This window comes from Haliotis rubra, unplaced genomic scaffold (assembly GCF_003918875.1).
Source record: "Haliotis rubra isolate DU_JTF1 unplaced genomic scaffold, ASM391887v1 Scf1638, whole genome shotgun sequence".
NCBI classification, from domain to species: domain Eukaryota; kingdom Metazoa; phylum Mollusca; class Gastropoda; order Lepetellida; family Haliotidae; genus Haliotis; species Haliotis rubra.
The window spans coordinates 1-137004 of NW_025765601.1; the positions used below are offsets into that span (position 1 = coordinate 1).

Sequence of the window (137004 nt, forward strand, 5' to 3'; positions counted from 1 at the left end):
AATACATGTGAATAATGTTTTGATGGGTGATCCAGTTGTCTGAAGCACAGCTGTGCGAAGTAGATGCAGTTTGGTTATCACTCATCTTTGTCCAGTACCATATATCTGCTCATGGATTAAATAAGACCAAAACCTTAATAATTTTAAAACCTGTATCACTTCTGATCTTTCCACCAATATGCTCACATGCCAGGTTATTACTGAAATACTTTCATTCATTCAACTCCTTGATTCCAAATGGTTACATGCCATTCACTGTAATATTAATTTTGATAAATGGCTTCCATGATTTATGCATGCGTTGAAATCATGGTCGACATGTCAAGGACATGCTCTATGTGGATATTACCTTTTTGTTAGTTTTACTTTGAATTAATGGACTCAATCATTTTAAAGCAGACACCTGTGTCAGATAATATATATCTCACCTTAACTCACTAATCATCGGGTTACCAAATACATAAATATGTACTATGCGTTACAGGTCAAAGTTACTTGATGCCACTAGCTGGGTACAACGGGAGCGACAACAATTTGTTTCCTTGGATACTTGCCAGTGCTGGGGAGACAGGAGGCCAGTGGCAGATACAGGATCCACACTCTGGGCGAGTCTGGTCTCGGTGCTCCAATCCTTTCAAGACAGATTATTTTTTACCCAATAGTCCATAAAGATAACAGATTAATTCTTGTGCTGGTGTTTGTCAGAGATGATACTATTCAGATCAAAGGGGAATGAACTCTTTACACACTATTCTCTCCCCTTCCTGTGTCGGCACTAGCCACGAAGTACATCATGTCTTTCCTGTCTTCCTCCTGCTGACTACATTCACCGGGACACAAGATCTTACATAACCGTCTTGGTGATAGCCACACACAGCAAGGAGGCGGATATTGACATCTTCTTCAGACTGGACGGCAACGTCACCTATGATAACAAGACGTACATCGACCGGGACGCTCTCAGCATCAGATTAGATAGGTATCAGACGTTCTCCTTAAACAGTTCATCTGATATGACCAGAACCATCGTTAATGCTACGGAGACAATAGCTGTCTATAGCGGAACATACGATGTGCGCAGAGGACACTTCTCTACTTTCGAGCAATTACTTCCTGTGAAACATTATGGACATGAGTATATTCTCGCTATCCAGGACCCTTATGACCGTGACCGCTCATATGTGAGTGCACTGCCATACCAGCTTCAAGTTGTTACTGACCACAGTGACACGAGCATCATGTTTAATAACGGTTCTTCCATATCAGTTGGTGAAGATAGAGTGTACCGTAAACAATGTGGGAATCGTGAAACGTTCTACTTCAACACCACAAGGCCAGTTATGGCCACCCTGTGTACTTTTGGAAGGAATTACTATACTGTTGCATTTGTTGTAGTGCCCCCCGTAAGCCTATACTCCACGTTAACAACACTACAACACCTAGGTTCCGTGCAGATATTGACAGACAACAACAACGTGGACGTTCAACAAGCCCATGACACTGTCTCTACAGTCTTCAGCCCTCCGGTCACATGGAAGAATGTGTCAGGTACAAGATACAAAGTGGGAACATTGAGAGGTGGAGAATTCACAACAGTAACCATCCATTCTAATTCTACCTTTGCTATCCTTGCATACTATGCCGCCATATACAACGGAGGATACAGTTTTTGGACATATTCTGATACAGGTTGGTCTATTGCTGTACATAGAGGATATTATGTGAGTGTCCATGTCATACTATGTTTACGGCACGAGTACCCAAATGTTGGTATTAAATACTGACATACAGGCACGGGTGTCGTAAACATAGCATGACATCAACACGAATAAGATAGTCTGTTTATTACCGAAGAAATATGTATCATTTAAACATGAAACGAAGTGCTTATATAAGGATGCATCATCTGTAGCACCACTAACCCACAGTTACCGTACGCGATACACAGTTATTTGACAACCTTGAGTTTAAATAAGAACCTAAATATATATTTCAGTGGTAAATATGTAATTCACAACGGTTAATCTTCCATTAACAAGGATGTTGTTTAAAATAGCAACTTTAGAACGTAGCGCAAAGTTAACACAAGACCAGTCAGACTGCCAGGGGCAAGTTGGAATATTCAAATAGGAAAAGGGCAGTGAACGTGAGTCTTATGAGCACCGATAAATGTCAAACACAATGTCAAACAGAATAAGCACATTCTCAGTGAATGAGTTGAATGTACCTAATGACTGTCAAAGTGTGTCAACTTTATTGGGAGGCTGGAACTGACGCAACTTTTCAATTGACAGCATGGTCTGGTTCACGTCACATGTGTTTACCGACCAGTTGTTTCTCCCAACGTGGTTGAAGTTAATGTTCATTACACCCCCTATGAATAGGCCCAGAAAAGTAAAGAAATGTAAGTGAAAAATTTAATGAATTTTAATTGTTTAATAACAATAATATTGTAAGTGAATCTCAAAGTGACGCTATCTCCTAAATGCCAATCTGTCAATGAACGTTGTGAAGCATTGTAAAATTTCATGAATGAAAAAGTAGTTCCCTATGATATCGAGTCTTGACATGGAACACTTCCTCGTAAAGTGATATTTTCCTCTAGGGCATCGTATGAAAAATGCCCAATATTTTTGCCCTCGTATTGTAATAGTGAGTGAGTGAGTTATCCTCGTAGGTAATATATGAAGAGATTGAAATCCTACATTCCACTAATGAGTATCTGTTTTGAAAGTAAATCCTTAAATCCCCCACTTAAGGACTACTAGTATAACCATCTATCCAATATGTCTGTGCTTACCCCTATAGCTATATAAAGCAAATGTTAAACAGAATCTAACAATAAAAACAGTCGCAATATTTCCAATGCCATGTGGGGATTCCTGGTCTCCAATACCTAATGTACAGTTGCTCATAATATCAACCACTGGTTTGTCTGGTTGAGATTACATGATGTCCAGGTCGCCATCATGTAGCTGGAATGTTGCTGCGATCGTCAATAAATAAACGAAAACCAAAATATATGTTGACTAAACTGTGATCGTGAAGTCAGGAAATGTGACTTGGTTCATTCTCAAACTATCCGAACGGCGTAGATCGATGCTCCTTTATCAAGTCAGTGGTTTGTCTGCTCCATGATTATCTACAGGTTGCCGTGGTGTATCTGGCATATGGCTGATTGCAGCGATGAGCAACAGTTCCACACAAACCAAACTTTCTTAATATGTAATAATGATCAAATTAATATTTGCTCTTACATCCAATCACTGGTTTGTGTACTCTATTTACTGACTGCTAATCTGTTTACGATTGCTCGGTGAAACGGTTGCACAAGGTTTGATTGTGCAGTTCTGTCCAGCTCCATTAAAAGTTAATTTAAAGACGTTTATCAAAAGTCAATGTCAGACAGAAAGCAACACATTGAGTCATAGAGTTGAATTAGTGTGTCCAAAACCTCAAATGACTGTGTCAGACTTGTACTTTTAATGTTACGAAAACTTTAACATTTTTTTCATAAGGAAAGGAGTTTACACTAAAATATTAGTACATCCCAACTAGTAGTAATACAAACATTGTGCCAATTGATGATGTTTGTCTCAGGTCGGGAAATACTGAATATTTAGATATTGTTCAGATCGGCGTTTAACAAAACAGGACATATCTTCTGCGTGTTTTACTATATGTAGGGCTGACTTTACTTCCAAGACAATATACATACTGAATGGCTACACTAAATCGTTCCAGAGACCTCGACACCAGATGGAAGCGGTGTCAAGTTAAATACAGGTGGTTCCATCCAAGGTGAGTGTTTCTCTCTTTTTCTCGACTGTGGGAATTGTACAGAAATATCAGAGTCCTTCGTACATAAACATTTCCTAATGTATCACCATTTCAGGGAAAAGTACAATCTTTTTCTAAGACAAAAACATTCATTTCAGCTGGCATTCATTCAACTCCTTGATTCCAAATGGTTACATGCCATTCACTGTAATTTTAATTTTGATAAATGGCTTCCATGATTTATGCATGCGTTGAAATCATGGTCGACATGTCAAGGACATGCTCTATGTGGATATTACCTTTTTGTTAGTTTTACTTTGAATTAATGGACTCAATCATTTTAAAGCAGACACCTGTGTCAGATAATATATATCTCACCTTAACTCACTAATCATCGGGTTACCAAATACATAAATATGTACTATGCGTTACAGGACAAAGTTACTTGATGCCACTAGCTGGGTACAACGGGAGCAACAACAATTTGTTTCCTTGGATACTTGCCAGTGCTGGGGAGAGAGGAGGCCAGTGGCAGATACAGGATCCACACTCTGGGCGAGTCTGGTCTCGGTGCTCCAATTCTTTCAAGACAGATTATTTTTACCCAATAGTCCATAAAGATAACAGATTAATTCTTGTGCTGGTGTTTGTCAGAGATGATACTATTCAGATCAAAGGGGGGATGAACTCTTACACACTATTCTCTCCCCTTCCTGTGTCGGCACTAGCCACGAAGTACATCATGTCTTCCTGTCTTCCTCCTGCTGACTACATTCACCGGGACACAAGATCTTACATATCCGTCTTGGTGATAGCCACACACAGCAAGGAGGCGGATATTGACATCTTCTTCAGACTGGACGGCAACGCCACCTATGATAACAAGACGTACATCGACCGGGACGCTCTCAGCATCAGATTAGATAGGTATCAGACGTTCTCCTTAAACAGTTCATCTGATATGACCAGAACCATCGTTAATGCTACGGAGACAATAGCTGTCTATAGTGGAACATACGATGTGCGCAGAGGACACTTCTCTACTTTCGAGCAATTACTTCCTGTGAAACATTATGGGCATGAGTATATTCTCGCTATCCAGGACCCTTATGACCGTGACCGCTCATATGTGAGTGCACTGCCATACCAGCTTCAAGTTGTTACTGACCACAGTGACACGAGCATCATGTTTAATAACGGTTCTTCCATATCAGTTGGTGAAGATGGAGTGTACCGTAAACAATGTGGGAATCGTGAAACGTTCTACTTCAACACCACAAGGCCAGTTATGGCCACCCTGTGTACTTTTGGAAGGAATTACTATTCTGTTGCATTTGTTGTTGTGCCCCCCGTAAGCCTATACTCCACGTTAACAACACTACAACTCCTGGGTACCGTGCAGATATTGACAGACCAAGAAAACAACGTGGACGTTCAACAAACCCACCACACAACAGTCTTCATCCCTCCGGTCACATGGAAGAATGTGTCAGGTTCAAGATACAAAGTGGGAACATTGAGAGGTGGAGGATACACAACAGTAACCATCCGTTCTAATTCTACCTTTCTATCCTTGGATACGATGCCGCCATATACAACGGAGGATACAGTTTTTGGACATATTCTGATACAGGTTGGTCTATTGCTGTACATAGACGATATTATGTGAGTGTCCATGTGATACTATGTTTACGGCATGAGTACCCAAATGTTGGTATTAAATACCGACATACAGGCACGGGTGTCGTAAACATAGTGGGACATGGACACAAATAAGATAGTCTGTTTATTACCGAAGAAATATGTATCATTTAAACATGAAACGAAGTGCTTATGTAAGGATGCATCATCTGTAGCACCACTAACCCACAGTTACCGTACGCGATACACAGTTATTTGACAACCTTGAGTTTAAGTAAGAACCTAAATATATATTTCAGTGGTAAATATGTAATTCACAACGGTTAATCTTCCATTAACAAGGATGTTGTTTAAAATAGCAACTTTAGAACGTAGCGCAAAGTTAACACAAGACCAGTCAGACTGCCAGGGGCAAGTTGGATATTCAAATAGGAAAAGGGCAGTGAACGTGAGTCTTATGAGCACCAATTAATGTCAAACACAATGTCAAACAGAATAAGCACATTCTCAGTGAATGAGTTGAATGTACCTAATGACTGTCAAAGTGTGTCAACTTTATTGGGAGGCTGGAACTGGTGCAACTTTTCAATTGACAGCATGGTCTGGTTCACGTCACATGTGTTTACCGACCAGTTGTTTCTCCTAACGTGGTTGAAGTTAATGTTTATTACACCCCTATGAATAAGCCCAGAAAAGTAAAGAAATGTAAGTGAAAATTTAATGAATTTTAATTGTTTAATAACAATAATATTGCAAGCGAATCTCGAGGTGACGCTATCTCCTAAATGCCAATCTGTCAATGAACGTTGTGAAGCATTGTAAAATTTCATGAATGCAAAAAGTAGTTCCCTTTGATATCGAGTCTTGACATGGAACACTTCCTCGTAAAGTGATATTTTCCTCTAGGGCATCGTATGAAAAATGCCCAATATTTTTGCCCTCGTATTGTAAAAGTGAGTGAGTGAGTTATCCTCGTAGGTAATATATGAAGAGATTGAAATCCTACATTCCACTAATGAGTATCTGTTTTGAAAGTTAATCCTTAAATCCCCCACTTAAGGACTACTAGTATAACCATCTATCCAATATGTCTGTGCTTACCCTTATAGCTATATAAAGCAAATGCTAACAGAATCTAACAATAAAAACAGTCGCAATATTTCCAATGCCATGTGGGGATTCCTGGTCTCCAATACCTAATGTACAGTTGCTCATAATATCAACCACTGGTTTGTTTGGTTGAGATTACATGATGTAAATGTCGCCATCATGTAGCTGGAATGTTGCTGCGATCGTAATTAAATAAACAAAAACCAAAATATATGTTGACAGAACTGTAATCGTGAAGTCAGGAAATGTGACTTGGTTCATTCTCAAACTATCCGAACGGCGCAGATCGATGCTCCTTTATCAAGTCACTGGTTTGTCTGCTCCATGATTATCTACAGGTTGCCGTGGTGTATCTGGCATATGGCTGATTGCAGCGATGAGCAACAGTTCCACACAAACCAAACTTTCTTAATATGTAATAATGATCCAATTGATATTTGCTCTTACATCCAATACCTGGTTTGTGTGCTCTATTTACTGACTGCTAATCTGTTTACGATTGCTCGGTGAAACGGTTGCACAAGGTTTGGGTGTGCAGTTCTGTCCAGCTCCATTAAAAGTTAATTTAAAGACGTTTATCAAAAGTCAATGTAAGACAGAAAGCAACACATTGAGTCATAGAGAGTTGAATTAGTGTGTCCAAAACCTCAAATGACTGTGTCAGACTTGTACTTTTAATGTTACGAAAACTTTAACATTTTTTTCCTAAGGAAAGGAGTTTACACTAAAATATTAGTACATCCCAACTAGTAGTAATACGAACATTGTGCCAATTGATGATATTTGTCTCAGGTCGGGAAATACTGAATATTTAGATATTGTTCAGATCGGCGTTTAACAAAACAGGACATATCTTCTGCGTGTTTTACTATATGTAGGGCTGACTTTACTTCCAAGACAATATACATACTGAATGGCTACACTAAATCGTTCCAGAGACCTCGATACCAGATGGAAGCGGTGTCAAGTTAAATACAAGTGGTTCCATCCAAGGTGAGTGTTTCTCTCTTTTCTCGACTGTGGGAATTGTACGGAAATATCAGAGTCCTTCGTACATAAACATTTCCTAATGTATCACCATTTCAGGAAAAAGTACAATTTTTTTCTAAAACAAAAACATTCATTTCAGCTGGCAGTTCTGACAATGCTACAGTGATCGTGGGTGTGATCTGTGGGATAGTTATCTTGGTTCTCCTCCTCGCTTTACTAGCAAAGGTGTTCTGCAGGTAAGGGTTTAGTAACTCAAGTATATTTCTCAAATGATTCTTAGTTCTTGAATATGTTGATATAGAGACATGGTGGTTGAGAGTATGAGAAAGCATATGCAAACAGTCAGGACACTGTAACCATCAGATCATCATGTTTGTCGGCTACTTTGACAAACAGGATGTCTTTAGGATGTAAACTGCCCCTGAAAAACAATAAAGGTCAAGGACTATTCGTGGAAATACTTATCACACCTTGTCTAAGTAACATTCTTAACTGATTGTGGATTACACCCAGACAGTAGACATGTAGTCCTATGACGGTAGAAGTTGTGGCCTGACGGGTGTTAGAGTGAGAATCTCTTTAGTCAGTCTACCATATAGGATTTTCCTTTGTGTAAAACGTCTACATGCATAAGGTAAAGCTTCAGTAACATGTCAGTATAGTTTTTATTTCTTGCTCAGGAGTCATTAAGCAATGAAGATCTTAGGCTTTGCTAACTACGATTTTTCGCTGTTTGAATGCATTTTAAGGTGGATGGAAGTTCCAAAATGTTCTAACTGTTTAACCAACTTCATGTAGGTTTATGTGGTTTTCTACATTCCTGTAGCCGAAAGAAGAAGATGCCAGTTACGAGAGCAGGAGAACAAGGTGCTGATGCTCCCTCAAACTCTATGGCCATCTACGCGGTGCCAGACAGAGCTGCTGGAGGTGCAGCAGGTGAAGGCACGTACACAGGGCCCGGATTCAAAGTAACACCAAGCGACATCAACATCGTCGACAGTACTGCCGCTTATGAGGATTTCGAAGGCGGGAAATAGTTCGAAAGTTCAAATTCGAGCATGAACCGACAGAGTAGCGTAAACATTAGTTTGTCATTTTGTAAAAAACCGAGTTACCTCTCAACACTTCGGCTAAACACAATGATGCATATACTGATCTGTGTGCGTTTTGTTTTAGTTCCCTGAAATAAGGCGTCATACGAAAACTCAGGGTTTGAAAAATACTGTATGTAACAATTCACAAAGAAATTTGATGTCTTGAGTGCATGTACAAAGATAAGGTTGGTGTCGTAGCGAGGACGTGAAACGTGTGGAATATATATTGTTGTTCTTATATGATCAGTTTTCAAATGATTTAAGTGTTTCCGGAATTTATCTTCAGTTGGTACTTGTGCCAGTATGCAGATATTTTTATTAAAGGATGTTGTAATAGAGAGTCGAGGCGTTCACCGAGTGTCAGTTATCTTTATTAAACAAACATAATGTTTTGTCCAAATTGTTTATGAAATGGGTGATACCCGTACACAGAAACTCCTTACCCTGTTTGTAAATATCTGGTGTCATCACTATGTTTTAGTGATCCATTTGTAGAGATTTAACCGGTGTAGAGATTTAACAATTTTGTTGTTGTTGTAGCTTCTATGTATTTCATGCGCCATGTTATTTTTCTTATTTCTCATAAAACATATTGTTTACTATTGCAATTGTTGTTGGAGTAAGGTTGTTTATAATTTTAGTGACACCCGTTTAATATTTTTCATTCATTTTTATTCACTTTGTACTTGTAATTATTTAGTTTAAATCAGTAAAATTGGACATAATCAAGTGGGATTTAAAAGTATGACCGCTTCACTGAGGAATCATACAACACTTCCTAACTGTTTCCGTTTGACCAACATGGCTGACATCAAGACAACTGACCTGGAGATGGTGTTTATCACAATGACCCATTCGGAATCCACCAAAGATCATTCTGTGGACGTGTGAGATCAGAGTTAGGCAAAATCCGGAATGTGTTCCTGTCGTACTCCTTGTGCATCGTGGCATCGTTCAAGAACTACCTTTCTACCAGCTCCCCGCAAAACTATGACTGTTGAGTTAGTGAGGGAGTTTGATAGGAGTTTGATTATATCACATGCCCTAATGCGGAAGGGTACGAATGAGTGATTGTGGAAGATTTTAAACATTTGACTGTTTTTGTGTAGTTCATTTTGTTTTTATTCGTTACATATTGTTTCCCATGATTCTAAAATTTGCTGTTGACATCTTTAAACCTTTTTCGCATTTATCGTCTTATCCTATGTTCACATGTTTATATCTTCATATTTGTTACACTGAGTATCTCATTTGTTTGTCTTACGTTGTTACTTAATTCTAAGAATTCCTCTTAAAAGTTATTGCATTGTTTTTGTAATAACCTTGTTGCTTTTAAAGTTCTATTTGGTTGGACATATAATATATCTATATAGATGTTTTCAATAAAGTTCAAGATACATGTATTCATAAAACTGATGAAGTGATGTTTCATTGAAAATATCTAAACATTTACTGTACTTCCTATTTTCACCGTACGTTTTTAGCATTTTGTGATTTTAGAATTAGGTGTTTTCTTTTTGCATCATTCATAAACGTCTTCACAGCTTGAGTGTTTGAGTCTCTTTTAGTGTTTGAGTATTCCAATTGTGCCTCTGCATATCAGATCTACTTTGAGGAAAGCCCACAGTGATGTAGATCTCATAGGTTTACCACTTTTGGGACGGTCCCAAGCACGGGCATGGTGCTGAAACACCTCGATATACAATCCCAGTGAACAGGCACTTGAGCCCACGACCAGTTTTTCACTAGTTCCTGGCGCGCCAAGGGATGCAACTCTGGACAACAAATTGTGTTGCATTAGAAAACTGGGCCTCCTCGATGATTACAAAGTTTGAAACATGTTCATTTCAGGATCGAATTCTGTCAAATCACCATTTGTACCAGCTGTCAAAAAGCTGCAAAAGACACAAAAGTGTTCACGAACAAAAACATAATCTTGCTTATATGTGTCCCGTTTTCCTTCCTTCGGCACATGACTAATGCAATTTGTACTGTATGAGTATTCTGCAATAAGCACCTATTGTGTTCAGAACTAACATGTGCTTAAACGTGATTTCTATACATTACTCAACATTAAAGCTCACTGAGGCGAGACGCATTTGTCATATTTATTTATGCGAGATCTAAAACATTTGAATGAGAGGTGATATCAGCGTTCACAAATTGAAATACCTAACGTCTGGGGACAGACTGCTGGTGACCAGAGTCTGCATATTATATAATAAGCAGGTATTATGCCGAACGCATTATGAGCTGACACATGCCTTGGATCTGATATTGCAGCCATCTCAGCAGAGACATGTAAGTATCCGTTTTCGTAACTCGCAACTCTCATAGATACGTGAAGAAATTAAAAGTTTGGAATGGCAGACAGGGACATTCTACGGTCATTTGGGAAAAATTCTTCTGACCTGTTAGAGGTGGCAGACATGTTGAAGTATATTGCTAACTTAGATCAGAATAAGACAAGTGAATGACATAGTCATATATATTTTTTATTCATGCAAGACGGGTAATTTTGCGTGTGTTTGTGTGTGTCAGTGTTTGTCAGTGTCTCTGTCGACGGAATGTCTGTCAACATGATATCGTTGCATGTTATGTTATCCCTTTGCCATTGTGTTTCCTCTTTTCACGTGATATCGTGGGGAGATGTGGCGATGGCCCCCTCTCTGCAACGTTCTTTCACCGTGTTGTACAAACTATGGCAGAGGAAGAAAATTACAATAGAAACGCGTTACGCCTGGATCTTACACTTTCACTGTTTATGTGCTCCAACGCTGCCGTTTCATCTGGCTTTAACATTCTGACTGGATCGTTAAAACAATCACAAGGATGAAATTGAACTCACTCTTTCCTATGGAGGACACACATGTTAAAATGTATTGCCATGTCAATGTATTGCCACCAACAAAAAGAGTGGGCTCATAACATATGCCTTATCACTATACACTATCAGTGTCGGTCATTCTGGCGCTGATTTGATTTTCACCACCAGACATCTCAGCAGACATTTCAGATCCTTTGTTCAGACAGGAAACGGGAACAGTCCACGGAGAGGATGATTTACAAGGGTTTCAGTTTGGTGGTTCTGTTGACGATCCTGCAGAGCAGCAAGGGTAAGTATCTCCTATTATTGTCCTAGTATCTACGATTCCACACCATATGATCAATCTGATAGTGACTCTTTCACAAAGTAAACATCTGAGTTGTTACGAATATTAAAGACGTTGGGGTTGGTTAGTATTTTTCCTTCAACAGTTCATCTGTTTCACTTATTTGGATCTAATGAATATATTAACTTTGGGGATGCAAGACACACACTTTATCACTGTCTTTCAATAGAGAAACGTATCCAGGTACTTTTACTGACACTTAAATGACACTTGGAACCCTGGCCAATACACCGTCGACTTTACACTCACTTTATTATTTGTCATTACTAATCAGGAAAAATCATCTTTTAAAGTATACATTGTAAAAGGTGTCTAGGTATTTACCACAGGCAAGGCGAAACGAATCAGTTCCTTTGAACATGTTCAATTTGAGGGACAAAGAAGATGTTAAGGGTTTGTTAAGACTGACTGAGTTTAGTTTTACCCCGCTTTTAGCAATATTCCAGCAACATCACGGCGGGGGGGCACCAGAAATGGGCATCACACATTGTGCCCATGTGGGGATTCGAACCCGGGTCTTCGGCGTGACGAGCCAACGCTTTAAACATTAGGCTACCCCACCGCCCCTCTAAAAGCATCATTCACATACAGAAGAACATAGCGCTAATGAGTATGCTCTGTTTTAAAACACATCCACATCTAAGTATGAGATATTTAAGATTTTGATTTTCAAGATGTATTAAATAAAACCAGATCCCCTTGCAGTTCGCGTATATAATGTTTGTATCAACATTGGTTGATACACACCGGAAGTTGAGCAATGTGCCTTTGCAGTACATTGAACAAATCTCTTTCCAGTTTTTCCATCACATGAATGTATGAATAGTTTATCTATTTAACATATAGGCACAATATTGATTTAAAACTGTTTACAAGTTCACAGCGTTCTGATATGAATCACCAGAGTAGCTTTGTGTCCTACTCGTTGTTTGAGAACCAATGACTGAGATCATTTATTTGAGTGAAAACAGATAATTCTATGTATATTTATGAATATACGGTCAAAGCGAATCATTGTTGGTTGAGCAGTTACACACATATACACATGAAGAATAATATCTCAATACCCCATATTTGTCATAGCATTATGTTACCATTGACCACAACAAAGGATCATACCCAAGCCTTAATTTAACTTACTATCCAGATAAACTGATCCCAAAAGAATAATTAAATAGCAAATATCAAAGAAAAACGAACACAAAACCTGACTCATTTTATAGTGCTGGTAACTATGGTCGTATAAAGTTGACAAGTGAGGTTATCTTTAAGATTCTGGCACACTATCCTTAAGAAATCATATAAGTATGAATAAGCGAGCACAATTTTAATATCTGGTGTAACCTACTTCAATTACACTAGCATTGATGACCCCCTACATGATTGACTGCATCAGACTTTGAATTTATCGTTGATGTATCCTTGGATGGCTTGTTCCATCAGGATCGGGGTCTCTCTGGCATATTCGCCGATCAGTACTGTCCATAACATGGTGTAAGGAATTGATGCTCTCCGGGCCAAGAGCTGCTACCGGTTCTTGGCAGAAAAAAGCACGAGCAACACGTGGTATAACAACGCTGTCGAGGATGTCAGTGTGTACAATTGTCCATTCAGATTTTGTCTGAATGCCACAAGGTCAGTTTTACAGTCATGTGAGAGGCACCCCGACACCATCAATGAACTCCCGCTAAACGGTTCTTGATCCAAGATATTCAGTTCAGCATATGCAGTGTTTCTTCGGCGCCATCAGTAATAAACAACATAAATTTCCATTTCCCATGATCACAAATGTCAGTGAGTGAGTGAGTGAGTGAGTTATTATTTAACGTCACATCGGCAATATTTCAGCCATATAGTGACGAGAAATGTTTTAAATCAACAATAATTTAAAGTTGTTAAATAATCAGTCATCGAAGGACTGTAAAATAACTGGAGTATCACAGATTTATACTAAAACTAGCATGAACATGTAAAATTATTTTATTTATGAAGACAATACAATATAAAAACGGGCTATAGATCGCCAACAACTGAAGTTAGATCACCATACTAGGAACCATGGGGACTTACATTACTTTTGCTACCTGCATGGATCCTAGCTGGATTTACAACATCACTTCAGCCGCTGGCGATTGTAGGAAAAATTAGCCAACAGTTAAAATAACAAAAATACTACGTTTAAAATGGGATAATTTATATTTGACTTTTTTGGTTTACTTACCCTCTCAGGAAGACAATAATTTTACGCTACGTCAACCCCCTTCGAGGGTACAGCCACTAACAATCTCAGTGACTAATTTAAATTACCAATAATAAAATATTTATCTATTTACAAATCAGTTCACAAATCCAATTCTTTTAAAAATTCAACTATTAAATGATAATTAACATTATAAAAAAGATCCTTTAATGTTTTGACATTAAAAAACTTATCCCTTGTGATGGAATATTCAACACAGTCAAGCAGGACATGCTTGACCGTGATTCTTTCATCACAAGGGATACAAAACGGAGGATCCTCACCTTTCAATAGGTATTCATGAGTGTATCTTGTGTGGCCAATACGGCATCGTCGTATGATGACCTCTTCAAATCTGGATTGACAACCCAAGTAGGTGTAACCGATAGCTGGTTTGATTGCATGTAATTTATTGATACCTACTTGGGCATCCCACTTCTTTTGCATCAGATCACGGATGTAGGTTCTAATGCTGGCTTTATAATCAGAATATGGGATCAGAAGTGGTGTCACAGATTTGTTGAGTGCTGCCTTAGCAGCAAAATCAGCCATTGTATTCCCAGAAATGCCAACGTGGCTGGGTAACCAACAGAGGACGATGTCGTATTGGCCAGTTGCAAGATCATTATATAATTCAATAATTTCTAATAAAAGTGGATGTTTACAAGAAATATTTTTAATCGCCTGAAGGCAAGAAAGAGAGTCCGAAAATATGATATATTGTTTATATTTAGGGTGTCTATTGATATATTTAAGAGCTGTTAGTATTGCGTTTGCTTCTGCTGTGAAAATTGAACTGTCATTGGGTAATCTGGAAGAGATTGTTTTGGACCCAATGACAGTGGCACAAGCAACCGCGCCACCATCTTTGGACCCATCTGTAAATAAGGATTTATATGTATTATATGTACTTTTTAATTGATTATATTCTTGTTTATATAGTAAGTCATTAGTTTCTGATGTTTTAAATTGAGTGAGTGTTAGGTCGACTTGTGGCCTAACCAATTGCCAAGGAGGAGAAGAAAGAAGACGGGAAGGAGCTATATTTTCCAGCTCAATGCCGGCAGCAGCAATAAATGGCGGAACAAGAGAAGATTTTTTGTTATACAAATCCTCATAAAGAGGATTAAAGACACAGTGAAATCGTTTGACTCGTTTGAATATAATTTTGTAATATATTGTAATGATAATTTTATACGGCGTTGGTTAAGAGAAGGTTCATCTGCCTCGACATAAAGACTGTCAACAGGAGAGGTTCTAAAAGACCCAAGACAAAGTCTTAGGCCTTGGATGATGGACAGAATCCAGTAGTTTGAGGTTGCTTTTGCAGGCTACACCATATACGATGGAGCCATAATCAAGCTTCGAGCGGACAAGTGATCTGTAAAGGTGTAGGAGAGTAGCTTGATCCCCTCCCCACCTTGAATTAGACACGACTTTCAATAAATCGAGTGCCTTCAGGCATTTAGTTTTCAGAGATTTGATATGCGGAATAAAAGTTAAATGAGAATCGAAAATGAGACCTAAGAACTTGGCCTCTTTTGCAATCTTGTTGGGAATGCCATTTAAAATCAGTTCTGGGTCTTTATGTGGTTTATATTTACGGCAGAAATGTATGCAATTAGTTTTTGATTTAGAAAATTTAAAGCCGTTCTCAAGACACCATTTATTTATTTTGTTTAAACACAACTGTAGTTGCCGTTCAATAGTATGCATATTCTTACCGCGACAAGAAATGTTAAAATCATCCACAAAAAGTGATCCATTAATTGAATCATTTAAAACCTTAGATAAACTGTTGATCTTAATACTAAACAATGTGACAGACAAAATACTGCCTTGCGGCACACCCTGATCCTGATTATAATGGTCAGACAGGGTTGAACCCACTCGGACTTGAAATTGCCTATCTGATAAAAACTGTGATATAAAAAGAGGTAAACGACCCCTTAAACCAAAATCATGTAAATCCTTTAAAATGCCATACTGCCAGGTGGTATCGTATGCTTTCTCGAGATCAAAGAATATCGATACTGCATGTTGTTTATTTATTATTGCATTTTTAACAAAGGATTCTAAACGTGCCAAATGATCAATGGTACTACAATTTTTCCTGGAACCACATTGAATATTTGTTTTGAGATTATTGGTTTCAAGATGCCATGTTAATCGATTATTTACTATTCGTTCCATGGTTTTACAGACGCAAGTCGTTAAAGAGATTGGTCTGTAATTAGACGGATCTGTATGATCCCGGCCAGGTTTTGGAATGGGGACTACAATGGCATGTCGCCAAGAAGTTGGAAAATTCCCTGAAGTCCATATCGTATCAAAAATAGTTAGAAGCGTTTCCAAACATGTTTCCGGTAAATGCTTCAAGAGCTGATAGTGTATATTATCAGCCCCCGTTGCAGTATCATGAGCCTGCTCAAGGGCAGTATGGAGCTCATGTAACGAAAATAATTCGTTATAGTCTTCACCATTGTCCGAGTTGAAATTTATTTTTTTCTTCTCCTGTTGTTTCTGGTATTTCTGAAACTCAGGGACGAAATTCGATGATGACGAATGCTTGGCGAGAGTGTCACCAAGCTTGGCAATGTCAGCCTTATCTGTCAATAAATTGTCACCATCCTTCAGAGGCTGGACAGTAGATTTGGAACCTTTGCCCTTTATTCTTTGGATCATGTTCCACACTTTTGACATCGGTGTGCGGGAATTTATCTTGGAAACATAATTTCGCCAAGACTGACGCTTATTCTGCTTAAATGCACGTCGAGCCTTGGCATTTAAAATTTTTACTTTTTCCGAATTATGTACTGTAGGATGTCGTCGATAATACTTTTCAGCTTTCTTCCTACTCTTTCTGGCCTGTTTACATTCGATAGTGAACCATGGTTTACGAATATGTGGAATTGCAGAGGACTTCGGGATTGATGTGTCAGCAATGTCATTAAGGATATCAGAAAACAACTGAATAGGATCTGAGACATCAATAAATAGATCAGAGTGCAATTTGTCAGTACAAAGTGACTGAAATAATGGCCAGTTAGCCTTTGTAAAATTCCACCTCGTTGCCGGTGGGTTATCAGTCGGATTTTTAGCAGAGAGAATTGTGGGGAAATGGTCACTACCACAAAGGTCAGCATGGACCATTCAAACTCATGATAAATAATTGGATCTGACAGTGACAAATCAAGTTCAGAATACGTTCCTGTACCAGGATGTAAATATGTGGCTGATCCATCATTAAATATGCATAAATTATTATCTGCAAGATAGTCTTCAAGGATTTTCCCCCTAGCATTGACATTGATACTTCCCCATAGAGGGTTATGCCCATTTAGATCACCCATGATGATACAGGGTTTTGGGAGTTGGTCAAACAGATTCTGAAGATCGGACTGTTGCAAGGGAGAAGATGGAGAGATGTATAAGGAGCAAAGAGTGAAAGTTATGTGTAAGGAAAGACGAACTGCCAGAGCTTGAAGGTTGCATTTCAGAGGCACAGGGCTATGGATGACACCCTGTCTCACCAAAATAGAAGCACCACCCGTAGCTCTTTGTCCCGGAGGTGAAAACGAGTGATATGAGTTGTACTGACGGATATCCAATCTATCCTCATCTTTAAGATATGTCTCTTGTAAAGAAAAAGCCGATGGTTTGAAATCTTGTGATAGTAATTGAAGTTCATTAAAATTGTTCCTAAGACCTCTGCAATTCCATTGTATTAAGTTCATAACATTGTATTTGATGGTGGAACAGTTGAAAGTGTGCGCGTGGAAGCCCTACCCCTACACCCTGTGTGTGAAGGAGTGATCTCCAAGTGGTTCAAATTTTGAACCACCACTGGATTTGCCAAAGAAGAAGGCTCTTCCAAATGTTGAAGAGACCTGGTCTTTTTCTTCAACTTTTTCTTTTCTTTACTCGTTAATTGAGCAACCCTCTGAGTAGCTTGAGTTGACTCAGTGTCAGGTATTTTATCTGACTGTGTCCCCTCAGTCTGGGATGCTGACGAGCGCTGACAAGTTTGTAGTGTCTGAGTTGTGTCATCAAACGATATCTGAGCTTCACTGACCCAAGATATCACAGTCTGACATGAAGCAGAAGAAGTTTTTACAACAGAAGTTGCCGCAGAAGAAGAAACTGTGGCCGAATACGTTAGGCTGGTAGTTGGTCTTGTATGAACAGGAACTAATTTTTTGGCTTCAAAGTATGAAATATTATTTGTACATTTCAGTTTGAGGATTTTGCTTTCATACTCGAATTTTGGGCAGGACTTAGAGGACGCCAGATGCTCACCACTGCAATTGGCACACTTTATGGCATTGGTACAATCAGTACTCTCATGAATACCACTACAGCGTGAGCACACTGACTTGCCAGTGCAGGACCTTGCACCATGTCCAAACTTCTGGCATTTGTAACACCGAGTGGATTTGGTACATATACACATCCACCGATATTACAGTGACCGGCTTTAATGAATTTTGGAAGAGTTGTCAGACCAAAAGTAAAAAGATATGTGTTAGTTTTGATAAAGTTTGATTCCTGTTTCCTGATAAAACGTTTTATGGAAGTAACTCCTTGTTCTTTCAATTCAGCCACAATTTCTTCTTCAGCCATATCTGAGAGACAGCTGGCTCTGTCTCTAACAATACCTCTGCAAGAGTTCAGGGTTTTATGTACCGAGACAACAACCTGATTGTTTACAAACTGCTGTAGTCCCAGCAGATTGACAGATTGCTGCCTCTGTAAACATTCAATCAAGAGAGAACAATTCCGGAGACGTGTGACATTTTTAACCTCCCCGCAGACACCTTGGATGCCCTTGGAGACGGCAAAAGGGTTGATGTTTAAAGTACTCCCATCAGCACTGTCTATCACCAAGAACCTTGGCCAGGAATCTTTGGTGAAAGGAGATATTTCTTCATCGGACGAAGAAGACAGATGTCGACGTTTGCTTGTTTTGACGGAACCAGATTGAGTGTGTGTAGCCATGGTAGATAAATGTTATTCAGCAACCCTGCCCTCCACCCGCCATCGAGTGTCAACAAGGACGGTATTGCAGTGGAAACCATACTGCAGTACCAAAGCTACAGGGTTGTTATGCTCCAGAAAATACAGACTTGAAAAGCCATGAGGTCTTAAAGAAGATGTGGCAAGCTGGTTCTGCCTGTGACACATTTCTAAAGAACACGGAATTCAGAGGTCTATATAACCAGATTGGCCCATGAGCCACCGCCTTCTGGCATAGGACTCAAGGCAAGTAAATTTATGAACAAGTTGTAAACTAGAAATTACCAAAATTACCAATACCCAATAATAGAAGTGTGCCAAAAATTTCTATGCACAGGGCATGGCGTGACCAGCCGATTGATTGAACCGGGCCAGTTCAACCACCCGTCTAGGTGTAGTAAGGGGCGAAGTGGTGTGTTGGGCAAAGGAACACTGTTCCTGGAACCAGTGCCCTCAACCACCAGCCTCCCTTCTTCCACCGACACAGGGGCGCAACCCACGGCAAACGGGTTGGTGGACCAAATATGCCCCCGGTTCCACAACGGGGGGTTGAAGGGCTCTTAGCGTTACCCAGCAGGCACCAGGAGGAGGTGGCCCTTCACGGGTGCCCAAATGTCAGTGACGTCGGCTTGACACCAAGCTAATCATGCTGCTTCGTGTTCTGGGAATAAGAACAGACGTTTGATAGGTCATCTGGCTCTATATCCGACCGATATGAGAACTACCAGATTTCGGACAATTCTGTTGGACTTACGACTGACTGACTGACTGACTTCGGTTTTACGCCGCTGTTAGCAATATACCAGCAACATCACGGCTGGGGACACCAGAAATGGGCTTCACACATTGTGCCCATATAGGGGTTCGAACCCGGGTCTTTGGCGTGACGAGCCAACGCTTTAGCAATTAAGCTACCCCACTGCCCCTGTTAGACTTACAAGGATGTTGAAGCCACTCTGTTCTTATCACGCCACTTGACATGAACGAATGCAATCTGGTGCTGTATTGTCCCTTGGAGTTATCATTCGTGGTCGTGATGGTACTTACCTTCATTAGTTTATATTTTCTGGTCAATCGGTTGATAGTCGATGGAGGACAACCAGTATCTTTTGCAATCTTTGAACGCTTGTTTGTTGAGGAGGCACCACATGTGTTATCAACAACGAAATCAATTGATTTTCCAAGTTATCGAGGTGCAAGAACTGTTTACGGAAACTTGATATTTGCTTAACGACAGGTACGCATGTTGCATGTGATAGTTGCCTCTGAGCGTGGTAAGGTCACAGCTAAAATTGATATGCGCCCAACATGTCAAACAATCATACAAACATAGATATGATATGAATATAAATGGGGATAAGTATTCCTACTTGTATATATTTTGTTATACAACCTCGACCACATTGTCACATCTTCAGACCGACATGCTGGAGACCTACATATTGTTCACCAGTAGCCCCAAATATTTATCAAATACTATATGATGTGGAATGGTACAGTTAGCATAGCATAGCATAGCAGTAGTGTACAGTGTCACCCTGGGGTCTTTTTAAAGATGGCGGCACATCCGGTCCCCATGGGCGCCGCCATCTTGGGATCAAGATGGCGACGCCCACGGTGACCGGATGTGTCGCCATGAGGGGGAGATCTCTCGGGTTCCGGTTCCGGTGGGTGCGTACGCATCGCAATGACGTCACGCCCGGTTCCGGTGGGTGCGCGCACATGACGATAACGTCACCTCCGGGCCAAGATGGCCATCCGGTGGGATCGCGTGAGATCTCGTGGGATCTCGTGGACTCTCGCGGGATCTCGCGAGCGTAGACGCCTTTCAAGATGGCGGAACGGACGAGCGGCGGACGGGACGTGACGGAGAGGGAAGGGAAGGAGAGGAAAGGAGAGGGAAGGAGCGAGGGAGGGAAGGAGGGAGAGGGGTGAGGGGGACGATGGCGTGGCTAGAGAAGTGTGTGTGTGTGTGTGTGTGTGTGTGTGTGTGTGTGTGTGTGTAGTTAAAAAACATTGGAAGTAGCATTCTTTCGAGCGAGGTGGGTGGCCCTGAAAAGGGCCGTTGGTATGTGAACCAGGCAGGTTAGCATTCACAGAGGAGATGGAGACCCCGAAAAATACATTTTCCGGGGCACACATCATCGTGCTGCTGTTACCCTCTCTTGATGATGCCTTCCCCACAGTAGAGGCTTATGTAGTAGTCAGCTCCTGGAACGACATCAAAGCGATTCGAGGGATACGCTTTAAAACCGGTAGGGCAGATAATCAGTCGCCATTTCGATGACCATTTTGGTAATGTTTTCGCTGCCATTGTTGGTGGTGGTGGTGCTACCGTGTCTCCTGTCGTAGATGGTGTTGGGGCTGCCACTGCTTCTGTTACCGTTGTTGGTATCAGTTCTGCAGGTGTTGTTGCTGCCTCTTCCATTTTGATATCAGCCTTCCCTTGTAAGGTAGGGCTGCACCGCAAGCATTGCCGTCTACCGCAATTTTTCCTGTAAGGCGCCGGTCACATGACTTCCACTTTTCTTGTATCCATGTTGCATGAAGATAGCCCTCACTGATCCATGCTGGAGTTTATATATGGGCGACGAGACAGCGATGACGTGTCGTCGATGACGTGGAATTCATGACGTCATGGTCGCACGTGAGGGTAATGACGTAGAACCGATGACGTCACCGTGAGGTGGTGGCACCGTCATTGCCTTGGATTGGCTGAGCTCTCAATATATATGATGAGAGGGGTGGCGGAAGCAGTGTTACAACCATCAATCATGTCTGGAGAAAACTGGGATCTGGAACTCATGTCCTTGGAGACAGCATCACCACCCTTACCGGCATGGCAGTGCCACCATTGCCATGGCTGCCTGCCCGTCTACGCCAATGACACCACTGTGTACAATGGTACCTCTCAATGTGTCTACTGCAAGACAGTGTTAAAGGACACTTATATCAGGCGTTTAACTCATGGGAGCAAGTGTCCCGTAAAAACAAAGATGGCCATTCATCCCTGTCAATGTAGGTGCCAACTCTGGTCCCTTGAATGATGTACACTCTAAAAAAACGGCCCTTTTCAGGGCCATCCATCTCTCTCAAAAGGAGCGTTCATTTCAATGCCAACAACAACAACAACACTAGGTTGACATTTTTCAAACGTTTTATTTTCCCCCGCTAGCAAGAACACTTTGACAAAAGAGACAGGATTAGGGGCGTCCCTGATCTTTTGTTTACAAACGGTATGAACTGTAACACCAGATCTGTAACATCATAACATCAGAACGATAAGGTTATGTCCTTTGGCAGGGGTGTGGATCATGGCCAGCGTTGTTGTCTGTCAGGCGTGTGGGTTGAAACCAACGTCTTACACGTTCTTCATTGACGAGGGTATCGTAGGGATCAAACTGTTCCATCACTTCGTCAAAAGACCATCCACGGGCACGATGAGCCAGTACATACAAACAGTACATCCCACAAGAGGCACTGAACCAGGGTTGAAGTGACTGACCATTCCACTGTTGTTGGAGCCATCCGGCGAAGGTCATGACATTCCGAAAGTCTGGATGCTGTTGGTAAGGATGGAGTCCATAACTGTCAAAGTAGTCCATGGCACCTGGTGCTGGGCGATACACGCACACCCAATGTAGGCTTTAGGATAATGTCCCTCCTGCTGTTCACACAGCACGATGGTGGCAAAGTGATCTCGGGCAAAGGTACATTGGTAGAGGGTTCGCAGCAGGGGATCCTGTTGTACGTAGGCGTTCAAGTGTTTGGTCGTCAAGCCACTGTCGTCGTCCATCCTAAGACCATCAGAGCGTTGCAGAACTGATCAATTTCCAAAACGCTTTCGTATTCCTCGTGGCAGACGAGCGTGACGGGGCGTGGTAGGGGTTCTGCAAACTGAAGTTCAAGTCCCAACTTGCCCGTCTGTCGTGGGTAGTTATACCCTTCATCTGCGCCCAGATCCGCCGTCAGATCCACCACCCACACAGTGAATCCGTTCCTGAATTCGTCCAGGGTGAGGTTGCAGGGATGTTCTTGCCACAGGTGTCCCATGTTGCGGAACAGGTTCATGTACAACTGTTTGAGGGAGGCACTGTTGTTCTGAAAGTTGCTTTTGATTTCGGTGCCATGCACTTCTTGTCCATTGAGTTTCAGCTTGAGGCTGGTCACGTTGTTGTGCTTGAAATGGTAGGGGTTCTTTTCCTTGCTGCCAGCAAAAGCATCATTGTCCACCAATCCCAACACCACTCGTTTGGGCAGTTGGCCTCCAATCAGTTGATCTTTGTGGAAATCGCGTCCTCCTCCTGAAATGTCGTGGGCTGTGACTTGGACTGGGGTCAAAGGATATTTGGCCGTGACTCCTGGTGACATGTGTTTCACGTGTTGTTCCCGTATGGCAGGATCAATGTTGACTTGGCGCACGTAAAACTCGGCTTTGGTCAGTTCAAATTGGCACTCGGCATCTCCAGCACTCATCAAGTAGAAATCACTCGGGCTGCGAATCAGTTCTAGTTTCATGGGGACTCCATCCACCAGGTACCGGTCTTGGAGAAACTGGTCACAGTGGAGACGTCCTGTCAGTTCCACATCTCGGGTGGGTAGAATGACCCCTCGTCGTGCGACAAGTCCTGCGTTGGCATTCTGGGCGACAGCATTAAAGTGATCCATTTTTCCAGCTTCATCGGTGTACCATCCTGGACACTGGAGATGGGTCCCTTTGGCTGCCTTCCCATAACTCAGCAACGTTTCCAAATATGCTCGGTAGGGATAGGTACCCATGGAAGGAGTAATTTCCAGTTGGTTGTGTCCCACTTGTACACGCACTTCACGAAAGAGGGAATGCATCATGTTGTTCACCGTGGACACGGCGAGTGCCCCATCGCCATCATGAACTGCATTCGTACCATCTGTATTCTTGATTTTGAGGCAGATGCGGAGGTAACACTGGCTCAAATCGATGTAGGCATTGACAGGGTTAGCAATGTTAAATTGGAGGGGGCCCGCGACCGAAGGGGGTGCCAGAGGGCTGTATCGAATCCACTAACCTTCTTGGACGGAAGTCACCACAGGGGGCACAGAAAAGAGATCCAGTTGGGCCTTGGAGCATTCACAGGCATCTCGGCGCATCATCTTGACAGCTGATCTGGACAAAAGGTCTGCACAACAGGTCTTGACCCTACGGTGTCTGGTGTTGAACTGAACTCCTTTCCCATCGGGGTGGGTCTTTATCTCTTTCTCTCAAAATAAGGGTTTACGTTTCTTGGTGGATCCCACGGGCTGTTTCCGTTTTCGTTTGCGAGCGGGTGATCCTGGTGGTGGTGTTGGGTGCTGTCGCAAGGTGGCAAGTAAAGCTTGTTTCCCATGATGTTTCAAACTGTCCCCCACACTCCGGTGTCCTGAACGGATATCTTGCACCAATCCCGGCAACATCTTGACGCCTGATTTTCCCACCGTCTTGAGGATGTAGAGAGCTGAACGTCCCAAGTTTCCCAAGATGTTACCGAAACCTCTCCCTCGTTGATGAATGCGTCCTCGGTACACGGTTAAGCTGCCTCCTAGCTGCTGTCCACCCATGCCGCTGCCGCTGCGGAGTCTGATACACTGATGTCCTACCATGCTGATTCTCAGTATGTACCCAGGCGACGGGGACAGTAATGAAGTGTCACGATGGTCTTCCTACTCTGGAATGGCACAAGACGTCTTACGTCATCCGTTAAATAGATTCGAATGGCATCCGTGGTTGCCTGACGCAATCCCATGTAGCGTAGGTGCTGAGGGGTTTTGATCACGACTCTGTCTTCCATCATCTGCCGCAACACGGGGACATACATCAGTAAGGGAGCCATGGTATCCCCCACGATTTGATCTTCCACTGCATCCGAGTAGACGTACACAGTATCAAAACCAGCCAGATGGTGTGCTTCCTGTTCACCCACGACGAGAGGACGGTCAAACACAGCCACCTGGACAGGCTGAGCAGAGACTTGGCTTATTTCTTCTGCTTCATCCACCATGGGGAGCTGTATGAATCCCAGCATACGTACTAAAGGAGCAGGCAACACCAATCGGGTGGTGTAGGCAGACCTGATGGCATCATGGTCAGGTTGACTTGCGGTTCTGCAGAGGAACCCGTGAGGGCTCTGCACACGTCTTTCGGGTGGGAGCATAAAAGTTGACATGCGTTTTGCCACGCATTTCAAATCGGAGGTCTTCTTTGGGGTAGTTCACGGTGACGGTGAAACGACCTCGAGCATCCGCTTGGTAAACATCTTGCGTATGCTTTTCCAACAGCCGTGCACAGGTGTGTTGAAGCAGGATGTTCAGTCTCTGGACCAGTTGGCGACTGGAATACACTCCTTCTGGAATAATGACCTTTTCGCTGACGGCTCTGATGATGCCTGGGTTCTCTTCTGTCACGGACGCATTGAGTTCTGCTGAACTGTAAGTCCGGGTCATGTGTCAAGTTCACATGAAGGACAAACCAGTTGAAGGGGTATGACACATTGTACCATGTCATGGAGAAATGAAGTTCACTGACACGCGGACTTCCCACTCTTGGCCATTCACTTGAATGGGAAAGGGTAGTTTGACTTCGTAATGATTCACTCTGTTGTCGGGATGAACATCCATGGACGCATCGCTGGGTAAGGTCACGTAAAAGACCCGCTTGGAAAACACAGACACCGACATCTTTCTCTCTCTCTCTTAGGGAACCAGGCTGGATACAGAGGGTGTTGGAGATGCAGTCGAGGAAGGTGGCAATGGGGATGATGACGACGACGACACCAACGTGGATTGTGGGAGCAAGTACCCCAAGCAACTGGCCAACAAAGCTGTCCACAACTGTTTCTCACCGTTGTCCAATGCCAACTGAACCATGCTCATGATGACCACGCCATATATCAGAAACACTTGGGAGAAAAACACCACTTCACTTCGTGGCAAGTCCATGCCAAAGCAACACCAGCGTGGGGATGGCTTGTTGCCCTCCTTGCACCTTGAGATCGGTTCACTCTACATGATGGTGGAGGCTCCACTGACGGTGGGAGACTGGAGGCCACTCTATTTAAAGACCAGATGAGCCGCAGGGATCCATGAATCAAAGCTGGCAGGGTATCCTCACCAACTCACCAACACTTCATCCTTTTTTTTACGACATCGTCGTTTCAGGACCTGATCCACTTTGTACACGTCATCCGTTTTCTGAATGGGTTGCAGTTCTTGCGGGTAAAAGGTGCCTTGCAGCACTTCTCCATGATCATCTTTCACTTGGTAGACAGGAGGAACACGCCCTTTCACCACCCGATCCACGGTGAACAGTTCGGTGGTCCAGTTGGGAAGGTACCCTTTGTCAAACGTGCCCTTGGTCTTGTTCAAACGGACACGGGTTCCGGGTAACAAGAGAGGGTGTTTCTTCTTCTTCTTCTTTGTCTTGAGTTGGCGCTGCTTCAGCTTCTTCTGTCGTTCCATGTGATCCAACACCCGAATTTCATCATAGGGAGCGTTAGGACGTACATCCACGGGGCGTTGTCCAATCGTACGATGGACGCGATGATTGTAGGAATGCAACAGTTGGGGTAATGCCTTCAGGTAGTGGCGTGTTCCTTGTTGGGTGAAATAACGCTACATTCGGTTTTTCAACGTCCTTTGAAAACGTTCCACCACCGAGGCTTTGGTTTCTGGGTTTTGACTGGTGTAGAAATGAATACCCCGTTTCTTGAGGAAGGCTTGAAAAGGTGCATTGACAAATTCAGTCCCTTTGTCTGTCTGTAACTGGGATGGGACACGTCCTTTGGCTTGTTTCAGGATCCGTTGAAAGGCCTCTATCAAAGTGGTACCGGTCTTGGCTTTCATGGGCTGCACCCAAGCCATTTTGGAGAAAACATCGATGACACACAGCAAATACCGGTAGCCTTGGTTCTCTTTCTGATATGCAAGGAGATCGCTCAGATCGGCTTGTCACAATTCATCTACGCCACCCACACGGTAATGATCCCTTGGAAACGAGCATCGGGCTGGTTTATGCAAGGTGTACGTGTCCTGGGTTTTCAACCATTGCCGCACCTGACGTTGTGTGGGCCTTGGCCCCGTTTTGCTTCCCCCCTTCTTGGGTTCCCCCTTCCTGGGTCCTGCTTTGGCTTGATTTCCTGCTGCTTGCCACAAGGCAAGCCACCCTCCATAGCCTGCTGGGTGTTTGGGATCATAATAGGTGTGGTGGAGCCATCGTGTCCATTCAGGAGACAGAGATGATGATGCTTTGCTGATGTTGTTGTTTCTCTTTGGACGTCTCATGATGACACTGTCACTGGCATCACCCTCTGCTCCCTTTTATTAAAAGTGAATCCACTGACGAACCCGGTTGAGAGGGGAGGAGGAGGGGGTCTCTGCAGCTTTCATCTTCTTCTGGGGTTCCAGAGGAAGGTTGGATTCGGGTGGTGTCAAAAACAAGTCAGCGGGTGGAGGGTGTTGACGCTTCACGGGGTGTCAGGGGGCTGGGTGGATGCCCCTTTGGTTTTCATCATCCAGGACCAACGTAGAGCGTTACCAATCAGTTCATGGGGTACGTTGCTGGAAGCAAGATACTGGCCCAGAATATTCCAACCCTGTGGAGGCCCTAATTTGGTACGTTGTCGAACAAGATCATTGATGAGATCCACCATGTGTGTCCCAGGCATGGGTTCCCCTTCCACCACGAATTGACCCGTCTCATCCAACCCAAGTCGGGATGAGCACGAATACGGGCCATCAACTGCCTGGCCTTGGCCTGTAGCGTTTTGGGAACCGTTTGCACGACTTCATTCAGAATGGCTTCGACATCATCGGGTTCTGAAACAAAAGAACAAACAAACCATGAGCCACTGCTCTACCCTGTGCTTCAACGACCTCTACGTGGGGGCAAACATGCATGTGACTCAGTAAGTACTTACAGTGAGGAGATCCAGCCCTGGGGGTGCCCGTCCTGGGGGTACCCGTCCTGGGGGTGCCCGTGGCCTCTAAAGGTTTGACCGCGGCTTGGTCTTGAAACGCCAAGGTGTGTTGCAACAAGGTGTTATACTGCTGCTCTCGGTCCCTAAAGGGAACCGTGTCATCACGGACCAGGGTATCCATATCGTGAAGCGTGTGCACACGTTTCTGTTCCAACAGGTTGGACTTGAGCAAATGCCGTTGTCGTTTTTCTTCTTGCAGACTTTGCCATACCTCTTCTGGAACCATCACCATCTTCCGTGCATGCTTCATCTTGGTGGTAGGATGGTGCAGATGCAACTAACCCCAATCTAGGATGCGTTCTCTATTTATGATCTTCCTTGAGGATCTTCCTTGAGGATCATCTACCCAACAGGCCAGAGACCAAGGGACCCACCACCGATGCCAAGGCAGACAAGAGACCCAATCCCCTTCCTTTCTGCTGTAAAAGTTGACGTTTCTTGGACACAGACACCTTCTTTTTCATCAACATATGCATCAGTGACCCATGCTTTTGTAAACGTTGACGTTGCTGTGCTGTCATAGGAATGTTGCCTCCATACAAATTCACCACACATTCACAGATGGCTTGAATCAGTTCCGATGGGGCCTGTTTCAAAATAGCCTGTCGCATGGCTGGTGTTGCAGAAGGACTACACACATGACAGAGCGCTTCTTTGTGACGTTTTAAACGTGCAGACATGATGGTGTCGTCCCTGCAGCTGCTACCGTTGAACTGACCAGGATGGGGGTGGGAGGCCTCTATTTATGGTAATGTCGCTGGAGGGAGTGGGGGTAATGCCGCTGTCGTCTTCTTCTTCTTTTGACTTAACACCATCCGGGTCAAGGCTGCACCTGGGGCTGAGGGTGAAGTGACCCTTTTCTTCTTCTTCTTCTTGTTCTCTTGTCGGGTGGGTGACTTGCGAAGCCGGGGTTGCTTGGGGGCACGGCGGCGACGAGGTGCTGAGGGCTTCTGCTGTTTTTCCTGTAGGTAGGACTGCCAGTTCAGCAAGATACGGGTCAAAACACCAGCCAACGTACCACTTCCACTGCGTTTCATCAGGTAATTGAGGCGTTCATCCATAGGTAGTCGTGGATTTGCAATCTTGGTCAGCACGTCTTGGTGTCTCAACAGCCAGTTCTTGTGCTGCGTCTTCAAAGGAACACGTCCTGCTCGCAGATTTCTCACGGCAATGACAAACCATTGCAACAGCCGATGACGCCCTTTGACAGCCACGCTCTCTGCTGAAGGCAGTCGTTTCTTCACGATGATGGGTTTGACTTTTCTGTGGGAGGGCATGCTTCTGTGGCTTCCTTTGCGTGGGGTGCCCGGGCTGGGGCGTTTAGCACCCGTGCGTTTGTTGCCGGTGCGTTTGGTGTTGGTGGTACGAGGTTGGGTCAAGGGTTGAAAGGGTTGGATCATGGTGGGAGAGAGGGGAGACTATGGAAATGGAGGGGGAGAGGACGGAAAAGAAGAAGGGGGAGAGAAGGCAGCAGGAGAGGCACGATACGTACTGACAGGGACAAACGTGTTCATGGTGGGTGCTGTGGGGTACAACTGCTTTAAGGAACGTCTTTGTTCAGAGGAAGCAGAGGGAGGAGGAGCACTTAGACTTTCGTACAGCCGTTGCACACCCGACCGATGTTGTTCGGTGGGATCACGACCCAAAGGTGGTCAGGAGTGTTTTATGGATCGGTTTATACAACCCTGTGGCAACAGCACGTTTGCGGGTCTGGGTCTGTTTCCGTCTGTCTCCCATGGCAGCTCTGGGTTAACTGACCGTAGGGTAGACGATCATCTCTATTTATCCCTACTTGGGAATGTAAAGGGTGGTGGGGTTACGAAAGAGATGGGACCGTACACAGTGCTCTTTGGCCGTGGTCGGTTTCAAGTCCAGAAACAAACAGGAATAAGGAGCCAAAGTGGCATCCTCATAGGCTTCCCGAAGGAAGGCCGTCTGTCCTGGAAAGATTTGTCTGGCCAAGTGATCCATTTGCGAGGCGTCCCTCAGGTTTTTAAACAGCACCATGTAGTTGGCATTTAAACTAATGGTGCGATGATGAGACGATGAAGCAAAGAGGTTTTGTGTCAAGTACAACACGGACGTGTTACGATGATGACTTTTCTTGGTAAACCATCACAGGACCTCGGCTTCTTCCTCTTTGGTATTGTCACCCAGCAAATCATCAATGATCAACCAATGGGGCGTAGGCAAACCCTCCTCTGCCTTACCCCCAGACCCTGCAGGTAACTGAGTGTTGGCTTCCCCCATGGTTTGCACAAACGTCAGGGGTATCCCTAACCTCGAGGTCAGAACTTCCAAGTCCTCATGCATGGGTTGCCATTCACTGTACACCCACACGATGCCCTGAGGTGGAAGATCAAGGATCCCCGGTTGAAACCAGGTTCCATGAAGGCTTTGACAAACGATGTTTTACCCGACCCTGTAGGGCCTGCAATCAACATGGTAAAGGGATGACGTAACGTGAGTGGGGTGACCATGGCCTCCACCAGGTCTGAGTCTAACAGTGTCCCTGATAGTGTCCCTGACATACTGACACACGTCTTACCACCTTGTGGGTTGCACCGGAAATGACCTCCAAGAGCTACGATCCCTGAAGATATAGAAGACGTAACCCTTTGAAATGGAATTCACATTTTATTGAGGAACAACATCAACATGGCGAACAGATCAACAATAATGATGCATCAACAGATCAACGACAGTACATCCACAGATCACCACCAGTTCAGGTGATCATCGGGATTGCAAGTAGAACACCGCAAAAAGTCCATTTGTCCTGGATGAAAATGATTTTCAGCGTTAAACATGGGGATGTCGGCAAAAGTCTCTGCATCCTCTGGAGCCGTCACTGAAGCCATCACCAGATCCGTCTCTGGAGCCATCACTGGAGTCGTCTCTGGAGCCATTTCTGGAGTCCTGTCTGGAGCTGTCTGCTCTGCTTCCATGGTGACAGCCATCGGGAGTAGATCATACAAGTCTTGAAGATCTGGAGGTAACTCTGCCTGGGGGATCTCTTTGGGGCTAGCAGGACTGATCCCTTGACCCTTCTCGCTCTCTTCAACCCTAGCCTGGCTGGTTTGTGTATAGTTCTCCCACAAGTCGGCCATCTCCAACTGTTTCTTGGGAGTCTGAGGTGCTTTGAGACTCTTAGGCTTTGGGGGTGCCTTCTTGGTGGGTGTCTTGGTGGGGGCCTCCTTGTTTGGCATCTTCTTATTCTGTTTCTTTGGAGAAATCTTGGGAAGGGTCACCTTGGGAGGTGACGTTTTCTTGGTGGGTGCCTTGGGAAGGGGTGGGGTGGAGGCCTTGGTGGGGGTCTCCTCCTTCTTCTTCTTTGGAGAAGTCTTGGCAGGAGTGGTCTTGGGAGGTATTCTTTTTCGAGGGACGGGCTTGGGCGTCATGTCGGTGACCTCTGGATCGTTAGAAAACAAAGGTAGAGTGCAAGTAGCATATCGGAGATCATAGCTGGGTGGGTGAGGCCAGAATTTCACCTGGAGTTTGTCCAGCAGCTTGCTGTACAGCACACCATGATCATAGGTCATAGGACGTCAATTTCTCAACTTGAACACGATGTGGAACAGCTGGCTGAGAAAGGTCTCCCCTGCATTTTCCTTGGCATACGCATCGTTGATACCGATGAGTATCAAGCGAACAGAGTTGTTGGCGCTGTTGGAGAGGATCTCTAAGTGGTCTTGGTGATACGCCATCCAATAATAGTCTTCCTCAGTCAACTCACAGAAGCGACCCATCATTCCATACAGTGTTTCTCTTTTCGGATGAATACCTGCCAGCTTACGGATGATCGACGGCAACTTTTGTTCCATCACACGCAACTGGTCCTGGAGATCCATGTAGTTGGTCTTGTATAACTGGCTTTGAGCCTGACAGTGACAGTGTCCCACACTTTTTGAGTAAAGCCTTTCACACATCGCCCCAGACGTTTTTGCTTAGCCGGAACAGCCTCTTGCAGAATACGCGTTGCACTTTCCCAATCTCCAAAGTACATGGCTTTAGAGTACATGTAACACTGTTCAACACAATTAAATGTAACGCCATCCAAGGTAAACACAGCTGGATGAAAGTTGCTGAACGGTGACTTGATTCCATAGAAGAATAGCCAGTGGACTGTCACTTGTGACTGTGTCTTGTCAGTTGGAGTCTTGAGACCCAGCAAGGTCATGGCTTCTGTTTCTCCACATTCCTCCAAAGCTTTGCAGAAGAGGGAGTAAGCTTGGGGTCCACGTCGGGGAAGCATGTCTAACAATTCTCTGACACGGTCAAAGGAGGTCCGAGGTTTTTCGATAATCTCTGCCTTCATGAGGATGGATCAGTTTGTCGACCACGGCTTCGACCTGCTTGATAGCGAGCACGAGACCACAATGATTCTCCCTAAGCCTATCGCGGTGAACGGGTTCCATCCTTTTTCTTAGACACCAGAATCTGTAATGACTCTGACAGAAACGTCTCTGTATTTATAGACACACGGTCGTGATGACGTCATAGGATGTGTGACGTCAACCCCACTTCAAGGGGTTGTATTCGCAAGAAAAAAGGATATACAGAGCAGAGCATGGTTTCGATCCACGGGCCTCTGGGTTATGAGCCCAGCACGCTTCCACTGCGCCACTCTGCTCTCCCTTCCCTTTTGTGACAGTACCTATACATGGTAAACGTGACCGTGGCCTCCACCAGGTTTGAGTCTAAGAACAGGGTACAACAGGGTTGAGGGTGACCATGGACTCCACCAGGTATGGCCCTGAAGACAGACGACACAACACAAGAGTGCAATACAATCACATTTTATTGAATGATAGAACAACAGATGAACAAGGCAATCACATTTTATGGGTTAAACATCAATACATCAGAGCATGTCTGCAACAAAAGTCCATGGGAGGGATGTGTTCACTCTTTATACCCATAGGGGAGAGTTTCCCTGGTGACACCTTGTGGGTCGCACTGCACTCGGCATTTGGTGTAGACCAAGCGATAGGTTTTGGTGGTGTCCTTGGACAGCAACACGTTACCCTGGCGAAGTCCTCCGCGAATGATGCGGTGTGGGTACGGGACCGTGATGTTGGCTTGATCCCTCGGACAGACGAGGTTCTTCATGCTGTCAAAGTGGACATGTTGGCTCGCCCTGTGATTTAAAGTAAATCCTCGGACTTTGCTGATGCCTACACTGCCGTCAGATTGAGGATGACGTAGCTTGTAGCCATAATTCTTGGGTCCTGCCGAGACAAAAGTCTGAATGCTGTTGCCCCCTCCCAGTTCATCAGTCAGCTCCCCCAAGGTATCTCCCAGTGGCGGGTTGTAGCTTAGTGGACGGTGAATGTAGATGATACTGTCCGTATCAAAATAGAGGACACGTCGATCCAAGGGTTGCAAATAAGAATACAACTTGAGATGGGCTTGCGCTGTCACCCAGGCTGCAATGGCCACATTGTGGGCTGGATGGGGGTCGTGAAATTCTGCCTGAGGTTCGTGAGTGACACAGATGAGATCTTCATTGATGATGTTAATGTCTTTCACCACACAGCGCTCATCCCGGAGGAGGGCAAAGTACCTCTCAGGGGAACTGATGTATTCCGTCTTGGCAAACCCAACGCGTTGACCAAACTTGCCCCAGTGATTGTTCAGGCAGGCTTTGGCTAGGGCACGTAGTCCTGGGTTTTTGCGAATGTGAGCAGGATCCAAGGTGACTCCTTCTTTTTGCTGTATCTCGTTGATGTAGGCGTCTGGGTCTGGGCAGCCTTCTGGGTATCCACTGGCCTCTTGCTTGATCTTGAAGAAATTGTTCACATACTTGGCAAACAGTCCTCCCTCTTGAGTGTCAGGGTCGTAGGTGGCGGGCGTGTCAAAGTGCCAAGCCTCAAAGATGTGAAGCACCTGATAGCCGCACTTTTCAACAGCAAACTGAAGCTCCTTGCTGACGTAGGTACCGATCCATGCCCGGTCTTCATCTCCGTGGGGGCAGGGAGTATCCAACTGCTCTTCAGCACACGTACGGCACAGAGGAAAGAGCAGTTTGCCTTGACACTTGTAAGGAAGAACAGGATGATAGAGGTCGGTGGGTGGTAAGACACGGCACTGGATCAGACCGTGGAGCTCAAACAAGTCAGACACTGGAGGATGATCTTTGATCTTGGGATGTCCCACGGGAAAAGTACCATACTTGCAGATGTAAGGGTACAGCGAGCAAACGTCCACATATTTAATTTCTTCATCTCCTTTGGCTTCATAGTACAGTTTGGTGGCGTTGGTACGACCTCCAAAGAAAGCATCTCTAGGATCCAACGGGTCAGGCATGTAGGCATGGGGCCCTTGCAGTGGGGTCAGGAAGGCTCTCAGGTCACCATTGTCTTTCTGTTGTTTCAGAAAATCGCATTCCCAGAGGGTCACCACTTGGTCGATGTCGGGATGTTGGCGTAACACACCCAGTCGGTACATGGTATGATGGTATCGTTCCCAAGGGTTTGTACCCAAGCTAGCATGGTGTTCACATCGCCCCGTCTTGTAACAGCGAATACATCCATGCCAGAAACAGCCCAAGTATTCATACACGGTCCGTGTTTTGTTGTCGTAGCCATCCACCATGTAGTGGCTACCGTCAGCACAGTCAAAGCCTACTTCTCCACCATTCCGAGCATGTTGGATGCGGACCCCAGGGTGTTGATGCATGACCCAGTTGAGCCAGTGGAGACACTGAAGCGAGTAGCGACGCTGGGGGCGATAACCTTGAGTAGGTATGAAAAACTGTTTTCGGAAGGTGAGCATACAAGCCATGGGTAAAGTCACTGCTTCATAGAAAGGGTCCACGTTGTTCTGTTGGATGAATATGTTGCGGAATGTAGCACAGCCTCGACGCAAAATGTCCACATCACTCTGACAGTAGGTCAACAATTCCTCATCCAGATCAAAGACAGTCCCTTCAGCCACCCGTGCATCGTACCAGGCCAAGAAAGCTTTACGTTCGGCAAGAAACATACTGTCAGGATCGTAGGTAGACATGGGAGGATATGGACCCACATAGCCTTGGTGAGCTTCGGTGTTGAAGAAGTGAGGGAAGTAGCCTTTCTTGAGTTCCGTCAATGCAAACGTTTTTTGAAACTGCTTCAGAGCCATCGTGAGGAAGTTGAGTGAATCCTTGAAAACAAGACGTCCCACGGTCATCTGCAAGATGTGATTCCCTCGAAGTGTGACCTGGGGTGCTTTCACGAGATGTTGATGGAAGTACTGTTGGAGCAAGTGTCCATCATACCCACGGTAGTTGTGAGCAATGACCAAAACGTCGTCATCATCAATTGTAGGGGAAATGTCATCTTCGTCGTCTTGTTCTTTGTCGTTGTTGTCTTGTTCTACATCATCATCATCAGCTTCTGGTGATGACAGTTTGGGTTGTTTGGAGGTGCGCCCTGACGGCTGCTGCTGGGATGCCTTACGTTTCTTCTCCTGCTTCTCTTTCTTTTCCGCCAGACGCATCAGTCAGTTGCCCATGTCCTTCAAGGTCGTAGATCCCCGAAACACTGTGATGCGGCTAGGCCCTTCTCCTTCCTTACGCCAGGGACATTTGTCACACAGTTGATCCGAGGCCTTGGAAATACATTTTCCACATCCTAGATGCACCACACACAAGTTTGAAAAATGAGTCCCTTGATCTTGAGTACATTCAAAGTCATAGAAGATGAACTGACGCTGTTGCCGTTCTTTGTCTTCATCCATTTTTTCACCGTCTTCAATTTGTTTCGGTGGTTCGATGACGGACATGTAACACTGGTGGTTGGGTTTCAAGGGTTCTTTGCAGATCTTACAGTCACGATTCGTGCCACACTGGTGGTTGGCCATGCCCTGGATTTTTCTCACGTTGACTTTGGCCAGACATCGATGACACGTATGGATGGTGGAGCAGGTGCTGGGATGCTTGGCGGAGGCCGTCCGATGGCGTTGAAAGCAGTACGAGTTTCGGAACCATCCGGCACATTGGAGACAGGAGAGCCCTTCATTGACCACGTCGCCACAGTATCCAAGACATTGGCACCAGTGGCATTGAAATTCTCGGGTGCAGCGATGATTTTCAGGGGTACTGTATCCTTGGTCACAAGTTTCACAATAGTAGGGATAACCTGTGAAGGCAGTCATGGATGTAATGACATCGTAATGGTGATGGTGGTGATGGAGGTGAAGGATCTTGGTGGGTTGAGCCACTTCACTCTTGTACAGGAGCCGATTCATCACATCTTGGGAGTAGACTTTGAGCTGATAGTAAGGGGCCAAACGTTGACTGAACAACTCCCACGTGGCACGTCCTGTATAAGGACCTTCGGGGATCTTGAGTTGATGAAACAAGCCCTTGGCAGCCTTCAACTGCGCTGGTCTTCGTTCGTCACGTATGTATCGCCATTCCTTCGTCCATTCTTTGGTCACAGGATCGGGTTTGTGTTTGTGGTGACTGGCCACGCCCAGGGCACGGGCAAAGCAGAGCTGATCCTCATTCTTGATTTGGACGATGCATTGTTTCTTTTCCAGGAAAGTGTTTAAGCCAACGAGGTGCCTTGGCCGGCCGTGTCTCTCACCTGTACGGTCAGGATCCTCTACATGCAGTAAGTTTATGTCCATGGTGTCATCGATATGTAAATCGTGGTTGCTTTGTTGTACTTTTTCCACTTGGGCCATGATGTGTTCCCCCTGCAGGTCACCCATCCGCTGAAAAGGGACTCGGATGTCTGAATCCAGGGCTGGGTGTTCCAGGGCCAATCCCACGCGATCACCATCCTGGCCGCCCACATCGTCTCTCAAATCTGCTAACACTGCATCAAACTGTTCTCTGAGAACAACGGCAAGGTCTTCAGGCTGTTGACGCTGCAGCCAAGCTGGATTGAACGTCAGGTTGTAGCGCTGGGTACCAGTCCAGAATTTTTTGGTTGTTCTTTGGGTTGTACGCTCCAACTGGTCGGGCACAGGCTCCTCTTCAAGTTCATCTTCATTCATTCTTGGTGACGGCATGGTGAGAACTGGTATGACCCACGCTGAGCCTGGTTTATATAGGTCACGTCACCCTATGACGTCACAATAGGTCGTCCTAAGCGTGGCAGTGCACACCATGAGCTCATTGGTTATTTATAGGAATGATGACATACCCATGACGTCACACTAGCCTATCGCCCTGTTGAGTCAGGATGGGAGTGGTGCGAACCGGATGCAACCGGTGCGAACCAGATGCGTCAAAGTGACGTCATCAACCCCAGCTATATAAATTCGAGGTTTTCTAGCTCTCCCCATCAGTTGCTCACTGAAACTGGAAGCATGCAGACGTCTCACCATAATGTGTAATGCACTTACATACGGGTCAATCTTGCATTTTACCCATTCCCAAGGAAGTAGTGTTCAACAAATTGAGTGCAGATAGTACTAATTGAAAGAATACACATTCAATACATTTAGCCTTATGTAAGTGCATTCCACATTATGGTGATAACCAATCAAGGGTAACATATTGCATGGAATGAGTGAATGTGACCAATGACAAGTACTTCCGAAGGGTTGCAATGACCATACGACTAAATACACAAACAATTTCACGACAACACATCCAGATGCGATACAAAACAAGGATGGACCTTATTTATTGATCAATACGCAACAGATTCAGAATTCGCGCGACGGATAAATGTGTCCCACACTGGGCTTGCATAGCTTTTTGTTTATTCGTCTAACGGTAGTGGAAAACAAAAAAATACACGTGTAACGAGTACTATTTCCAAACCGGAAGTCATGCAATCATCATGTTCAGCTGTTCGCGAAGTGGGACTCCAAGTTTTGGGGTATATTTTCAGTTTTCATGTGTGTTATATTGTCTCCCAAGTGTAACTGTCCATAGGGTTAGGTAGTTTAGCAGCTCATATATCACAAACGCTCGGGTTTGTGGTGCAAGTCGCTTCAACTGACTGACTGACTGAGTTTAGTTTAACGCCGCTTTTAGCAATATTCCAGCAATATCACGGCGGTCAAGTCGCTTCAAATATGGGTAAGACGATTCCAGTCGTGTGTAGCAATGCCATGACCGCAGTGCGGAAAGTTGTTGTTGAAGGGCCTCTTCCATTTATGTGCTATTATAGCTCGATCGACTTATAGGCATATAGCTCGTTTGAACTACTATAGCTCGATCTAACTATTATAGGTCGTTTTGCGGTTCTCCCCGACCTAATGAAGGTCACACAGGAGTCAGATGCGTCGACATCTATGCCTCTGGATCCTCTCCAGGTTCGGTACACACTCAAGCGTAAGAAGGGTATTTGATTCAGGCGGCAACCGGCTTGAACATCCCAGGGTTACGAACACGAGACCTGGCCAAGGTCAAGACTCCCGTGGGACATCGTCTTCACGCCGTGACGAAGCGCCCTCTACTTTTTCACATCGCCATCATGCTCCCATTACAGGCTAGGCCTGCTCATGTACGAAGCGTCCTCTACTGAGTCGTTGTGGCGACTTTGCACATACACGCCCATCCGTAGGCTTTGGCTGTAACATTTGGAGTGAATACTAAATACACAGCACTACATTTCACTATATTACTACATTATAGTGCTTACACTCCGAAACTATACCAATACATGTATATCTTCAACGTTATTATGGTGATATTACGTAATTGACTATTACAAACACTTCAACATTCACGATAACTACAAATTACACGAATTGTAGTATAACGCTGTCATTCAATTCACACAATGCAAATCATACAATTTCCACGAACATACTCAAAAAATCATTCACAAAAATCGTCCTCACGTTCACTGCAAAGAATGACAAAATTAAACATTCTAACCAAATAACAGAAACCATAAACACTACTCTACCACTTCCATATTACGCCCAAGTGACTAAGAAATGTTGCACAAATATAGAATCTAAGCAATATTTATTCTAATGATAAAACATAAAAGTACTCACGTCCAAACGATCAAATATGACATGGACGCTCTCTAAACTCGCTGCGTACCCAGACAACCGACTAACCAGCCTATGTAGGACAAGCGCACGTGCTGCATGCTTTTCCCGCGCGCACGCCCATGCTCATACACACTTTTTCGCTCGCTCTCGCCTGGACTACGGGTTTTAATCAACTTGGTTGTGACAGTGATGTAGATCTCACACATTACCACTTTGGGACACTCCCAAGTAGGGGCATGGTGCTGAAACACCTCGATATACAATCCCAGTGAACAGGCATTTGAGCCCACGACCAACTATTCACTTGTTCCTGATGCGCACAATGGATGGAACTCTGCACGACAAATTGTGTCGCAGTAGAGGAGTTGGCCACCTCTGTGATCACAAAGTTTGAAACATGTTCTGTATCGAATTTTTTAAAGCCACCATTTGTGACAGCTGTGAGGTACTCAAAAGAGTGGCGAATTGTATACAACTGATCAATAAACGTCTTCATTTGAGTGTTTGGGGCTCCTTTAGTGTTTGAGTATTCCAATTGTGCCTCTGCATATCAGATCTACTTTAAGGAAAGCCCACAGTGATGTAGATCTCACAGGTTTACCACTTTTGGGACGGTCCCAAGCACGGGCATGGTGCTGAACCACCTCGATATACAACGACCAGGTATTCACTTGTGCCTGGCGCGCCCAAGGGATGCAACTCTGCACGACAAATTGTGTCGCATTAGAGGACTGGGCCACCACTGTGGTCACGAAGTTTGAAACATATTCATTTCTGGATTGAATTCAAATCGCCATTTGTACCGGCTGTCAAGCACTTCAAAAGAGAGGCGAATTTTATACAAACTGATCAATGAAAGTGTTCACGAACAAAAACGATATCTTGCTTATTTGTGTTCCGCTCTCCTTCCTTCGGCACATGACTAATGCAATCTACATTGTCTGAATATTTTACGACATCTGTATGCATGCGCCTATTGTGTTCACAACTAACATGAACCGTGACTTCTACATTATGCAACGTTAAGGCTCACTGAGGCGAGGCGCATTTGTCATATTTCTTTATGTGAGATCAATAGACATTTGAATAGGAGGTGAGATCAGGGTTAACAATTGAAATACTTAACGGGTGGGGACAGATTACGCTGCGACAATGAAAGACTGGTGGTAACCAGAATAACTGCATAACAGCTCATACACATGTACTAAGCCGAACGCATTCTGTGCTGTGACACATGCCTTGGCTCTGATATTGCAGCCATCGCAGTCGAGACATGTAAGTATCCGCTTTTGTAACTCGCAATTCTCAGAAATATGGGAAGAAATGTAAAGGTTGGAATGATCGACGGGGACATTGTACGGTCATGTGCGAAAACTGTTTTGACCTGTTAGAGGTGGCAGACATGTTACGGTATATTGTTAACGTGGATCAGTTTTAAACTATTGAAAGAAATAGTCATACTTTTTTATTCTTGCAGGATAATTATGTGTGCTTGCGTCTGTGTGTGTGTGTGTGTGTGTGTGCATGTGCATTTGTGTGTGTTCGAGTCTCTGTATGTGTGTGTGTGTGTGTCCGTCAGCCTCCTTATGTGTGTGTATGTGTCTGTGTGTGTGTCTTACGGTAGTGCAGGATATATTCACAGAGCTGAAGCAATTATGTACTGATACAACAGCCTGGCTCCCTTTGATTACTGTGCTACGCTTCAACCTTGACCCAGATAAGGTCTGACAAATGGCGGCCTTCACTACTTGGTTACAAGCCATATATTTGCAATAGACAACTCCAAGAACTTGCGATTACAATTTTTTTTTTCATAGCATTGTCATCGATAGTATACATCACCAGAGCAACGCCCATCGTTACTTTTAAAGCATAAGCTGACAGGATCGTGTGTGTGTCTGGCAGCTACATACATTTCGATATCACATAATAATCTGTATATGTTACCTGTAAAACAACAGTGTTGATGAGCCCTCATCATATGCATAGCTTCATGTAACTGCATAGGTATGCATATATTGTTTTCTGTTTTAGAAAGAAGGTCTTTTGCTATGTTAGTTTGTTCAACGCTACTGTCAGCCATATTCCAGCTTTATTCACGTTTTGTGTTGTTTTAAAACACATCATTTTGACATGAAAAGGCCAGTTGAACTGGGCAACGGTTGTCCACCGTAAAACACCTTTTCCATGAACATATATGTGAATATTGAACAGTGTAATCAATGATTTGTTTGTTTGTTCAACGGTAATTAAATCAGACGCACTTTCAATCCTAATTGATTCAGTCCAATTTTACTGATTTAAACTAAATAATTACAAGCAGAAAGTAAATAAAAATTAATAAAAATATTAAAAATCGCGTCTGGGCCAGACAATCCAGTGATCAGCATCATGAGCATTGTTTAACGCAGATCGGATACGATGTTAGTCGCCTTTTATGACAATTCCTATCCGGATCTGCACGGGTTTGCTATACTTTCATGGAAATCATCCTTCCATAAACTTACATACACTGTCATGAGTGATGTATATAATTCATCTGGTGAGTGATTGGGAACAGTACAACAAATGTAAATTACAAATTGTAGATTAATACAAGCTGAAACAAAAATGTCAGTCACATCTGTTTTGTTGACATGATATATTTTCGCACAACTTTGAGTATAAATGTGTCAGGTGTCCACAATCCCTGCTTTGAGAACTGCAGAAGTACATGTAATAAGCATGAAGAAAATTTTGCTCTTCTGTCCCCAGATAAGCAGTAACACGGGATAAATTATCGTCCAGGTTAACGTTAACACACTTGAATCAGGCAAGTGTAGGAGAAAGTCTTCATTACTGAGAAAGTAAGTAAGATGGACAATTTTATATAAACCATGTCTCATTGAAAAACAATTCAAAACCAGCAATAATCTAGCTGTTTTCAGTTTAATCCATTTCATATCTTGACATAAAATAATAGCAAGGTGTTTATGGTAGTAGTAGTAGTAGTAGTAGTAGTAGTAGTAGTAGTAGTAGTAGTAGTAGTAGTAGTAGTGGTGGTGGTGGTGGTGGTGGTGGTGGTGGAATTGGGTTTAACGTCGTGCTTGAGAATATATGACGACGTGCATATATGTGTATGTGCGGCTGCTTGTACTAGCCCAGACTTAAGCTGGTTTTATAGTGCTAGCCCACAGGGATACCATGCCGCAGTGAAGCATGAATACCCCACTCAGACACATTATACTGACTCCGAGCCGACCAGTCCTTGTTGTACCTTGTTTTACCTTGTTGTACCTTGTTGTACCCATTAATGCCGAGCCCAAGGCAGGGACCAGCAAGTACCATATTTTTACGTCTTTTGGTATGACGCGGTCGGGGATCGAACCCTCGACCTTACGCACAATGAGTAGTAGTAGTAGTAGTAGTAGTAGTAGTAGTAGTAGTAGTAGTAGTAATAGTAGTAGTAGTAGTAGTAGTTTGTTGTTTAACACCGCCCTCAGCAGTATTCTAGGTATATGGCAGCAGTCTGTTATAAATAATTGAATCTGAACCTGACTACTGAGTGATCAAAAGCCTAAGCATCGGGGTACGGGAGTCGGGAGTAAATGTTACCATTTATATGCCTAGTTGTAGAGGACGTGGAATTTGTTTAAACAATTTGAGATGAGATACATGTAAGAATATACATGTATTAATGACGTCGGGGATTGTTAAAGACTGACTGACTGACTGAGTTTGGTTTTACGCCGCTTTTAGCAATATTCCAGCAATATCACGGCTGGGGACACCAGAAATGGGCTTCACTCATTGTACTCATGTGGGGACTCGAACCCGGGTCTTCGGCGCGACGAGCCAACGCTTTAACCACTATACTACCCCACCGCCCCGGATTGTTGAAGAAGAATATATGTGGGTAAAATATCTATGTTAGCTGGCAGTGATGAGAAGGATAGTGTCTTATAGTACGTTTGGCTCAAAATCGGACCGATGAATTGCAATCTAACTCGAAAACAACTAAACATAGAATACTCAATGAAACACGAATCATAATCATAACATCAGACTAACTCTGTGATTTTTTTGCAGACTTTATGACCTAAACATAAAAAAAGCAGTTTATAAAACCATCATTAAAATTTTGATACAGTTCACTATTTGTTATGGGGGAGGACTGCAAGGGGGAGGAACAATCGACTTCCTCCCAATAATCCCCCATAGCTACTCTGTTAATGTATAACTATTGGCTTCTGTAAACATCCCCCAACCTTGTACATCAACCTCATTAATTGTGTAAACATCAATCACTTACTGTTCAACTTTACTATGTATATAAATACACCTTGCATCCAGTATTGTACATCATTTGCTTGGTAACGGTGTTAGTAGCTACACCGAAAAGTCGCTCATATGGTATTAAAGAAGTTGTCTATCCATAGAACTCTCCTCGTTGTTCATCACACCAATGTCTAAATACCACCCAAACAAGTTGACAGCCAGGTGTACGCGAAGCACCTGCACAAGTGCCGACAAAGTCATTGGTTCATTAACCTGTGCTGTGCCAGCTCCGTCCTTTCTCGCACACCTGGCTGTTCCTCTCTTTGCACCCCTCCCTCGCAACAAATGATGAACTGTGTCAAGATTGTCATGATAGTTTATTAAACAACTGTAATATTTCCAGGACATAAATTCTGAAAGGAAATCACAGAGTTGGTCTGATGTTTTGATTGTGATCAGTGTGTCATTGAGTATTATATGTTTAGTAGTTTTCGAGTTAGATTGCGATTCATCGGTCCGATTTGGAGCCAAACGGACTATAGTGGAGTGAAGTGTCTTAATGACTTCACATCACAGAGTCAGTGTCACCAGCTCCTGTCAACACCAGGAATAGCTTTCCCCTATACGGATCACAATAGCAAGTGGCCTCCTTGTGCTCCAGATCCGACAACTAATATTCAACTGGGGGAGTTGACATGAATCGGGTCATGAAGATTCTGTTGAACACAGGCACACAACCAGTGGGTGATTTCCATAAGTGACACAACATATCGACCAGAATAGCATTTTGGTCATTTTGTCCATTACATGCACCCCGAACTGTAACCAAGTCAAGCTTGCGGTCACATGAACAGCATACCCATACCATGACAGAGCCTCCGCAAAATGGCCCGGTTTCCTGTATGAGGCGTTGTCGACGGGCTGCACGATGAAAAACCATGATGATATGGCTTCAAAGAAATTCTGAAAGAGCAAACGTGATTATGGGAAACCATTAAACAATTAGTAATCAAACTGACAAAGAAATTAAGAAGACAGTGTCTATCTCAGTATAACGACTGATATAATGTTTGATATTTCGAAGCAGATTACACTTGTTCAACCTTTCTCTGAACAAGTCTGGGTGGGAACCTGCTGATTAATTTCAAAGGATCAAGAACTCAAAACCGTTGGCAATATGGCGCTTCCTTTCCAAAATGTTGACAATGGTCTAGTTTGCTACTTTTTCAACGAAGGCCATTCCTGTTGATACTGAATGGAAGTGTTTTCATCAAATTGTTCTTTTAAATCTATATGCTTTGAGGTTAGCATGTGATACTCCTTAGTTAGATCATTTGGGTGCACGTGTGAACAAAACTTGTAGCGAAATTCAAACTCATTCCAGCCTTTGAAGAGCCTGTAAGCAGAGTCATTTGTCTAAGCCAGGAAACCAGTGGATGTTAACCAGCTTGTGCGCGTCCACGAAGTGGCAAGAAACTAATCCTTTAGCGTCATTTCAAGACTTATTGATATGTGATATATTTTAGCTGACAAAAGGAGTCCCCTGTAAAATAGGATGTAAAATCATGGTGTTGTAAAGAGCCCTTGTGTCGATAATTCGGGCAATGATTTGATTTTAGCCACCAGACATTTCAGCAAAAATCTGGGAACTTCATTTTTTGGTTCTGTCAGGAAACTGGAACAGTCCATGGAGAGGATGGTTTACAAGGGCTTCAGTTTGGTGTTTCTTTTGACGGTGCTGCAGACCGGCAAGGGTAAGTAACACTTGTTATTCTCCCTGGATCTACGTTTATACACTTTATCATATAATGGAGGGTGTTATCGGTGCAATAAAGCAATCTGGTAAACTTGGTATCCAAATCTGATAAATATGCAAATTAGGCCAGTACACAAACTACTTACTGTTTAGAATGGAATTTCATATTTTCTGTTGTGAACTGCCCGAGTTTGATTTTTTAGACGGAAAGATCTTATTTTAAGCAAGAGTTATGTTTGCACTATGTTAGCGACGAGTCACAACAATATGCCGCCGTCACAAACGAACTTCACCTTAGTGTACCGCTTAGTACTCTTACACGACTGCTCGATTCTCCTCATATTAATTTAAGTTATTTTAGGAATAACATTATATGATAAAGAGGTTATTAACCTCGTGTGTTAATATCATACTTAAGGAACAGAAGATATGTATAAGTACAATTTCTATTCCTAACATACGATATCAATGATACGGAAACACACTCGGTTAATACTCTCTATGTATCATCAATATGATAGTGACGCTTTAACAAAGTAAATATGTTTTTGAAAATCATTTACTCAAGGTGTAGCTACGAAGATCAAAGACTATCAGTTGATCGGTTTTACATTAAACATTATATATCGATAAGATTTAGCGGATTTGATCTGAATACGTTCAAAATCGATGTGCACCCACCGTGCTAGAATTTTATAATTACCCACATGAGTACAATTTGTGAAGCCCATTTCTGGTGACCCTCGCCGTTAAATTGCTGGAATATTGCTAAAAGCGGCGTAAAACCCGACTCACTAGAATTTCACATCACTTCTCCTCAATTCAACCACTTAAAATACATCAACCCTTCTTTAAAATCTGGGTGTTCTACCAGCAAGAGGTCCCCCTCGTAAAAAATGTAATGACAGACTATAGTTGTTTGTTTTATTACGTCACAATGTTATGAAAATCCACTAATTAAGACACCTACTGCCCCTTTCACAGACGAGTTCGTTTTTAAAACGGCCATGGTTAAATGGGGATAAATGTCATGTGTTTCAAAACTGGCATTTGCACAAAATGTAAAAACGGGCAGGTCCTCCTCTTTCCCAATTTCAGACTGTTGCGTGACCGCCAACTTCTTCCAAGAATGGGTGATTTGGTAGCTTAGTGGTTGAAGCTTTCGCCGAAGACTCGGGGTCGATTACCCACATGGGTACAATGTGTGAAGCCCATTTCTGGTGACCCTCGCCGTTATGTTGCTGGAATATTGCTAAAAGCGGCGTAAAACCCGACTCACTAGAATTTCACATCACTTCTCCTCAAATCAACCACTTAAAATACATCAACCCTTCTTTAAAATCTGCAGGACCGCAATAAAGGAGACAAGGAAAAGTTAGTTTAAAGGTTTGTGTGAAGAATCGAAAAAACAACATTCACATTAAGGAGACGATAGCACTGACGTGTCTATTGTCTGTCTTAAAACGCATACCTAGATACTTTAGGTACTAGATACTTTAGGATTGGATTGGTTGTTGTTAATCGTCGCACTCAGCAAGGTTCCAGCTATATGGCGGTGGTCTGTGAATAATCGAGTCTGAACTAGACAATCCAGTGATCAACAGCATGAACATCGATCTACTTCATTGGGATACGATGACATGTTCAACAAAGTCAGCGAGCCTGTCCACCCGATCCCGCTTGTCGCTTCTCACGAAAAAGATAAGTCTAAACCAGATCTTCACGGGTAGATACTAAAACAGATATTCAAGTTCAATGAAATGTAAACGAGACCCCTTTATAATTTGTGTTAGCATTGGGTTATGTACAGAGAGTACTGATCAATCATTGATTTAAATTTCAAAAGCTTCCTCCTTAGGTGCGCGTCATGATCATTAAGATCCCTGATTCAAAAGGACTATTTATTGCCTATTAGACGAATCATTTTAGTTTGATTGCTAGGACAATAACCAGAGTATTATTGTCTTGTCCTGTAATTGATTTTATTACAGTATACATGTTTTACTATCTCGCATCCATATACAGCTCCGTGCAGCTATTGAAGGAATGTAACAACCATTGGTTATTACGTTAATTAACTTACAGTCAGAAATTCAAAAATGGGTTATAGCCACAAGATAATGATTTACTTAACACGTCAATCCACCAAGATTTATTACACATAAAGGGACCAGAAAGCACTTGAAAATGCCAAAGGTTCAAGTGGTCTGACCAAGCAAGTTGTCTCCACTAGATTTCCACTTGCTGACTATACAGAGGTTGAAGCGGAATTGTTTGGGACGTTTTGAGTAGCTTAGTGCAGTATCTGCAGGCCTGAGATGTAAGCTGGTGCCTGGTGGATATTACCACGAACACTAAGATTACAGCAGTGACAAAGGCGCTGTGGTTTAGAGCAATGGGTAACATGATTATTTGACTGGCACTGACACAGACACTTTGTGGATTCTTGCCAAATATCATTCAAGCAGTGTCATTATTGACCCCGCGAATGGTGGGACACAGTTATTTTGTGTTTTGCGCATCAAGTTGATCATAGTCCATCAATTACATGATCAAGACTATATGCGTGGATGTAATTTCATGTTGAATTGACTTTACAGGTGAAGACTACTTGGTGGCAGTGGCATATAGAGGAAACTACTCGAACATCATGTACACAGTAGGAGAAACTGGGGGCCTTGTGGAGATCAAGTATCCACACTTCGCTTATAGAACATCACTTGCTATTTATCCTTTCTGGTATGGGTCACACCTGATAGGTGATAAAATGCAAATCACGAGTGATGTAGAAAATGCAGTTATCGTTGTTAGCGCAAGTGACGAAGAGATAGACATTGTGGTAGATGCTGACGGTGTATTCGTTCCACTTCCAGTATCTGCCCTTGGAACGAAGTACATTTTACCTTCAGGTCTCTCCCCAATCAGTGGTTATCGATCCTTGTTACTAATAGCTACACACACGAAGAGCACTACAGTTGATATATTCTTTCGAATGGATAGAGGAAGCATTGACTTTACCAATCACCGTTACAGTGACGGCGATGTATTATCGCTTAAACTCAATCCGTATCAAACTTTTAGGATATCTACACCATATGATTTGAACGGAACGGTCATTAACAGCGAACACAGCGTAGCCGTCTATAGTGGTATTGAATATGCCTCTAAGTACACTGTGTATGACCAACTACCGCCAGTCAAGCACTACGGACAGGAGTATGTTGTTGCTGTAGATGACACCAAACTGGAGCTCCAGATCATCAGTGAACACAACCACGTGCAGGTCACCTTCAGTTCTGGAGCCACAGTCTCTACTGGCGAGCGTCGTCTCTATAACCGCTCACTTGAACGTGGAGAGAGTCTTCACTTCACCGCCACACGCCCGGTACTGGTGACACTCAGTCGAGCAGATGGTTACAGTAGTGCCTTCACAACTGTACCACCTGTACACTCGTACGTCACACACAAAGGAGTCTGGTTATATCATAACAATCTTCGTGTAAAACTAAAAATACTAACTGACACGAGAGCAACGGTGTTGATTAAGGAGGTAAACGATGGTCTGACATGGTTGGATATGAGGGGCAGCAGATACAAAGTTGGCACACTGGTACCGTCACAGTCACATTCACTGTTCGGACATTCATTTACATTCATATCCAGCGACTTCCCCTTCACAGTTCTGTCCTTCTATAACGGATCGGTCTATAAAAACTGCTACAAAGTTTCTGTAGATGAACCAGTACATTATACAGGTATGTGGAAGTTTCCTTAATTATGTTATGGTTATTAGCTCATAATGTCTTGAATATAAGTTCACACCCAGATTCTATAATTTGTACATGTGTGTTATGTTTTCCTGGTCGATCCAGATGTCTGAAGCACCGCTGTGGGAGGTATACTGGACAAACATAGTGAGGGATACATGTAAATTAAAAAGAATAATGATCTATTTATTAATTACGGAAGCGTAGTAGGGCCACGGTGAAATTTATTTTGGGGGTCACTATCTCCTATGTAGGAGATACTAAGTCCTACGTAGAAGATAATATGTCCTACATAGGACTTAGTATCTCCTACGTAGGACTTAGCATCTCCTACGTAGGAAAATACGTAGAAGATACTAAGTCCTACGTAGGACTTAGCATCTCCTACGTAGGACTTATTATCTTCTGCGTAGGACTTACTTTCTCCTACGTACTTACTTTCTCCTACGTAGGACTTATTAAGTTGAGATCTTTTTGGCTATGCAGGACGTTAGATAGTCGAAATGAGAGTCAGTGAATATTCATGACACTAACGCAGTGTTACTGTTCAGTGTTATTGTGTGTGTATTACGTTAGGGTGACGTGGACCCTGTTCTAATTGCAGTTATGGAGGTTTGGGTATGGTTATGTTTAATCTAACATACATACATCTATTCACACACAAACACACACACACACACACACACAGACAGAGGTGGGTGGGATGGTTGGGGTGTGATATGAAACTCGGGTTATAACACGACCTCCGCAAGTTGTTTCTTGTCTTTATAAGGCTAGGCTGGATCGGATGCAACGCTCGTTTGGGTTTTATTCGTAATTGTTTACAGGTTGACTTGACTGGACAAGTGTTGACTGCGGCGTAAAACAATACGAAATTCAAAAAGGGAAAGAATTGTCACTATAGTTATTTGTATAAATATAAGGGGATACGTGCACACAGATTGCCACCTATAGTCTAAGACACGTCTGTACACGCAGATTATGATTCATGTGCAACGACCTCTGAAATACCCAATGCATAATAGTAAAGTGTAACAAAGTGCAACATATAACAGTGAACTAACTGCAACGCGTAATAGTAGAGCAAACTGAAAGCAAGGCAGTAAAGTATAACAGTCGGTCCATCACAGTACTAATGTGCAACAATTAGTTGAACACATGATTCTAATAGTGAGGAAACAGTAGACTCTAATAGTAAATTGAAACACATGATAGTAGACTCTAACAGTAAATGAAACACATAACTGTAGACTCTAATAGTCAATGAAACGAATGACTGTAGACTCTTACAGTGACTTAAACAGTAAAACAGGAGATTATGTGCGTGTCTGGGGCTTTAAGTCGACTGTTTCAAATTAATCCATATAAACGTATATCGATCATCTCCTACAGGAAATATTAAGTACTACGTAGGAGATACTATGTCCTACGTAGGAGATACTAAGTCCTACGTAGGAGATACTAAGTCCTACGTGGCAAATACTAAGTCATACGTGGGAGATACTAAGTCCTACGTGGCGAATACTAAGTCATAAGTAAGAGATATTAAGTCCTACGTAGGACATATTAAGTCCTACGTAGGAAATACTAAGTCCTACGTGGGAGATAGTAAGTCCTACGTAGGATATACTAAGTCCTACGTAGGAGATACTATGTCCTACGTAGGAGATACCAACTTCGGAGATACTAACTCCTACGTAGGAGATACTAAGTCCTACGTAGGAGATGTTAAGTCCTACGTAAGAGATATTAAGTACTACGTAGGAGATAGTGAGACCCCCCAAAAAAATTCACCGTGGCACTACTACGCTTCCGTAATTAATTGACATACAGATAAAATGATAATGATAAAAATACCAATATCCCTAACTTATTTTGTCAAGTATAGATTCAGCATGATAATGACGCATCTTTGTCAGTACCACATCTCCGCGTATTTGTTGAATCCATACATCTAAAACCTGTATCACTTTGAAATTGCTTCCAACAATTTGCTTACATGCCATGGCGTTACTAAACTAATTTTCAAAAGGTTATAAGACATTCACTGTACTTTCGATGTTGATAATGGCTTCACTGACCTATGTCAATGACATGCTCTCTGTTTCTATTGTGTGTTAGTGAGTTTTGCTTTGAATTAACCCGCCCAATCATTCTTATGTGTCAGAGAAAGATATTGTGATAACCTTGTTAAATTTAGTTATCAGGATATCAAGTACATAAATATTACTATGACTTACAGGTCCAACGTACTTGATGGCACTGGCTAAGGGCAACCACAGATTAGATCCTCGGATACTCGCCAGTGCTTGGGAGAATGGAGGTCAATGGCAGATACAGGATCTAAACTCTAGGTTCCGGGTCTGGTCCCGGTGCTTTAATCCATACAACACAGACTACTTTTACCCCATTGTCCAAGCTTACACAGTAATTCTTGTGCTTGTGTTGGTCAGGGATGATGCTGTTCAGATCAAAGGTAACCTGAACTATGAAACCTCGTTCTCTCCCCTTCCTGTGACGGCTCTAGGCACGAAATACATCATGTCTTCCTGTCGCACACCGCGTTACATGTCCGTCTTGCTGATAGCCACACACAGCAAGATGGCGGATATTGCCATCATCTTTAGACTGGAAGGCTACGTTGCCTATAATGGCAAGAAGTACACCAACGGGGACACTCTCAGTATCAGATTATTTGGGTATGAGACTTTATCCTTAAACAGTACATCTGATATGACAGGAACCATCGTTATGTCAACGGAGACAATAGCTGTCTATAGTGGAACATACATGTATGACGTATTTAAAACTTTCGAGCAATTACTGCCTGTGAAGCATTATGGAAATGAATATATTTTCTCTATCTATGATTATGACCTTCAACGATACTTATCGGCCTCTTCATACCAACTTCAAGTTGTTACTGACCACAGTGACACCAGCATCATGTTTGATGACGGTGATATCATATCAGTGGGTGAACTTGGAGTGTATCGCAAAGAATATGGACATTTGGAATCGTTCTACTTCAACACCACAAGACCAGCCATGGCGACATTGTGTGCTAATAAATACCTTGGCGGTGATGCTGGGTTAGTTGTAGTGCCCCCTGTGAGCCTCTACTCCAAGTTAACAACGCAAGAAGCCCCAGGTACCATGCAGATATTGACAGACCAAGAAAACAACAATGTGGACGTTCAACAAACCCATGACACTGTCTCTACAGTTTTCATCCCTCCCGTGACATGGAAGAATCTGTCAGGTACAAGATACAAAGTGGGAACATTGAGAGGTGGAGGATACACAACAACCATCCGTTCTAATTCTACCTTTGCTGTCCTTGGATACTATAGAAAGACCCTATACAACGGAGGATACAGTTTTAGGACATATCGAGATACAGGTTTGTCTAATGTACATATATATCTCGAGAATATAGAACACGTTTTTATGGAAAACAACTTCTTTATTTCGTGAGTGCGACGTTTCGATACAGATTCGTGTACCGTTGTCAAGCAAGAGTGACACTCTTGCTTGTCAACGGTACAAGAATCTGTATCGAAACGAATTGAAGTTGATACGTACAATATAGAACAAGAGTGACACTCTTTATTTCGTGAGTGAGACGTTTCGATACAGATTCTTGTACCGTTGTCAAGCAAGAGTGACACTGTATAGAAACGTTGCACTCACGAAATAAAGAAATTGTTATCCATAAATACTTGTTCTATATTGTACGTATCAACTTCTAAAAATGCCACTCAAACAAGTTATATGTAGAGATTAACATCCTGCATTTCAATGTTGCATTTATCTCAATTATAGGTGGACACTTGATTTCTCTTCCTTTTGTCTATAATCTATCCATGTACATGTCCCCATAGATATATAAAGATGATTCTTTAAAGCTAAAAACCAACAACTGAATTAGCGTGTCGATAAGCTTTTACTTCCTATCCAAATTGAAAGTTCAGGTTCCGCTACTTTTTGTAACAACATCTATCTATGTGATAAACTGTAAAGTGAAAAATTGCCAAAATTGGCATAAAACAACTCCATCTTCTGTACTGTGCGAATATATGTACTACTTAGTATACTGCAATGCCTCGTTCGAATCAAGATAAGCTTTACCGAATGATTCCAGAAAACTCTGCACCAGATGAAATGGGCAACTTAAATACCAGTGGAATGTTTCAAGGTGAGGAATTAATGTGATTTTCTTGATTGATTGAAAACTGCTCTATCACAGATTTAACTAACAAAAGCAAATTGATGGGTGATATGTTTTCACTCTGTGAAAGTTCAGGTTCCACTACTTTTTAAAGATTATATATCTATGTGAGTAGGCAACTGAAAAGTGAAACAATGCCAAAATTGTCATAAAAACAACTTCATCTTCTGTACTGAGCGAATATATGTACTACTTGTAAAGACTCGTTCATATCAAGACAAGCTTTACCGAATCATTCCAGGGGACTCTGCACCAGATGGAAATGGAAGCAACTTAAATTCCAGTGGAATGTTTCAAGGTGAGGAATCAGTTTGATATTCTTGTTTGATTGATCAGCTGTGTCACAGATGAAGCTAACCAAAGCAACTTCATGGTTGATATGCTTTCACTCTCTGTCTTTTCGCCCATCCTAGCGGTGTTTATACTGGTAGTATATCTGTGTACGATTACCACTCTTGATACTGCAAAGATGTCTATGTTGTTTAAGATGAAGGAAAGGAATTGGATCAGTATACAAGTAGAACTTTGTCAATAATGTACCAGTCATGTAAAGGTTTATATGTATTTCCCGCCATGAAATTATTATTACTGAGATTATATTTGCTCCTTTGTGAAACTTGTCAAAGGACAAATTATATATGTGAAAGATGAGAATACGTTATAGGCCTGTATCAAAAGGAATGTGTAGAATATTCTCTCACTACATGTTAAACAATGCATTTACTGTCCATCGTCGACAGGTCTTAATCTTCAAAATATATTCATCTTTAATTTATAAAATGTCCTCGTCACGATATGGCTGAAATATTAACTTACTCACTCATTTCTGTAGTGCCTAAAATCGATCATTAAGGTGATCAGTGGCGCTGTACAAAGTTAAAAGAAACATGTTGTAAAGACAGAAACACAGATATAGTCAGTTTCTGTATACTTTAGAGCTGATTTTAAGTTTGTGTTGCCAGTGCTGATCTGAGTGATAGGGGAAGACTGTTCAAGAGTTGGGGAGCTGCGGAAGAGAAAGCTCTGTCATACTACTATATGTCACCACTCTCCAATGCTCAGTGCCATTTCATGCTTTGATTTGTGACCGTGTGAACGGCGTGAAAGAATATATTTCCACTTAAATGCTAGAATGGACATTGCTGTTCTTAATGTAGAAAATCTGTTTATGCTGTTTGTGGTGACAATACCTTTACACGGACGGACGTAACAGAAGGCAATAATGTAATTTCCCTCTTGGTCACCATAAATATCCCTATGTAAGCGTTGTAAAACCTGGCCAGAAAGTAACTGTACATGTTAGAGATAGGCATACATCCCAGGCTGTCATTCTTTGAGTATATGTTGCCTCTGCTGTAGGGCTGGGACGGGTACTCGGGTACTCGAATCCGGGTCGGGTACAGCCGGAATCGAGTCCTATTTCTAGGAATCGAGTACCCGGAAAGGGAGAGAACTCTGTAATGACAAGGGCAGATAATAACTTGTCGTTTTCATCATAACGTATCACATTTACATCATTGGTTTTGTCCGATTAATGGAGGTTATTATTAACGACTGTAATTTATCTGCGTATGTGCAGTGACTAGTCAAGTTACAGTAACAGTAGGAACGAAAAGTTTATTTTAAGGGTCAAATGCAACCAAAAAAATCAAACATAATTAAAACAAAATTATCACTTATTCATGACATATAATATGCATTGCTGGTTATGAAAAAACATATAAACAAAATTATAAGCGTACAACGCAAATCCAAAGTGCAATATTGTGTACTTGGGTTTACTTCCCAAGAAACGAAGCAGCCGGGATAACGAACCCAGTCAGAGCGGGTGGGTGTGCACTCAAGTGTAACAGCTGGTGCATTTGCAGATGCCCTCACGGCTCAGTTTTTGTGTATAACATTTTGCAGACATCAAAACATGTCATGTGTTCAAGTATCACACCTGCCTGCCTGTGTAATTACATAATGTGAAAGAGACCAAACTCGGGCCATAAATCAATGCGTTGTGTTTATGGTGTATAGCCTGATTGGTGTTAAATTCAAATTGCATGTGGTCAGTGGTCGCAGTTGTGTATTGAATATGGTCATTAGCAGACAGGCAGGCAGACACACAGGTGTCAATAAAACAAGACATTGAGTTTTGTCTGTGACAGCGACATATCTATATCACAGTTAGAAATTGTGTCAACTCTAAATAATGACATTGCTTTTAAGTATCGAACTGAGAAAGTGACTCGGTAAGAAGAACGTGTGGTGAAATAGACAAATGAAATTACAGAAACAGTTTATTTACTGTTATAACATATAAAAAGCTTGCGCCTGTGAGATATCAACAAAATATTTAGAAAATAGCTCACACCAAAGCCTTCACCGAGAGTTCACCGGACAGCCCGCTTCCAAGTTGCGCGAACCTATTTCACTGCGCACGTGCTATGAGCGCAGCCCAGCTGTTGAAACCCGTTTTCCCCCGAAAAGTCGGGGGAAAATTAGTGAAATCATTTGAAATCGTTTTTCATCGCGTTATTTTTCAACTTTATAAGTTGAATTTGTATTTTTGATAATTTGTTTCGGTAACTCCATACCGAAAGGTATCAGAATCTGCAAAGTTGTCTTTTACGTTGCATGTGACCTTTAACGAGCAATGTAAGTAATGGTGTTACTCTTTATATTGGTTAAACAGACGTAAATTATACAGCTTGAGATCATTGTAATGTCTTATTGACACCCTTATAAGTTTTCTATAATTGAATATTCAGAAAGTTGACAGAAGCGTTGTATTCCTTACATTTCCGGGTACTCGATTCCGATTCGGGTAAGTACATGCGAGTACTCGATTCCATTTTTTCCTACCCGTCCCAGCCCTACTCTGCTGTGCTATTTATGCCTTTATAACCATATAATTTGGTACTTTGAAGTTTACACAGATTCCCGAACGTTGGTTGGCTGAGAGAGCAATCATGTGATCTACATTTCAAGGTTCATTTCCCTTGAACCTTTCAAATCGTTCATACGTGTGTAAACATCGTTCATACGTGTGTGAACGTTTTCGAGCCGATCTTGGTCATGTGAACTTTCGCCGGAACTACTTTCCGTGTTTTCCCCAGGATACTCGCTGTCCAGCTTGACGTAAACAAAATAAATCATTTGCATTCACACTCCTTTTAATTTATACATATCACTTACTTGTTTTTGTATGTAACAAAAAGCACCAACTGAGCACAGTTTTGCAAAAATCTGACCGCCAACGCGACCGACAACGCGTCCGACAGCAAATCCGACAACAAGTCCCAGCCAGTGCGACCTAATTTTCAAATTTCCGCTACGGTTTCAAGGAACCCCAATGATCTTGCTGTATTTGGTGATGACAATTTAGCGAGCGATCCTGTTTCAAGTCACCCCAATTTTGGCAATGTCGCTTCTTCACGACCAAACGGATTTCCAATTGCCGAGCATTGTTCCTTATCACGAGAGTTTAATCTCTCGCGGTTTGCGGGTTCTGCCCCGTGATCTGTTTAAAAACAACTTCGAAGTCGGCCAGTGTATTATTACGCGGTCAAACGAATCCGTCATAGTTTTATAGGTACAATGACAGTTTGTTAAAATGATATTGTTATGATATTTGTTTCTGTTTGATAATTTTATTGATGTTATGCTTATTAAAGCAGTTTCAAACCTATTGACGAATTTGTTGTAATATTTTAAGGAATACTTTTTAGAACTATTTCTTCAAGGGTTGGGATACATGTGTAAAAAAATCGCCAAGTATACAAACATCCGCTACAATAGGGTCTTGAACAGAATGACATTACAACATATTACAGGTATTAAAACACATCACTGTAAACAATGATCATGTAGAAGTGGGTAAAAAACGTATGTGTAAACATCAAAGTGCGAAATTATAGGAATTTAATGTCTCTTTGTGTGTTTGCGCTGAAAAATGAATGATGTCAAAGCGTTGTTCAAACTCTCGTGTATAAGACGTGAGAAAAAATATTTCTATTCGAAATGCATGATTCATAGAAATGGCATTCTTAATCTTAAAGTGAGTGAGTATGGTTTTCGCCTTATCTTAAAAAGGCAACTACGTCAATGTATATTTTGTGATGCACTTGACGTTGACATCACTCAGTAATGACTGTCAAACGTTTGCTAGCACGGCAGTGTGTCTGTATATCTTGACGTGTGAATTCTACAGAAATATCACAGTCCTTTGTACGTAATATATCTCTTCCTTTCCTAAGACAAATATGTAAATTTCAGCTGACAGTCCAAACAACGCTGCAGTGATTGTGGGTGTAGTCTGTGGAATCGTTATTGTGGCTCTCCTGGTCGCCTTTGCGGCATATGTATTCTACACGTAAGTATTTGTCTGCTTACAGTAAATCGCAGTTCTTAAAAAAATAACATGATAACACTTTCTGCAAGCATCGCTGATAGCAACGTTACAGACACATAATATAGTTACTACTGCAAGCATTACTAGGTGCTGCCAATGGCAACATTCTAACTAAATGTACCTTCACGGACATGGAAGTAGTGATTGGATGCATGAGCAAGATAATCTGTTTAATCTCACCATCCGGTCCTCATTTTTTTTAGCATCCTAGACAAACAGCGTGGCATAAGGACATTGCCCTTTGAAAATTTCGGAAGAATCTTAAGTTTTAGATCACTGACACGGTCCTAGTCTTGATCTAGTACTGTTCAAGTAACATGCTTCAGTTGTTGAGGATTACACTCACACAGGACTAGATATATGGCACTATTGCGGTACTCGGCAACATTATACTATTTGGCGGGGATATGGAAAAATCATGGATCAGACAATCCAGTCATCAACAGCAAGGACATCGAACTATGCAACTGGGACACGATGACATGTGTCAACAAAGTCAGCGAACCTGACCACTCGATTCTGTTAGTCGTGTCTTACGGCAAGCAAGAAGACTAATTCTACCCTGGACCTTCACGAGTCTTTATCCTAAATAAATCATCATGTCTTGCCGAACAAGGAAGATGCAGACTGGGTATTTTTTTAGAATATGTGCTTTGTGGATGTATTTTCAGATTGACGTAAGGCTAACTATGGTCATTACAATGTGTTTCAATATATTATTGTAGCCGGAGGAAGATGAAGCCAGTTGCAGAACTAGGAGCTGATGCTCCTTCAATCTCCAGGAACATCTACGCGGAGCCTGATATTGTCGCTCGAGTCGCACCAGGTGAAGACACGTGCACGGAGACTTACATTTAACTCCACACCTTGCGACATCAACATCAACGACATTACTGCCAAATATGTCAATTTCGAATGTTAATCCAAGTAAACATGAATCAGAAGTTTTAAGAAAACATTTTAAGAGACATTATCGTGTCGTATTGTAAAATTCGTACATATTCGAACACTTTGAAAATTCATGTTGTACTTATTTGTCAGCGTGATTATGGTTCATTATACCCAAAATACCTAAAAATATCTTAAATAACCAGCACGTGAACATTCAGAGAATATGTGTAACTGCTGATGTGTATACATATCAGAATACAAACCGATATGATTCATCACATGCACAACCAAATGACTGTAGTATACAGATGTTAAACCCAGAGATTTGCTAAACAGAATCAACTACGTTTTGAGCGAAACATAAAACATCGCACAGAAAATTAGAATAGCTTTTATCACTTACATGTCTGTTATATATGAATTTGTTTAGACTAAAACACATCGTTGTTTTCTGAAAAGCTAAAATACAGGTAGAATCATTTACCATGCCCCTTCTCTGTATATCTTCTCTCAGGTGTGGTAGTATATATTGACACAGTTTTCCAATTCATTCCATAGATTGTACTTGTCAGGGCGTTTGCATCCTTATTACAAATACATGTGGTGGTTCCTACCTTTAGGGTAAACATGCTTACCCTTTTAGAGGCATTGCTTATCCTCGTAATCTTTGTAATTTTTGTAACTGCTATTTTGCATTTTCATACACAATCGAATCCATAACGTCAGATAACCGAGACTGGTTCTAATCTAAACTTGACGTTGTGTATCTATCTACGTGAATGAATAGGGTAAAACGAGAGTATGTGAGTAGAGATTTAACTCATTTGTTTTCTATTTCTTATGAAGTTTATTTGTCGTTTTGTTTTTGTTACAAATATATTGTTTATTGTTACGTTTATTAAGTACACAGATGTATATGTGATTGGAAGTTTCAAATGTATGTTATATTGTGTTCAAAGTTAACAGATGATTGAACATGCTGTATTATTCAATGTACATATGATAAATATGACAAAACGAGAGCATGCGAGTAGAGTTTTGATGCATTTTAGTTTTCTATTTCTTGTAAACTTTATTTGTCGTTATGTTTTTCTTGCAAATATATTGTTTATTGTTCCTTTTATTAAGTACACAGATGCATATGTTTCAAATGTATTTCATATACTGTTCATAGTTGATAAATGATTGAACATATTGTATTATTCGGAATGGTCAATGTACCTATGATTAAGTTTGTCAATATCAACAGATTATACAGGAGATTTATACAGATCTTTTCTGACTGTACAAAAGGTGTTCCTCAAAATAAAAAAATAACATCCATAAATTGTTCTCTTTATGTGCATCACTGCCAAATGCCCTTGATAGGCCAGTAGAAACTGCACTGAACCTAGACATTTCTGATAACAGGCCAAATTTGTGTTTTAACCTGACCAGAAGGGTGTTATTGGTCACCATAAAAAACCCAAAGAAAATCAAGGTTGGGGAAATATATTTTTTGTGCATGGTGTTGGGGGTGGGGTCTATTGTCCTTTCACCCACATTTCAGCATGAATGCGCTTGTCACGGCTACATAGTTCATAACAAATTTTTGGTTTATCTTCATACTGGTTAGTATTTTCATTTATAAACAAGCCTACTTTCAACAAAATGTACAATATTTTAATTATTTACCGATGTCGGCCATCTTGAATTTAAAATGGCCGCCATTTTTAATTCAAGATGGCCGCCATATCACAATCAAGAAGGTCAGCTTCCATTGACTCTACTGTCATGAGGTCGTGAATCTCAAGGTTTATGGTTTCAATAATTTTTGTTATATTTCATTAACTTGCTCTTTACATTGCCTCATTTCAATAAGAAACATTCACTGACATCAATCTTTTGCAATGTTTGAATGAGTTTTGGATCAAAACTCTGTGTGAAGGAAATGGAGTGAGATGCAAAAACTGTTTGCCTTTCTTGACATCAGTTTGCTTCTGGTTAATCCTGTCTATCAAATACATTGTTGTACCTGACTGATGCTGTTGGCAATCTCATAATACACTGAATATTTTTGGACAGTATCATTCCACATGTGATCGTCAAGCTCCATTAATTATGACATATGTATACGTATCCATTTTCTGTCAGTTACACTTTATTTCGAGGCGTGAGTAGACAGAATATGATAGTGATTGCTGTGAATAATGCGGGCTGAAGTTATAAATATCTGAGGGACACACGATTTCACTGCAGCTAATAGAAACATTCTTTTTTAACATTTTGAGTAAAATTACCGTCTCGTTGTTGATACCAACAGTGATTGTTATGACATAAAAAAGAAAACAAACACAGGTGCACATTATGGATCAGAAAAATCTTTATTAGAACGGTAACGGTAACTGCCAGTTGTCTTGTGGTCTGAGTTGGCCGCAATTATTACCCCAACAGAAGTCATCAGAACATAAATACCAGCAATTGAAGATATACAGAGATGAAATAACAAAGCAGCAATGCAAAATCTATACAAGTGAGCAAGCACAACTAATGTCCTTGAGACAGAAATTCACACAAACTTATTTTTATTTTTTTATTATTATTATTATTATTATATGATATTTGTATAGCGCCAATATCCAGCTTAGCTCAGCAATGCGCGTTGTTTTTCCCTCGATCATAGGATGTCAATCTCAACGGCACATCATATTTTTCAACCTCAACTCCCTGAGGACCATACAACTCTTGCAGCCATTTAGGCGCACAAAGTTAATGTGGCTTTCTCATCCTTACGAGAAACCCATTCACAGCTGGGTGGACTGGGACACATAGTCACAGTACGTTGTCCAAGTTTAGTGCATGTTGCTGTACCCGCAACTTGGTGTTTGCACGTATTCATGCGGACACCATCTGGTCATATACCAACAGATTCGTGGGTTCTTTTAAGTGTACAGGGTTGTGTACTGTACACTAGGGGTTGTGACAACACTGAAAGAGTCTGTACACAAAGTTGACTCCAGGTGGGCTCGATCCCGGCACCTTAAGCTCGCTGGATCACTAGCCTGGCGTCTTAGATCGCTCGCCCATTGCAACCAACTATTTATAGATATAAGTTGTTACTGTGACTTCATGAATAGATTGGTTGCATGTTTGCTGTGATAAATCAGTGCCACCAAGACATCTGTGTCATCCGCTTCATCTGTGTCATCCACTTCTGTGTTGTTCTGTGCATGACACTATCAACATAGATCTTGCATATGTCAGCAATGGTACCAATCCTTGGCCATGGTATATGCTGGAGAAGTGCACATCCAACGACTACGCCTGGTGTTGTGTGTGTTCTTCTTCTTTGTGGTACCGGTAATGTGTAAGCAGATATCTGGCCAGGACAGACTTGGGCATTTTCTCATGGATCCATCATCATGGAAGAAAGCTGGTGACACTGCTGCAAGTTCAAATGAGAAGACATCTGGAGATGGAGGACCACTCACAAGAGTTATTGATAGTAATCGCTGACACAGCTCCATTGATGACATCTTCGGCTGTGCCCCGTCTGATAGGCAGACACACTTCTTCATGGTGGTAAATCAAATGTGACTACTTGTGATGCCTTCTTCAACACCTTTCCAAATGTCATCCCTGTCATATTTGTGCAGAGAGCAGTTATTTGGTTCATGCTGCATCCTTGTGGGTGATGTTGATTAAGTCTCCATGAATTTTGCCTGCTCTGATTAGACATTGCTCTATGACTATGTCTCTCCTTAAGTGTCACTCCATAATTGCTTTGGGTTTCTTCTGATTGTAAACAGACCAGCTTCCATAATTACTTTCAGACAAGCACAGACAAAGACAATCCTGAAGATACAATGTGCAGAATTTGGCATAGTTGTTGTGTCCAGATGCTGCAAACAGGGGTAACATGCCTCCTGTTGGTTGCTTTCAGATGTAACTGCCAGTTCCCAGTGCGCTCTGCTCTTATAAACATCCTTACAATGGAAACAAAGTCCATAAACATCAGCCACAGCTTACTTGTCCTTGATGGTGATTTCTTCTGATCTTTCAGTTCAAGCAGTTGCACATGAAGCTGTTTGAGATTTTCATGGGCTGTATTATCAACTTGTGATTCATGATTCATGATTCATGATTCATGTCTGTCAAGGTCACAACACTTGGTCTCCCCTCTACTTCTGCAATAGTGATCCTTGATCCAAAATACTAAAGGAGGCGGCGTTTAAAATGCTTCAGACTGTAGGGTGAGATCCCAGTAAGCAGATCAGCAGCATACAGATCCAACAGCTACTGTAGAGTGTACAGCTTTCCATTCTGCATACTTTCTGGCAGCAGCTCACACCAGGAACTGAAGGCTGTGTTCTTAATGTTTCTTGCTGAATCCTCAGAGTTTGTCCTTGCTGTCCTTTCATGCTCATGCAAAAAACACTCCATGCAATGTCTGTGGTATGTTGCCTCAACTGCACCAATGTTACCAGCTGGAACATCAACTGCCTTATCATCGAAGATCTTCTCTCACAGAAGTTGAGAACGGTCTCTTGCAGAATACTTTTTTCCCTCTGCTGAAAATATTGATATTGCTGATTGCTGAATTTCTATTTGGATGTTATTGAAGGTCTTCCAAATCACTCCCATTTGCATAAATAAGGCAGTGAGTTCAGTAGTTGTTAAAGTACTGTTCCCTGATCTCAATACACATGGCTGGGTATTTTCATTGATGTCTATTTTGTGAGCTTTCAGTATGGTCGATTATGCTGAGTATGACTTTCTGCATTTTTCATGGACAAAGTTAAAAAAAATTTATTAAAGAGTTGATTGTAAAGAATCATTACAAAGAGTTAATACTTTGAGTAGAGTGTTCAAACCCTTGCCTCTTAGTTTCACTTCTCCTGAACCATTGTGACAAATGACACGTCATGTTGGAGATCGAAACATATCTGTAAAGAAAATAAAAAAATCAATTAAACTTATGATTAAACATAGGCATATTTGGACATGGTAATACATATTCTGTGGCCAATTATTATTTAGAAAATATATATAAACCTGTTTCACATCTTATATATTTCACTTACTGAGATACATAGTACACTCGATATTTTCCCAAAACATCTGCATGGAGTAAAAATAAATACAAATAAGCATATTTTGACATGGTAAATTACAAACAACTTTCTGTTTTAATAATCAATAAATAGAATGCATATTATGTATATTCACTTAAAGAACAGTGGAAATGAAATGATATTTCATCTAAACTTCAAACATAAAACTTTACTGGTTGTTTAACATGCAAGTTTGTTGCACATGTTTTGTAGTTTTGTAACATTATCTCAAACTATCTGCATTGATATACTGGGTTTCAATGGAGAATATAAACTCTTTCACTTGAAATATGTATTGAAATATCACCTAATAAGTAAAATATTCCTGAATTATATAGTTCCATAAAAGATAACACTATCAAAAATATTTTTGCAGGTGATATTCTAAGTAAAACAGTACATTTACATCTGAAGGGTTTTGACATACACATATCTATAATTTGTTGTCAAGAAAATATTTTCTGCAGTGTTTGACCTTGACCTCGGCATCAATACAGGCTTTTTATTAACTTGAAACATAATTACTTTTGGGGACTAATGTTAATCAATTAGGCAAGCATAATTGATGTATAATATCAATAAGTGCTATGTACCTTGTAGTGAGGTTATAATTCAATATAAACAACTAATTATGAAAAGTAAACATAGATGGCTGCAGTCTATTTATAGTAACACCATGAAAAAAGATCTTGAAGTCTTTGATTTGACTCTAATGTGTGTAAAAACTAGCCCAGAATTAACTTGCCAGTATATGGCTATTATTTGTACTGCATGTAACTTTGTAACTGTAAGTTAAAATCATACTTGCAGAATATAACATTGATAGTTTGGCACTGTCATCATGTTTCTGCTTAGTGGTTGCAAAGTCACATTCTTCTATTTTTATTTAATATATGTCCATGCTTAACATGTGGATATTGCATCTGAGGGTTATTTATATGCATTTGGTAAATTTCTGTGTTCAATTTTATTCATACATACCCAGATTTGGTCCACTTTGACAGGAGCTTGGCAGTTGACAGCTGTTTGTTTACATAGCAACGGTGCTATCTTCTTACAACTGTTTTGTGTAGTTTGCTGAAAACAAAGCTTTGGGACCCTTTTGGACACCCCAAAAACATATTTCCCCACTCTTGATTTTTCTTGGGTTTTGTGTACATGATAAATAGACACCAGAGAACAGTATTCTGCAATAATTGGCCTGTTATCACAAATGTCTAGGTTATTTTATTTTGACGTCGATTTCTACTGGCCTAATATCACAATGGGAAGATTTTCCATCACAAGGGATGAATATTTCAGCGTTACAGCTATTAAGGATCTTTTTCATAACGTTAATTATCATTTTATTATCGAATTTTTATTATTTACATGAACTGATGGTGAATTTAAAACTTGTTTAAGTCAGATATGGCTGAAATATTGCCGATGTGACTGTAAATTTTAACTCACTCACTCAAAAGGGGGAAGTCGTTAGGTTTGTCTTTAAATAGTTCCCATATGATTTCAAAGGACTTTATCAATTTCACACGAAATGGTCACCGAACGTGTTTTTATGTATGTTTTACGATATAACCCTGATCGTGCTATCAATTGATTAACTGTTTTTGTGTTCAAATGTGTATTTTGAGCCAGTGAAGGTTCGCATTGGTCAACTTTGATCAGAACAGGATGCATTTGCTTACACAAGCAGGATTTCGAAACAACAAACTTAGGATTGGCAGACTCAACTGTAGGACGGTTACTGAATCAACCACGTCACACATTGAACTATATATTGCACAGTGCCATCCCTAATCTTTAAGCCATAAAATATAAGCGACAAAAACTATTTTATATCTGATGAGTCAAAGGTGACCCAGTCCCCTTACCTGACGCAATTTGATGTGCTGAGTTGCGTTCCTGTGGGGCGCCAGACACTAGTTATCGTGGGTTGAAATGCTTGTTCCCTGGGATAACGTTTCAAGTATTCTCAGCTCCTGTCCTGGGAGTGACCCAAACTGGTAAACGCCAGAGACCTACATCACTGCGGGCTTTCCTCAACGTAAATCTGACATGCAGAGGTATAATTCGAATACTATTACAAGTGGCGTAAAAGGACATCAAACACTCAAGCTGTGTGAAGACATTTATTGAATGATGCTAACAACGTAATTATTAAAAAAGACAAATGTTAAAAGGGTAATGTCCATGCAAGTATAGATAGGTAGTACAATAAATATTTAGATATCTTCAATGAAACATCACTTCATCAGCAATTTATTACTTTATTGAAATTTACTGAAATCATGTATATAGATATATTATATATCTCCAACCAAATAACACTTTAAAAGCAACACCGTTATTACGAAAACAACACAATAACTTTTAACAGGAATTCTTAAAATTAAGTAACAACGTAAGTCAATCAAGAGAGATACCCAGTGCAACCAATATAAAGATATAAACATTTGGACATACAACACGATAACTATAACAAAGTTTTTAAAAAAGATATCAGTGAACAGTAAACTTTACAATCATAAGAAACAACATGTGACAGATACAAACACAATGAGCTACATGAGTCAAATGTTAAATCACTTCCACTATCTCTGGACCAGTGAAGATCCGGGATAGAATAGGTCTTCAGCAACCCATGTGCTTGCCATAAAAGGCGACTATGCTTGTCGTAAGAGGCAACTAACGGGATCGAGTGGTCAGTTTCTCTGACTTGGTTGACACATGTCATCGGTTCCCAATTGCGCAGATCGATGCTCATGCTGTTGATGACTGGATTGTCTGGTCCAGACTCGATTATTTACAGACCGCCGCCATATAGCTGAACTGTTGCTCAGTGCGGCGTAAAACTAAACTCACACACTCACTCACTCCACTATCTCTGATAAGTACCCTCATACATTAGGGCATGTGTCGTCGACAGGTTTTAATCTTCAAAATGTTTTCACTTTATATTGTATAAATTGTTTTCGCCACGATATGGCCGAGATATTGCCGATGTGACGTTAAATATATTAGCTCAATCACTCACTCATAAGGGCATGTGACATAATTGTATGCCTATCAAACCCCTCACTAACTCTTGTAAGACTGTCTAATGTTGCTGTGTTGAGTTGAGTTGTGCTTTTTTACGTCACATCGGCACTATTCTAGCCATATAGTGTCGAGATCCAGTGCGAATTAATAAACGTTTTAAGTACACATGAGTTGTTATTCAAAAGCATACATATTATTAACATTGTTATACGACCAAATTCGAACGCAAGCAGTTCGTTATCCACATTACATAACTACAATTTATGATAAAGGTCAACCTCCCTCAGGTAGTTAACAATGAGATGCCCGCTCACGCGAGAAAACTGATCTTTCAGATTTGCCGCGTCATAATGTGAGTCCCTTGCAGTTGAAAGTCCGCACAATCAAGCAGAATATGTTTGATGGTGAACACTTCACCGCAAGATACACACGTGGGAGGTCGATCCCCATCAGTTTTATGCAGATGGTCATGAGTAAAGCGACTGTGACCAATACGACATCGTCGTAAAATTGCCTCATCTCGTCTTGACTGACAACCCAAGTAGGTATAGCCAATTGTTGGCTTCAAGTCATGAAGTTTATTTCTTTCTACTTGAGTGTCCCACCTTTTTTACATAAGGTCCCGAGTATAACTTTTGATAGTGGGTCTGAAATCACTGTACGGGGTTAGCAGTTGAAATAAGGGCTTATCAAGAGCTGCTTTAGCTGCAGCATCGGCATTTGTGTTACCTGTTATGCCTACGTGACTCGGGAACCAGCAGAGGACGATGTCGCATTGGCCAGTAGAAAGATTGTTGTAAAGTTCAAAAATGTCTAGGATGATAGGATGACTTGAAGTAACATTTTGAAGTGTTTGAAGGCAAGATAATGAGTCTGTAAACACAATGACGTTTTTAAAACGGTCTGTTGTTTAATATAGGTCAAAGCTGTGAAAATGGAACTATTGTCGGGAATTCTGGAGGAGACACTCTTGGATCCAATGACTGTAGCACTGGTCATCATCTTGGGCCCGTCTTTGAAAATGGATCTATGGGTGTTATACTTGGAACATAACTGGTTGTATTACTGTAGGAACGCCAAAGCATTTTTTTAGACTTTTTAAATTTGGAGAGGGTAAGGTCGACCTGTGGTTTCACCATCTGCCACGGTGGCGAAGATAGAAGTCGATAAGGTGCTATGACATCGAGATCAATTTTAGCTTCATATATATGTGGTTCAATTCTGACTGAGTGGTGGAACCAGGTTTGGCAAATTAGGAAACAGATTTTCATAGAGAGGGTTGAAAACACAATTGTATGCTGGATTCGACTAATTGGAACGTAATTTAGTTACATACTGCAGTGAAAGTTTAATGCGGCGTTGTTCAAGAGAAGGTTAGTTAGCCTACTGATACAGACTGTCTACCGGAGAGGTCATAAAAGCTAAAAGGCAGAGCCTCAGGCCTTGGTGGTTGCCAGAATCAAGTTTTTTTTCTAAATTGCGTTTGCAGGCTCCATAGCAGCTATTCATAAATATTCCAGACTCCAGTGGAGTCATGTCATGGGATCCCGTTTGCGTGGAACGATGCTCATGCTGTTGATCAGTGGATTGTCTGGCCCAGACCAAATTATTTACAGACCGCTGTCATATAGCTACGGCGTTGAAAAACAACCAAACCAAACCAAACTTAATAAATGGAACAATAAAAAAAATAAAGCGTTTCAATGGTATTTGGAAGTGGTACACATAAAGAGGATAATTTATGGATGTTGTTTTGTTATTTTGAGGAACACCGTTTGTGCAGTCTGAAAAGGTCTGTATGAAAGTGAGTGGGTGAGTGAGTTAAGATTTAACGTCACATCGGCAATATTTCAGCCATATCGTGACGAGAACGTATTTGACATTGAAATGGAATATATGTAGATTCTGTATTAAAGCCCTTGTATAATCTGTTAATATTGACAAACTTAATCATATATACAGTGACCATTCAGAATAGTACAGCATGTTCAATCATTTATTAACTATGAACATAAGATAAAATACATTTGAAACTTCCAATCACATATGCATCTGTGTACTTAATAAACGGAACAATAAACAATATATTTGTAACAAAAATAAAACGACAAATAAAGTTCACAAGAAATAGAACACAAATGAGTTAAATCTCTACTCACATACTCTCGTCTTTCCCGATTCATTCACATAGATAGATACACAACGTCAAATTCAGACTTGAACCAGTCTAGGTTATCTGACGTTATGGATTCCAGTGTGAACGTGCAAAATAGCAGGATCACTAAAAATAAACAATGACACCGAAAGGTATGCATGTTTCCCCAATGGTAGCACCCACCACATGTATTTGTAATAAGGATACAAACGCCCTGACACACGAGTACAGTCTATGGAATGAATTGGAAAACCGTGTCTATATATACTACCACACCTGAAAAAGATATACAGAGAAGGGGCATGGTAAATGATTCTTCCTGTTCTTTAGGCTTTTCAGAAAACAACGATGTTTTTTTAGTCTAAACAAATTCATATATAACAGATATGTAAGTGAAGAAAGCCATTCTAATATTCTGTGCAATGCTTTATGTTTTGCTCAAACTGTAGTAGATTCTATTTAGTAAATCTCTAGTTTCAACATCGATATCCGACAGTCATTTGGATGTGCATGTGGTGAATCAAATCTGTTTGTATTCTGATATATATAGCAGTTACACATATCCTTTGGATGTTCACGTGCTGGTTATTTAAAGTAGTTTGGGTGAAATGAACCATAACCACGCCGGCAAATCAGTACAACATGAATTTTCAAAGTGTTGGAATATGACGATTTTTACAATACGACACGATAATGTCTCAATGTTTTCTTAAAACTTCCGATTCATTCTTAATTTGATTAACATTCGAAATTGACATATTGGCAGTCATGTCGTTGATGTTGATGTCGCAAGGTGTGGAGTTAAATGTAAGTCTCCATGCACGTGTCTTCACCTGCTGCACCTCCAGCGACAATATCAGGCTCCGCGTAGATGTTCCTGGAGATTGAAGGAGCATCAGCTCCTTGTTCTGCAACTGGCTTCATCTTCCTCCAAGGTACACTTCAAGCCAAGGAAAAGGGGTGACCATTGAGGGGAAACAACTATTGTGATAGCAATACTCTATTGCAACATACTATTGCGACCAACTCCTCCTGCAAGGCCTTCACCATCTTCTTACAGCTGCAACATGACAATGGGTTGGTCACTCCAAAGTACACTTGATGCCAAGGAAAAGGGGTGACTATTGAGGGGAACAACTATTGTGATAGCAATACTCTATTGCAACATACTATTGCAAACAACTCCTCCCGCAAGGCCTTCACCAGCTTCTTACAGCTGCAACATGACAACGGGTTGGTCACTCCAAGGTACACTTGATGCCAAGGAAAAGGGGTGACTATTGAGGGGAAACAACTATTGTGATCGCAATAGTCTATTGCAACATACTATTGCGACCAACTCCTCCCGCAAGGCCTTCACCATCTTCTTACAGCTGCAACATGACAATGGGTTGGTCACTCCAAAGTACACTTGATGCCAAGGAAAAGGGGTGACTATTGAGGGGAACAACTATTGTGATAGCAATACTCTATTGCAACATACTATTGCAAACAACTCCTCCCGCAAGGCCTTCACCATCTTCTTACAGCTGCAACATGACAATGGGTTGGTCACTCCAAAGTACACTTGATGCCAAGGAAAAGGGGTGACTATTGAGGGGAACAACTATTGTGATAGCAATACTCTATTGCAACATACTATTGCAAACAACTCCTCCCGCAAGGCCTTCACCAGCTTCTTACAGCTGCAACATGACAACGGGTTGGTCACTCCAAGGTACACCTGATGCCAAGGAAAAGGGGTGACTATTGAGGGGAAACAACTATTGTGATAGCAATAGTACTATTGCAATAGGTCTTTTTGGTCTCATTTGAAGTCATTTCCCAAATGAATGTATAGTTTATATGAAGTGAAAACAAGCTGAAGTAATTTCAGTGTCTATTGATAACTGACAAGAAGCTTGAAACCCAGATCAAAGTAAACAATCACGTTTGTTTAAGGTGAGGTGAGGTGAAATGGGGTTTTACGTCGTGCTTGAGAATATTTCGCTCATATGACGACATACATGCGTGTGTATGTGCGGCTGCTTGTACTAGCCCAGACGTAAGCTGGTCTTATAGTGCTAGCCCAATGAGATGCCATGCCGCAGTGAAGCTTGAATACCCCACTTGGACACATTATACTGACTCTGAGCCAACCAGTCCTTGTTGTACCCATTAATGCCAAGCACCAGGCAGGGACCAACAAGTACCATATTTTAACACGAAAAAGTTTAAACAAAGACACCGATCTTCAAATTCAACAAACATCTCTCATCTATGGGTCTACCATTTTCCATGGGATTCCTTACAGCTCTCATTCTGACTTGCAGTGTCTACCACCATCTTATCCCATATACTTCATTAATCATCTACTTTACCACCATTCCCACAGGGGATAACATCGCTTTATAGATAGTCAAAAATAATAGTGATCGATAGCACCAGGCTTAGAGATTTACCCAAAGCTTGGAATGTTCCTCTTGAGCAGGCCAGAGAGATATGGACCAATGTGAGCATCACATGAAGAATACTCTTTGAGATCCGAATACACTGCATACATTAGGGCTATTGTATATTGAGTCATATACCACTTCATGAAGATGTATATCTTTGATGTTTGAGGCCTTGTCAAATATAAGATTAATTAAATTACATTTGCTACATTAAATAGCGAAATCCATCGAATGTATGCTCTGATATGAGCTGGAGTAAAGCACGGTTTGAGGCCAACTGAAGGACAGAGTTGTGGGGAACCTACCCTAGCCCTAAAATAACTAACCCTAAGGGTAGTAAGGAGGTAGTTTGATCGGAAAGGGGATCCAAGGGCTAAGGATACAGTATCTGGGTAACCTACCCTAGCCCTTAAAGAAAACTAACCATAAGCATTGAAAAGCGGAGTTTGATCGTAAAGGTGATGCAATGGCTAAGGATTGTAAAGGGCATGTTTGGTTGTAAAGGGGATGTTTGATTGTAAAGGGGATGTTTGATTGTAAAGGGGATGTTTGATCAGCAAGTGGTGCCCAACCCTGGAGATCAAAGGGGTATGCATGACTAGTGACCCGAGAGCCCAAAGCCAACAGGCCGAGTCAAGTTGCGAATACCAGCTGACTGCACAGTTGGCTGTATATATATGCTTTATCATACGGCGAATAAGGTATACTACAGGGCTAACAAAAAAACATGATTGGTACAGTGAAAGCAAGGTGTCCTACCTGACACAAGCTGCCATCTTGAGAGTATTCAGGGGCTGCCAAGAGTTGTGTCGGTGTGTTGTGTCAGCAGCTGCAGTGTCCCCTTAGTCTGGGTCTGCAAGATGGTCCAACACAATGAGCATGATGCGCACAACTAATTCTGAACCTATAATGATGACAGGTAAACCACAATGGTGTTGTACAAACAGTGATGCTCTGATACCATGGAAACCCAAAACAATGATGCCATTTACCGGTATTTGGAAGTTCAGACATGAAGGTGTGATGTAAACGGGCATTTGGCATTGCAAGATTGCATGATTTATGTACAAAACAGTTACCATGGTGATAATGCAAGAGTGACTACTATGAAGAGAATTACTGATTATAAAGATACATATTTACAAAACTGTATGACACCTATATGCAGAGATCTGATACATCATAAAAGCTGTTAAGAGTTAAATTACTATGGTTTTGGCAACTTATTGCAACATGTGCTTCTGTATTAATAAAGAACTTTCTATGACCATACACAGGCCTCTGTTGTTTATTCTTGTTTCCCAAAAGGAGGGGTTCACAGGTCAATTCCATGGTTCACAGATGACACTTCAAACGTGTCACCCTTAAAATATCTTTTCGGCCCTGTAAAATTGGCAATACTGAAAAGTCAAAACAAAATAGACTTCATATTTCAATTTAAATGATGGTGAATTGTTTGGAGTAATGTGGTGAAAGCAACTAGTGATAGAAGAATATGATACATCTCATGGAATTTGGATGTGACACTAATTAGATTAAGTGTTAAAAGAGGCTGGACAGAGTCAGTTGACTGGAAGTGCTACCCCTGCACTGTTTACATCTAACTGACAGGTCTTTATTTGGTATTTTAACTATGGGAGGGCAAGATCCAATGTTAATGCCTTCATTCCACTGAAAAATTCTTAGAGTTATCATCTTGGACATACTCTGGAAACATGGCACCACATGTTCGAAAAGTTGTTTTAAAAAGGGAAATAAGCCTTGGAACTTTGGTGAAAAAGAACCCAGGGAAAAGCAAAGTAGATTTAAAGTGCCCCAGACTATCAGGTTGACCCCTGAGCTACATGAGAAAGTCACCAGTGCAGGGGTGACTGGAGTCCAGCCAGTACAAACACTCACCAGTCTGCCATACCTCCTGTTAAGGCCGAGGATGAGAAACACCGCCCAGGAGGATGATTGTTCACTGAAAACAAAAACTGACAGGTAAGATGACTATAATCTACTTATTCGTGTCACCCAAGCTTTGAAATACTTGCAGGTAACAAAAAGTCCTAATTGTTTAATGATTTGGGTGGCCAAACTTGCCTCATTAAAAGAATTTATCTTTAAACAAGGTGACATAAGACATTTTCAATTTTATTCACATTTTTCAGTGATTAAGTGAAGTAAGTGGCCAAATTCAGACTCATGAATGTGTGTTTTTGAAAACCAACAAAAAAATCCTGTGTTTTAATACCATAATGAAGGGCTAAACTGGGATAGAAATAGAAAATACATTTCATCCAGCAAGGGAGATAATTCACAAATAATTTGCAAATGTCAGAATCAATAGGGAATGAAAAACAGTTAGCTGCAGAGCATTTCAGGGACTTAAAGAAAGACCAAATTGATGTAGAATTTTTGACAACAGATGCTGATAGTGCAGCTTACACAGCTCTCACTGAAATGTAGGGTGTGGGGGGGGGGAAGCAAAATTGGTTATTGCACTGTAAGTATTTGAATAAAAACTTCAAAATTACTCACAATGAAATTCATTTTAAAAATTTGACTTTTATCTCGGCCCTAAAATAATAGACAAGACCCAATTCAACCTGAACAGTCAAAAGTGTAAATCTACAAACAAGGCACTGCGCAGGTCATTACCTCGTGATACAACCTTTACTCGGAATTTCCAAGGCAGAGCTCACAGTGCTGTGCATAGTGTCAACTTTAAAAGTCCAGCAAAATCACCCTTGACGCTGAGACATGGGCTCGGGTGTGCTGTCACTGCAAAAAGTAAAATTGATAATGAAATGAGCAAAAGCCACAACAAAGTACTTAAAGCTAAAACATACACGAAATCAACAATAAGTAAGGAAACTCCATAATTGTAAAAAAAAAATCAATATTCCAAAGACATGTTATTGAAAAGAAATACTGCATATTTGAGACGTCAACACCAAAGAGAGGATCATCCATACACAAAACTGGCCCCAAACAGAAAGACCTAACAACATAATGTATATGCTTACATTAAACAGTAGGGTTTATGACTCTTGGTGCACAAGCCCTGTTGTCGACAGTGAATTCTTTCCATATTGTGTTCGGATTACTGGTTAGGTATGCTTTTAAAAAACATTAACATCTTACATTATTTCATCCAAACACAGCTGTCACATGTCTCTATCTGTACAACCGATGAATGTAAACTAGGTCTGTGGTTTGTGATGTGGGCTGCGATTGGTGCTTTACGCTTCCGGTTGACAAAACTGTTTTTTACGAGGGTGGGCGCACAGACCAGATGCTCTGAAGTGTTGCCGAGGGCAGGGGAAACGGTTCCACTAGACTAGACTAGACTAGATGAGTGGAGAGAGACAGAGAGATGTGACAGCTGTGATTGGATGAAATAGTGTAAGATGTTTATGTTTTTTCAAAGCACATCCAACCAGTAATTAAAACTGACCACAATTTTAAGTATCTAGTGCTATCATTGTTATCACCATCACTTATAGTTATTGTGTGTCCTATATCCTATTGGCTGGTTCTCTTCACCCCTCCCCGCATAAGGACGAGTACGTGATGGTTTTTCTTCCTGGCCAAACACCAAATATCAAGCTTTGCAAGTTTACAGGCTTTGCACATACACAAAAAACCCGAACCACAAACACAAGAGCTAGCGACAGATTTCCAAACTGAAAAAACCTTGAAGTTCTGACTCAGATGTGAATGGCATATTTAGAATGTTGCAATTTATATTGATATAGACTTAGCTGTGTTTCCGGGTATCATTTTTATTATAAATTAGACAAAACTGTACACCAACGCTTCCACCTCAGAGAAATACGCTTTGCCTGTCACCTGTGGGGACAAGAGGTGAGCCACGAAGGCAGGATTTCTTAGACCAAAAGCAAGTTCAGTTTTGCGCTGGCCCCAGAACGTATGACGTTGCTGAAAACAAGGGTTTATGCGTACTTACGGACAATGATGATATAGGTTACAGACTGTGTATCCAGACTGACATGAACGGTCATAATGGCATCACGACTCTACTTGCATACTTTTTATAATAGAGTCTAAACTTTAGAGTGGGCACGGTACATTTTCGAAATAGGAAGCCGAAATAACAGCAAATGTAGTTCAAGGGAACCAGCAAAGAACACAAGACCCCGACCACCTTCTCTTCTTTCCCTCCCTCCCTCCCTTACACCTTTCTCCTCCTCCACTTCTGTTCTCCTTCTCCTCCTCCACTTCCGTTTTTCTCCACAAAGGTCATTTTAGTCATTGATTATTCAACAAGTGATGATTCGTCGGTGATATTGCTGGAATATTGTTAAAAGCGGCGTAATGCCATACTCACTCACTCACTCACTCACTCACTCACTCACTCACTCACTCACTCACTCACTCACTCACTCACTCACTCACTCACTCACTCACTCACTCACTCACTCACTCACTCACTCACTCAACTCACTCACTCACTCACTCACTCACTCACTCACTCTGTCTGTATAGAGGCTGGTGTGGAACTTATGCAGTGTGGGTGATAAGACATCCCTTCTTTTGGCCTTGGTGTACGTAACCAGACGTGTGCACTAAATATACAGACAATTTTATCGGCCGTGAATGCAACACTAAAACACCTTCATTTCTACATTGTAATTAATGGTAGGTGAATAAAACCCATATCATATAAGACGGGAAGGCTGTGGCCCTTTGCGCCTGGATAATGTTGTACAGTGTTGGACATCATACACACAGTAGCATTGCTACTGAAGCTCTCATAACAATGATGAATGTGAAAATAGAGGTGATGTCTTGCTCGGGTGTCCAGGGTGGGAGCGGTGGAGATACACACCCTTAATACACTACCCACTAATGAATAGTGCCGACACATTAACAGAAGTAGGATGCAGCAACATTAACAAACGCTGTTCAAAGTCTTACAACATTGTATCAATGGAGGGGAGGAATCAATCTCATATCGTACAGGTAGGAAGGCAGTGTGGCCGCTTGGCGCTGTATAATGTTGCACAATGTTGGATAACGTCGGACATGGTATCATAGCCACGACGGCCACACATACACATATATTACTACATGAAAAATATGAACGATGTCTCTTACTGTCTTGACACCTGACGAAATCTTGTTTCTGTGACTGTGTGTGTTTGTGTGTGTGTGTGTGTTTGTGTGTTTGTTTGTTTGTGCGTTTGTGCGTTTGTTCCGTGTTCGCTGTCAACTGATTAACAAACTGTTGTGAAAGTGGACATCCCACTTAAATGTGCATGCCATACCCAGCGGGATAATAACTATTTGGTGTTACAGACGAAGTATCCACATTAACAGCATTAATTGCCTGAAAACGGTGCACGTTTACTGCACATTTACTGCACATAACCTCCAAGCATCAACACAAAACGTAATAACATTTGGATAGAAAAAACAGATGCCAAGTAACTTCCATTCTTTCTCAAAACAAAACCGCACTGTCAGCAAACACGGGTCATTGAGACACTGAGCTGACCTTCCAACCAACCAAAGCTGTACTTGGTGTTGGTCGGAAAGGCTCTCGCTCACTTGGTTGACGTCATCGTGAACCATTTACGTACATTGATGCTCATGATGCTGATGGCTGCAATGTCTGGTGCTGGCTCCTATTTTGACAGACCGCCGCAATACAGCAAGAATATTGCTGAGTGTGGCGTTAAACAACAACGACCAAACACAACTATCAACCACAGGTGTTTTTACGGACTCTTTAAGTGATGGAAGCGGCAGACAAATCACTGAAAAGTAGCCGTTCGCTTGAATCATTTACCAGAGGCAAATACTGAATTAACTGGTGTGCAGCAACCAGGAGCTAGTGTTAGCTACTTTAGGGGATGCAGCCACATTAGAAAACGCTGTTCAAAGTTTTTCTACATTGTATTAATGGAGGGGTGGAATGAAGCTCATATCTCACGGGCAGGATGGCAGTATGGCTGCTTGGTTCCGGACAATGTTGCACAATGTTGGCCAACAGACAAACATACACGAATATTGTATTACATTTACATTAACATTATTTTATTGATCGACAGCCGACAAAATGTTGTTTGGCTGGCTGGCTGGCTGGCTGGTGGTTTTTATCCGCGTGTGCTGTGCTGTGCTGTGCTGTGCTGTGCTGTGCTGTGCTGTGCTGTGCTGTCCGACTGATTAACAAACAAACTGTTGTGAAAGTGGACATGCCACTGAAATGTGCATGCGATGGTGAGTTAAAGATGGTGAGTTAAAGAAAGTTAACTGCATGACGCTACGAGGTGTAGGTACTTATATGTCGGGTCGTTTGGGGTTGACAACTCCGTAGTTTGGAGTAGATCGCAAAACCGACTGAAGCGCCAGAGAAATATCTGTTAAAGAGCCGTTCTCCAAACTACGGAGCCAAAGTTTGAGACGGTGGCATCTGTCCTGTTCCAAATTATGAGGAAGCAAACAGGTGGTTTTCAAATTCGTTTTCCATATAATTTAATCTTTCTTGACGCGAAGATAACAAATAAAACCAATGTACGTGCATTTCTATGAAGAAAAGTATTTTCAGCAAAACGTGTACTAAGTGAGACTTGAACTCCTGACCAGGTGAATCTCATCTCGACTCGCTACCCACAGAGTCACCTGAACCTCATTGGGGGGGGTTGTGTATTTAGTGACATAACAGTAAGTGTGGAGGGGTACAGGGAGCTGCTCGTTAATGTGGGTGTTCTCCGTCGCCTGTGTGGCAGCTTCAACGCTGCATTGTGTGTGTAAACCTATAAATGTTGAGAGCCGCAATTCTTTATCACAACAACAGATCAAATTCACTATAGCTAGTTTTTCAGGATGAAAGAATACATTGTATACATTTGATTCAGGTTGAGTGTGAATGACATTGATCTTTGTATTGTATTGTATTGTATTGTATTGTATTGTATTGTATTGTATTGTATTGTATTGTATTGCAACGTGTCGAATCGTTAGGGACGCACTAATACCTATACACGTAAGTGGTCTCCTGTCCCAAAGTAAATTTTCAAGTAATTCTCTTCAGTGCCAAAGTGCTGATCAGGAGAGATTTTTGAAAATATAGTTGTAAATGTATTCACTTTTGACCAACTGATTTAGGACTTTCATTCAGGAAACATGTATGCTGACAAATGAAACTTATAACAATATTACTTTAATGTGTATTTACATGCTGAATCGTAGGTTGTGGATCTGTTTTTCATATTTTGACTAGAGCCAACCTGTGATTATAATGAATATGCTTGTGAGGGCGATGCAGTTCAGAATATCATAGTAAATGCACAAACGTTTCAAACAGACAACCAATAGGATATTAGTAGTTTGTAAATCCGCACGGGGATGTCATGATGATGCTTATAACCTCTTCTTCATGACTGATGGTTAACACATTAAGTCGTATGAACAAAGGGATATCACTCTTACAAACATAAATCTTGAAGTGCCTGAGTGAGTGAGTGAGTGAGTGAGTGAGTGAGTGAGTGAGTGAGTTGAGTTTTACGTCGCACTCAGCAATATTCCAGCTATATGGCGGCGGTCCGTAAATAATCGAGTCGGGACCAGACAATCCAGTCATCAACAGCATGAGCATCGATCTGCGCAATTGGGAACCGATGACATGTGTCAACCAAGTCGGCGACCCTGACCACCCGATGCCGTTAGTCGCCTTTTACGACAAGCATAGTCGCCTTTTATAGCAAGCATGGGTTGCTGAAGGGCTATTCTACCCCGGACCTTCACGGGTCTGAAGTGCCTGAACATTAAGATTTCTTCACGTGGCGTGGCGTGGCGTGGCGTGGCGTGGCGATTTTTTATAATGGTTGTAACCAATTTGAATTATGTCATAAAGGGTGGAAGCAAAGCGGGGCACATGGGTAGGTAATCGAAGTGAAAGAAAAGCAAGGGAGCGAAGCAAAACCTGGGATGACGAAAAGGGAGCGATGTGATTGGTGAAAAGGTAGGGGTTAAGTTTGGGGTTGATGTACTTTTAAGTAGATCTGTAGTTCTGTAAAAAGGAGTCCATGCTGAAAAAGGTTGTTTGCTCCTTCTGACGGTGTCCCTGCGCCAAAAAGTGACTGGTGCCGGGCCAACCGGGGTCGACCAACGTGCGTTTCCATGGGACCCCAAATCCTCTGAACAGTGGATTTCAATGTGGGGTGCGAACTGTCTGGAAAGCACCCTTTCTATTAATAGCTATTGGTATTTGAATCGTGCTTAAATACACCCAATACCCAACAGTAGGCCACAAATTCGCTTTGTCGATAAACACACTCTTACGTGTATGCACACAGGATGATTTATCTGACCGGAACATTACATTTCCAGGTTTCTAATTTTCACCAACTTGAAGGCTAAACATGGACTATGTGCGCATGCCACGATCATGTTACGGCCGGGTTCGACACTGAATACTATATTGATGTATAATGTCTCAAGTTTAGTAAATACACAACTATGATTAAACCACTAACACAGCCACTACTGATAGAGCAGAGAATTAAAAAGAACATTACTCTTTGTTGAATGTATGTAATATTTTTGGAACATTGTATATTAAGTGTTAATATACTATACCGTTTCTCAGCGCACTTTTTAAACTATAAATAAAAAATGTAAACTTGCTCTCTGCCTGTGTCATGAATATAACATGGGTGAGACTGACAATGGTTGGCGATTCTTAATAACGTGATAAGCACAGCGCTGATCTTGCTATCTGCTGCAAAGCGAACGTTCGTGAGGTTGTGGCATTGCAACATTGATACAGGTTGCCAAGAACGTTGCAAACTTGTTATACCGGTGTGTTGAATAAAATCCATTTCGCATCAACTGAAAAGGCCGGATTGCCGTTTAGCTCTGGATAATGTCGGACAATGTTGCACACTATATACATTGTGTCACTGATGCGTTGTTTAATATGGCAGTTGTATATTTGTGTATTAAATGTGATAATGTATTGGTATCTTGTTTCAGTATAGTATAGTCAGAAACAAAGTCTCTCCCCGTCCAAGTACCTGGATTCTACACACAAATACATAGTAGACATGTAATTGAGTGGTTACAGTGAAGAGAGATGCCCGCTGTCCAGCCACAGTTGTTTTGTTTACTTGACAGCCTTTTGAACTGTGTCGTAATTTCCACGTCCCTTGCCCTATCACCAGCATCGGACTTCGTTCTGAAAGTGGATCAACGTGACTTGTGAGGTATTGTGTATTGGTTGACCCGAATACTGGGATGGTTTACTTTCAATAACATTTTGGGATAAAACAAATATTTTCAATTCGCAGATTTGGTATCTTTTCTCTTATATCTCCTCACAGGGCAGGAAACAAACCCATTTTGGGGGAAGATTTGATGAAATTGAGAGGCATACATGATCTATATTTCAAATTAAACCTGAAGACCTATATAATAATAATAGACACGATGCGGAAATATTCGCGTGGAGACTTTCTGGTAAAACCAGATTTTGGGTAAAAAAAACTAAAAATCATAATTTTAGCCCTAGCATTAGTACACGAAATTAGCGTTGTCATGCAAAAATACTATAATACCCTGCCTCGCCTCGCCCCGACCCGCCCTGCTACCCGACCCGTTCTCTAGAACACTGGCGGCAAGACGTACAGCCATCTGCAAACCTATGACGTCAGAACTGGCGATGATGACGTCACACCCTCTGTACTTGAACTCTGTGAGCTTGACAGGGACAGCTGAGAGCGACGCTCCAATATATGCGGCCAGATTTCAGGCCGTTTTTTTGCAGGGTAAAACTAAACTCACTCACTCACTCACTCACTCACTCACTCACTCATAGAGAAACGGTGTCTGATATGTGGAAGTAAAATGTGATTAGTACTAACTGGTGCATGGGGTTCATTTAGGTGAATCTTCTCCATTCAATAAGAAACCAAATTTTGTACAGTAAATGTGTCCCATGTCACAACTATTACCACTTTATCTTGACGGGCAGGTCCAGTTAATGGATTCTGTCCGATGTTTGACTTAATGGAATGACGATCATTTGTCACTTGGTGATTCCAACTCTTCTATATCTGTGCTGTATGCGATGGAGGTAGGCATCGTCATTAACTGGTGCAGAAGTAGGTATACCATGTACACATTCACTCTGTGGATACCCCACTTCCAACAATACTACAGTCAACAGATAATATATGCACTTTCCTTGAAATGGCCTCAAATTACAGTGAAACCTGCCAACACCGGCACCTGTCTAATCCGGCACACTGTCAAAACCAAAATTTTGGTCCAGCCATTTTACAGATAGTATGATTATTAAAACATTGTCTGCCACCATATCTGCCACCGTTCTGTTCCGCATTCCGGTTCCCAACTTTCTGGTCCCAACAAGCAATTTTAACTGTAATTAACACTGTCTAAACCGGCATATGTATGAGACAGGTTCCACTGTAAGTAAAAATTCTAACTATGAATATGATACATCTTTTTGTTCAGAAGTTAATACGAAACGTGTGAAACATTAAACACTAAAATATTATTTTAATTTTTACATATTTCAAGATGCCATCATACTACAACCAGCTACTTATAATAGACTTATAACGTCATAAATAATACCTTGTTCAGCGATACTACTTATATTGCCTATGCACTAGGCGCGACTTGCCTCTTAATCAGGACAAATTGTCTGGGTTCATGATTTACGAAAAGTGCGAAATATTAAACACTAAGTAATGAGTTTTGGTACAGATTTCAAGAAGCCATCGTACTATATATGTCATACGTTATACCTTTTTCAGCGATGCTACTATTGCCTATGCGCTGGTCAATGTGCGCGACCTGCCTCTAAATCAGGCCAAATTGTCTGGGTTCATGATTTACGAAAAGTGCGAAATATTAAACACTAAGTAAAGAATTTTGATATATATTTCAAGATGCCATTTTACTATAAATAGCCAAAATATGAAAATAATACGCTTATCGTGTCATACGTTATACCTTTTTCAGTGATACTATTATTGCCTATGCACTGGGCGCGACCTGCCTCTAAATCAGGACAAATTGTCTGGGTTCATGACTTACGAAAAGTGCGAAATATTAAACACTAAGTAATGAGTTTTGGAACAGATTTCAAGAAGCCATCGTACTATATGTCATACGTTATACCTTTTTCAGCGATGCTACTATTGCCTATGCGCTGGTCAATGTGCGCGACCTGCCTCTAAATCAGGCCAAATTGTCTGGGTTCATGATTTACGAAAAGTGCGAAATATTAAACACTAAGTAATGAGTTTTGGTACATATTTCAACATGTCATCGTACTTTAAATAGCCAAAATATGAAGATAATACACTTATCATGTCATACGTTATACCTTTTTCAGCGATGTTACTATTGCCTATGCGCTGGTCAATGTGCGCGACCTGCCTCTAAATCAGGCCAAATTGTCTGGGTTCATGATTTACGAAAAGTGCGAAATATTAAACACTAAGTAATGAGTTTTGGTACAGATTTCAACATGTCATCGTACTTTAAATAGCCAAACTATGAAAATAATACTCTTATCATGTCATACGTTATACCTTTTTCAATGATACTACTATTGCCTATGCACTGGGCGCGACCTGCCTCTAAATCAGGCCAAATTGTCTGGGTCCATGATTTACGAAAAGTGCGAAATATTAAACACTAAGTAATGAGTTTTGGTACATATTTCAAGATGCCGTCATAATATTAATAGCCAAAAGATGGAAATAAAGCACTAATTACGTCATAACTTATTCAGGGATACCACTATTGCCTATGCGCTGGGCTCGACTGGCTTTGACAGCCCGACTTTGTTTCAGGTACAGTTAACTACGAACCTTAACAGAGAACCAACTGATCAGCACCAAATTTATGCCTTTTCCTTTTGGCAACACTATAAATGCCAAAGGGCAGTTCCAGACTTGCTTTGAAACGGCCTATACAACTGTTTTGTTAGACGATTTAAGGATACAGAATATAACATACACAAACTACATGCTTGGTATTTCTGGGACGAAGCAAATTACCAATTACTTGATGGTGCACAAAATGTGCATTTTCCACCCATTGCACAAAATGGTTGTTATATTGTTTGACGTAAACATTGGGTCAGCAGTTGCCCCGATCAATGAATACAATGTATATGGTGATTGAGCAGTTAAAGTACTTTTCTAACTCTATCACTCACTCACCCCAAAACTACTTGGCTTTGTAGTTTCACTTAGCAGTTCCTTGGACTGACAAAATAAGAAAACAGCCTTATCACTAGCACCCACCAGAAAACACATGAACATTTTGCTTATCCGTGTAGTGGTAAATAATATGAAAGTTAATTGTAACTGTGAAATAGTCTCTTGAGCCTTCAGAAGAGATAGGCATAACGGTCCCTACTGAAACTCAGTGTTTATATGTAGCCCAATGGTAACTAGTAACTGTGGTCAAAATCGAAGCAAATACTAAGGGAAATAACTCTTGAAAACTATTTGATGGCATTTTCCAACTTTGTGAGCATACGATAAGAGACAAAGTTTACTTTAAGAGATTACAGTTGTTTCGGGGAATTATTTGTCCCAATTCCATGCAGTGTGCACTAAGTTGGAAAGCATGAAGCAAGGAAAGTAACTGTGAAGAAATGTTTTGACAGGTATATCAAGTATCATTCGTACCACTTAAGCAACATTGTTTGCATGGTTGGTTGATCGGTTGGTTAACGCCGCACTCAGCAATATTCCAGCTGTAAATAATAGTCTGGGCCAGACAATCCAGTGATCAACAGCATGAGCATCGATTTACGCAAAAGAGATACAGCGAACCTGACCACCCGATCCCGTTAGTCGCCTCTTACGATAAGCATGGGTGACTGAAGATCAATTCTAACCCGGTTCTTCAAGGGTCCAACTTTTTAGTATTGTACACAGCATGCACTATTTAAACTTACATGGATTTAGGGCTGAGCCAAAAAAATATTTTACAGCGCCGATCTTGAAAAGCAGTAGTGAAAAGTGAAGTACCTTTACCGGATACACTACACTGGAAATATTAAGTAACACATATCATGGCTTATTCCAAACTGTTTGTCACCAACATGTTTTGAAATATTTTACATTAATGTTCTAAATATAAGACCTTTTGCTAAATAAATTGATTGAAATCATACTGTCATATGTTATATACAATATGTGTACCATCCCAAGACTGCCACACGGAAGTAAATCATGGTAGATGTTTACACCCGGTTTACTTGTCCTTAAACTAAAATACACTGAAGCTGATAACAAATTAGCAGCATTTTTAAAAAATATGAATAAGGTCATATAGTACAAAGTCAGATGCAGATAACCTCTTCATAATATATCACTCAGTAAACGCCATTTATACACACTGCGATTGTTTACTAAACAAATATTTCAACAATTGCTTACGCAAATGCAATTACGCCAACTCTGCAATGTCGGCAATGACCCGACCCGTTCTCTAGAACACTGGCGGCAAGACGTACAGCCGTCTGGAAACCTATGACGTCAGAACTGGCGATGATGACGTCACGCCCTCTGTACTTGAACTCTGTGAGCTTGACAGGGTCGGCTGAGAGCGACGCTCCAATATGCGGCCAGATTTCAGTTCTGGCTGACTACTAAGCGGACGTTTCCTGTGTATTGTTTCGGTGCGTGCGAGTACATTTTGGAAATGAAGAAGTGCCATAATTTAACTGCAAAATTTAATGCAAACATATAAAGCTACGTTTTGTAAAGTAACCACGTGGAGGAAAGTTATAGGCCTAGGACGGTGACAAATTATCTCTATGGCGTGACGTAACAGGGCGGAAGCTGACCTTGTTCCCCTGTTGGTACACGGCGCAAGCTTACTCCCGTATATAGATCACGTATATAGACAGTAGCGCAGTCAAATATCAAGCCGGACCCTTGGGGGACAGGTTGGTTCCCGGAGCAAAGAACATTTAGTGAGTGTGCCAGTTCTAATCTCACTTATTTCAGTGTGAGATAAGGATTTCTACGCTGTTTATTTGTTTATCAAAATCCAAAAATAAATTGACAAGGGGAAGGGAACACACATATGTGCTACTTGTATTATCATCTTACATACCCCAGAGGTAGACTAGCATATTCTTTAAGGAAGGACAGGGGCAGACTGTGAGTGTTGAATATTTCCAGTCTGGATGCAAATGTTAGTTCTATTACAAAGTTCTTTCGTTTTCCGTAACAGGGACTGAGACATACAAATCTTTCCGTAGTGACCAGAAATAAGTTAAATTGACAAATCAGTCTAGTTAATGTTTGTAACACAGCTCCAATGTATTTTGACGTGTTGTTGTTGTTGTTGATGATGTTGTAGCAGGCAGCTTGTATGTATGGCTTAAACACATTGCCGTAAAATGTTTTAACTCAGTAAGTATCACAGGTCATTGTATTAAACAGTGTGTATTGGGTGGTCAGGTCATTGTATCCAGCAATGTGTATTGGGTGGTCATGTCATTGTCTTAAACAGTGTGTATTGGGTGGTCAGAGCATTGTATTCAGCAGTGTGTATATTGGATGGCCATGGTGCGGTTCCACTAACGGATCTTAACTAAGATCAATCTTAACAAGTTACAATCGTCTTAGCTAAAAGTTACACCCGTTCCACTAACCGATCTTAGGCCGATTGTAGCTGGTCCCGAGCTTACGATCCGATCTAAGCTTAGATCGAGACTCTTTCGTGTGTGAGATTGAGAAATGCGAGGCACGAGTTATCTCCTTTTGCAGAGTCTAGCAGACGAAGGAAGTAGTTTTGGAACCAAGTGAAAACATGGAGAAAAAACCTCGATAAAAAATATTAGGGTAGGGGGCACCTTGGTTTCAGGTGCAAATGCGTGTGAATACCTCTACCTCACCACAAGCACATTATCTGATAACGTATCTAGAATCTGTCAGTGGTCTTGAAAAACATGTGGCCTTCCTTAAAATTCAGAATCTCCTACCAAATAAGCACAGTGAAATCGAACATATTTGCATCCTTTTGTTTCAGAACATTGTTCGTTTCATGACCAGTCCCTATTATTAACCATGACGTTGCAATATTGTTGTACAAATGTATTACACCGACTCCCTCGGCTGTGTTCCCATGACGACAGTGGTCAGACTGGCCTCACATTTGTAAGGCTTCAGTGCAGTGTTTGTTTATATCACAGAAATAAACAAATTCATTTCATGGGGGGTTTTAGGGGACGCTCACGGTGAAATGCTCGCTCTTTTTCTTCACATAGAATCTGAAAGCCACCATTTTGGTTTCTCTACGATTGATTTTAGCTATCCAAAGTTGGTCATGAGCAACTTAGACTTTGGATCTTAACTTTACAATTGACATTGGTAAGATTTGGTTAGTGGAAAAGTATGGCGATCGTAACGTAACGCTAAGATTGGGATTGTAGGGGTTTACCATTGGCGTAGAGCTAAGATCGGTTAAGAACGGCACCCAGGTCATTGTATTCAGCCGTGTGTATTGGGTGGTAGGATCATTGTATTCCACAGTGTGTATTGCGTGGTCAGGTCATTGTACCTACTGAAATGGAACAGGTGCTGAAATCTGTTTTATTCAAGCCGTGAAATGCTTCAGTCTGGCTGATGCGGCGATCAGCAATATTCACCCACTCGCTTTACTCAAGAGAGTAGAACTATTCTCACAATAACGATCACTGTATTGACACCACATTCAATATATTCCAGCTGTATGACCATGGTCTTATGAAGTCTGGACCAGACAATCCAGTGACTGGTATCAAGAGAGTAGAACTATTCTCACAATAACGATCACTGTGTTGACACCACATTCTATATATTCCAGCTGTATTACCATGGTCTTATGAAGTCTGGACCAGACAATCCAGTGACTGGTATCAAGAGAGTAGAACTATTCTCACAATAACGAACACTGTATTGACACCACATTCAATATATTCCAGCTGTATAACCATGGTCTTATGAAGTCTGGACCAGACAATCCAGTGACTGGTATCAAGAGAGTAGAACTATTGTCACAATAACGATCACTGTATTGACACTACATTTAACATATTCCAGCTATATGACCATGGTCTTATGAAGTCTGGACCAGACAATCACGTGACATATCATATGAGCATTGAAATATGTTAATTATGCTTTCTGACAGGTGTGTTTCTCACAGGCCGGGATAAATAGTAAATCACAGGATCGTCTGTGAAATTTCATTTGAAGACTATGAAAAGATTATTAAGTGCTCGGAATATGATATTTATACATACCGTGGTCAGTGCCTACGTAAAATATATTTTTTAGTTGATCTAAACAAATAGCGAACGAGAAATGACTAACAATGGCAAGTTTGCCGTTTAAAAACCTAAACATAATTTATTGTGGAAAGTTGCCATTTAAATATGCTTTAGGAAGACAGTTTTCCGAGTTTCAGCCTGCTTGTAACTGTTTCTTGAATGTTAACAACATTGTTCTATTATTTCCGGGGAGGATTGACACTAATGACCAGTCTTGCTTTCACTGCACGCGTCAGTGCACGTTGCCAGTGTTGTGGCGGACGTATGGAAGTCTTACTGGATCCGTGTCTACAATCAAACTTTACATGCAAAATATATTTGAAAAGTATGACTTGTCAAGACGCTACCTTACGTATTCACGGGCTGACAAGACATTCTCGACACCATATTGCAATTATGAGACAGCAAACATCGTGGTTATAATTTCTAAAAGTTGCTTTCTGGCCGCTATTTTCTGTAAAAACGAAGTTCGTCTTGAAGGCAAACTCTTGCTAATTCTCCTTGACGCGGCCGAAAGTTTGCCTCCAGTCTCGTCTTGGTGGTTTGACGCATACCAATAACGTGGAACAAAGCTTCCATTTAAGCTCCATTACTTTGTGGGTACAATATCACATTGCATGCTAGAAACGATACATCGAGCCGACTGCAAGCATGCACTAACTTTCAATTTTTTTAAGAACATTGTTTTCAGAGTTTCATAGGTTCGTTTAAATTGTTATGGGGACATTTTCGTCTTGGAAATTGAACAGCTTGGGGCCAGAACTGATTTAAGATTCTTGTTGGGGGCAGTTATAAATTTTCTATCCCCCGTGAAGATCTATGCCCTGATGTGACCGACCACACTTGTGAAATAAAACCAATTTAACAATATAACAAAACATTGTTCCCAGCCAAAGAATATTATTACACAACTTGTGAAACACGTATTTGTAATATTCTCACCCACCCCCTCTCTTGATGGCTGAGACCGCCTCCGTGGTGTAGTGGTTAGAGTGTCCGCCCGGAGAGCGGAAGGTCGCGGGTTCGATCCCCGACCGCGTCATAGCAAAAAGACGTTAAAATATGGTACTTGTTGGTTCCTGCCTGGCGCTCGGCATTAATGGGTACAACAAGGACTGGTCGACTCGGAGTTAGTATAATGTGTCTGAGTGGGATATTCGTTCTTCACTGCCGCATGGTATCTCAGTGGGCTAGCACTATAAAACCAGCTTAAGTCTGGGCTAGTACAAGCAGCCGCACATACACATACACACGCATGCACGTCGTCATATGAGCGAAATATTTTCAAGCACGACGTTAAACCCAATTTCACCTCACCTCACCTTGATGGCTGAGAAACATTTAAATAAGTGTGCATGGTCTATTGAAATACACTAAAACTCGAATGGCTATCAAAGTTAGCAGAGAGGACAGTTTCTGAAATTAAACTACGTAACACGAAGTGACAACAGTATATATACTGTTGTCACTTCGTGTTACGTAGTTTAGTATTGATAAAAGCCAGTGACATCCTTGCTTGGGATCGTCAGATATCCTGCAGCAGTTAACATCGATACCCACACAGTTTGTTGTTTAATGCCGCACTGGGCAATATTCCAGCTGTATCACATGTTTAAAAATAGACTAGTCTGGACCAGACAATCCAGTGAATGACATCCTGACATAACTGGCCATGGGGTACGATCACATGCATCAACCAAGTCCCTGAATTACATGCTACTTTTATGTTTACATCCGTGATTATTTTACTGTCCTTCGTCGACAGATATGTATATTGTCTAATATATATTTAATATACTTATCTCATATTCACGATATGGCTGAAATACTACCGATGTGACTTTAAATGTTAACTGACTTTAATGGATTGTCAAAACTTTCCAATCCACATCGGTATCACAGCCTCACAGGCCACAGCATCTGTGTACAGTTTGTCCTAGTTTCACACTTCACCGTCAGCTTGTATTCCGCCTTAAGTCGGAGCGACGGTAGTGCACGAAATTCACGTGGTTGCAACTGACACGGCACACTCCAAGACATATCATTGCTCCTTACGTCTGTCCGTCACACTAGCCAAGAAATTAGGAAGAAATACCGGTGCATGCAATACCACACCTTTTTTCTATCATTAATACTCCGAAGCTGTGTGATTGTGAAGCTCTCTGTAAATGACTCCTGTAGATTAATTATGTTGTTGTTTTTCTTCTTGTTGTTTCACGTCTCACTCTACAATATTCAAACGATATGGTGTACACATTTATGTATTCAGACATATCTTGATTTTTGTTATGTACAATTATTTATAGATCGACACTATATAGCTGGACTATTGCTGAGTGCAGCTTTTAAATAACATGTGATACCGAATAAATAATCTTCTGGGCCAGACAATCCCGTGATCGACACCATGATAATCGATCCCCTGAATTGATAGTCAAGACTGGGTAATATGTTGATGTTCTGGGTTGATGTTGACCCATATTCTTGCACTGAGTTGACTGGGTCCCAGAAGTTTCAACGTTAATTAGCTTTAGCATTATAGCAAAATCGGTTTATGGTCAGCGCTGACCACTAGCAACTACATGCATCATTACCCAGCCAAACAATAATACGTCATTTATTCACATGACGTCACTGACTTGCGGTGTCATGATGTCATTTATATCATAATCAACTGATACATCATTGGTCAACAGTAAACACTGGGAAGGTGTTGGTGATATTTGGTTGCCTGCCAACAAAAATTCGGAGCACCTTTAGAATACAGCACCACAACTTCTCGTGAGGACGTCACGTGTCATTAAGACACGCAAACAGTTTGTGAGAACCCGTCGGACGCGAACCCGCGACCTTCGGATTGTTAGCCCGACAGCTAACCCACTGAGCTACGTCCACACTGTCACACAATGTGCAAATTTATCGAGTCATTCCTGTGACGTCACGGAAATGAACGGAAAGAGTCGAATAGGTCACGGACAATTACGAAGGTTACGGGTAGACGTGGTGTCTCGTGATTTTAATCTACGGACAATTGCCGACTGGACCCGATGCCATTTGGCACACTCGTCCCATTCCGTAATCTACAAGATAACGTGTGGCGTGGAATGAGCCGATATGCCTCAAGCTGAAAAGGGTTGTTGACGTCAGGCATCAGACGTAGATTTGGCCATGCATGCATGAATGACGCGCTTTTATATAAATCGGTGATTTTGTGACAGAAAAGTGATGCAGGGAACATTTTAAGGATAATGTAGATCGCACTAAGGAATGTGCATGAGCATGTGTAGTGACGGCACGAGGGTGAGTTAGCCCTCGGATCATTACTATACAAATGTTGCGTGTTAAAGAGGCTTGAGTGCAAATTCCAGGCCAATTTCCATTAGCCCCAAATTTGTACATTAAAGCATTTTATTGTGTACTTTCGACGACGTTTTTGGTTTGTTGTTTTTGTGTGAAAAAAGTATTAAAATGCAAAAGGAAAAACACCAATTAATGGTACTCACGTATTACACCGGACATGTACCTACTATATTTGATTAGGTCCCTAACCCTAACCCTAAACCCTAACCCTAACCCTAACCCTAACCCTAACCCTAAACCCTAATCCCTTGAAATAATCCTAATAAATAGAATGCATTGACTGAACCGGCAGTATTAAAATGCAAAAGGAAAAACAACAAATGGTACTCACGTATGACACCGGACATGTACCTACTATATTGGATTAGGTTCCTAACCCTAACCCTAAACCCTTAACCTAGCCCTAATCCTAGCCCTAACCTCTTGAATTAATCCTAATAAATAGAATGCATTGGCCGAACCGGCACAAACATGACTTACGTGTCTAGTCTAATACATTATTACCGCTTCGAAAAATAAGATACTAATGAAAATAACTTTTCTATGTGATGGAGCAATTTACTGAAGGACAAAAATATATATGTAAATTTACAAAATAAAACATCCAATAATACACAAAACATAACACCTCTGCAGCCCGTAATTTGAATAAATATGAGCGTATAAGTGAAAAAAGAAAAATATTAAACTGGTGCTTGCAAAATATTGCGCATCCGCCGGTATATACCTACTAGAAACTCTCAACATCGTTGGGCTTATGCAATGACATAGCTTGTAGAGATGAAACACCAGTGAGCAGAGCTTATACGCACTCGCAGAGCTAGACAACCGTGTTGTCATGCAGGCGTCATAGGGCATTGTTTCGAGAACGTGCTTTCGAACAAAATCACATTACATTACGTAAAATGGTATTATGACGTATTTTGTAGGCCAAAAATTCTTCTGCCGGCTGCTTGGTGGGGAATGATAGTATCCTTACTGGGATCCTGTCTGCCAAGCACGGGGGAGGGACAGCTTGACTCGCGATAGGGTGTGTAATTTGTATGGGCGTCCGAGGCAGGAACGCGGCTTATGCTCCCCTCTGCATCATCCACGCTGTGTCCGTTACATCCCACAAATCATTGTTGTTGTTTATCTTTACTTCCATGGCAGTCTGGCCATAATTATAAAGTGAAACATAACTATTCCTGTAGTTCACCCACATTTGGGCAGTTTCTAGATATTTCTGGTAATACATGCTGTGTTACACAGGTTTTAATTGTATCATCACAGGTTGATAGGATACTGAATACTGATACATTTAGCCACGTGGGGCCAGGCCTGATAGTTTACAAGCCACGTGTCAAGGCTGTGTGAGACTTGGATTCTGTCTCAGTAAATGCTCGGAATAAAACATAAATGTTCCCGGTCAGTATTCAAAACCGACTGGTTCAGACTCGACTGTTTACAGACTGTCCTACAGCTGAATACGGCGTCAAACAAATACACGATATTGTCAAAATTGTACAACCGATTTCATACGGACGTGGAAAAGGTTTTGTCGATTCTATTTGAATAAATGTTTGCTATAACCGCGATTATTAGAAAACGATATCATAAAGATGTCATATTCTGTAAGTGTCAGTTTCTGCCATGTCTGTATAGATTGAGGAAACCGGGGGTACAGTTGCACATTCCCGCAATCAAATTCGCCCAATTTTCCAACCCAACCCAACCCAAGCCATCCACGCTGTATCACAGGGCACACATGTTCAACTTTGATCAACTAAAATTCTTTTATGTTGCTCTTTGATATGTCATATATATAACCGTGTCTCATAACTCCATTGGAGTGGCATTCGTGCATAGCAATTTTACTGTATATGTACTATTCGTTTAAGGTACATATGGTGAGACGTCAATTAAAAATCTATTGTGGAAAGACTTCCGCCCGTATCCCCCCTTAAATTACATTCTAGTCGAATCATATTACCTGAATACTTAAACCTAAAATTGCCTCCATTACACAACATATCCCTCCAATAAGGATGGAATGGGAAGCCCGTATCTTTCGTTTTTTGGCGACCTAGCTTCGTATATTGGCGACTTTATCGCGTGTATTGGCGCCCTACTTTCAAATACTGGCGCCCTATTACTGACCCGGTCCTAACGCTGAATCCAAACAGTAATACCCCCATTACTGAAATACAGTAACAAACGCAATGTTTTCCTCCATTTATTTCTTGTCAAATGTCACTTTAGTACCATTACGTTCCACAACGAAGTGTACAGTTTTAGCACTTGAATTGCAGCAGTTTAACGGTGGGGGACACAACGCATGGGCTTTACACATTCTGCCTTTGCGGGGAATCGAACCCACTCATCAAGTACTATAACCACTAGGCTACCTCACTTATTAATTACGTCTATGGGCGGTGAGGTAGCCTAGTGGTTAAAGTGCCTGCGGCGCGGGTTCGATTCCCTAGTCATCACAACCCACTAGCCTGCAGTCAAGTTGTACATACATTGCATACAAGCTACACTGTAGCCGTCGTCATTTTTTTTAAACAAACTATTTTTTAAAAAAAGATATGTTTCATTTTTTTTAAAATTTCAGATTTTAAGTAATCACCATATTATTCACTCACTTCAATGACACGTACAGTTGGTCAATTGTATACAGACAACGGCCCATTCAAATAAAAAGTGGTTTCAAGCAATTTTCTCCGGAGTGTCATCCCCAAACAAACCAGACTCCCACAATGCATCCTCCTCCTGTGGTGTAACGAGGCTAGCTTGTCTAGCCTTCTACGCATGACAAAACCAGACTGTGCCAGTGATTAAATTTTAGCGTCTAAAATGGTTCTTAAACCCCTAAAAGCAAAGTCTGTGGTTAGGTTAACATCTTGACAAGTTTGGCGCAAAAATCTCTCATCGAAATAAGAATCTCGTGAACTATGTTGCCCTTGTTGACCTCCCTTTTGGTTCCTTACCCGTGAAGAATATTGGCCTTCAGTAACCCATGCTTGTTGTAAGAGGCGACTAACGTGATCGGGTGGTCAGGCTCGCTGACTTGGTTGAACCATGTCATCGGTTCCCAGTTGCGCAGATAAATGCTCATGCTGTTGATCACTCGATTGTCAGGTCCAGAATGGATTATTTACAGACCGCCGCCATAAAGCTGGGATATTGCTGAGTGCGGCGTAAAACTAAACTCACTCACTCCTTTGGTTCCTTACTGCTTTGACAAACAGACTCAGGGTCCTATTCAGATCTTCATCAGAAATACTTAATAATCTGCTGCCTAACTGGGATTCAAACCCATCCCTTTCACGTTGTCAGGAATCGAAAACCCACACTGCCCACTGCTTTTCTTTTCGGTATTTTTATTTTTTGCGAGATTTCCAAGCTTTGATATTCAGAAACTGAGAGAGGGTTGCCTAAACCTTTGGTAGTTGTTTGTTCAACCGAGAAGCAAGCATCAGCTCATCATTTGCTGAACTATTCATTTGATCAAATTCCCGTTCTAGGTTTTGCGACTCACGCAGCAATTCCTCATCCGAAGAACTATTCCCAACTGTACATATCTACATGATTTCTGTCCCCTTGCAGAGTGATATCAAAATTGACACTCGAAATACTTCCATTCGATTGCTTCGGAAGATGTATTAAGTTTAAGTGACAAGGACATCGCATAAAGAACCACATTCGCCTGACATGGTTGAAAACATCTGGTGAAATGGATGCAGCAAAATATTTCGTTTGTTTTGTATCCCTCCAATACGCTGCCACGTGCACAGTAGAGCGTGTTCATAACGTGTGTATCGTGCATACCGTGCTACCCAGATGTAGGACGCCAATATTAATATTGCTGTGTTCGGGTGCAAGAGTTATGAAACTAGGGCACCAATATGTATGATTTTGGTTATCTCCCATTTGACAGACACTGAACTAGAAGGTTAATTAGGGTGACACCTATGGGTATAATGGAACAGTCCACTGTCTTGTGAGTGGAGCAGGGTGAGCCTGAAACAGGTTCGTTACTGAGAAGTTTGATTGTGGGCAAATAGAACTTTGTTGTGATTAAATGATTCTCTTCTCAAAATTGATTTTACTATCATTTACTTCCGAATGACTACTCGTAATCGTAATGAAGTGCACTCGTCATAAATCTTAATATTGTGTGCAAAACATATAACTTCTTTATTCCATATGAATAATATTTAGGTTCACATTTGTCTTTATTTGATTTATATGATACAACAGTGTCGCAATTTCTAATAGCTAAGCTAATGTTTTCAGTATGATGATGGCGACTCCCATTAGGCTAGACGGTTAAACCGAAATGTTTATGAAAATAATCTGTTTCTATATTGCAGCAATAAAAATTCAAATTACTGTCTTTTCGTCCATCTTTAAAAATAAATAATATAGCTTCAGTTTGCTCCTGTGTTTTTATTTGGACTATTCCATTATAATGTGTAGGTAACAGGTCGTAGGTAATCTGTTCACTGAACCGTAAATGTTGTTGTTTTAAGGTGTCTGCGAACTGGCTGTCTGCGTAATGGGAGGACACCATGATTTTAGGTTTAAGCGCAATAAACTCCTCAGACTCGCCAATATTCGCGCGGCTGGGTGGGTCCTCGGCCTAACGGCATCGAACTCAACCAGCCGCGCGAATATTGGCGAGTCTTCGGAGTTTATTCCTTACATATATTCCTCATCTGGTAAGGATGAGTTTTAGCGTGTTTCTTTAATTGTGTCTTAGCATACTGAAAGACATATCCAACGGGGGAAGTCTTGCCAAAATGTCTATTGAAGTTAAAATTTAGGTAAGTCTTAATGAAATATTTAAGGTGGGGTCAAATAAATGTCAAGTCTGTAATTCCTACAAATCACCGATTTTTCCGATTGAAAGAAATTAGTCCAGCACACCATATAAAAGTTTTAACAAAATCACAAACTTGCAGCCAGAATGTAAAGTACCTCGCAAAAATACAAGACATGTATCGAAAGTAACAATAATCAATACTGAACCAGACAATCCAGTGATTGATATGACGAGTGATGACCCACGCCATGGGCAGGTGAGCGGACTTGTGACTGAGCTCGGCCACCCCATCCACCCCATCCACCCTATCCACCTCTCTCCTCGAGCACAGGTTGATGATGATTGTGATATAACACACAACTCCGGCGTTGTTAATGTTTGATTACTTAACCAAACACTAGACAGAAAAAACAGGACGCACAAAATATAAACACCGTCTGTAAAGAAATGACCAATTCTACATTCGATGGTACCTGTAGATACATACCGATTGTTATATATTGATAAACACCGTCTGTAAAGAAATGACCAATTCTACATTCGATGGTACCTGTAGATACATACCGATTGTTATATATTGATAAACACCGTCTGTAAAGAAATGACTAATTGTACATACGATGGTCCTGTATCATTCTACGTCTTGAGTGAGTGAGTGAGTTCAAACGGAAAGTTACACTACCAGTATTTCAGCAGTAGTGTGACTGTGAAAGCTATATATATTATTAAGTCTGTTATTAAGTATGTTTTACACCGCACTCGGCAATATTCCCGCTATATGGCGTCGGTCTGTAAATAATCGTGTCTGGACCAGACAATGCAGTGATGGAGACATGTATTAGTGTGATGAGTTGACACGTGACGCGCTTCAGTCAGCATTGTAAGAGGAGATACTTTAGGTGGTCTGTTCAGTCAGCATTGTAAGAGGAGATACTTTAGGTGGTCTGTTCAGTCAGCATTGTAAGAGGAGATACTTTAGGTGGTCTGTTCAGTCAGCATTGTAAGAGGAGATACTTTAGGTGGTCTGTTCAGTCAGCATTATAAGAGGAGATACTTTAGGTGGTCTGTTCAGTCAGCATTATAAGAGGAGATACTTTAGGTGGTCTGTTCAGTCAGCATTGTAAGAGGAGATACTTTAGGTGGTCTGTTCAGTCAGCATTATAAGAGGAGATACTTTAGGTGGTCTGTTCAGTCAGCATTATAAGAGGAGATACTCTTTAGGTGGTCTGTTCAGTCAGCATTATAAGAGGAGATACTTTAGGTGGTCTGTTCAGTCAGCATTATAAGAGGAGATACTTTAGGTGGTCTGTTCAGTCAGCATTATAAGAGGAGATACTTTAGGTGGTCTGTTCAGTCAGCATTATAAGAGGAGATACTTTAGGTGGTCTGTTCAGTCAGCATTATAAGAGGAGATACTTTTAGGTGGTCTGTTCAGTCAGCATTATCAGAGGAGATACTTTAGGTGGTCTGTTCAGTCAGCATTATAAGAGGAGATACTTTAGGTGGTCTGTTCAGTCAGCATTATAAGAGGAGATACTTTAGGTGGTCTGTTCAGTCAGCATTATAAGAGGAGATACTTTAGGTGGTCTGTTCAGTCAGCATTATAAGAGGAGATACTTTAGGTGGTCTGTTCAGTCAGCATTATAAGAGGAGATACTTTAGGTGGTCTGTTCAGTCAGCATTATAAGAGGAGATACTTTAGGTGGTCTGTTCAGTCAGCATTATAAGAGGAGATACTTTAGGTGGTCTGTTCAGTCAGCATTATAAGAGGAGATACTTTAGGTGGTCTGTTCAGTCAGCATTATAAGAGGAGATACTTTAGGTGGTCTGTTCAGTCAGCATTATAAGAGGAGATACTTTAGGTGGTCTGTTCAGTCAGCATTATAAGAGGAGATACTTTAGGTGGTCTGCATTTACTGGCTTACAGGATGCATCCAATAGTTGGTAGACCCGTGAAGATCCGGGGTAGAATAGGTATTCAGCAACCCATGCTTGCCACAAAAGGCGACTATGCTTGTATTAAGAGGCGACTAACGTGATCGGTGGTGAGGCTCGCTGACTTGGTTGACACATGTCATCGGTTTCAGTTGCGCAGATCGATGCTCATGCTGTTGATCACTGTATTGTCTGGTCCAGACTCGACTATGTATGGTGATCTACCTTCAGTTGCAGGCGATCGTCATCTGTAGTTAAAATATTTTAGACTTAATTACTAGTTTTAAATGTATATCTGTGATAATCTAGCTGTATTACTGTTCCTCGACAATCGTTATTGATTTTATTGATATTTGATATAATAATTAAGTGTTCTTGTCACGATATGGCTGAAATATTGCCGATGTGACGCTAAACTCTAAATATTTTATACAATTAAGATGTACATTAAAAAGTGAGTAAAGATTGTTAGTCAGTACTATTTCAAGTTGTACATTGATAGGAAATATAGTGTCATTAAAATCTCTCGTCACAAGGACAGTGAAAACAACTATCACAGATTGAGTTAGAGCTAGCTAGCATATACCAAGTCCAGTTAATCAGGACATGCTTGTCCGTCATTCTCTCATCACAAGGGATACAGAGTGGAGGATCTTCACCTTTCAGCAGGTACTCATGTGTATATCTCGAATGGCCAATACAACGTCATTTTGAAATAACCTCTTCAAATCTGGACCCACAACTCAGGTAAATGTACTTGTTGTTTATTGATGCTGAGAAATCTTCAAGTACGTGTCCCAGGCAACCGCTGCTACCAGCAGTGTATGACATGAGGTTTACCCTGGGCCGGCTGTTAGACAAACAGGAAGTCAGGTGTGTCAAAGTTCTGTTTGTGACCAGGTTGCCGAGTATGCCTACATTAATAAAATAATGAAGCCAATAAAATACGTAGCCCAAAACATCTCTTGAAATGACTTCAACCTGTTGTGGTGTCTGGACAATATCTCCGATGGAGTAGACCCATGCTTATGTTGTTAATCACTGCATCGTCTTGTGCAGGCTCTCACTTACCTGTCAAGTCATTCCACCAATGTTCTCCGGCCAATGAATTTAAGAACCATGGCTTATGCCAGTTCCGCGTCTTACCTATTCCACCTTTAGTGTTTGTTGTCCATAATATACATGGTATTTTGAAAATACAACTGATAAATGTAGCGTAATAAATAACAGTGTGTTGAGATACATTTATGTTAGGCTCGTGCCCTAGCCTTGTTCACTGTTGTCCCATAGTTCAGAATAGGAAATAGATAACCGCATCGGAATTGCTTCTCCTTAATCCAGAGCAACTGGTCAAGAATAACTGCGCAGGTAAGTGAATTACATGTTGGTGTCGTGTTAACTTCCTTACTTCGAAAATTCTTGTAAATTAATATTCAGATCTTTTTTGTATCATTTGTGTAAACCCTGAGGTTTCCTGGGTTACATTATCTTGTTCCACTTTTAACCTCTTCTCACAGTCTGTATGAAGGACCAAGTCCCACCTAGTTCAACAAGTAATTACAGTACAGATGTACTCGGCTGTTCACATCAACAACAAGAGAGATTTAGATCAGCCTACTATCAATATGGTGATCTACCTTCATGTGTTGGCTATTTATAGGCCGTTTCATAGTGGTGTGTTTAGTAATAGCATTTAATGTCCACTGCTGATTTTAATTCTGTGATATAAAAATCTAAACATGTATCATTACTGTATTTCTGGACCTAGTCATGATATGGCTGGGGGCCGGGGGTAGCCTGATGGTTAAAGCGTTCGCTCGTCATGCGAAAGGCCGGGGTTCGATTCCCCACATGAGTACACTGTGTGAAGCCCATTTCTGGTCCCCCTACACACCGTGATATTGGTGGAATATTCTTAAAGCGGGATAAAACCCAACTCATTCACTCATGATGTGGCTGAATTATTCCCAACGTGACTGATGAATGAATAAATGTTTACGTGCGTATACACATACATGTTTGTGTGACCCGATTAGACCTGGCCTTCAAACCCACTGTCCTGGGCGACATATGTCAAACAATACCAATTACTAGACCAATATTATTAGGTTTTAGTAGGACGAAATTCTCGCATTGCCACAACGTTTCAGCAAGACTGTGGAATTTTTATCGGTGTTAGGTTGTGCAATATAACCGGTTTACCGGTATTTACCGGTTCAGACATGAAAATGATACGTATTGCGATACGCTGATCGAAAACCAATATTTTGGCATGCACTCGGAAACTTCATAACACTCGGAAATCTAGGGATATTTCCGTTTTTTTACACGGGAGTGTGTGCGTTTGTTGTAAAAGGACGACCCCCAACAACGAGCACTTTATTGTGGTGCCAACTAGGGCAAAGGCTTCATTCAGTATGGCAGTATTTCGGGCTGAACCACAGTGCTGATTTTAAATTGTTCTTTTTCTTGTTTAATACGAATCGCAATATACTAGCATGCTTTCGCATCGCAATATATCACAATATGAAAATTATTTGCAATACCCACCTCTAGTGTTATTGTTGAGGAAGGATGACGACTGTCATAAACATGATTGTAAATTTGCCTGGTATAAGGTAGGGGGAGATTGAAGTGTTTGACTGTATTCAACCCTTTTCCCGCCAACCACGGCCCACACCTTGTTTGCCGCCAACAACCGACCATAATTTTACCTCACTCACTCACACACCTTTCCCGCCAAGAGGGAACCACACCTCGTTTCTTGCCAACAACCGACCATACATTTACCTCACTCACTCATACTCTTTTCACGCCAACAGCGGCCCACACCTCGTTTCCCGCCAAAAACCGACCATACTTTTACCTCACTCACTCACTCTTTTCCCGCCAACAGCGGCCCACACCTCGTTTCTCGCGAACAACCGACCATACTTTTACTTCACTCACTCATACTCTTTTCCCGCCAACAGCGGCTCTACCTTGTTTCCCGCCAACAACCGACCTGAACACGTCTCCCACAACATTGTTGAAGGCTATTTCTGTTATGGCAATGACTCCATTTTTGATGATGTTTAACATGTTTTAGCATATTTATCGAGACATGTTGTTGTATAATTTTGATTACTTGGTTCGCCGACCGTAATTTTTGCTAACGTGGGGGGAAAAACAGTTTTTCCTTTCTTCATTAAATACCGCTGATAAGTAAAATCTATATGAATAATTTAAAAATCTAATTTATTGAAATCGAGTTTCTGTAACGAATTTAACATTAACGAGTATTCATCACCATAGTAACGAGTTTGGTGGTTCCGCCACATACCTGGATTACGGCTGAGTGGGGCGTTAAACAACACCACCAGCATGGTGATCATCCTTCAGTTGCTGGTGATCTATAGCCTATTTCTATATTGTATTGTTCATGCAGTCATTGGTTTGGTGACCGTCTTTCTATAGCCCGTTTCTATATTGTATTGTTCTGAGTGAATGAGTGAGTTTTTTACGCGGCACTCAGCAATATTCCAGCTAAGTAATCGAGTCTGGACCAGACCAGATGAGAAAGCCACAATAACTCGGTGCGCCTAGTGGCTGCAAGAGTTGTATACTCCCCAGGGAGTTGAGATTGATAATACGATGTGCCGTTGAGATTGACATCCAATGATCGAGGGGAAAATACCAGCGCCTTGAGCATGAACTAGTTGCCTGGATATGTGCGCTATATAAATATCCTATAATAATAACAATCCAGTAATCATCAAAATGAGCATCGATCTGCGCAATTGGGAGCCGATGACATGTGTCAACCAAGTCAGTGAGCCTGACCACCCGATCCCGTTAGTCTGTATTGTCCTGCATTGTGGTACAATATTTAAGTTAGATGGAAGTTTTAAATCTGTATATGTGATAATCTAGTTGTTTTACTGTCTTCTGTCGACAGATTTATGTCATTTGACCAGATATATTATCAATCTATGACTTGTTTCAATCACGGTATAGCTGAACTATTGCCAGTGTCACAGTAACTCTTAACTCACTCACTCGGGGAATATAGGCGATATAATGATTAGCCTGAAGATGAAAATATTACAATAATATTACTTCATAAGTTATACCTTTATCAGCGATACTACTTGTGTCAAGGAGCCGTGCATGACTCGTCTTAAAACGAAGAAAAATTGTTTCATTTCAGGATTTAATAAAAACACAATAATCAATTCATATATATAATCTATCAAGAAACCATCATACTATAACTATCCTGACGATGAAACTAATACACGCTTTCCAAATAAAGCACACGGTTTTATGTGATACTACTGTTGTCTAGCCACTGTGCGCGATTTGCCTTTAAATCACGCAAAATTGTGTCGATTCTCGCTTTACGACATGTGCGAAATAATAAAATATCACAATCACCACTTTTGATATATTATCCAAGAAACCATCATACTACAACTATCCTGAAGATGGAAGTAATACACTTATTACCGAATAAATTATGCCGTTTTAAGCGATACTACTATTGCCTGGGCGCTCTGCGCCACTTGCCTCAAAATTAGCTAAAATTGTGTAGTTTGTGGCTTTACAAAATGTGCGAAATAATAAAATCACAATCACCAATTTTGGTGCATATTCCTAGAAACCATCATACTACAACTATCCAGAAGATGGAATTAATACACTTATTACCGAATAAATTATGCCGTTTTAAGCGATACTACTATTGCCTGGGCGCTCTGCGCCACTTGCCTCAAAATTAGCTAAAATTGTGTAGCTTGTCGCTTTACGAAATCTGCGAAATAATAAAATCACAATCACCCATTTCTGTATATATTTCAAGAAACCACCATTCTATAACTGTCCTGAAGATGAAACTAATACACGAATTTCCAAATAAAGCACACGGTCTTATGTGATACTACTGTTGTCTCGCTACCGTGCGCGACTTTCATTTAGATCACGTAAAATTGTGTAGTTTGTGGCTTTACGAAATGTGCGAAATAATAAAATCACAATCACCAATTTTGGAATATATTTCAAGAAACCATCATACTACAACTATCCTGAAGACAGAAGTAATACACTTATTACCGAATAAATTATACCGTCTTAAGCGATACTACTATTGCCTGGGCGCTCTGCGCGACTTGCCTCACAATTAGCTAAAATTGTGTAGTTTGTGGCTTTACGAAATGTGCGAAATAATAAAATCACAATCATCAATTTTTGTATATATTCCAAGAAACCATCATATTATAACTTTCCTGAAGATAAAAATAATACACTTATTACCTATAAAAGTTTACGTTTTTAAGTGATACTACTATTGCCTAGGTGCTGTGTGCGACTTAAAATTGTCTCGTTTCCCCCTTTACGAAATATGCGAAATAATTAAATGACAATAATCAAATTCGGTATACATCCAAAGAAACCATCATATCATAAATATCCTGAAGATGAAAATAATACACTTATTGCTTATTAAAGTATACGTTTTTAAGTGATACTACCTATTGTATAGGTGCTGTGGGGCGACTTGCCTTTAAATCACGTAAAATTGTCCCGTTTCTCGCTTTACGAAATGTGCGAAATATTAAAATCACACTGATCAATTTTGTTATATATTCTCAGTAGCCATCATATTATAACTAGCCTAAAGATGAAAATAATATACTTAGCACCTAATAAATTATACCATTTTAAGCGATACTACTGTTGCCTGGGCGCTGTTTGAGACTTGCCTTTAAATTACGTAAAATTGTCTCATTGCTTGTTTTACGAAATGTGCGAAATAATTAAATCACAATAATCAATTTTGATATTCATCTAAAGACCCTATGATATTATAAGTGTCCTGAAGATGAAAACAGTATACTTATTACCTAATAAATTATATCGTTTTAAGCTATGCTACTATTACCTTGGTGTTGGAAAAGGTAATATTGTCTCATTTCATGCTTTACGAAATGTGCGAAATAATAAAAGCACAATACTTACGTTTTGTATGTATGAAATGAAATTATCTTGTCATAAATAGCCTAAATATGCGAATTATACACTTATTAAGTAATAAATTATACCTATTTAAGTGATACTACTGAGCTCCACTTGCCTCTAAACCATGTATTGAAATATGTGAAATAATAGTCACAATGATCAATTTTGGTATATATACCAAGAAACCATCATGTTATATCTCGCCTTCAGATGAAAATAATACACTTATTAAATAATACCTTCTCAAACGATACTACTATTGCAAAGGTCCTGTGCCAGACATGCGTTTACAGCCCTGTATGCACAAAATCGAAACACGTAGTAAGGGAAATAACTCTTGAAACTAATTTATGGTACTTTCGAACGTTGTTACGCATTACATTTAGTGCATGCACCACACTAAATGACAGTTACCACTAGCTTATTGCCAACAGTTTCAAAACTGTTAACACGAATGTTCTAGATAGAACACCTTTTGCTAACGAAATCAGTTCATATCATACGGTCGAAGCATGTTGCATACAATATGTGTACCTGACAATGAAACTCACCTGAAGTAGACATGGTAAATGTTTGCTGAAGTATCTGTGGTTTGCATGTCATTGAAAAAAATATTGACAATGTGGAAGACAATTAACATTTGGACTGCACTATTTCTTCCCACTCAATATGATATCAAATCACATTAGAAAATATAATGAAGGTAAACGTAAAAAATACATACAAACAGTCCCTTGATAATATATATTACATTGAACGAATGTAGTTTTACGCCACACTCAGCAATACTCTAGCTAATGGCAGTGGTCTGTAAACAGTCAAGTTTGGACCAGACAATCTAGTGATCAACAGCATGAGCATCGATCTACGCAACTGGAATACGATGACATGGGTCAACCAAGTCAGCGAGCCTGTATTTGGTTATAGAAGATCAATTCTATCCCGGATTTTCATCGCCATACCATTTTCACACACTGCCATTATTTTACTAAAACAATTCCTCCAAGTAATTGCTTTCGAAGATGTATTTAATTCAGTCATCTGCAACCCTACACTTTAGGGAGAGGTCTGTAAAGGCAGTGAGTTAACAGAAAGCGGAAAATGTCAGCAGGTGCAGTCAATAATGGCCACACCCAGTCAAACATCTGAATTATGCTTTGTACGAAATACATGCAGTTACACAGAGTCTCATCACCTGGCAGCAAATATAGCAACACAGCTGCAATAATCTTAAAGCATTACTCACTGTCAAAAGTATAAAGTGCCGGTGAGAGAAATACCCATTTTGTAGGAAAGAGTAGGTAAAATCACATCATCACACGTAGGAGACTCTGGTCAAGGCAATCAACTGAATCTTGTAACTGGAAAAGCAATACAAACCTTACAATGTTAGCATTGAAAGTTTGTTTTCTATGGAAGCCTAATGCTGCCACTCTTGTAGCATAAACTAGTTTCTACAGCGTAATTGTTTCGGTTATTTGTTTGTTGTTCAACACTTTCTGAAAGAAAACACTTGAAATTTCAAGTTCTTGAAACTAGTTGAAGGAAAGAGAAAATACTGGAAGCAACGAGAAATGTCGCTGAAAAAATACTTATGCTACAAAATTAGCAACACAAGGTCAAGATGGGTTTTTGAATGAAGAGAATCTGTTGGCAGTGGTGGCAAAAGAAATAGTTTTGTGAAAAATACACCAAAGGTCAAACTCACTTTGTTAATAGAGAAAAATGTTTGGCAAAAAAGAGTAAATTCTTTGGTTTACAAGTTTTATATGAAGTATGCTGGACACATCTGAGATTACACATACGCTATATTTCTCTAATGAGATCTTTAAAATAACTGCAACAATAATCTTACTAATATCCGATAGCTTTTCCAATGGAAACAAGCTTCCTGAGGTTATCTGAGATTATATCGATGAAAAACATGCGACTTAGGTCACAAGTAAAATAATTGCCAAGCACTGCTGTTGCATTCGTTGAGGGGGCACGGTTCCAGGGGTATTGTCAGACTAGTCGTTAGTTTATCTCTGGTTTTACGTGTAGGGCTTCACCAGTCCCCTTGCCATAGTTGAATGTTAATGCTTGATGATGCAAAATATATTGTCGGTGGCTCCGAGCACAGCGTTTACTTGTATGTTGTGTAGCATGACACTCAGCAATATGGCAGCTGTATGAACCTTGGTACAGACATAATCCACTCACACAATCCAGTGACAGACTCACACTGTCCCACGACGTCTAGGTTCTATAAGGTGACATCAGCCCAGTCAACAACCCTCACGTTCACGCAAGGAAACAAGCAGATTCGACTTTCGCCGATACAGATTCAGGCTTGAGCGTTAAAACCAAATATGTTTGAGTGTATTAGGCTTTCCGAAATCTTCGTTAAAAGAGCAAATGTTTGCCCCAGATACAGATTTGCCCCAGGGGCAGGTATGTCCCCACCTTCAGGGACCTGGTAAAGAGACAAGACGTGAAATGTCCTTACAAAAATACACGTTTTATTTAGAAAACTGCTATTGAATGAAAACCTAGGATGACCAAAGATCAAGGTTGTGTTTATATTCTCTCCCTGATTTAATTCAGAGAAATCTTGCTTTTTATAAAGAGTCAGATACGCCAACGTATCGGAGATGTAAACGTATCCACTTGATGTGTTGGGAGGGGCATTATATGAACCAACAGTAAAGGATTATAGTTACAAACCTGAAACCTACAATAGATGCGTGCCTCTGTCGAGCAAACATCTGTGGCCGTTGTTCAGAATTCACCTGTGCTCTGACCGTTCCGTGGCAGAGCCCTCTAGTGGGTGTGACTTAGTAGACATCTAGGGACGACATTGCATTTCCCTGAAGACACAGTGTATACAAACACAACATACCTGTCACTCATGTCGAGGTGAATGACACCACGCTGCTGGTTGTCGGCTTGTGTAAAAACGTTATCCCATCAACCAAACTATAAGTAGAGGACACACAAATCGTGAGAAACACACACATCAATGACATCATACATATCCTGCTACTTGGTGTACTTCTGCTACAGATGTTACTTATGTTTCGCATCAACAGATGAAACGAGGCACCAAGCGTCCGGTATCGCGGCAACATGTGTATGTCATGTGGGAATCAGTGTTTGAAATATGAGTCTGTATTTGAGATGAATATCCGCTCTGCCGTTAAGGAGGAGGTCTGGTGGAAGAGAAGGTAGTGCCATGAGAAAACAGTGGCTTCTTTGAACTGGTGAGCTCGCCAAAACCCATCGGTGGGAGGTCTTGGCTTTTCATCTGGAAGAACAAAAGTAGAAAATATCAGTAGTACAGTTACTCAGAAGCTTGAGACATATTGAAATAGTTGGCACTTGTACACAAACGAAAGCTAAATGGCATGCATTTCTTTTCGCTCAATATGTAGGGGAATACTGATTCCATTACACAATGCCATTTAGAATGTGGGCAAATGTAACATCTGTTATGTTTGGGATTACACTTACTTAGTAAAGTACAGATTCTAGGAGTCCCATCCGGCTTTCCAACCCACACCATCAGAGTCCGGCAGCAAATCGCCAGCACAAAAAGTCAGCCATTGCCGCTTTCACTTCCACCGCAATCTGGACTACCAGTTGTTCGACGTCCACCGTGGACGCCGCGGTGGCTGAGCTGGTTAGGTGGATGACTTTGTGTGCTGGCGATGTGGTGCCTGACTCTGTTGGTGTGGGTTGGAATCCAGGATGGGACTCAGCCCCCCAAAATACTAGAATCTGTACATGACTGAGAAAGTGAAATCCCAAATGTAACCTATGTTACATGTGACCACTCTCTAAATGGCGTTGTGTACCGGTATTCACTGTACTACCTTACTATAAATATTTAGTTCAAAATGCCTTACCTTTTCAGAGTGTTGAGGGCGTTGCAGTTTCACAGGTGGAACAATGATCCTAGTCACGCCTTCGTTGCATGCGTCGTGCCTCGGAGTGACAACATCCCCATTCAGAAGGTGCTCCACGAGGATCTTGCACGAGAAGGAGTCGAGGGGCGGATCATCACATGAATACACCCACTGCAAGTTGTCCTCACATTGGTGATGGGATTCAAACTCGGAAGATGTCACATTGGGTTGATGGGAGCAGCTGCACTTGATCAGTTCCCGCAGTCGCCGTACCTGCAACAGAGACCGCTGAATCCTGGAAAAACACCTCGCCTTGTAACTAAAACAGAGATACAAAAATGTGCACATATTACTTGAACTCAAACGCAAATCCCTTATTTTCCTTCTATATTCATTGGACGTGGGGAATATATTTCCGTGTTCATCTTGTCTCAGATTAGACAGGGGTTGTATGAAGAAAAAAGAAACGAAAAAGCTATCAATGATCATAAGAAATCGATTCTGCGGTTCAGACTACATAATAAACATGTGTTTATTGATGCCCAGTAAATAGTGATGATACCAGGTGTTCGCGAATAGGTGAGCAGATCCTGATCCACTAGTGGCACCTGGGACAAACACACGCACAGGCCACGTAACTGTTACTGTGATTGTGTACAGCCAGTATGTACAAAACGGGTTATAGCACAATTGCCATATCCAGATTAGCACATCAGTAGGACAGAATTGTCCTAAATAGGAAAGTGGCTTCTACAAATATATTCGAAGCAAAATCGCAAGCAAATGGTCTCTATTCTCATGTTCTTGTCTAACCACCAAGCAGAACACTGTATTGTGTCCAGTCAGACAGAAGGATTATTGTTGCCGAGATAGATAGATATTATTATTATGGTTGGTTTATTGAGGATATATATAGCTACATTGTACTTTATCTAGTCACATAGCTACATTGTATTGTATGTAGTCACATAGCTACACTGTATTTTATCTAGTCACATAGCTACATTGTATTTTATCTAGTCACATAGCTACATTGTATTTTCTCTAGTCGCATATCTACATTGTATTTTATCTAGTCACATAGCTACATTGTATTTTATCTAGACACATAGCTACATTGTATTTATCTAGCCACATAGCTACATTGTATTTTATCTAGTCACGTAGCTGCTTGTATTGTGTCTAGTCACATATCTACTTTGAATTTCATTTAGTCACATAGCTACACTGTTCTGTGTATAGTCACATAGCTACATTGTGCTGTGTCTAGTCACGTAGCTACTTTGTGCCGTGTCTAGTCACATAGCTACATTGTGCTGTGTCTAGTTACATAGCTACACAGTACTGTGTCTAGTCACATAGCTTCATTGTGTTGTGTCTAGTCACATAGCTACATTGTGCTGTGTCTAGTCACATAGCTACATGGTATTGTGTCTAGTCACATAGCTACATTGTACTGTGTCTAGTCACATGGCTACATTATGCTGTAGCGTGGCAAGTTAGATATACTGTGTCCAGTCAGACAGTTAAATTGTAGTGTCTATTCAGTTCGCTCGATAAATAACAAGATTATATTTTTCCAAGTGAGATAATTAGAATATATTGTATCCAATCAGATAACGTGATTGTGTTTGTATCCGACCAGAAGGCGAGGTGAGATATATGAAGGGCCAACAGCGTATCGACCTTGGATCTTAAGGTCAGTCACTGGATTGTCCTGTCCAGACTTAATCATTTTCAGCTTAGATTGTGCTGGATTGCGTAGTAACAAACCCAATGTGCACACGCACACATACACGCATGTACGTAGACGTTTCCGTCTGAGACTGCTTGAAGTCATCCCCTACCTGCTTATCTCCAGAGTCCGTGTCAGCGTTCCTCCACATCTCGGCGTGACTCCGGACATGGAGTGTGAACATCAGCCGACTCTGACAGTCATACGCCTCCACCAGACGTACCGGACGTTCAGCTACCAGCTCGCTGCCATTCAGAGCCTTCTCTTTGTCAATGATTTTCTACAACAGGGAAATATATTCACTATAATGTCTGGTATATATAAAGTCAATGCTTGAGACGAGTTGCCAATTAAAGACACCCTGGAAGATAACTTGCCCCGAAACTTAACTGATAATCCTCAAATAATAATCATTTTCATTAGCTAATAGCAAAACACTACATCAAGTCCGATATAGACACCTGTACATAGTTGAGATTATGGTATGGGTGTATCCCTGAACCGTCGTTGATCTACCGTTCATGAATGTAAACAGGCAGTAACTACATTGTATCCACTGGGTAGCAATTCACATGTCCCATATTACTTTTAATAAACACTATATCAGATGTCAGACTGAATCTGTTCAAGTGGATACACCGCACAGAATTCTTCTGTCAAATAAAGCTTGCTTACAGTGTGTAACGGGAGCTGTTTTAACTCCCCGTGGGATGTCAAGCTTGCATCAGCAACACTGTCTGTCCCAGACTCGAACCAGTACCAGCTGTTATCTATGACACTGATGGCAAAAATACCTCTCCCTTCCTCGCTCCCATACCTGCCTGACTTCTGGGATGCTGATCCTGCGGTCCCCTACAACCAGAGTGATCCAGGCCTCGTTGCTATGGTGACCGTAACACCCGAACACCAGGGCCAGGAGGTCAAGGGGGCAGGTGTGTCCGCAGACAGAACAGAAGAAGCCAGTGAAATGCACGGTGAAGATCTCTACATGATTTTCTTTCTTGGCGTAGTACAGTTCCTGGTTTAATCCATCCTCCTTCACGGGAACATCGCCAAACTGTAAACCATAGGCGCTACTGACTGACTGCAGAATCGCAGAATATACTGAACCCAAGGGAGATAATAGTAACGTAGGATGGGGGCCCGGGTTGAACAATGAGTGAGTTTAGTTGTTACGCCGATTTTAGCAATATTCCAGCAATATCACGGCAAGAAACACAAGAGATGGGCTTCACACATTGTCCTCATTAAGGGAAACTAGCTCAGGTCTTCGGCGTGATGAGTTGACGCTTGACCACCAGGCTACTCCACGGCTCCCGTGGACAAAAACACTCATCACGATCTCAGGGTATGAATGTCCACAGATTGATTCATCATGCCCAGACTTCGTTCATGTTGGAAATAATTCCCATATACTCTGCGTGCTTATGAATATAGTTATATTTGGATAAACGAAGGGGAAACATACCAGGAGGTATTACTTTATTCTCTCGAAACTACCAAGTTCAAGGTTTCAGGAATATCCCTAATTTATCAATGATTGTTTTCATCCTACTGTGTTATCAGACAAGGTGACATTCACAGGGGAACGTCCTCATTGAGGTACATTGCAAGAAGTCCCATAATTATTGTACTATTGCCAAATAGATACATTACTGCACAATTAAATAGGGGATACATTCCACTATTCGGTATGGCAATCATACATTATATATCATGGACGGTGACCATCCACTCACAATGCCATGTCACCATGAGCCATATTTATAGGAAGCCCAGGGAGACAGAAACCCTCATAGTTAGGGAAATCGTCTTGACAATAAAACAACACAGTGCGAAATCTGACATCAATATTACTTACCTCCACACTGCCAGAAGAATTTTTCTGGAAGAATCTAACCCTGAAAGTTTCTTTTGGGTTCCTCTGGATGCATGGTATATGTATCTTGACGTGTCTGTCCCACTTCCGCTTGCACGACATTTGAAATTCACCAACTGGGGATACAACAACCTCGTCATCGTCCATGAAGGGTTGAAGTTTGTGGAACTCCGGACTGACAAACGCCTGAACATAGACACTTTCCCCTTTGGGTACGGCGTCCCTTGGAACCTCGAGGGCTATGTCCGACTTTGGAATAGCTAGAAGTCCTCCCATGGATGTAAAGTCAGCAGATTTGTTCCATTCGTATCCGAATATTGTTCTTGTGTTTTCATGATTATACTTTGTTTGTGTCCCTTTTGATGTGAATAGATTTCCATAAACATTTTCGGGTCTGACGTATAGGTGTTTCTGATGGTCCAGGTTATTAGTGAAATTATCGAGCCGGGTAGAAGGTATGCTAGTGTTCGTACTAGTGCAGTTATTTAGCAAGCAGATTTCAGCTGGCGACGTTACCTGACTGCTGTGGCTGTCAGTATCAGCCGAGAAATCCTCATCTTCTGTTTCAGATGAGGTTTGGCTGATGTCACTCTGCAGCAAAGTGTCACGACTGGTACGTTCATCCCTTCCAGTTCCTGATGCTAGTGACCTGACCGGCGTGTCATCCCCTCCAGTTCCTGATGCTAGGGACCTGACCCGCGTGTTATTCTGCCGATCGGGACTGGGAATCGTCTGCACTGAGTGGGGACCAACATCAGCTGACTGTGACATCCCCAGTGTGTTCTCTGGTCCTTGAACACAATTAACGTTAGTTTTATCGGGGTGGTGTCCAGTCAGTGACAGGTTTGCAGTGGCTCGAATATCCACTGACTTCATGTCCGTCGTTGTATCCTCGTGAAATGTAACGTTTGTCTGAGTTTCATCCAAATTTGATCTATCCGAGGAATATACATTACCGTCCAGTGCCCGTTGTTGTTGTGTGGAACTCTTCTTCAACATCTGATGTTCAACATGACGCATCAGTCTTACATTGAGGACCAGAAGGGCAACCTGACACACTAAACCAGCTGCCAAGTAAACGTAGTTGGTATCCACTGGAGAGAAATCACATATTAGATTCATCCCATAAAACAGATTCAAACAGGCGTAAAGGCTGAAACCTTTGGCAGTTTTATGGACAGATCATTGAAGTCCGTAATACCATGTAGCACCAGAAACGTTACAGATATACATTTAGTTTGCAGGATAGAACACTTCAATATGTTTCAACGGCAACAAAGCAGCTTGATAGGCCGGGTGGGACAACTTAGGAATGGCCAGCGAGTCCTAACTTGACACACAGAAGGAAGCGAGCTACAAAGACATAATTTATATCATTGAAAAGATCTCGAGGAGATGAACCCAAAAAGTTCATGTGCCAGTGCGCTCACGTGTTCATATGCTCACAAATTGGCTCTGAAAATGCATTTCTGAAGAAATTTCTGGCAGAATTTATTTTTTCCGCAGAAATTTCTGGCAGAATTTTTTTTTACCGCAGATATTTTTGGCAGAAATATTTTTTCCCGCAGAAATTTCTGGCAGAATTTTTTATTTCACTACCAGAATTATCTTAATTGAAAAATATTACACACCATCTTTGGATAATTCAGTATGGACTTTCTTCAAATGATGTTTTCTCCTGTAAGCCACTTCAAGTGGGAGGGGAAATGGTTCCCAGAAGTAGATCGCCGCACAAATCTTACAAGGCATATTTTAATATCTTATCAAGACGAAATGAAAATAAAAATAATTTGGTGATTTCTTTATACATTGTTTATTCACACTCTGTATTACATGAGTTTCATTGGGCTAAGTTGCATTCATTTCATCTCTCACATGAGTCCCGTTGTCCCTTTGCTGTGGTTTATGTATCTCTATTGTTTGTATAGTCCCTCGAACTGTACAATGGAACACTGCATTGTATATGGCAGATGTGTACTCTAGAAACCACAATGAAGCTGTTTTTCAAACAGTCTTACAATAATCGAATCAGGATTAGGTGTCTTCCCCTTAAGACGACATTTGGTATTACAGTGAAAATGTTTCGCCGAGGTAGACTCATGTTTTAATGGATTAGTGAGGTGGGTTATACTATAAACTGAACTGCATAACGAAATCGGTGTTCATTTTCATGATATCAACTCACATTGTAATATGAACATGATTTCAGCTCGCTGCTTATTGATTGACATTGATTTATTTCAAATAATGACTAACTGATTGACATTGATCCACTACTACTGATTGCCTTTGACACTGATTTTAATTCACTAATTATTTGTTGATATTTACTCACTAATTATTATGGGTATATATCCTGCTTATCCGCGCAATCCAATGCATTACTTTCGAAATGACAAATCAGCAGTTAGAGTACAAGTTCATTCCAACCTCACGTGGAGGAAGGTATCTCTGTATAGATGGATACATGTTTAGAGCGAGTCGCAAACGCAATGCAACATCGCGGATATCATGGATGTGCCTAGATAAGAACTGCACTTAAACTATATATTTCTACAGTTGAATAATGACATTCAAATGTATATAAATTATTTGTTATCGATAAAATGGTCACGGATAAATATGTCATATGTATTTTAAGGGGTGTAACAATTTAGAATCATCCATGTGCTTAAAATCGCACAGAACCTCCGTTGTTCTCCAGAGGCAGTCTGACTTGAAAATCCTTGCATGCTCCACTGATTTGTTGTTTCAAACATCACAGTTGTCGTCTTCCCGGGAATGAACTAACAGAACGAATCTTCCATAGGTAGTAGGCAAGTGGTGAGTGTTCAGGTCAAGGGTTCTGATTACAATATTATTATGTTGTGAATTGAAACAGGGATGCATGTATATACATATTGTATAAAACTTGAAATGTTTCACTTCTTCAAATCCTGCATTATGTTGTGAAAAGTTTGTGTAATAATGTAATGCGGGTAGAAAACATGTGTTCTAGACAGTAGTAATAAACTATCCCAACAAATACCATCCTGTGTAAATACTCGTAATGAATCTTTATTTGGGAGAGTGTGTATTTGACCGTCCTTTCACCTGTATCAGATAATTTGAGACACCTGCGTGTGGGCCACTTCTTGTTTATTTTAGGTAATTAGCAATCAGTGTGATCAACTGATCTGGATCTGATCTTGTTGGGCTTGGGGTATTTGCATCAGAATGACAATAACTGATTCATGATCAGGAAACTAAAACTATATACACTTCTGTTATTACCCCCAAGACCGGTTTGAGGAATTTAAACAATTCATATCATCATGACATTAGACAATACATTAGATGTTTGGTTCAGTTCTATGTTAGATATATTCGATACACTATGTTTCATTTGTACAAGGTCGGTTAAAGTAGGTTGTATATATATACAAATTATACAACAACGTTATGAACAGCAATTATGATTGTATGTTTCATAGGCATTCTAGCATGCGGCTTCTTAATCATTTTGTTAATAGCAACTTCTTGTTCATTGCATAAAGCAACGTGTGACGAGCGCTGCGAATGTAGTGACTGACGAAGGGTACTACATACCATAGCCTACGAATGGCTGACCACGCTATAGACTTTATCAATCAGCACCCGTTTTTTATGACTGATTTTACAAATTAATCCGTCCTGCTTATCGGCTTCATGGCTGTGCTATTTTTTGTTCTTACTTCCCACCTAGCCTCGTCCAATTATCTACCACTTGTTATTCAAGTACACGATGTTTGTCACAGCATTCGATCATTCTAATCACTTTGTTTTTGTCACCGTTAGCTTGAACATGGTGTGAGAACCTACACAGAAACGTTGCTTCAGTTATCAAGTACTCACAATAACATGTATCTGTGATTTGCCGACTTAACGAATAGAGATATTTTCACCGTCTGCCTGAACGGTCTTGCAGGATGAACAACGTGTTCATCTTGGCTAATCTGCACACTACACCATACACACACCATTTTTGCACATCTTTTTGAGAAAGGTTATTGGCGTTGCAAAACAAACACAATGGCGTACACGACCACCCATACCTCCCTCCACGCCCCACTGGGTGTTCACGTAATCTGTTGTAAAGCGTATCAACATCCCAGGCTACGGTCCAAAGTCCAAATATATTTCAATGAACGTAGGACTGGTAGTTAAAATATTTATAGACAGGCAAGACAAAATAGTTGTGTCACGTGAATGTACATGTAAAAAAATGGCAACGGTAAAAAGACACCAGGCCAATGAGACACACTAGACAATATGTGCATAAAATGTATAAAATATAAGATTAAAACATTAAGGAGTATCACTCATATGAAAGACCTAAGGAAAAAGAAAGAAATTTATAGGGATGATAGCTTACGCCGGTACATACGGCTAACTAAAGCGCCCAGTGGATTAACAATAATTTCTGTTTGTAAGAGGAGTGTAGCTTGTTCAGTGTTTGATAACTGAGCAAAATTTGGGTACAAGATACTAGTTTTTTCTAAACAGATCATACCGAAGATCAGAATAATAAGGACAGCTAACTAAGAAATGGACTTCGTCTTCGACAGCCTGACTACTATAGTGGCGACAAAGCCTGTCTGACAATGGCTAATAGATGTAGACATGGATTTAGTTTTTAAGCAGCACCTCCTCTTGAAACACATGCTTAGTACATAACTACTACACTATATGTTTTATGATGTTCTGTATTTGATATCGTTTAGATATATTATCAATCCATTGCGTAAGTGTCCTCGATGTATTTTCACATTGTTTTGTCACTGAACAACACTCTCCATGCTGTTGCTACCGAGATCATAATATAGATCTTATCTATTTTATTATTTGTGTTGTAATACGGGTGGTAGGACAATAGGCCCCCAAGGACATTACACCCTCAGACAAAACAACCCTAGGCTAAGGTTATCTCCCATTTGACAGACACCCATTTGACAGACACCCAATTGGCAGACACTGAACTAGAAGGTTAATTAGGGTAACACCTACGGGTATAATGGAACAATCCACTGTCTTGTGAGTAGAGTAGGGTGAGCCTGAAACAGGCTCGTTACTGAGAAGTTGGATTGTAAATAGAACTTTGTTGTGATTAAATGATAAATGATATCTCTTGTCAAAATCGATTTTACTATCAATTACTATCGAATATAAATACAGGATTGTCACTGAAATGTTATATTGTGTTTATTGATAGAAAAGGCCCCCTCCCAATAATAACATATGTACAACAGAACTTAATTGAGAAAACGTTTTTGTGGAGAGATATAGATATGTACATATTTGAAAACATTCTGATTTGTAGTAAATGAGACACCTGCATTGCCATGTAAGATACGATTAATACCAATCAGTGTTCTAATTTTAGCAATACTTTCTTAAGATTGTAACAGTTTATGTCTTTGTGTAGTATACAATGGACATTCAAGGAAGTAATGAAAAACATTCTCACATCCATGGCCACATTGACATGATGCGTCATTTCTAAAAAAAATTATTCTAAATATATCGTAATTAAATGCACTCGTCATATATCTTAATATTGTGTGCAAAACATATAACTTCTTTATTCCATATGAATAATATTTAGGTTCACATTTGTCTTTATTTGATTTATATGATACAACAGTGTCGCAATTTCTAATAGAAAAGCTAATGTTTTCAATATGATGATGCCGACTCCCGTTAGACTAGAAATGTTTATGAAAATAAACTGTTCAAATTACTGTCTTTTCATCCATCTTTCAAAATAAATAATATAGCTTCAGTTTGTTCCTGTGTTTTTATTTGGACTATTCCAATATAATGTGCAGGTAACAGGTAGTACATAATCTGTTCACTGAACCGTAAATGTTGTTGTTTTAAGGTGTCTGCGAACTGGCTGTCCGCGTAATGGGAGGACACCTAGGCTAAATGCCCCCTTGACAAAAAGCCCTCAATGGGTAGGACAAAAGGTCCTCAATGAAGAGATGTAATAGAATACCAACAAATCTTTTTTTCATTCCCACATCAATACAATATAATAAAACATTAAATAGCATATGTAAGCATGCCGTCATATGATTCCGTGGTACTTACGTTTCCGTGGTATTTTCTAATGACATTTCTCACGAGCCACTCGCCAAATCGCGCCACCTATGATTGTTTACGTTCATCGATTGATCGGCACAGCTCTGAGCAAAATATGTTCAGACTTTCATCAATTTGCGTACGTACAGTCATCTACTATTAAACCTAATGCAACTTTATGTCTATTTATGCTGAAGAAATGTGACTATTGTGCTAATTCTACCAAATCGTTTAATGTATTACAATTTAACAACTTCGACATTACTGTAAACCTACATTGACACTCCCGGATCGGCTGTTGACAATGTGTAAGATTGTGACATGTGCTGTGCGCCCGTAATTTGATCTGAAGGAAATACCACGGAAACATATGACGTCACCAAGTTGTGCACAATGGCCGCCTGTCGTCCGATACGGACAACAATGAACTTCAGAATGACAAAAGTGTTTTATTGACATTAAATGATACAAAGGTATGTCGTCTAACACTATATTATGTTTATATGACTTGGCAATATGAGCGATAATATTCATAGTCGTAAATTTCTTAATACCACGGAAACCCATGACGCGAGGGAATAGCACATACTTCACAAATGTAAATCACCACGCACATAATGCAGTTGCTACGTGTGCTACGTGTGCTACAGTTCATACCGGTCTAATATTGTGTCCTATACCAGTCAAAAGCGAATGCTGGGAACACCGTCACCAATAGCCGGCCGCTGGATTCGTAACTTTAAAGAAGGCAGCAGGAAATCAGCAATTTATTTAAATAATAATAGCGCTGACCATCTTAACAGACCATCTTAATAAACACCATGTCCATTGACATACCACAATGAGTACCTGCCCAACGAAATCAAACATAAGAGGAAGTGGCCAATTTAAGCCAGTTCTCTGAAACAACATTTAGCAGACTTCATTCCATTGTTAAAATAACAACATCGTCACTGAGGAGCCTGTAGCAACTATCAGCAGTGGGAGGAATTGCTTAGAAAAACATCATGTTATCACCTGTCAACTCAAAATATACACCGAGGGTGTTTTATCCTATGGGTTGAAATTTGCAAGGGCTTTTTGTCCTTGGGGCATTTAGCCTAGGGGGGTTTTGTCCGAGGGCTTTTTATCCAAGTGGGCTTATTGTCTGCCCACCGTAATACGATGGTGAAAGGAAACATTCAATAAAAAAAATATTCCAATCACGAATTAAACGCATATCATTTGCACACCACCATTTGATTTTAGAGCCTCACGTCAGTGACTTACATTCATATCGTTCTTTCAACACATTTTCGCTTCATGGATGACAACGTCTTTATTATATAGGATGCGGCGTTTCAGTATAGATTCTTATACCGTTGTCAAGCGAGACTGAGGTGCTGTAGCAGACTTATATATACATCAACATGGATTCAGCAGTTCAAATCCGCGGACACAAAACCCTCCATTAACAAAGATGAAGGATATCTTATCCCATCTGCATACAATGAACTTATAGCAACAACTTAGCAGAGCATTCCAGCCATGTATATTTTCTACTTCTTGGACATTTGACTTCCTCCTGTTGTCACTGCTTTATTACCACTATCCTATAGTTGTTGTTGTTGTTGTTGTGTTAGGTGCTTTTGAGGTCGCCTTCGCCGGTTGGCATGTCGGCAGACCTATGTTGTTGTTGAATACATGACATGTTATATAGTTGTTGTTGCTGTTAATCCCTTTGATGCATGCCTACATGTTGCTTTACTTAATCCCTGTAAAGTCTGATCTGTGCAAAGAGTGGGCACCTGCTCCTTTTGATAATTATGATTACCCCCTCTCTAATTGAGTTTTGTCAGTTGCAATGAATTATAGTAACCCTTATCGTAGATCACCCAGCCCTCCCATTCATGAATATAATTCTTTTTTTTTCGTATCTTAGTTATTTCAGTCATGTGAAATTTTTTGTGACAACACTAGACACTGAGCCGTTGATATGCGGGTTGATATTGTTATTTGAGTTCGGCAGACAATGCACACCTGTTGTTGCTGCAGGACAATGAATATTTCCGATACGACTTTGTAAGTACTTGGGGGTGCAGTCATATAACTTAAATATATTTGCGCATGCTGCTTTATATCATATCTGTGTAATACCACAATATACATGGATAAACTATCAAACTATGCATCGTTTAGAAAAAAAGTATTTTGATTACATGAAAGAAAATATTTATAAAGTTATAACTTTAAAGATATGAAACTTAAATGTGCTGACCCAATGTATGTTTCATTACAAAGTTCTCTGTTAATGTCTTCCTACAATCAACAAAATATCATCATCTGGTGTTTAACTGAACAGACAAAACGTACTTGATAGAACCCAAAAGACGTGCATTGTCCATGCGGCACCGCCCGACATTGTTTTGGTGTTTTCCCTGAGTGGCCGCTCTCTGGATTACGCATTTGGTAATTGCTGTGGCCACCAGGGACAACCGAACCGGTGGCCGCTTATAGGGACAGCCCCATAAACAACCAATTGTCAGGTGTGAAAACAATTAGATTTTCTCGGGTATTGTCACTTTGAACAGTGATACATTGTCGCTTAGGCATTGTTTATCATCTCAGCTCGGTACGCTGGTCATGTTAAGCGTGTTGCTGGAGACATTTCTAGGAGTATATAAATGATCAAATATTGTTTTTATGTATCTAGTATGTGTCGAAACATATTGAATGCATTTATATTTATAAATAAAGACTGAGTGTGTTTTTCATGTTGTTCAGAATATATGCTTATATTAAGCCTTCAGTGACTTGAATACATGAATTCATTCAACTATACAGTATATATACAATGTATATATAGAGAGATGATATATATGCCAGGGTAGAGATTGCAAGCGGAGTCTGTACTGGTAAAAAATTATTATATAGAATAACCTATGCAATTACGATCTCTACCAGTGGAAGCTCCATTCTGATCCTACATATGATTTTTTCATATGTGAATGTTGAACCATAGTTTGTATCAACAAAACGGTCATGATTAGGACATTATCAATTAATGCAATTTGTATTAAAGTGAGATACATTGATATGGAATTAATTGAATTTCTTTACATTTTTCATATTTTAAATAACATGCATAACAAATGAATATTATTGTTCAGCAAATAAAGTGTTGTTTGCCTACAGAACAATCAGAGTTTCTACCAGTTGAATTGAAAATTGTACTGGTAGAATCGGATCTGACAGGTAGGATCCGATTTCAATCTCTACTAGTAGGATACTGGTAAAGACTGCGAAGACTGGTAGAATCTCCGATCAGATCGCAATCTCAACCCTGACATTTATTTATATATATATTGTACACACATTTCTCCTAGAGGATCTATCTCTGAAACATTTGGCACTCAAAGACAACAGGGCTCATGTCTAAGATCAAATGACTGTAACTCTGTCCAGTGAAACTCATGTAATACAGAACGCGAATAAATGATGTATAAAGAAATCACCATATTATTTTTATTTTCATTTCGTCCTGATAAGATGTTAAAAAATGCCTTGTAAGATTTGTGCGGCGATCTACTTCTGGGAACCATTATCCCCTCCCACTTGAAGTTGTTTACAGGAGAAAATAACATCATTTAAAGAAAGTCCATATTGATTATCCTAAAATGGTGTCTAATATTTTTCAATTAAGATAATTCTGGTAGTGAAATAAAAAATTCTGCCAGAAATTTCTGCGGTAAAAAAAAATTCTGCCAGAAATATCTGCGGAAAAAATAAATTCTGCCAGAAATTTCTTCAGAAATGTATTTTCAGAGCCAATTTATGAGCTTATGAAGACGTGAGCGCACTGGCACATGAACTTTTTGGGTTCATCTCCTCGAGATCTTTCCAATGATATAAAATATGTCTTTGAAGCTCGCTTCCTTCTATGTGTCAAGTTAGGACTCGCTGGCCATTCCTAAGTTGTCCCACCCGGCCGACCAAGGTCAATCACAACACCTGATTGTTTGAAATATTTTGTTGCCTACCCAGTCACTGTGGTATTACGGGAACTTTCAAGACATTCTGCATCTCTCGAGGGGCTGGATATTGCAAATCTCTGCAACAGCAATTTTGCAGCTATTCGTTGCGAGAAATGTCTTTTTTTTCGCAATAAGCTAAACACAATAAAAGTGATTTATAAAATGACTAAACTGTCAGTGAAATAGGATATTCAAGAGTAAATGACATTGCTTTTCAGATAAAAACTATATTTTTAGATACATGTGAGTTTTCTCAAATGCACTAAGATCAAGTGATTAGAAACTGTTCTTAAATGAAGGAACATCATCATAAAAACGGTGGTGTTCAGATGAACACATTCAAGCTGAATGGGCTTGATAGAAATGGGACTGTGATACGTTTTGGTGGATCTTCTTTCAATAAAGAATTGACCGTATATGGTACCTCTGCCACAACACTGTCGTCATCATGGTTTACCCTGCTGTATTCATTAATTCGCTATTTAAAAAAGATGTCCTTTTTGAGCTGGCAAAAAAAATTTCATATATTTTCTAACTTTCGGATTTGTGGCCAGACGATGAGAAACCTAGAAATACAACACTGGATGTCGGTCTCAGGAGTGATTCTATTGAACAAATTAACTTTGCCGAGGAATGCCAATATTTTGTTTTTTTTAAAAGCTTTGAATTGTGTATATAAGTTGTCAAAAGTTCTGGACATATAACACAATGGAATCTAAAAACTCGGTGATTTTGAATATGTTTAATTGATCTGAGTTGGTTGAAGGCGTGAATTGAAAGTTTCACAAGCACAAATGTCAGTCTGAAGAATATTATTGGTGGAGTAAGGGGGGACATGCGTGAGTATGTTATTGTACTTTCTCTGGCTGGGTGTATTATCCACAGACTGAGTGTAATGAGCTCAGCCTTCTGCCGTCCTGACGCGTGTCAGTGTGTCGTGTCAGTTTCAACCTCGTGAATTTCCTGCCGCACGTGCACTACCGCCGCTCCGACTTACGGCGGACGAGAAGCTGATCGCCACGTTTTAAACCTTGGACACACTTAGTTCATATAACTTGGACAGACTGTACACAGGTGCGTTGTCTGTGACACCCACGTGAGTTCGAGAGTTTAAAGAGGCGGTAGACGAAACTGATTGCCAGGGGTTCAAAATTCCACAAAAGCTTGTGTGTACTGGGAAGTTAGTAAATAGAAGCGACAAAACCCTTTCCACGATGTTGTTTGTAAACAATGGAGTCTTAGAAATGCAAAACACATGCAAAACTCAACCCATACAATGTATGGGAACAGCGCGTCTTTCCACGTCCAGATGTAACCAGTGATAAAAGCAGAGAAGATTGTACAATTTGTACAATATCATGAGTACATAGTTGTTTCGGCAGTATTACAACTGTACGATTTTGTTTGTAAGCAAATCGAATCTGGACCAGACAATCCAGTGATTGTCACCATGCGATACGATGACAGAGCATATGTATATGAATCACTATGAAATAGTGATACAGGTGACAGCAAAGGTGAGCCGTGAATGATGTAACCTTGATCAAACAACTTCTGCCCAAGAATGGCATGAAACTTTGAAATCTTAATGAAATGAATACATTCGATTGTACCTGTAGCGAAATATATACACCAAAGGCTTAAGCTGTTCGAATATTGCTCGACATGAACAGGGAAGTTGACTATCGGAACGATGAAATCATCCCTTTTGTCATAGTTATGTGGAGAGTTTTTTTTGTCACTCTGAATCTTTATGCATAAATCTAACTAAATTTCAAGCATTTGAGGCGGTCCAACTTGTCTCCTCAATTTCAAGTTCAGAATGGTACATCAGTGGAAGGCAATTTGCTATTTGATGGTTATTAAACGGTATTACATCATCGATGTACCGAAAGCTTAAGTATATTTTCTTGGCCAAATTACAATGTTTTCATGTTGCCAACCAAAGCAGAATTTCTGATTCAGATGCTTAAGGAAACAGATAACTCACTCAGTAAAACCGGGGTTGTTTTAACCAAGTAAACAATATGTTCTGAAGCTGTCCGTTTCAAGAACGCACCTAAAGAATGAATGAAAGGTAAAGTATCTCGGTGGGTTTAGTTTTAATAATTTGCCAGGACACCCATGTTAAGGTGTCACTATGTGCCCGGACAATCAATTGTGTTCTGCTTGTCAAACTTCCCACTGCACAGAGGTACTACAGGCTCCTGAATTTGTGAGGGTTTTTGAAGCTCTCAATTCACATCTTCTACCTTAGCCCAGCATTGCGCCTGTTAGTATTCAGACTTATCTTTGTTTTTGCTAATCACAAATTACATTGATTTTATAAATTCTGTTGATCATAAGAATTTCAGTAGGGTTTCAGTAAGAAAACATATAAGCAGCTCTCATTAATATTCCATGTGTCCATAAAGAATAAAAACCCAACGAAATCTCTCCAGACAATCCAGTGACTGACAGTACTTCAGGCCTCGAGTGTAAAACCAGGCCGTCAAAACTTGTCATGGAGTCCGACTAACCCATCCACTGAACTGCCCCTTTCGACTGCCATTGGGTGATGGCAGCAGTTCTTTACCGCAGCAAGCCTTGGATGCACGAACTTTACCTTGCGTGAACACAAATAAGACTGTGCATGTTCCTTGGGAAAACTTAACTCTACAGCTGGAAATCAGATCTGGTTGTGTATCACTCTACGTCTTGAGTGAGTGAGTTAAAACTGAAAGATACATCGGCAGTATTTCTGCCATATCGTGACTGTGAAAGCTATATATAGTACTACACCTTGTGTATTTAACGCCGCGTTCAGCAATATCCCAGCTACTAGTATATGGCGGCGGTTGTAATTAACGAGTCTGGACCAGACAATCCAGTGATGGAGACATGTATTAATGAGATGAGTTGACACGTGACGCGCCTCAGTCAGCATTGTAAAGGGAGTGAGCAAGCGAATTGGGTGTTACGCTGCTTTTCGCAATATTCCGGCGGGGGACACCAGGAATGGGCTTCACACAATATACCCAAATGGGGAATCGAACCCGGGGAAACCTTGGAGCAATGGACATCAAACTGATTATCAACGGAAAAACATGACTGCCAGAAACATTTTATAGTGTCAGTCGGGCCACAATTTGTGTTTTTAGTGTGTTTTCACAACGTTAAGCCTAAACAGAAACAGACCGTGAATCCAAATCAAATATTACAAAAGCTAAAACCTTTACAAGGAACAGCCATCGTGGATACCTCAAGATCATGGTCTCAAGCATGTTTGTTTCTGCACTTTCAGCAATTTTTAAACAATTCATTTTGTTTATACGGCAGTATGTATATGGCGGCAGTATGTAAATAATCAGGTCTGGACCACACAATCCAGTGATCAACTGCATGATGATCGAGATTAGATGACACTGTCAACTTAGTCAGCGAGCATGACCACCCGATCCTGTTAGTCGCCACTTACCACAAGCATGGGTTGCTGAAGACCGGACCTTCTACCTGAGGGAAATTGATCTGTATCTTAAATCGTAACTATGTAATGTGAATAACAAATTGCGTGCTTTTGAATTTAGTGCTATGTCATTTTCTGGTTTTGAGTAACAATGTAATGAATATATATATATATATGCTTTTAAAATGAAACTCATTTGGACTTAGTACTTAAAATGCGTATTAATTCAGGCTTCATCTCGTTACTATATGGCTGGAAAAATGTCGATGTGACATAAAACCCAACTCAACTCCACTAGGTGATCTATGGCCTGTTTCTATATTGTATTGTCCTGCATTGTGGTATAATGTTGAAGTTACATGCTAGATTTGAATATCTATATGTGAAAATGCAGTTATTTTACAGACTTTTGTTAAGTTAAATCACAGTAATCAATTTTGGCATATATCCCAAGAAACTATCATATTATAACTAGCCTTAAAATAATAGTAATACACTTATAACCTGATACCCTATACCGTTTTAAGTGATACTACTATTGCCTAAGCGCTGTAAACTATTTGCCTCTATATCAGGTAAAATTGTCTCGTTGCAGGCTTTACGAAATGTGCGAAATAATGAAATCATAGTTCTCAATTTTGGTATATATCCCAAGAAACCATCCTACTATATCTACCCTGGAAACAGAAATAATACACTTACAACTCATAAATAATACCGTTTTAAGCGATACTACTATTGCCTGGGTACTGTGCGCGATTTGCCTCTATATCAGGTAAAATGGTCTCGTTTTACGCTTTACGAAATGTGCGAAATAATTAACTCACATTTGTCAATTTCGGCATATATCCCAAGAGACTATCATATTATAACTGGCCTGAAAATAGAAATAGTACGCTTACAACCTAATAAATTATACCTTTTAACGTGATACTACTATTGCCTGGGCGCTGTAAAATATTTGCCTCTATATCAGGTAAAATTGTCTCCGTTCACGCTTTACGAAATGTGCGAAATATTTAACTCACAGTTATAAAAATTTTCATATATCCCACGAAACTATCATATTATATTTAGCCTGAAAATAGAAATAATACGTTTACAACTTCATAAATTTTACCGTTTTAAGCGATACTACTATTTTACTAGGTGCTGTGCGCAATTTGCCTCTTAATGAGGTATAAATTGTCTCGTTTCACGCTTTACGAAATGTGCGAAATATTTAACTCGCAGTTATAATTTTTTCATATATCCCAAGAAAGTATCACATTATATTTAGCCTGAAAATAGAAATAATACGCTTACAACGGTATAAATTATACCGTTTTAAGCGATACCACTATTGACTAGGTGCTCTGCGCGATTTGCCTCTTAATCAGGTATAAATTGTCTCGTTTCACGCTTTACGAAATGTGCGAAATAATTAACTCACAGTTGTCAATTTTGGCATATATCCCAAGAAACCAGCCTACTATATCTAGCCTGAAAAAAGAAATAATTAACTTATGACCTAATACATTATACCGTTTTAAGAGATACTACTATTGCCTATGCGTTGTAAACTATTTGCCTCTATATCAGGTAAAATTGTCTCCTTTCACGCTTTACGAAATGTGCGAAATAATTAAATCACAGTTCTCAATTTTGGTATATATCCCAAGAAACCATCCTACTATACCCTGGAAATAGAAATAATACACTTACAAACTCATAAATAATACAGTTCTAAGAGATACTACTACTGTCTGGGTACTGTGCGCGATTTGCCTCTTTATCAGATAAGATGGTTCTCGTTTCACGCTTTACGAAATGTGCGAAATAATTAACTCACAGTTATTAAGTTTGGCATATATACCAAGAAACCATCATATTAAACCTAGCCTGAAAAAATTCCACTCGAAGGAAGAATGTGTAATCTCTGCGACACGGGTTATGTTGGCGATTAGTTTCATTGTATATTTCTCTGTCCTTTCTTCAAACATCATTGAAAAACTTATATCCCAAAACCATCACGTAAAAACCAAATGTGGTAAAAAGTAACGAAACCATTATGTAAAAAAACCCAATGTGGCAAAATTTAACGAATTGTTTATCTGTAAACGAATTAGTGTTTAAAACAATGTGTATATTGTAATGCTATCTTGAAAACTACAATCTACCTAGTGTTCATATGTCGCACACAGATTTACATTTCAAGAAAGTTTGCAGTTTTATCTATATAATAAAACAGTACTTGAATTAATAAAATATTTTTCTCCAATCAATAAAGGGTACTGTTTCAAAGAAATAGATTATCAAAGTTGGTATGTTCTGAAGCTGTCAGTTTCAGTGATGTGGCTACAGAACATAGGAAGTAATAATTTCCTAGACACACAGGGTTTTGTGACATTTTGTGTCTCATTCAGTCAATTTCCATGAACTGCAGGTTCAAGATCAGTCTCCGCATCGCACCTATGTACAGCCTATCTCAAGTTTTAAAACCTGGCTAAGGCCGCTTCACCATCAGCTTCTCATCCGCCATAAGTCGGAGCCACGTGCTGCACGTGCCTGAAACTGACACCACACCCAGACACAACAGAAGCTTTGCTCTTTGCAGTCTGTCCATTATACAACCTTCCAGAGAAACATACATGGTTCCCATGCACATCCCCTTTCTTGCCAGGTACTACTCTCACACTTTTCATCTATCCTTGCAATGCGGATGTGTATTCACATATGTTATTATTGGATATTTATATAGCGCACATATATCAGCGCAACTAGCACATGCTCAAGACGCTGGAGTGTTCCCTCGATGAGCGGATGTTTTTTTTCTGGCATTCTTTTAACCTACTCAACTCCCTGGGGAGTATGTATACCTTGCTTGTTGTATTGATTAATGACTCAGACTTTGATAATTTTAGTAAAATGAAAATAAGATATTGAAACACGTCACACCTGTAACCCCTGCAAATCATAGAGATTTTAGATCACCTTGAATTATCAGTTTACACAATTTGCCAACTTACATACAAATTTCAAAGCTATGAAACCTGCTGAAATAAGAAAAGAATAACAAATCACCAATGGGCCAGACAATCCAGTGATTGATATCATGAGTCAGGAACCACGGTAAGAATAGGCTATCAGCCTTGTCACTGTGACTGACGACCTTACGAAGTCATAAGCTGCCTCTGATCAATTCTTGATCAATTTGTTGAAAAGAACATATTATCATATTATTATATTTAAGTGACTTATGCTTCCCTGATTGTTTTAATGTCGCAGTCACCAACATCTCATCTGTATGAAGGCCGTCTGTAAATATTCAGACATTCCAGTGACTGATAACATGATAGCAGTTCAATTACAAGCGTACAACCAAGCCACATGACCACCATGTCCATTACGTTGCTCCTTGAGACAAGCGTGGGTTGATCTTGATGGGGACCCATATTCTTACCCGGACCGACCAGGTCACAGAAGTTTCAACATTAACAAACAGCGACTAGTAAATATCAATGTAGTTCAAACACATCTGTGATTTGACAATTTCTGGATGTTTGGTAATACATGGTGTGTTCCACAGGTTTTCCATGCACCATCGATGGTTGGTAGGATACTGACATCGTGAGCCACATTCACTGGTAGGGAACTTGGATACAGTGAGAGTGGAGTCTTTGTGTAGGATACACACAGTCACATATTGAGCTTTATTACCCACGTGGTCAACGTATGGGTAGTTGCATACTAATCTCGTACGTCACACAAGTGTCGTATCGCGCTGACCTGTGTCGAAACGACTTGACCTGAGATTCTAACGATTTGATTGGATAACCGTTGACCTCTCAATTAGGTCACATTCTGACGTTACTATTTTTTCATTCATAACAAACACGTGGATCCATTCATTCTACAACTTAAATGCAACGTTGCCGTGTCGCTGTTTTATTATATCCGTCGACAAACATAAGCGCAATGTTTCCACCAGTGATATTAGCCGAATGAAGCAACTGCAAACCAAGAAACGGGGTGCTACGGAGTAGTTTACTGTACGAGGCTGTACGAGGCGATGGCAACTGACATGGATCGTGACGTCGGTTACCAAGGCAGTGACGTCATTATAGTGTGACGTCATGCAAATATTGTACTACAGTACAAAACTCTTCCGCAACCTCTTTATGAAACCGGTTTTGGTTTGAAACCAAAATACGTAATTTTGTCAATTTAATGCATGCAAGACGTGGGTAATAAATAAAATACCACACTCGGTCTCATTACATACGAATTATACGAAACTCGTGACCTTCCTATGATATCTGACCTCGCTTTCGCTCTGTCAGATAACATAGGAAGGACACTCATTTCGTATAATTCGTATGTAATGAGACCTCGTGTAGTATTCTCTATATACCTGATTGTTTATACACACCACGTGTGGGTGTGGTCAGGCACATGTCGTATGGAAACTGCAGTGAGTAAGTGAGTGAGTTTAGATTTACAGTCTAATCGGCAATTTTTCAGCCACATCGTGATTAAAACAAGTTTAGAATACACCTCCATGTCCATTATAAAACCCTGTCAACGAAGGACACATTATTAAGAAGTAAAACTAGTATCTCTCTCCAGGCACTGCATGCGTCATATTATGACGTCATACGATTGTTAGCGCTTCAGCTTCTCGGCAGAGAGCTTGGCGGTTACCGTGGCAGCGGGTAGTATTTTTTCTCGTTGTCACCCTCCTGGGAGGTGTGACACGGAAGCTTGTTAAACCGTCATTGACAAATGAAATTAAAGTATTTTACATGAAGGTAAGATAATGACGGATCACATCAAGGCGCCAAACACACGTCACATTTAGCTTGACCAGGTCTTCTCAAGGGCAGCAAACATGAGACGTGTCCACAATGAAACGTATACTAACAAACCTAAAAAAAATGTTTTGGATATAAATAATACTTGTAGTGAGCCAGTGAGTTTAAAGTCATTCAGCATTATTTCAGCCATATCGTTATTGTGAACGATGTACATAATGTTTTCATGAAGTTTCATAAATTTGTCCCAGGTTTCGCAGGTGGAATTGTCCTCCAGCTTTCCTAAGAATCTCCATTTATTTATTAAAGAGTTATATAGCTGTAATATTGGTGAGTGCGGCGTTAAACGACAAAAACACAACGAACATATATTAGCATTTTATACTAAAAATGGTATGCCTTTATGGCAGGCTTGCGAAGCTGTATTTATATAGTTTACTTCAACAGGCATGCGACGTCATGCCCCCAACGTCATCAATTTTGCGTCATATGACGTCAGCTTCTGCCGGTATCGCGGCATCAAATCTGTCTAACTAACTTCTATGTTTTCCAAATTTAACTGGATTTATTCTGTCAGTGACTGCTGATACAGTTTGGCTGATCGGGTTCAGTCACCTCGCGAGAGCCACAAGTCAGCGGGACCATGGTTTTGACAGAGCTGACATCCTCTGGCTGGCGAGTTGGACCGACACGTTGCCAGGACGACCGACCGCCACAAGGCTCTGGTTATTCATATGGGGCCAATGTTCCCCGGCTCGTTATGGAATAACAAGTTTCAATCCTTAAAATAGAATGTAAAATTCCTAAAGTCAATGATCACTCAAGGAGATGTTTCATCATTTATTATGAGGTCAAGTGTGTTATTCACAAATACATATGCATAAAAGATATTCGAACAATAATCTGAGGGGAGCAAGGGAGGCGCAGTGAGGCATAGGCCGGTTTGAGAGTAGTCTGTCTCACAGTCCCTGAACCACATTATTTTCCCTACTGCCAAGCCCTCTCTGCAGTGCTAAAGCCCTAAATAAAGCAAGTCTAGATTTCCTCAGGTTCAGGATCAGGTTCTGAATCTCTGGTCTCCCTAGGGCTCCTTTTCAATATAAATGGGCTTGTTTGTTACTATCAAAATTATATATCTTCAGAGACTAAGCCTTAGCAGAGACCATATAATATTATATGGTCTCTGGCCTTAGTCTAGATGTCATATAGTCTAGGTTGAGAGACGAGCAGTGGTGGTGAGCTGGCTGGCGAGTGACCTTGACCTTGGCAGTATGGGCCTTTGACCGGTTGTTTACATTAGCGAGAGGAGAGAGCGAGCGTGGCGTGTGCAGAGTATGGATAAATGAAATTGAACGCCGTGTCTAAAGTTGTAGGGGGCAGAATGGATAACTGAGGTTTGAACGGCTGGCGTGAATGTTGCAGTGAGTGGGAGGTGTGAGAGGTGGCTGTAGCTTATTTAATGAGTTCTAGATTCTTTTTAGAAGGTTTGAGTTTTGTAGAAATAATGTTAGGGCGTTGAAGATACTTGTTGGGTTGTGTGGGTTGAGGAGTAGTGGGATGTTATTGTGATATTTAGAGGGAATGCTGTTTTGTAGTTGCTTAATGTTTGTCTTTTGTAGCTGGCAGTGTATGAGTATGTGATGTATGTCTTCTTGGGTATTGCAGTGTGTGCATAGTCCATCTGCATGTCTATTTTGTTTGTAAAGTGTGTGGTTGAGGTTTGTGATGCCTGTCATAAGTCTGTTTATGGCCGTGTCAATATTTTTAATGTTTGAGAATGTAGGGATTTTCCTTAAGGGTGATTTTATTATGGAAGTAACCCATGTTGATTTGTTGTTGTTTATGTTGTGTTGAAAGTCAGTATGAAGTATATTTGATTTAATGAGTTGTTTAGTTTCTGTTTTGGATGTATGAAAGTTTATATTTGGTGATTTGTGTGTTGTTGCTAATTTGACTGCTGTATCTGCTGTGTCGTTTCCTAATATGTTTGAATGGCCTGGGGCCGTATTTATCAAACAACTTAAGTCATTAAAAAACTTAAGTCAGTTAAAAACTTAGTTTTCACGTTTTTCGACTTAAGTTTGAGAATAAAACTTAAGTCATATTTATCAAGAGACTTAGACTTAAGTTTTGTCATTTTTGACTTAACTATTAAGACTCATCTTGGTAGGCTTAAATCAACTCTTTTGACTTAAGTCATGTGTGAAACAAAATGGCTGCCACACGTATTCCAAGAGTATTTAATGAAAGAAGAGAAGTTCTGCATACATTAGATGATAATGAGCTGTTACAAAGGTACAGATTTGACAGAAACAGTATTGTTTACATCTGTGATTTACTAGAACACGATCTAAGTCCCGTAACGCATCGGAGTTGTGCAGTGTCCTGCGTTACCAAAGTGCTCGTCACTTTGCGTTATCTTGCCACTGGCAAATTTCAGATGTGCAATGGCGATGACCATGGACTGAGCCAACCCACCATCTCAAGAGTCATCGAACAAACGCTTCAATCACTCACAAGTCAGCGTATGGTCCGTAGATTTGTCACCTTTCCCACGCAAGCCCAAGATATAAGACGACACCAGCGTCGATTTTATCAGACTGCAAACTTCCCCGGTGTAACAGGTGTCATTGATGGCACTCACGTTCAAATTCAGGCCCCATCCGTGAATGAGAATGAATTCATTAACAGGCATCACTACCACAGTATTAATACACAGATAGTGATTGACAGCGACGACCGGATCATCGACATTGTAGCACGTTGGCCTGGCTCAACACACGACTCCCGCATCTTGGACAACAAGCGGGTTATGTCGGATGTTTGAGGGAACCAGTTACCCGTAAGTTGTCATCTGCTTGGCGACAGCGGCTACCCATGTCGGAGGTGGATTTTAACACCATTTTGCGTCCCCTTCCTGATCACAGACACAAAACTACAACAGGTATAATTGCTATTTCTTCGAGTCAGCTTCGAGTACTAACCAATAGAGTTATTTCCCTTGGTTATGTGAAATACAATCTTCAACATAAAAACGAAATGGAAGACTTACATATCTTTGCTAAATGCATTATTCGGGCAACATGTCGTACAATCATAATGTCTACTTCTTTTGTTGTAAATGCATCTTGGGTGACTTATCAATGAAACAATACGTGTGGGCAAGAAAGTGTATCATGATATCTCCATTGTGAATTAATACCAAATTCCATAAATATTATATGATCATCTAGTGATTCCAGTTGTATTTATTGCAAATTTTCAGATCACATAAAACCAGAAACTGTGTGGAAAGAGGTATTTGGACAACTGAAGCGGCGGGTTTCCATGTACCAACCATGGGCAGTCAGACTTTCCCCACAGAAGGCTTGCAAGGTATAGCATTATAAGAATGTTTTTCTGTGGACTCCATTGAAGTTGAAGTAAATCATAATTTTAACACATATGTCCCCTAATAATACTCCTAAGGACCTAATATGCAATTGGCAGGTAGATAAAGAAACCAACACATTTAATAAGATAAACAATAACTTTTATTTAATGAAATACTATTAACAAATCTCAAAACAAGAATGTAAAATGTCTACACTTTTTACACTTTTTTCTTCCCAATAATAGCACCTCACCAATAATGACAGATAATTATTGTAATCTAAAGTTCAGCTGTAATAAAAATTAGTTATCTCAAGAATCATATTTAAAAAGAATCATATTTAAGATGTTTAGACAATCAAATATGAGTATACTTATACAGTGATCCCAGGTTTATGAACCCTTGGAGAGGAAACATTATTAAGGAAATGTTTTGTGAAATGAAAAAGATATATATTCAAATATCCTCAATCGTGGCATTTTCTTGTATAGCTACTAAATTAAAGCATAAAGATTGCCAGGATCAAATACTCTTAGTGCTGTGGAAGAGTAAGGGTAGGATTTTACCAAGAAATTATTAGGATGTGAAATGCATTCATGGAAAGATAATGATGCTAGAAACATTGGTTATGACAAAATAAACATTTTTAGATGAAGGCCACATTAATTGCTGAATACATATTAGGTATTCCTCCAACTAAAATCAGTTCCATGGGGAGATTTTTTCACTAACATTACATTATGCTATTATTTGATAAGAAATGAGCCATCAATTAAATAGAGACAATAAAATCCAAATATTTCTTTTTGGTCAAATAATAACAAGTCCCTCTACATCCTACTTTTAATAATAAAATTGACAGAAATTTCTTGACCATTTGTTGTGTCTTGACTATGTTTTTTTAATATGTCCCTAGGTAATAATTGCTTGTGCAGTGCCACCAATATCAGCAAGGACAGGAATGTCCCAATGCCAGTAATCCAAGTGAGGAGAAGGTCAACCTTGGACAGGGAGGGCACAGATGCAGAAGTCACAGCCATTGTCTCTACAGCATCAGGAGCCAGATAGCTACAGGGAACAATTCTAAGCATCAGCTTCTTTAATGTAATGATTTCCAAAGTCTATCATGAAAGTCATAGAAATGCATTGATTATTAATTTCATATTTCTGTAATGCAAGACCTCTAAGGCACTGTTCTCATAATTTATATGTCTTAGGGGTTGCAAATGATGATTGTCAAGTGGAGAAGCATGTACAATGTGAATGACTCCCCTAAAATTTAAGCACGCTACCCCCACCATGTCATGCACAAGGTCATTTACCCACTTCCACGCTCTTTTAACATAAATTAATTAATATTCACTATTTACAAAATTACACACACACACACACACACTATTACCTTGAAAGGTCCTTAATAATTACAATGTATATAATTTATACTGCCATTAGTGCCTGTACACAATCTATTCTTCTAGTTTATTAATTCTTCTCTGAAGATACTCTCTTTTTAATTTCAAACATTCAATCTCTAATTCCAGTTTTCTTTCTGTAGTGCCTCCACAGAAGGCTGATGCTGGCACTGACAGGCTGTCTTCTGGCAGGTGGTAATGTTCACCACGGCCCTGGACCTCCTCGGCCCCCACCATGATAGGGCTACAACAAAATCAATAAGGATTTGTAAAATGTATAAGAGAATGAAATACATGTTCATAATATTTCCATATCCCGAGCCTTGTGTTTTATGTTCAAACAGTGTCATGTCAGTCATTTCCAAACCAAGTGATCCTGACAGGCAGATTGGGAAAGAAATAAAAATTAATTTCCGAAACTGTGGACTTCATGTAATTCATATGCAGGGCAAGATGAACTGATGAAGTAATTAAGAGACAAATGTCGAGTGTTGTCTGCTTTTCTTAACAACAGTGCAGTGGGGCCTGAGTAAGTTCATAGCATTTTCAGATAGCTGAACCTTCTGTCATGGAATAATAATTCATATGAAAAATTCATTACTAATTATAACCACTACAAGGGATATATTAGGAAAAATATAAATATAGAATATTAGATTCATCATGTATCAGCTAGGAGAAAGACTCCAGTCAAAAGTAGTAAAACTCATCTCACAGACATACTATTGAAAAGTATATGTTACGCCGCATCATTTCACAGATGTCTACATGAATCCCAGCCTAAGGTATCAATGACTCAGCTGTTAGGAGAAACCTGACAAAAAATATTGCAGTGGTTTTAGTGTTGTATAAACGGATTAATATCAAATGGATATGGCATGTAATCTTCTCTTTGAAGTGATGGCATCAAGCAGTTGCAGGGCAGTAGAATCACACGAGTCTGAGAGACTGTGAAGACTTAAGCTGTCCCTCCCAATGGCCTCAACAACTGCATCTGTGACCGACTGACTGGTGTTGGGGTGTATCCTCCTGTAAAATGCAAAAAAGAGTAGATTAATTGCTTAAATATGATTATCTTAGGGTCAGACTAAATCCTACTTGTTTTCACAGATTTCGTCCTCAGAAAACCCAAAGGCAGAGGTAAAAATGTAAATAAATCACTCAGTCAAAGTAAATACTCATTGGCAATTTTATGTGTATAAATAAAAGTCAACTCTAAACAAATTTTCTTGTAAGTTTATATATTTGGCCAATAAAAACATTAGGATTTTTAGTTTTGGAGGGGGAAAATTAATTTCTATGGCTTTTCTATTCTCTGAAAAATAATTTAATGGTGCAGATCTTAAAACCAGAAACAAAATTGGTCTGGCCTGATGTAGAAATACTATATCACAAACCCAGTAGGTAAGTACTCTCACTTTTACTAAACACTGAAATGAAAAGCCAAGGTAACACGTGACAGATTTTGAAGAGTGATGATTCTAGTACGCTGCATGGAAACGTCCTGGAACAAACCAAGCCCCGGCGTCAGCATTCTATCATTTAGCATAAAAGTCGGCACCAACCCGCTTCAGCTGGTGATAGGTGCCTGACTCTGGGGCATGGGTTCAAGTCCCGGATGGGATTCTTAGCCAACAGAAGTACTAGAATCTGTATCACTTCACTTTAATACTTATGAAAGGTAACATATGTTACATTTGACCACTTTCAATGGCATTTTGTAAATTATAGGTTTATGATGGTAGAAAATATTGAGTATATACAAGAATCATGTAGGTCTTCGGGAAGACAGAGTGAAACTCTTTCTCAACTCTCTGACATTATCACATCATTTATAACCTTTATGACACTTATGTTTTGATAACTAATAATAGCTGTAACCATAAACATGCTTTACCAGTGGCAATGGTTTTTCGCCTGAACTTGAATAGGTCTTCTTGGATGCATCCTCTGTTCTTCCATTTTTCCACCTCATCCCTGGTCCTCTTGTGGGTGATGCCGAATGAGTGTCTGTAATCATCTACAAATGTAAACAGAATACATCAAATGGGGAAAAACCCACTGCAATTGCTTAGATATTTAATCAGTGCATAAAAACTTGAATTTTACACGTGAACTAGTTATAGCGCATTTGGCTCTTATTTAGACAATAATATAAAGAAAACGAGATGTGTATCACTGCAGTATTCATTTTCAAATATTTAATTCTTTCCTAATATTGCCGTAATTTCAGTATGTCAGTAAATGACGTATGGTTTGCAATTTGTTCCGAAGGTCCTAGGGGAATTAATACCCAACAAAACAACAACAACTGACCACTACATGGGTATGTATATGTGTGATTATATCAGTCAGGTAATGTGAAACGAATCCATCGTCAGAACACTCCACTAGATCTATCGCGGAGCTCGTGGAACACGTACCCGCCACGCCTCCCCGTCGTTTCAACGGAGGTGATGCCAGGCCCAAACTTCGTTCTCACGCACTGACTTCTGTTGGCTGCAACTAGCCCGCTTAGCAGCAGACACTCCTCTCTTGGTGGAAATTAGGGCCGCCTCTCTTCTTCATTTCCCATCCGCCATAGTATCCATTCGATGCCGTTCGTGTATCGTTCCTGCGCTGTCCGAATTTCCCCCGAGGATGTTTTTATGTCTCTCAGTAAAAAGAGAGTTCCACTGGTAGGCTGGGTTAAAAATAACCGATAGTCCCTAGTGATCACGTGGACGCGTTCGGCGAAATCGACTTAGTGAAGTCAATGGACTTAGCCAAGCTCTTCAGGACTTCATCCGCTTCAGGAACAACCAACTTAAGTTTTGACTTGGCTAAGTCAGTTTTACGAAACTTAAGTTTTTCTTAAGTCAAAAACTTAGTTGTTTGATAAATACGGCCCCCTGGTCCGGCAGGTGAAAGTTATGCTTTTATTTGCTCGT

General features: G+C 40.7%; 3 protein-coding genes and 1 long non-coding RNA gene across 4 annotated transcripts; 2 read left to right on the forward strand and 2 right to left on the reverse strand.

Annotated features, from left to right (window-relative positions):
• Positions 1-779: 779 nt before the first annotated feature.
• LOC124271821 lies at positions 780-51690 on the forward strand (the record flags this gene model as incomplete). Its single annotated transcript, XM_046706970.1, has 8 exons — positions 780-1689; positions 3745-3801; positions 7661-7757; positions 8348-8520; positions 11645-11731; positions 47597-48751; positions 51006-51579; positions 51681-51690. Coding segments are annotated over 8 exons (3063 nt in total), but the record flags the coding sequence as incomplete, so codon positions are not given.
• LOC124271825 lies at positions 51590-59576 on the forward strand. The gene is made up of 5 exons (XM_046706972.1): positions 51590-52166; positions 52908-52961; positions 53236-53292; positions 57258-57354; positions 58119-59576. The coding sequence occupies exons 1-5, from the start codon at positions 51710-51712 to the stop codon at positions 58249-58251; spliced, it is 798 nt and encodes a 265-aa protein (XP_046562928.1). The 5' UTR covers positions 51590-51709; the 3' UTR covers positions 58252-59576.
• A 3495-nt stretch (positions 59577-63071) lies between these two features.
• Positions 63072-64423, reverse strand: LOC124271822. Its single transcript, XR_006897150.1, has 2 exons — positions 64359-64423; positions 63072-63209 (listed from the first exon to the last, which is right to left on the reverse strand). It is a non-coding gene; the product is annotated as an uncharacterized LOC124271822 (long non-coding RNA).
• Positions 64424-106613: 42190 nt separating this feature from the next.
• On the reverse strand, positions 106614-112058 carry LOC124271823. Its single transcript, XM_046706971.1, has 6 exons — positions 111453-112058; positions 110919-111185; positions 109875-110114; positions 109170-109337; positions 107323-107595; positions 106614-106721 (listed from the first exon to the last, which is right to left on the reverse strand). Exons 1-6 carry the CDS (start codon positions 112056-112058, stop codon positions 106614-106616), a joined length of 1662 nt encoding a protein of 553 aa, XP_046562927.1.
• Between the last annotated feature and the right edge of the window lie 24946 nt (positions 112059-137004).

What these genes read in the sequence shown, in the direction of transcription:
- LOC124271825 (XM_046706972.1), top strand. Translation starts at nt 51,710, where the DNA reads ATGTTTGATGACGGTGATATCATATCAGTGGGTGAACTTGGAGTGTAT. An exon ending in TTCCAGTGGAATGTTTCAAG is followed by an intron (nt 53,293 to 57,257) that starts GTGAGGAATCAG and finishes TGTAAATTTCAG; the next exon opens with CTGACAGTCCAAACAACGCT. An exon ending in GCGGCATATGTATTCTACAC is followed by an intron (nt 57,355 to 58,118) that starts GTAAGTATTTGT and finishes ATATTATTGTAG; the next exon opens with CCGGAGGAAGATGAAGCCAG.
- LOC124271823 (XM_046706971.1), bottom strand. Translation starts at nt 112,058, where the DNA reads ATGAATCTAATATGTGATTTCTCTCCAGTGGATACCAACTACGTTTAC. An exon ending in ATTCTTCTGGCAGTGTGGAG is followed by an intron (nt 110,115 to 110,918) that starts GTAAGTAATATT and finishes TATGGTTTACAG; the next exon opens with TTTGGCGATGTTCCCGTGAA. An exon ending in CGGACTCTGGAGATAAGCAG is followed by an intron (nt 107,596 to 109,169) that starts GTAGGGGATGAC and finishes TCTCTGTTGCAG; the next exon opens with GTACGGCGACTGCGGGAACT.